Below are 144,179 nucleotides of genomic sequence, written 5' to 3'. Positions count from 1 at the left end.
AAATATTAATACGGTTTTATTCACATCCTTTCTAATCTATCAACAAACAGTCATCCATGAAACCATTACAGAAACTTTAGCAGCAGAGTGTGGGCAGCTGTGATGCTGAGCCGAGTCAGTTCATTAGTGAACCGCTGAATCAGACTCATGTTGTTATTGTCTCCTCAGACAGCTCTCAGAAGAGCTTTATACAGTATCAGCCCACACACCACTGTAAAGGCTCTGAGCTAGTGTTACCTTTAGCTTACATTACACAGGGGAATTACAAGAGATTACAGGAAACAGAACCACGGTAAATCATTTACGACACTATAGGGTACCATCAAATGAAAATACACTATGTCTTATAAACTTAATAAACTCAATGCTTTTCAGTACAGGCAATCCGCTTACATCCCATGATTTTTTCTCTCCAGCAGATAATAGCTTGAACTTGTCACACATTCAGTATACAGCAAATAAGCTTTTCCGGTTGCATTGTGGTCTATCAGAGCAGCTGTCACTGGAAAAATTGATATCCCTGCCTCAAAGATGCTATGATGGGTTTCTTCCTGTATGCTACACTGAGGTGTCATGTGTGAAAGAAATATATTATTGTTGACTGCAGAGATGTAGTTTTGATACATGAGGCGTGGACTTCTAACTGAAGTTACAAAAAAGAGAAAAAGAAACTTCACAGCAACAATATTGTAAGGTTTTAAGTATGATAGGCTTTATAATTCAAACCACACTAGTTTGATCATTTAATTGTTACAGCTATCACACCCACACTCTGCGAATTCTCGAAGAGTAAATCAAGTTGTGGCATGACTTTAAAACTTGGTCAGTCTTAAAAATAACACCACCAAACAATAAAAAAAAGCCCTCAAAAGCCATTATTTGTTATTGTTATTATCATTGGATAAGATTGTTCTTGTTACCATAAAGCAACATACTTCTCCCATCAACACTGCTTTGCCTGTGCAGTACAAGAAAGCAGATATTTGTTCCATAAGGACACTGCTGTGTGATGAATGCAGACACAGAACTGCGGAGGCACATGTCAGATGCACTCATTTCCTGCGAGTAAAACTCCATCAGGAAGACTCCACAGAAACCATCTGAAACTGGGAGGATAACGGGCGCCTCTCTTAGTTTTACCTGTCTCTCAATGTTTCTTATTTTCTAGTAGTCAATGCTGATAAATAAGGATTTACACCTGGATCTTAATGGCCGAAATGTAAAAGATGGCTGCTGTTAATCTTTTAAAGGACAGATTCTTTTTTAAATTACTACATTTTCTTTTTTGTATTAAACTAATGCCATGTCATTTTATTTTATAGTTTATTATTCTGAATTGTCTACTGATGCATAATAACCTGAAATGCTGATATAATCTCTAACCTTGTACTCCCTCTTTAGACACTTTGTACACACTAATCAGCTCTCTCATTGTTGTCTAATAGGCCATCAGAAGGTGAGCTACATTATTACCATTGAGGTTTCTCAGGTGTCTTGGAAACTAAGGTCAAACATACAGCAGTAACATAATCACTCTTCTATTCTACCTGCTGCGGTGACATCATTCTCTTACAATATTACTGTAGACTGCATTCCAACCCAGATTTAGAATAAAACATATTTAAATCATAAATATTATTTTGTCAACCACAATATTTCTGAGGTTCATAACATCCAGTACAAATATATAAAAATATAAATTACATTTCTGTACCACCTTTCAAGCCGAGGGAAAAAGTGATGTTCCATTGAAAGCATAAAAAAGAAAACTATAGTATAAAGAATAACAATAATAATTAAAATAATAAATCAATAAATGTGATCAAGTAAAATAACCTTTAAATCTGGTGGTTGCACAACTGAGCTGCAATATGTAAGCAAATAAGAAAGTAAAATTAAGAAAAAGGATCCATATTAAAATGTGTAATACAGCAGAAACAGTGACAGCAAACTTGAAGACATATAGTATGTTATATCATGAAATTGATCAAAAACATTGTAAGGCGCTTTCCATAGGCTGACTAATTGGGGTTTAGTGTCTTCCTGTATGGTAAGCACACCACAGGGAGTTTTAGTTCATTCAGGTACAGTAAAGCATAATTTCTTGTCCAGGCTAATGGGGGAAGGAGCCATCACAGCATGCAAAAAACACCCACACACTGGACGTGTTGCCTGTGGACGGCTAACACATAGTAAGATAAATATGTCCCCACACTGTGTAGGAAAACACGTGTGTAAATCAGAGCAAACCCACATGCAAATTTCATGGGAGTCAGGTTGTATCTCAGAGCTAACCCCTGATTGCTGCCCAGCTGTGTGAAATATCAGCAGGTGATCAAACCCTAGACATTTGCATGATGTTCATTCCTCAAGGAAAAGTTAAACAAATAAATGCTTGCAAGGCTGACAATACATTGAAAGACGATACTTCACATTACAAATAAAACTGTAGAAAACACAACAATATGGAGTATATATTTCATGACAAGCAATTAACACATAGAAATAATCAGTATTTGCTACAGTATGTAACATACTGTGAAATAAGGTGCAGTATGGGCAGGTATGGAAATAACAGCACAGGATCATTTTTAGAACTTAGTGATATCAATAATTGTAGGCCCTTAAATAACCTTTAAACAACATTCAGATTTTTTGTAAGCTGCTCCCGAACACATGGCCTGCATCATGTCCGGACTCAGAGGGGGCAATTTGCCACATGGCTCTGCTGTCTCCAGCTAGGAGCAGCTCCGGCCCCCCCCACTGCTGTGGACAGATGGGGCGGGCCATTCATGCCATCGATGTTATGCTAACTTAAGATCCCAGATGGATGAGATCACAAACTGACATTTCCTATTATCAAACCTTATTGTAGGCACTAACAACACAGAACACACACAGCAAGTGAAAAACCTTTCTGTGTAAAATCTGCAAAAACAAAAGTTAACTTTGAAATGAATTTAATAGTTTTTTTGCAAGTCGAACAATATGCCCAAATGAGGGATAACAAGGGTAAAATAGTGACTGCATCTATGGTCAAATGTTACATTGTCCAGTAAAAAAACCCAACAATTAAAAAACGTTTTTTCTAACTTTTGGGGAAATAGCTAAAATCTTGAGCTGATGAGCTCAGCTTATGAAAGATTGACATTTTGGATGTACTGTATGTTTACATGACATCCTGACCTGAACAGTTCGAAAATGGGGCTCATGATCATCAAAATGCAGTTTGTCATTGATGTTTACTTGAAATTATATAAATGCATAATGATGTTGGCATCAAACCATTATTTCTTATTAAATATAATGTGGTGCTAAATGAAGTCTATTGATTGAATATGCCTGTGCTCACATGTTGATGCTTTGCCCGGTCAGTAATGCTAACTTGTTGATCATTTCCAGGAATTACGTCCTTATAAACAGGTTCATTTGTTTAGGCGTTAATGAATATAAATCTTTAGCCCCATACAGTCTTTTAGACTAATCCCACAAGGAGGTAAAAGGCTGCAGCAACAGAGTGAGTGTGATAACCAAACGATTGACCTTGCGACAAAAAAGCTTGCTAACTGCAAAGTTGCTGATTGCTAAAGTGAAACTAGTGTGCAAAAACTGCTTCTCCTATCTGCCAATCCCCAGTTTTCAGATAATATCAGCCCCCCCGGTTTGATGTGCTGCTTCTTCTTGATATTACATTAATTAGAACCGTCACATGAAATGTGATTCAGTGTTACAACCAGGTGCCAAACTGCTCCATCCCCAGACTGCCTGGCAGGCACAGCAGTGTGTGCTGCAGGTCCAGTATTGTGTGGAAACTCAACTCCCCCTGCAAGTTAGCAGCCTTGACTTAGGGTGTCTGACAGGAGTAGGAGATGATGCAGCACTTCAGACGGAGAAGTAATGAGACACAGAGGAAAAGCAGACCACTGGGAGAGCTGCAGGAAGGGCTGCCAGCCATCTCTCCTATGCAATAAATTAATGACAGATAGCTGGGTGATGTGATTGGTCTTGTTGCACCCTCAAGTGGTGAAATGCTGACATGACAGCAACTGAGAAGACACGGCAGCTGATGTTTCTTTATTACAGCAATGAGCAGCAGAGCTCTGCTGTGCATTCTCTATGTGTTTCGTAAAACCTAGCATAGTAACACATTTGGAAAATACATCACTCGTTCAACACCAAAGGCCAAGAAAAAAGTATCTATTTGAAAGCTAAGTCTGAGAGACAAATGACCTGAAATTTTTCCATAAACAATCACTGATTAGCTTAATAATTATGATTCATAAACAATCCCGGTGGAATGTTGCCACATTGATTTAGAACATCACGGGGAGGCTTTTCAGCAGGAAATCGTGACGAGTTTCATTGGTCCTGCAACAGACATTGGCTTTCATACCATAACTTTTTAAATAAGCATGATCTACTAAGTTGTGTGCACATTTTAAACAGTACAAAACATTCAAAAACCAAATAAATAAAATACCTTTAAAATCCTCTGAACTTCATTTATTATTATTATTATTATTATTATTATTATTATTATTATTATTATTATTATTATTATCATTATTATTATTATTATTATCATTATTATTATTATTATTTATAAATCACTGGCAAAAAGCTCTGCTAATACAAGACAATGGTGGATAATCTTAATTTATGTTAAAGTACTAACCTATCAGCATAGGTTAGTAAATGTTCTTAAGCACAAAATAATACTTGAAATACTCATTATGCACAATGGCACATTTCAGAAAACATACTATATTTTGTTTGGGTTAGCAAACATTTCAAGTAGTACTTAAATACATGTACAAACTCATAAAGAATGTACTGTATTTCAATTTTTTGGGGTAAACTGCCCCTTTAAATTGTTAAAATGCATTACTTCAGTTCTTCTGCTGTCTTCAAGGTATGCAAGCCCAGCCATATGTTAACACATGGACCCACCACAGCCTCTGCTAAATAATGATTTTCCTTCCATGAAAGCCATCTCGTCTTTCCAAAAAGACCACTGCTGCTTCATGTTAGTTACAAATCATACATAAGGAAAGAAAAAACAGGAAATGAAATTCATTCTGCATCTCTGGTTCTCACAATGAGAGGCAGGATGAATGGTCAGTCATGTAATGTGTCCCCTGAGGGCAGGATATTACATAAGCTGTCAATAAAACACAGTGATATATGGATTCAACACAGGTTATAAACTCAAACATCAACAATCAATTTCCAAATGTTAAGAGTAGCAACTTATACTTATACAATGATCATTGATGACTTTTAAAAATGCTGGGCCCTTTGAAGATGCTGACTATGGGAATATGACAAATCACCGCTCCTGTGAACTGCAGTCACATAATGCGTCACATCATGGATGCTGGAGGGCGGAGCAGTGTCCCGGCCCATAGCAAACTGACATATTGCTTCAGTGAACATGGCAGAAATGAATGCTGGACTGCCAAGCCAAATATACTCATTCGCCCTATCAGTTTATGGGTGTAATGGATCCAGCAGGCACACGCAGCCCTCCAGTGGCCCTTTTTGATGTTCCCTGGCACAAGAAGTCACATGAAGCCAGTGTGCATGTGCACAGAGGGTCAGGCTTTTCGAGAGAGCTGAGGCGTGCAGACACTACAACTATTCAGAGGAGAGAGGAAGAGGGAATAGGCAGGTCTTTATGGGGCAACAGCAGGAATATGGCTGTTATGTAACAATAACACCATAAGATATCAAGACTGTAACAACACATTTTGTAATCAGATTATGTAATAAGTACACAAAATGTCAAAATGTAATGCATTTTTACTGTTTTATATAATAACATGTGCAGATATGACAGTCCACAGCATTTTATTTATAAAATGTTAGAACATTTCAAAGTAGATTTTTATATATTTCAGTGGTTATTACAAAATGTCAGACTTGGTTTTTTTTCATGAAAATGTAATAATACATGGTAATGAAATAACCAACAAAAAGCATAACAATCATTTAACATTATAATTGTTTTTTATTTTAATTCAAGCATGAGTCATAAGGGCCAAGTGTCACAGTATTCAAAGTCTTCCAAACATGCATTACAGCTTTTTTAGTTTTTAATTGACATTGACATATTTGCGTTTATATCATGCATTTATAATTGAATATTCTAAAAGTTTAAGAGACACATTTTTTAATAACCACTGCAGGGAAATGTGTAAGCAGTAGATCTAATGGACCTAATGTGAGTGTTATCAAAACATGAATGGTCAGGCTTCTGAGACTGAACACAAGGGCAGACGCTGGGACAAGCAGATGGTTGAAAAGGTCAGTGATTTTTTGATTTTTTTAAAAAACAATCCAGTGGGCTGAGGTAAGTAGTGGTGAGGGGAAAAAGGGATCCGGGGAATGAGTGGGCAGGCTGGCTGGAGGAGTTGAATGGACTGGCAGAGTCTCCTGGAGAAAACGGAGAGCTGGTATTGGAAAATAAAGCAGGCAAAAGGCAGAAAGGGAAAAAATAAACTAGTAACAAACTGTTAAAATGCTAGTTTCAAATGCTGGAAGTGTGGCACACAACACACCATGTATGGCAACGATCCGGCAGAGACTGGCTGCTGCAGCAGGGTTAAGTACTGGAGCTGGTTTAATTGGGGGAGGACCCATGTCATGAATTGGAAATTGAATTACATTTTATTATGTATTTTGAATAATGGGTGTCATTACATAAAGTGTTGTTGCGAAGACTGCACAGGCTCTGCAGAAGAGAGATGCACTTGGTGGTCTCTATTTAAAGGAAAAAAAACTGTCTTCAAAATAATTATATTTCAATTATTTTCATATGTTTTAAATCCCACAGATGGAAATACTAATGATGGCTAAATTTCTTAATCTCTCAGATGATTGTGATGATTTCCAGCCATGTATTGTGTAAACCTCCATGGCTCTATATTCTGGTTGTAGACAAATCAAAACATTCAACAGTTATATCATTAAGCTTCCCTTCTGATAACACCAATATAACTTCTTTTATGCAATGGTAATTCATTCTCAACCTAGGAAATGGTTCTTTTGAGAAATAGTAGCGTAACAAAACAATCCCAACTCAATTTCCTAGCTTTCTCCTGAGCAATTTTCCCCATCACACAGCCTGGTAATGGATCTGTTGACACGCAAGCTCAGTGGCTGCTCTGATTTTATCCGTGGAAGCTTTTGCCTTTTTTGTTTTGAAAGTAACACTTGTGAAGAAAGGCTGACATAGACTTTATAGTGTGGATGTTGTCAGAGTTTGGCAATTTGAGAGGGTGGAGCAAAGTAAAACTGAATGCAGGAAAAAGAAGGGATGAAAATGACAATGAACTTTTGAAAACACATGTTATAATGGATCATGGTTGTATGATGGAACTGAGACCATTCAAACTGAACAATTGTGTGGTAGCAACTTGTTACAAGGATGTGACAATAAAGCGTACCCTGCTTTATTTTCTATTTTAAATGGGATCATAATTTCCAAAACATTCATATGTTTTAAAAAAAAGCCTTGACAATTGTGATTGAGACCATGAACTCACCATGAATTGTCAACTAAGATTATAAATCAGGTCAGAAGGTAGAAGGGTGATTTTTCATAGACTTCACAACAATCTAACTTCTTTTTGCAACCAGTGGAGTTGCCCCCTGCTGGTTATTAGAAAGAATGCAGTTTTAAGGCACTTCTGAATTGACTTCACTTTCGGCCCTGGAAAAACCATGACAACTTTGGAAAAAGCATGTGAATGGATCCTGAGTTGGGATGTTTTGCCAAAAAAACGTTTATTTTGGCACAATTATTATTGAACATTTCTGAAAACTATTTTTTCGTTCTTTCCTTTCTGTTTCTTCTTTTTAGAAAAAATATTACAGTAAATGATAGGTGCACAATTTTTCCAAGGGCCCAAATGCACACTAGGTTTTCCTTGCTGTAATCATTTTACAAGTTCATACTGGTAAGGAAGTTAAACTTTCCTAAAGTGTTTTCAATGGAAGTGATGGGACACAAAATAAACAGTCCTCATGTAATACTCTTATAAAGGGACGTTCATTTTCCACTTAAATAGTCTGAGTTCAAAAATGTCTTTTGTGTTTCACAATCATAATGAATCACTCAATTTTTGGCTTGGAAGTGACAAAATATAAGAGCTTTTCCCAAACAAAATCTGAGGTCAAGATAGTGATAAACAAAAGTTTTCAAATCAATCAAATGATGAATCTCTAATGCTGCTTATTTTGAGAAAAAGAGTCACACAGAACACCAGATGTCAAAGTCAGGGACGATTAAAGATGGATGAGGAAACAGTGGCAGCAGGTGGGAGGCTTAGTGCCAAAGGTGTCCGCTGCTCAGGTGTCAGCGGCTGGCCGTGTGAAGAGAGCAGAGAGCAGGAGATCAACAGCTTGGAGGTATCAGATCGCCTGATGGAAAGTCACATTCAGCTGCTTACCCTACTGTACAACAGGTAAGATCTCTGTCCTGTGAGGGTTTGATGGAAAAATACTGACTGGGGAAACAAATTTAAACACCTTATTAAGGGTAGTCATTAGACAGCAGTCTGAAGTGATATACCTTTTTATGTATTGTTAATAGGTAGTTGAATAGATTTGGTTTTAAATACAATTGTTTTGGGTACTTGTATACATCGGTCTTTACTTTGCTAAAGAAAATATTTTATTGTTATTCTGCTCAGCTAAATTGTACAGACAAATAAAAGCAGAGTAAGAATGTACTAACAACACCTTTAAGGTATAATGTGCATACAATAAGTCAAACTAGAGAATTAAAATACTTCATTTGCACTCATTAATCATTTCTTATATTTTTAAGCGTCTTTGTGCTGATTTTTTGTATTTTACTTCATGAATCTTTATTGCATCACATTGGCTACTTCTTGGACTTAAGTGAATGTTCTGATACTTTATTGGAAATGCAATAGTTGAGTGATACATTGTAAATTGTACTGTTCATTTATTTTTGATCAAAGATACTGGTAGGAAAGACATTTGGTCCCGCTGAATAACCTTGAAACATAGCAGCTTTGTGATGCTTCTTTTCTGCATTTTTGTTGTGCTTATGCTCTGGGAAGAACTGCAATGGTTTGTTCTCTTCCCAGCCACTAAGGGGTGCAAGGAAGGGGTATGGCAACTGCAGTAAAGTGATTATCTGAGTTACAACAAACTTCAAAGCCTTCTTCATCACACAAGTCTCATATTTCTTGAGTTTGACCATCTGATGCTGAGATGAACTCATGCATACAGGGACTTCTAATCCCAGGTCCTGCTGTATGCCGGCTGCCTCCTCTCCAGGAGCACGCTGCTGAGCAGATGACGCCATGTGCAAAGTGATTATGTTACGGATACTGTACGTCACTGTCTGCAAACAAAGGAGGTTTGTTAGTTAATAGTGGGGGAAATAAATGATTGGTGTTAAGATATAATCCATTTTCACCTGTACATTTAGTAGTCGAAGCAATTCATACTATCCATCCATCTTCGTGCTGTGTGTTAAAATATGTATTTTTATTTCTGTATCCTTAGTTATCAATGAGAAGGATCAGGGGAAACAGCCAGAGTCTCCTCCATGATCTATTTTATAGAGGAGGAGACAGAGATACTCCTGTAAGTGTCTGAACTTTATGATCCATGTCTCACTTCCTTTTTAGCACCGCACATACTGTAGCTTCTCTAATGGTTGTTTAACTTACAGATCCCAGCTCAGCCCCGGAGAGATGCTAAAAGGATTCACTCCATTGCCAGCCTGATCAGAGCCAAGAGCAAACTCCTCGTCCTCGAGAACCCTGACACTGTGGAGATCTACGAGGTAGCCATTTAGCTTTTTAACAGTGGATGTATTTATGAACATAAATGCTTTCTAAATATTTTGTATTTTCACATTACCGATATATCATTTTATGTCATGTAATCTATATTTATGTATTTTATTGAAATATTATTATGATTTATTTCATTTGTTTATCATAATTCAGTTCTGAGTTTGGTCTGCAGCACAAGTAAATGTTCTGTGTTAGCAATAACTTCATTCTGATTTTGTTTAGGGAAATTGTGAAAGAAACGCATTTTATACCACTGCGAACATATAAATAGTAGATACTTTCATAAATTCCATGATTTAAAGTGATTATTGTGTATTATTTGTAAACAATCACTACTTTCAGTATGTTTTTTTGTGCTGTCAAAGGTGTAGGTTTTACATTAAGGCTAAATGTGGTTTTAAGATGGATTCATCCCTTTATTTATTTTTTGTACCCAAAAAAGCTGGATGATACAACAGCCCGTCCGTGCAGAACCAAAAAAGGTAAAGACGATGTTTACCTGCCAGCCATCACAACGAAGGCGTCGAGTTTAAGTTCCCTCAGAGGGACGCTGAGTCAGTCATGCCCTTACCTGTATGACAAAAGAAGAGGATCTTTCTCCTCAGTTACCTCTCAGAGGACTGGGGATCACCCCAAGAAACTGGTAATCTTACATCTATTTATCTTAGGGTGTAATTCAATCAAAACAAATTCAAAGTCAACTGGTTTTTGGCTCTTTCCCCTGTCTTCTATCATCATATTAGCATAACATAAAGGCACAAAAAGAGGCAAAGAAATCCAACGTCACCGTGACAATGACCTACCTGGGACAAGGTCGGCGGGGGTCCGTGTTGGGGTCAACTCAGGATGAGCTGAAAGTACTCCAGCAGGTTAACGGAGGGGAGAACATCTGTGTCTTCAAAGGTGTGGTGATTCCGGGAGGTAGGAGCTGTCAAATATATAGCTTTATTGCTAGAATGGCTTTCAAATGGTTACAAAAGAGTATTTAGCAGCATCGTTAATCATAGGTGAGTGTAATTAGAAGTGTTATCCACCTTTTACATGCTTAATTAGTCATTTGCCCTCAAAGAAACATTGCAAAGTGGGTGGTGAGGACCTTGGCCTTAGGCAGTTGAAGTAGATTGAAAGAAGAACTGAAGGCTGATGTTTGAACTGAGAAACTAATATCAAATAACAAAAGGTCAGTAGACAAGACAATACTATTATATGTTGTTTCCCTACACACTGTACAGCTATCACTTTCTAGAGGTCAGGCAGATGTAATAGAAAGACATTTAGTATTTCTGCTTGGAAGTGTGTGTGTTATTTGTTAACAACATCTTCTGTAGCCTTGCACGTTCAAAGAATAAAACAAAGAACCAGTGTCTATCATGATCAGCCATTTTCTATTTGTTTTGAATTAATAATTATTTATCATGACTCTTTATTGATTTCAGACTAAATATACCCTTCTGTGCACTGTTTACATTTGCTCTAGGGTTTGTATCTTTGAGATGAAGAGAGAACAGTTTACATCTAATGTAAGGAAGATATATTCCCTAAAATAGACCTTGACAGTAGGTTCTGTAGAGTGTAAACATGAATCTTGAATAGATGAATATCTCAAAGGAAGATTAAAAACAGTGCATCTGGTAAGAGACTAAAAATATGTTTTGTTTGTCTAAACTGTGGACGTATCAAAAATGTTTTCCTTTGATATAACTTTCCTACAGTGCCATTGGCTTACTTAAATCGGTCTTCATATGATTAAAGAGAATGGCAGAGTGATTTACATGTTACAGACTTCATTTTCTGTTCAGAATCAGAATACCTGTAATAGTCCCACAGAGGGGAAATTTGCATTGCTACAGCAGAAGGAGCCAAGACAGCTTAATGTTACACCCAAGATACAAAAAAATATATATATACAAGAATCACACATTTGCAAAATACCCAAAAATAAAAGTATAGCAGCCAGATATGTACTGCAGTTATTAACACAACAGGGGGTGTTATAGTCAGTGATGTTATATGTGAGGGGTTCTACCGGGGGCCATGATGGTTATAGAGTCTGACCACTCCAGGAAGGAAGGACCTGCGGTATCTCTCCGTGAGACACCGCGAGTGCAGCAGCCTTGTCGCTGAAGGAGCTGCACAGTGCGGACAGGGTGTCCTGGAGGGGGTGGGACACATTGTCACATTATGAATGTCGATAGAGTCCTTCCAGATAAAGTTTCATCTGAACAGGAAACGGCTTGACTAGGTTTGGGAACAGACTGTGGTTTAGGTATATATTAACTACAGAAGTGGTGAAGGTTGATGACAAATATGTCAATGATTTATTTCAAATTAGTAAGTTGTGTTACATACAAACTGAAGTTAAGTGACAAGTAAATCAGTTCTGGTATCACATGTGGTACAAGAGTTGTCAGCAGGTAGAAGCTGATGTTTGGACCCATTTTCAACAATACCACCTCTGCATATTTGTGACTCTTCATAATTCCTGGTTCTCAATAATGTGGATAACCAACAAACTGATTCACTGTCCAGGGTCACAAGCTAAAACATAATCAACATCAACAATTGTATTTCCTTGTTGCTGCAAACCCAATTGTCATACAGCACCATGAGCTGAGAACGACAGAAAAAACTTTCCTCAACCTTTTGACCTTCACGTCAACATAAGCCAAGCAAATAGTCAGATAACCACATGGGATCTGTTAGAACGATCAAACACCATCATCTTCAACCTTCAAGTGTTTCATAACATTTTTCTCCTCGTGTATACCAGAGCAGTTCCAGTTCATCTCTCAGAGGCACAAAGGTTTCCCCTTCAGTGCTACGTTGTACATTAACGGCATCAAGGTGGCCCGAATCAGTTCCTGCTGCGAGTACCGCTACGCTCCCGGCTTCCAGCAGGGCAGGAAGAGCTGCTTCAGACTGGCCTGGCTGGCTGGTGGGCTGCCCTGCTACAGGTCAGATTTCAAGCTCTGGCAGCATTTCTCTGGCAGAAAATTCGAAAATTAGCTTCAGTCAAAACCAATTGGGTAAACCCATTGCTCTGCAGATATGATGTATTGTTGGCCGCCAAAGGAGGATGCATATTGCATGACATGAGGGGATAGTGTTGGTGGTGGTACATGGGAGGGAGTGTGAGTCATAATGAAAGCACATTTTTCATCTTTTTCAGATGTACAAGTCTACGAAACAAATACAGCTCCTGCCAGCAGTTGAACAACAGCACAAAGGAAAACTTAATTCTCCCTGTAGAGCAGAGCCTTGGCAATGGTACAAAGCCTGGAAATGATTGTCCCAATTTTCCATTACTTCCTAAAGCTTATTCATCAACATTTTTCAGGCCCAGTCCTTGATTTCAATGGACTACTTTAAAGACAATATGTCCCACAAAGGTTTTTTTTCTCTTTTTAATTTTGTGTCTTCAATGCAGGCTCAGTGGAGTCCTGTCCATCATCCCCTCTGTTTATCCCAGCAAAACCAGAGGAGAAATCATCAAGGAGGACGAGAAAACACATCAAGGATGGAGGTGGTGGATCCACAGACACTGAAGACCCCGCTGTAGCAGGGATTAAAGAGACCTCCAAGAAGAAACGACGCAAGGGTCAAACTAATCAAAAAGAGAGCAAAGGCAAGACAGCTAGAAATAAAATGGAAGAGGAAAGAGACAGCAAGGGCTCGGAGGTCTCGCAGAGGTCCACGGCGACAGTAAAATGTGAAGAACAAGCATCGTATCCAAGACATGAACAGCAGAAAACAACCAGCGATGTCATTGCATTGCAGACAGAGAAGCCGACATCAAACAAAACAAGCAAAGCTCTTGGTAAACACAGTTTTTGATTTAATTTATTTTTCAGCTGCATGTGGTATTTCCATTTAATTTTTTCCTCGTTGACTGAAAAAGAATTAAAAAACAAGAGTTTTTCTTTGCTAAGATTCATTGCAGGATGAGGAAGCACTGACTAAGCAGAAGGGAGAGAAACAGAAGGAGCTGGGATCAAATGGGAAAAACAGAGACGGGGAAAGACTGAAGGACTTCTATAAAGAATGTGTGGAAAGGAGCGTCGCGCTGGAGAAGGGCCCAAACAAACACAACTGGTTCAAGGCAAACAGTGAGTAAAAAACTGCAGCATGGTAATCCCTCTGGAGTGCTGTTACTGATTTATGTAATACACTTAGAAAAAAATGGTTGAATTTGCTTAAAAAGTGAGGCATTGATCAATGTGTGCTTGAAGGAAGTTTGATGACGTGTGGGAGAGGTTAGAGCTCGGCGGTGTGAAGAAAATACAAATATCATAATATTTTTGACCAAATATAATATCAATATCCTGTCATTATTGCAGTGTTGAGCATTGATGTATAAAAAAAATGTTAATATAATGATAATTATATTATATAAACAATTATCAGTAATGTAGATATAATGTCTACGATTGGAAAGGGAATGAAAAAGAATGCTTTAATTCTGGTAAATTCTGAAAATTACATCACTTTACTGAAATGCAGCCAAAGCCAAGCTTATATTACTATGATATCCAAAATCAAACACAATATCTAGTCTCTTATCATGATATCAATATAATATTGATATCTTGCCCAGCCCTATGAGAGGTTATTCATCTTTTTGTTTCACATGCTCGTGCCTGCTGTTTAAATAAAGGCAGCAGATCTGCTTCCTCTATTGAACACGAATGCTCAAACTGAATTTTAGATTTTATTATTACATTCTCTCAACAACACTGGATATTAATATCACTGTGTGCACTTGGCAATAGGAGAGACAGTGATTGCGCCTGAGTTGTTTTTCTTCCCCTTATTATGCCAAGTCCTGGAGAGGTGCCGCCTTCAGAAGAGGCTGTCATCATTCCCTGAAGCGCCAGGCTCAGATGTGGAGCGCAGTGCAGAAAGTGACACAGTCCTGCAGCCTGATGGAGAGCCAGAGGAAGAAGAGGACACGGCCAGCCAGATTCCTGGCAGACAAGAGCCTGTTAGAGAACAAGACCTGCAGGCGCAGGTGTGTGTACGACACAAACTACTGTGGTGAATCTGTGTTCTTGCCAGAAAAAGTCATTGGCATTAAATCATCAGAATGGAAACCGAATGACCCTATTTATGCATTATGCAGCAGCGTGCATACATGTTTGTTAGAACTGGTTATTAAAGAGCCAAATAATAAAATGAAGTGTTAATATAAAAAGGGATGAACAAGTATATCAGTGATAGTATTTTAGATGTAAAAAAAAGAAAATCCAATCTATGACCATTACAGGAAGGGCCTTTACATCATAAGCATGCATGATTTAACATTCTAACATAAATAACCATTATTGGGAGGTTAACACACATAGTGGTAACAAATGGTCACTGAGTTTTATCTGGGTCAGGCAGGCGTTTTGGCATCATGATGAAAAACCTTCCAATAGCTGCTGAAAAATTCCTCAAGGTCTAGAGAAGTGGCATGCTGGATGTGGCCGACAGCCAGACCATATGTCTCTCTGCACTCTCGCCCCATCTTTGTGTTTAGAAAACCTCCAGCACCTGTGCTGCTCACATCTCACTCCTGGCCACATTTTGGAGCCATGCTGCTTTCACACTTAAACCATGAAATACTGAAAGGGGAACTACGCCCATTTTTCAATTGCTTTTTATTTCTCGAGCCTAACACAGTCCAAAAATATAAATACACAGGAATAAGACTCTCCCAAATCCCAAACTAGAGTGCCTAAAGTCAAATGCATGATGTCATAATTTACAAAGACTGGAGCTGCCCCATTCAAGATGAATTGTGAAAGATGGTATGAATAACACTAAGAGGACACAGGGGAATATGTGTGGACATGTTCTGTTTCAGAGCTGATGACACTACACTAGGAAACTGCTCAATTGGGTATAACAAGAAGAAAATAGATTCTGTGAGTCTCCCATTCAATGTTTATGGAAAAACTCCAAACTTTGATGATGTCACAAGCTTCAGACTAACTTCACTGGATTCTGGCTTAATCACAAATACTGATTAAACATTCCTTGACCATGAAAACAATGTAATGGAATTTTTATTTTCAGTCAAATGAGATAAACTAAAATCTCAATGAGGTGTTTGTGTATCATTTCTTGGTACATCCTTGCATCATGATGTGGTAGACCATAAGCCAAACTATGGACAACAGGGTCATACAATAGAATATATATTTTCTCATGTTTTGTGCCCCTAGCTTGATGCCATGATGACGGTGCTGAACACGTCTGATGAGGTGGAGCAGCTGGTCCTGAGGAACACAGACCTGACAGACGACCTTCTGCTGAGCCTGGCGTGCGCCCTGAAGAGCAGCCTGTCCGAGGTCATGTTGCTCAACCTCAATCTGAACCTCATCGGCCCATATGGGGCCCACATCCTGCTGGACGTTCTGAGAGTGAAGCCTCAGGTCAGAGGCTTACAGTAAGTCCCAGGCGCCACTGATCTGCGATACAAAAAAGCCACCAGAGAAACAATGACAATCTGGTCTGTTTCTCTGTATTCAAAAAGTACACTGAATAACAAACAGGTCCAGGAACATCAGCCTTTAAAAAAGAGTTCCAATGATTTAAGAAGAGAACATAAAAAACTGTCAGTAAAAAGACACAGCTATAATCCAAGGACAGCCTCATCATTGCAGAATAAAATCTTAGCCTTTCACCGTTGAATTACAGAATCCATCTCTTTTATGTGAATAAGAAATGCCTCAGGTGCCTTACATTTTTGAGTTATTTTCTTTCACCCACAAGATAACTGTGAATGAGCATGCAAGAGCTCGTTTTATGATATTGATTCTGACACTAACTTACATTACATGATGACATGTGTCATGAAAGATATGGCACATGTACCGCTGGACATCACTTGCAGAAGTAGAGTAAGCAGCTCAAAGGAATAGTTTGTACTTTTGGGAAATACACTTCCATGCTTTCTGATGAAGAGTTACAAGGGAAGATTCTGTAAAAACCTTCTGTTATCTGCCCATCAAATATAAAGCTACAGCTAGCAGCTAGTTAGCTTAGCACATCTTTGAGCTGTTGCCAGGCAACCAACAAAAACTCCAGGAAATTACTAGTCGTCTGGAAAATAATAGACTGTAGTTTTTATATTTTTTTGATTAAATAAACAATAAATGTACAGCGGGTCAAACAGTTACATGAAAGGAATGAAATGATTTACCAAACCATGATCAAAATGCAAATACATTTCAACAATCTAGAAGGATCATCTCAGACATGTTGACATGTTCAATCTGTAGTAGAACTTCATTTGAAAAAGAAGTGAACCAAAAACCAAAATGATCAATATGATTTGATCAGGCGATAAATCCTTTTCCAAATTAGACAACCTTTGTGGTAGCACTAGACAGCCATAGTTTAAACATTTTCTTTGTTTTCGTGTAATCAGGTTAAATTTGTAATGTGATGGAGGTCATTGGCTTGGAATGACAAATGTTGTTTGGATAACAAGTTTCTCTAAATCTCAAGATAACAACACTATAAATTTAAGAGCACAAGAGAACTAAATTAAACGTAATGGGTCTAGGCTTGTATCCAGTTATTTCTGGAAAACAATGCTTGTTATTTGTAATAAATGATATAAATAACTTGTAATCCTGGGAAATGTAGTGGTAATAAAATGTTTAAACCATGGCCAATTAGGACTCTTATAGTTCTTAAAGTTGCGAAACAGATACAAAATATTTATCTGAAATTGTCATACGGGGTGAGAAAAGGGATTTTGTATCATGGTGAAAGGGCATACTGTTACAAGAAATGGCTTTATTGAGGAATCCAAATAAATCTCCATGGTTACCCTTTTTCTCTCTCTTTTGCAGCTTGTTTGGAAACAAACTGTGTGACCATGGAGTGCTGACCCTGTTGAATGGAATTGCTGAGCTGCAGGAGCAAACAGCAAGAGCTGCTGCTGCGATCCAGCAGGCCATGCTTTTCCCATCCGAGCAAAATATGCTTCTTCAGCTCCCCACAGGGTGGAGCTCTTTCAGAGTTTTTACGCTTTTAGAGCTGGATATTGGGGGAAATGGCTTGAGCAGCGACGGTGTAAAGGTGTTAGCATCATACATGAAGCACCACTCATGCCTTCAGTACTTAGGGCTTGCGCAAACCAGCGGTGCTGATCTGGCGGCGTGGAAGGAGCTTTTCGACAGCCTCAAAGGAAACAGCTCCCTGACTCAGATCATCTTAGACGAGAACAACTTGGGAGACCCAGGGGTCAGGCTGCTGGCCGACATAGTGAAAGAGAACGTGAGTCTGCGACAGGTGGATCTGGACAGGAACGGCATCAGCGACGTGGGAGGAAACGACATCATGGGAGCGTTGCTTTGCAGGATACAGTTCCCACTGAGCCATCTGAGCCTTCAGGAGAATGACATCAGTACAGGACTAATGAGTAGGATACAGGAGATGGTAAAATGGAAATGAATTGAGGAGCGGAAGAATGCACTTAAAAATTATGAAAACCTTTTCCACCGTGGCAGTTCCAAGGCGAGTTTGCAGCCAGAGCCCAATTGTGAATACTTTTTTTATGTTTCCACTGCGACAGCTCTTGGCCCCAAAAATTGGTTCAACCTCACAACCAAATTTTCGCCTGGCACGAAGAGTCGAAAGCTTCATATGTAGGAAATTTACGTTAGAGCCAAGGACGGGATTTACGTGAGCAACAACAGTTAATGGCGAGCACAACAAAGAGTAAAAGGGTGTTGCAAAAGTTGTGCTTGCTATTTAATTTGGCTTTGTTAGTATAAGAGCAAAAATAATAAACAGCTCGGAAGTAGTTTGCGATGGTTGTTGGCTTTGCTGGGAGAGCAGAGACATAAGTGGTGATGTCAGGCTCTAAACCATTGAAAAGCATAAAGGCTCTGAAAGGGGATCGCAAGTTGAACTAGCAAACGAAAAAACAGACTCATTATGGAACTGGAAAGGTACATGTGACATGGTTAACAGGGTACTGAATAGAGAACTCATAAGATTCTTTGTTTACATTTTCAGGTCAGAAAGAAAAAATAAAGCCTGAGTCATTTGACATGTTTGACCTTGAAACACTCACACAAAGATCTCGTCCTTCCTACAAGTGGGTGGCCCCGCCAGCAAATGCTGCATCTTAGTTTAGCCCAGGCAGGTAGTAGTGTGGGAGGCGTGTTTGCTTTAGAACTGCACTGTGGTCTGGATGCATTTTCAAAGACTTCTCATGAACTGAACCTTTCTTCTTTGTGGTGAGGTTTCATCTTTACCTTGAGTATTTTTTTCTTCTTCCACTTCCCACCAGCGTTACCACTCCTGACTCCACACCTCCTACTGATTCCGGCACAGGGCTCGCCGATTGCTCTGGCATTTTATTGAATAATTCGCTGACAAAAAAGAAACCACAGTGATTCATTCCACCCACTGTTTTTACAGGTCATGGATGACTTACCCACAACGTTTTTCTCCCCTACAACATTTCAGTACTCCTTTCTCCACTTCAAATCTAAAGAGCGTTATGTACAGCTATAAGCTATTCAAAGTCAACTACCCTCGTTTTGTCATTCCTGTCTCTTTGTATGATATACAGAGCTTCAATTGAGAATCCAAGCATGGGGTGGAAAGGAGAAACTAGGGCAAATGCATCTGTATTTTCAAGGCTGTCATCTCATTGTTCTATCAACACCAGCATTCTCAAAATAACTGTACCTGTGATCAAAGCTTGTCAAAGGGGTAATTATCTCCTCTTCTCAAGGCTGCCAGTAGTGACTATGCTGAAACCAATCCCTCCGTGTTTCATCTGCAGTCTTTGCAAATTCCTTTCAGTGGAACCCCGGTAAAGATGAAGCCCCGGGAGGATGACAGATAAATGAGACTGGTGCACCTGAAGATTACATCTGCAGAAAGCTGTATCAGTCTGAAAAAGCTTCTATTTTGGTGTTGTGGTGCCGTACATTCAAATTCTATAGATATAGTGTAGGTTTGGGTATGTTATTTTGTAAAATTGATTATTTGCAACTTTAGTCATTGGATACAAGACAGGTAAGATCTTGTTATCAGCACTAAAAAAAGAGTCCAACTTTCTTTTCTGTTTGACTTCATCCTTTAAGATCTTAACAGCTACATTTGTAGTAGGTTGAACATAAAACTAAGTGGTACACCATCATGCGTGGCTGAGCACAGGCTGGCAAACAAGAGGCACACTGTAGTTCACAGACCTCTTTCGATAAGGCCTTGGTGCTTACTCTGTTACAAGTAAAACTCTGATCAGTGACCCCTTTGTCTGTCTGCTAATGTTATCTGTATTTGGCCTGAAACAAATCCTCCTGTGTTGCTAGCTTCTTTCAGCTGCTCTTCCAAAAACACGGCCTTCAATCACAGAAGCTCAATCTGTTAGGAATTTACAGGTTTGCTTGAGAAACAGTTTCCCCTTTCAGTCCCTTGTAGGTTACTGTATCGTAGTGCCAAGAGCTTTAGCTTTCCAGTAAGGCCTGGCTAGTGCTGCAAAATCCATTGATATAAAGGCCAGAAATAATCAGGTCCATTCATCTGTGTTTTAATGATAACAACAATATGGCTTAAAGGTGAACGGTTACTTATCTTAACTTTTAAAACAAGGAGTTTCATCTTTTTACAGCTGCGAAGAAGCATAGATTCATCCGTTACACAGAGGAAGTTTGAGACAAATGGTGCTGTGCAGTCGCGAAGACGGAGAGAAGAAATACAGTTTCTTGGCTTTGACTTAGGGGCAAGAACAAAACAAATGAAGTGAGCAATGGGTACTTACCTTCGTGGGAACTTCAGTGATTCAGACATTCTTTAAGTTTCCAGGGCAGGCCGATGCAATTTATTTCCACTTACAGTATACGAAGGGTCAGTATCTGTTTGCAGGGCCATTAGCTTTTGATGTCTTTGCAATAATGTTGCTTTGGAAAGACACAGGTAGGGTAAAACTTTTACACTTTACCACAGTAAGTGAATTGTTTCATATTGGCTGAGCAGAGCGGCTGTGGCTTACTTACTTAATCTTATTCTGTCTGAACGAAATCTAAACAAAATGTAATCAAATATTTTATTATCGATGGCCATTATGAAATGCTGTCCATGTGTTCAGCAAGGAAGAAAAAGATATTAGCCAGCATTAAGTAATGGCTATTTATATTTTCATTGTCTTATTCTAGGCTATATTGTTTTTGTTGGAGAAAAGGCCTATAGCCAATGGACAATGTGTGATTTTAAGTCAGCAGCAGCACCATGTAATTCAAATCTAAAAGCTGGTCCTATTTTATTAGAGATATAATGTAAAAGCACAAGTTTGTAATAGAAATAAAGTAATGTAATAAAGAATATTCTACTCCTTATATACATGGCTTGATGGTTTCATTCTTTATATTCTATGCCTATACTGTGGATTGTTTTTTTTTTAAGCTCAATAAACACAGATCAAATTTGACCAGTACTTGGACCAACACAAAAGGAAAACCTGGACCTATTTATGTGCATACAATTTACAATTGAAACAAACTCCAAACGCTATCTGGATCAAAGCAGCCTTAATTGAAACAGTTTAGACAAGTAGTATTGAATTGACCTAACCACTGTAACCACTTTAAGGATCTGAGCCATGAGAACAGTCTGAGTCAGCGTACGACAAGAGGGAATGAACGGGCAGGGGTGTATGTTTGTATTTAGTGTATTTTCAGCCCATATTTAGAAAGCCAGGTGGTGTTTATATGTTTACGGAAGCTTGGGGGCGTCGGACCTCTGTCGGAACAGCAATCTCTCTGTTTAGACCTTTTAAATCAGCTCTGTACAGACTGCAGGCAAATGCTTACTTGTTTTGTCTAGTCTGTCAAAATCAGATGTGTTTTTTAAAAGTTTGTTGTTAATCGAATACAATTTTGTACATGCTGTATGCACTGAAAAAGTTATTGGCTTACTAAATGGGATTATTGCCAAGTTCATGTCAATGAAAAGATAATCAGCTCTTGAGTAACAGCAGCATTGAGATGTTCTACTGTCTTTATCTTCTCAACTGTTACAGTAAACAGTGCGCAGGGAGCAGGAAGTTGATGTTGGCTCGTAGTGCATGCAGTGCAGCAGAGGATGAATGCGGAGAGGCCTGGCTGAGGATGAGAGTGAAGGTTTTTTGATTTATGAGATATAGCGCTGAAGCAGGATCTCTTTGTGGGGTCTCTCAATAATAGATCCCCTTTTACTGCCTGGGTTAGGAGAGCAATTTATAAACTGCATACTGCTGTGATGAGATATCATTTCATTATTAGTACAGTTAGGGTTCATCCATATACGTTACTATTTTATAGTAATACCCCTTTAGATTTCTAAAAACAATTAGAGCAACTTAATGAACGTTATTTTTGGGATTATGCGGTGCCATAAAAGGAAATAAAAATCCACCTAAAATGTGGAATAATGGAAATTGTAAATAAAAACTTGTACAGGGCAGACCTTTGCCAAGAGCATGACCTATCTTGCAATGTTAACACAAATGTATAATAACCCATTTAGTTTTGTCCTTCTGACAAACAGACTGACCAAACCAATAACAAGTCTTCTTAGTTAAGGTAATAATATAGTAGAGAAAATGAGTAAAGGGCATAGTCAGTCCATTAAAATGGCAGTGGAATACATGAGAATATAAGTCGAATGCCACAGTCTTTGAACTCCCCAGATTACAAACAACTGTGTGTTCAGTGCACCCTGCATTGCCCTATTCACTGCATTATGTGACACAGCATTGTGATGATGATGAATGAAAAGTTGTAGGGTCTGCTTTTTGAACAATGGCTCCTGCTGCTGTTTGACATTTGGCAGAAAGAGAAGCTTTTCAATATGGATTATTCATCAGCGGTTTGATCCTCCACTCAAATGTCACCCCAACAATGCCTCTGGCTTGGCAGCCGGCTCTGTTTCTCTGCAGCTCCGCGGGGTAGGATCTTGGCAATAATTATCACATCTAATGTGGCCTTCACAAAGATTCAGTCTTGGTTGTTCCTTAAATTATGATTATTAACATTTTATTGAGAAGCAAGGAAATAATTTGAATCTTGGTTTTCCACATTACTGCAGTGTTGCGCTCTGTGCTCTGACCTGTAATGTGTTTTAAATAAGTTGTAAACCACAGACGCATAATGAAGGAAATGTGTAAACTACTGCAGTAAGCCGTGCCTCAGATGACTGATTAATGTAACACATCTGGCCAAAAAGAAAATATCAAATGTGTTTACCTAACATAGAGCCTGACCACAAAAACATGACCCAAAAACCACATTTTTGTATGGACAACCTTATGAAGCCTAATTTGAGAAAGAAAAAGCTTAACGTTTCCTTGAAAGGTCTATCAACAGCAACGTTTGCTGTTTTGTGCAAAAAAGCGATTTGTCTTTGATCAGTAAAGGCAGAATTTGTCTTTTAACCCGGATTCATTCATTTTAGGACGATTACCGAAACAGATCAAAATGAAACATTGATGGAAACTTATAAATAATAAATTGTTAAGGTGAATTTGTTTGTGAAAAGGATGTGGATTGATACATTGGGCAAACACACAAAAAAAGTATATTAGTTAAATATTCAGTCTTTAGTGAAATCCACTTCTCATGGAAAATATCTATTTTTGTGTGTGAATTACTTTACCAATTATTTAATTTGATATTTAATGAATGTTTGTTTCAGCTCTTGTTTATTTGTGTTCATGGTTTGTCAGTGGAGATCAGTAACAGTTATGTAACCATTAAACCTTTTCAAAACAATCCCCTTATTAGAAGTTATGCAGTTCCATCCCGAGGCAGCAACATATTGAAAACAGAGAGATAGTGTTATATCACCATTATTTGGACTTTCCTGAATAGAATGAATGGAACTGTTCTCTAAATTTCCTGTTGCAATGTATGGAATGGGTAAACACAGCACCGGGGCACGCTCTTATTGGATCCAGCTGTGGCTGGACAGACGCTGCTGCATTCAGCTGGCCCCAATTCCCCACGACATGGGAGTAAAACAAAAGACTCTGTGTTGATAAGACAAGAGATCCCTTCACTTAAGCAGAACATGAAAGAAAAGACAATAATGTGCTATTTTCACAAGAAAACAGAATGGTACAAGAAAAAGACAGACGAATAACCTCAAATGAGCCTAATAACCTCTGTCTTTTGATGTTTTACCAACATCAAAATCGTCAGTCAATGGAATAAATCACTACAAAACGTGGACTGCACACATCCAAATGTGGCTCATAAATGGTGTGATGGCTCTATTAACTAAAGATGATTCATTTTGTATTGGGTACCTAGTTAGTTTGACACTATCTGTAGAAAAATCCTCCAATTTCCTGCAGACACTGAACAAGTAATATCTATCGTAATGTCCGCGCATCAAGGCCAGCTGACTTCCATTACCCACCACCGTTCTGGAGTAAAAACAGTCACAGCGCCTATCCACACCTGTCAATGGTTATAGACTGGGACCATGATGCACTCATATGTGATGAGTGGAAGACCATTACATTATAAAACGCCAAAAGAAAAACTTGCCCCCAGATATCTTTAAACAAATAAATCTTTCCACCAGAGCTCTTTTAGGTTTTCCATGAAAATGGATTTACGCCTCAATGGAGAGTGGAGGAAAGTTTTTGCTCTTAGAGAGCAAAGAAGGAGACTCTAGTTCAACCGTTATCAAGTGGGAAATCGGTTGTAAAATTGCAGCAATATTGCCCTTGGCGCAGCGTCTTAAAGGCCAACTTAAAATGTATTCTTCATGTCAAGGACCACCGGCATATGCATCAAACCACCAACCACTCTGTTTTCCCAAGAAACTATATCTAGAATCACATCACATAATGAACGCATTAGTTTCTATAGTCTATGTTAGACGGGAACATGAATACCACCAGCCATTATCGAACCCCCTTTTTTAATCATTGTGCATAAAAGTATAAATCTGGTGCTTTTCATTTTTATAAAAAAATGCCACCAACAGTTTCCATATAACATCATTATGAACATACTGGGGTACAAAGTCATGACAACATTTGTAAAACTGCAATGATAGAATAAAGCACCTGTGAGATATGTATAACAAAGAAGTATAGCTAATGCAGTTTTGGGCATTCTTGAAGAGAGTTCAAACATACCGTGATATAAAGCTAACAGCTATCTGGTTAGCTTAGCTTAGGACAAAGAATGGAAACTGAATGGATTCTGATTCTGAAACAGTTAGCAAGGCTTAGTCCAACTTACAAAATCTGTATACCAGCGCCAAACAACTGGGTAAAAGTGACGAGTTGTGAATTACAACGAGTTATAGAACATACTTAGCCGGGAGCAGTGTCTTCTTAATTCGCGTCAAGTTGTGCCACTTTGTAATTATTTAACAAAAGCGTGAATTAGCTTAGAGGCTAGTAGGCAGATTGTGTTTCCTTTGGACTGAGCCAGGTTGGCTGTTTCAAGTATTTATGCTAAGCTAAGCTAAGCTGTGCATCTGCTGTTTATCACTTTATAATTAGTATATAAAAGTGATTCATCATTTCATTCAACTATTATCAAAAAAAGAATATAAGCTTATTCCCAAGCAGTTAAACCAGGCCTTTAAACTATCCGGGCAACTGCTGGTTTGACATCCACGACACTTTGCAGTCCCTGGGGCGCAGTTTGTGGACCGCTTCCATAGGCTGCTGCAATAATAATTACAAACCCCATGAAACTTTACACCCCTGATTGGAGATCTTCCTCTGCGCTCTTCCACAGCCTGTGGGGACATTACCCTCCTTGTGAGTGAACTACAACTTGTGGTAACAAAAGCTCACACCCTATGCAGCTCAGACAGGTACAGGTAATTGGAAAGTACTCTTTCAGGGTGCTTAGCTGCCTTCCTGGTCCTGAAGGACGAGCTGTGAGAGGGCTCTGTGTGAGGAGGAGGGATCCAGTTGCAGGCAGCTGAATCGCTGCTCTGTTGGGTCTCCCCTGGACACTGTCATAGCGTGTTTGCTTAAGGCGGGTCAATGAGGACTTTCTTTGGCAGAAGAATTTCACAGCACACGACAGTACACACACACACACACACACACACACACACACACACACACACACACACACACACACACACACACACACACACACACACACACACACACACACACACACACACACACACACACACACACACACACACACAGGAACCAGTAAAGCCCCCTGCAACCCCTGTAACCCAGATCTCTGCTACTCCGGTGAGAACGGAAGTTGATGTTGGTAAAGCAGGAGGCGAAAAATAAAGCTATCACAAAAAGCTAGTGTATTATCATAGCTTTTAGTTTGATTTAAATTCATTGTTAATTTGTTGTAAGTTAAACATGTCCGTCATATTTGAATGACAGTTTTACTGTTAACGTTATACTACCTCTGACAAAATAAATAAAATACATTTCAGAAAGAGCGTGTTTGTCCTTCATTGTGATTTGGCATCACCAATAAAAACTATGTTTAATTTAAAAATGAAGGAAATATGTTTTCTATCAACATCAGGTCCTTTTTTGGCTCCTTAATCGCCTGGCTGATATGAACTCATTACACATGATGATGATTATGAATTGCAGTGTATACATGTCAAAGACAAGTCTGTGCTTATTTAGAAACAGTGTTGCCATTACATAGTGTGTCCACAGGAGTGCACTAACTAATTTACCAAAATTACTCCAATTCAAGATACAGTAACTTGCTTGGTATGTAGCTTTTGGAGCACATAAACAACAACAACAACAACAACAACAACAACAGCAGCAGCAGATACAGTTTGGTCATTACCCAAATATTACAGGTAGCGTATTTAACTTTAAGAGATGTTGAGAATATCTGTCTGATATATCCTGATGTTATGAGGCGTGCGATAAAGTAAACATCTCCAAAACATTTGAGTAAATTTAATTGTGTTGTATGTTCTTTCCAAGGTCATGAATGAACTGTCAAGCTCAACTGACTCATTTCTATTTTAACTGTACTTTTATTAATGCAATTTTGGGTCAAATTAACATATTGTTTCATTGCTTTAAATTGTTATTTTATTGAGACTAAATTATGTTTTTGAGATAAAGTAACATACATATTGGGAAAAAAAATATGTTTAGAAAACTATTAATGTGCAACTTATTACAATTATAAATAACAGCCAAGAACAATCCTGTGTCAGTAGTAGCAGAAGTATATTGAACAACAAAAAATAGAACAAGAAGAGTTTGAAAAAAGTTCAAACTAGTAAGAACATTCTACATTTTATAAGACCTCCACAGTTTGGTGCAGTTTCGACCAAGTGCATAGGAATTGGAACCCATAGTCGAAATGCTTTTTGTTACTTGCACACACATTAATTTATTACCATACATGAGATCCTAATGCATGCTTGATTTACCAAGAACTGCTTCCTAAAATACACTCTTTTTCGCTGAAGAAGCGGAAGCTGCAGAGTCTCTGCTTAAATCTGTTTCCCTCGATGTCAGTTGAGGGCGACAGAGGGAGGTGTTCCCCCTTTTCCCGGTTCTCAAGATTTTCCTCAGTCTTCAATAAACTTTCATTTTGGGAAGTCCACACATACACACAGTGACAACGGCGGTCGTCATCTTGTCCTGCAACAGTTCCCGGGAAAGCCGGACAAGACTTGACTGGACGTTCATTGTACTTTTCCAAACGCGCGAAAGGAAGAAGGAACAAACATTTGAAGCGCACAGGTGGAGCTCTTCGGAGCGTCTTTTTGAAATCTGGTGTCATATGAGACTACAGGGACATAAAGAGACAAGACAATGACAGAAAGCAGCATTGCCACTGCAGGTTAATCCCGAGTTGGTTGTTTTGTTTGTTTCCTGGGACGTTCAATCCTTGTACGACCCTCTAGAAACACCTGGAATGGAAAAACTTTTTCTGCTTCGTCTGGACTGTGGCAAAAACTCCCAAGAAAGAATGAAGTAACCGCAATGGAGCCGGACAATGCCCCGTACTCCAAACTCAAATGCACTGGAGTCGGGGGGTGAGTCGACACATTTTATACTTCAAATTAAGTTTCTGACTTTTTTTTATCGGGTTCAATATGGAGTCATTCATGAGCTCGTGAACATCACCTGCGACATAATTAGTGCGCATCTGACAGAGCTAGTCCTGAAAAGTTGCTAGTAGCTTTGATACAAATTATGTGTGTTACAGATGATATTCTGAGCCAAAGCACACATTTGATGTAATTATTTACAGGCAGTTAAAAACAGGTAGTTGCAGGATAGTTCATGGAAACACATTTGCTCTGCTCATTAGTGACAGTTCACTGGAAGCTAGTGCAGTCGGTTCTACTGTTCTTGAGCTTGTGTCTTTGCAGCTTGTACCAGAATGAACTGCCAAGTAATCTGGGACTCATTTGAGGGAGATGTATGAGAGGAGGAGAAATCCCTCTCCTCCCCCCTTTTCTCTCTCCTCCCAGCTGTGCATCTCACTCAGCTGGTTGGCCCACTGTCCCAATGGGAGGGGAAGTAAAAGTCAAAATGTTGCATCATATAACCACTACTGGACATATGAGAAACTTCACAAATTGAATCCCCCACCCCTTTCCACAGTGTTTCTGCTAATGTCAGAGTGAGGCAGTGAACGGGATTATTTTTTTTAAAAGCTGCAACCAGCAGTCATTGTGTCAGTGGTAGACCAGTGGTTGACCAGTGGCTTCCTGCGGGTTTCTGCGGAAAACCACAAGTGTGATACATTTCCCGTAAGTTGGTTCTTTATGTCACTGACCCCGGTTCCCTTTGAACATCACTTGCCCCGATGCAGTTTCACATACTAAACAAGTTAAAGATTAGCTCCAAGAGTGTCACGACCCAAAAGTAAGTGGTGATAATACATTCACACTAGAGCGTGTCTATCACATTGATGTGACATTTATGTTCTTTCACTTCAGTTTGGTGTGTCTGCGCGTTTTGGTTCCAAAACATCTCTACGTGTGAGCAATCGACACTCCTGTGTCACCTTTCTTCTTGACAAATCAATGGTGCAAAAATCTGTTTATTGGCTGAAAATATGATAAATGTCACAGTTGTCATGTGAAAACAGTTGGATGTAATTGCATTATTTGGTTTGAGAATAGGGTTGTCACAATATTACATTTTACACAAGGGGTGTCCAAACTGCTTTCATGAAGGGCACGCTGAATGTCACATTTTATGGGTTATTCAAACAAAAATACATTACTGTTGTACTTTTATTTCCAGTGCGCTTTACAAGTGCTTCTATCAATGTGACATAAGGGCGATCAGTAATCAATACGCCATTTAATTCTGAAATATCGACATGAAATATAAACTTTCAGTTATCAATGATGACCAATTTCAATTAAAGTGTGTTAAGCATACTTTATAAAATCTACTTGTTTTAAGTGACTACACACCTGTGTTTTTACCTGTATTGTGGCCAAACAATTCACAACAACAGTTTTGCAATATCAATATCAGCATTTAAAAGAAATGTCCTCCTTTTTATCTAAACTTGGTTTATTGTCTGTTATGTCTCTTTTTTTGGCACTCAAATCAGGTGTAGCAAGGTCAAGAAACAGCTGTTTACCATTAAGTGTACAAAAGCATTAAAAAAGACCAGAAATGATTTAAATTGTGCTGGATTATTTACATGATAAATTGTGGCATGGGTAAATTAAATATGTTACCTTGTCCTAATTATGCACTTGGAATAGTATGTTTTAAGGTGATGCAGTGTATATATATACTGTTTGAGCGGTGCTGTCATGCCACCCTGCAGAGCAGCAGCTTATCTGGGTCAGGCAGGCAGGAGATAGGACAAAGCTTGTTGTCTGAAAGCAGATGTTAGGCTCTTTGAACACAGCAGAGATGCTGCTGCTCCTCTGCTGCAGATCTGATCACTGTGGGAGGTGCAAGTACAGGAGTTTATGGCACGTGAGTTAAGCATTTGAGTGTGCCAGTTACATATTTTTATGCATTAATTTAGACTTGTTCTGCAATCAAGACTTGAATAAATGAACGAGCATAAATAAATGTGTTTAGTGTCTGATTACAATCAGAAAGAAAATAAAGTGTAACATTGAAGAAGCTGTGGTTACATGAGATTGAAGTGTATCATTGCTTTTTACATTTTACAGACTAAACAATCAACACATTATTGAAAGATTAAAACTATCTGTACCACCAACTTGTCTTTTTGTCTTTCTCTTTAGGAGATTTCTGATCCTTTGGACTATTCTCTGTTGCACCTGCTCTCTCAAGCTAGCACAAGCACAAGGTAAGCAACACGCAAGACAAGGATGGCTGAATGTTTGTGTTCCTTTTCATACACACACATTGTTGTTAAGGTAGTGTCACAAATGTGCCTCACAGACAGTGTGTGAAAGGGTAAATTAAAATGGATTTATGGGAGGTTAGTGACACATTCAGGTATCTCCTGTGCACTACAACTCGTTGAGACTGTACATATAAACTAGATAGCATCATTATATTATATAAGTTTAATGGCTATAAAACACAAAATGGATAATAACAGTGAAAATAACTTCTGTAAGTAATTGCAATCCCCAAACATGGCCCCCTGTGAAACATTAAAAGTCCTCTTAAAGTAGGCCTTTATTTGTTCTTACCTAACATTTATTTAATTGGAAATGGCCCAATAAAAGATGTATAGCCCCAAAAGGCTTCATACCCATACATGTACAAAATGTCATAAACAAGGTGTCATATCTTAGATGTTTCCCAAAGTATTGTCTGCAAAAAAAGCACTCTATCTCAAGTAGAGACACTTTTAGCTGGGCCTTGATGCCTGATGCAGTCACCTCTCTGTTACACCATTAAGAGATATGTATGTGCATGTCTGATTTAACTGTCAATCAAAATCTGGCAGAGTTATTTCAGTATGCCTTTTGATAATGTGAGCCACTTTACTCAGTGACAGCTGTTTTTGGCAACTTCTCTCTAATCCTTCCTTCATCAGGGTATACTTTTTACTAAATTTTGACTGCTGGCTGTCCAGAGAGACATGCCTTTTCTGTACGGAGGGAGGTGTTCATTTGCAAACCCAGATGTAAGTTGGCCCTCAATATATCTACATCATTTGTAAGATGATTTCTACAAGTTTCATGAGAGGCAGTGAAATCATGCATATGGAAAGTGACTACAATCACAGGCTATTGCATTCTTACTGTTTAAGACACTGCACCCTTTACTCTGCAGTCATTTCTAACACAAGGGCCGCTACTTCTACTTTTTGACCTTTAGAATAAAAAAGCAAACTTAACTTTAAATATGCAAAGGCCTTTACATTTAGCCTTTTTGCAGAGGAAAAATACTTGCATACATTGCATACACATTTCATCAGAAGGGTCATCAAGGTCAGCTATATTGCAGCATTACAGGAGAAAGATATGAGAGCTCCCCCCTGCCCTCTAACTCTACCTTTAGGCCATCTAGGCGGAATGAAAACCATTTGAATAACAATGATGATAGTAAATAATCCACTTGCTTAAAGACAAACACCCTGGCAATGCACACACTGTGATGTCCCATTGCAAGCCTTTTTCAAAAACAAAGTATCATCCATTTGATTGTTAGTGGGACAACTTTTGACTGGCTGTCTGGATTTTGTAATATCCGCTGGCTAGTAGATACAACAATGTGCTGAGTCAGACGCCAGACATTCACTCTCTGTTTCTTGAGCACATTTTTGGGGGATGCAGAGTTCTTGGATTACATTGTGTCGGATGTTCTATTACATGTTCAGAACCAGTTGTATTCCATAATGCTTTTCCTTAATGAATAAAGTTGAAGTTAGCTCTGCATTGAAGGCGTACTCGTATTGGAAATAAATGAGTCTGTTCTTCCTCTCTGAGAAAAGTTGTGTTGTCTGCTACTCTTGTTCTCCAGCAGTGCGTCTTATTCTCCGTTCTTAGATTTTTTTTCTCCCAGCTCATCAGGAGGTCACAAAGAGCCTTAGGCAACCGGTCTACCCGCTAAGACTTAGATATGCTGCATAAGCCCTGAAAGTAGTTAAAAATCACACAATGAAAGAACAATTTTGCTTTCCTCATACCATATTAACAATTCAAATGAGTGCCAGGAATTAAGCTGAAGAAAATCTCTCCTCTTTTTCAGTTTCTATTTGATGTTTCTGTTCCATGTGTGGGTTTTTCAATTGAGCTGACCTCCCACTGCCTGCACACACTGAGCAGGGTTTCCCTTCCTAACATGCCTAGTGTCTATACTTGTTTCTGCTCTGCTGAGTTGTAATTCATCTTTCAGCAGTCTATTCCAGTCTTGCTCACATTTGTTTTGTATTAGCTTGGAAGAGGGTGGATATTTGAGCTCTATATGTAGGCTTTTAGTTTTGACATTGCACATACTGAGAGGATTAATGTACTGTACTCAGGGTATACTGATACTATACTATGCTTTTATTCCAACCTTATTTAACTAAACAGTTTTTTTTCACTAAACAGTTAAATAAGATAGCTTTTGTTTGACTTTTCCCGATGACTTGTACTGGTGCCTAACAGAAGACACCAGTATGATAATGGGATCATTTTCCAGTCTATTTTGATGTTAAAACCTAAAGCAGATTTGAGTTTTCTAAGAGTGCTGAATGTTTTTGCAAAAAGTAATACCCTGGCTTATATAAGTATAACCTTGGTGTTGTTGTATCAGTGGTTCTGGGTTTTTGGGTTTGGGACCACCACGCTTAGTTCAGGGCCTGTGAAGGACATGTTTTGGAGTTGAGAGAGGATTTAGAGGTCAATAACATGCCTTCTTTCTCTACCTTTAGCCTCTATTGAATACTCAATAGTAATAATTCAGTATCAAAATCCATACATAAATTATACAAAGACTTAAGAATAGATCAATACAGGCGGAACTAAAATACAAGACATACAAAAACAAACTAACAAAGATAATACGATGTAGCAAAATGGATCACTGCAGAAAGGATTGGAGGATTAAAAAAACACATAAAAAACACAAGGAATGTATGAAATACCATTATTCAAAAGGTAATGGAAAGACACAATACCCTAACAGTTTCCTCTCAAAAAACGCCACAATCATCTTTGACATGGCTTTAGTTGCTACCCTAATCAGTTCTGTTTCTGTTGGTCCTTCTCTAGCTGGGGAAATGACAAAGACTGGTTGTAGTGATGGCGTAGAAAATAAAGATATATATATGTAAAGGAAACTATATTCATAAGAGGGACTGATGAAAAATAAATGATTGATACAATTAAAAAGTATTAAGTCAGAGGCTGTCATGATATTGACATGCATAAAGTTAAAAACATTATCGAATGTATAGCCGCCTCCGTCACGGAGGCCGTCACTTACTGGAATTACTGTTCTGTAGCTCGCTGCATCGTTACGCACCATTAGGGCCTACCCCACTCAGCAACTTGATTTAGCTCAAGATTCTCGGGTGTTGGCCGGCCCTTTTTTATAATATATCAAGGATATAGAATACCCTGGTTGAAAAACATCTGATTGGTCGCAACACAAAACAACTCAAATGTGTAGTGCGTGAACCGATAAGGACACACAAATCAATGTAACACTGTAATATTACAGATCAACAACACAGATACCATTCTCATTTATTCACATTTTATTTATGTAATTAATAAAATAAAATAAAAATGTATCTGAGGGTTCCAGGGTCTTCTCTGAATACCTTGAAGGCCCTGACAGTTCACCACTGCAAAACATTTATGTCTGGAGAGAAACATGTACTGTCTAACTATAGACCTATTCATTGCTTTCACAGTTTTCTAAAATACTGGAAAAAAATCTACTACATAAGACTAAATGACTTCATTCTTTGTCTACTGCAAAAGGTTGATTAAGGCTGAGAAGATTTATTGTGAAGAATAATCTTGAAATAAAGGATGGCTTCAGTGAAATGTGGATTTGATTAAACCACAAAAAAACAAAAATGGATCCAATTAGAAGAAATATGTATTTCACATAAGACTGTAATGTGTGAAAATAAGCCACATTTCCCTCCCATGAGATGCAAGTAGCAATTAAAAACTGCAGAAAACACTGCCGTACATTGAATGAGCTCAGGCCCCTGTCAGAGCCATCATCTATAATCAGCAGATACCACAGGATAAAGTGAGAAGGCTGAGCTCAAACATCTCCTAAAACCTCAGCACCATCCTCTCCAGGGAAATGTTCAGCCGGTGTTTCCTGAGATCGCGCTAATGAAGACTGATGTAACCATTACATAATTCCTGGCAATCTCCAAAAGTGGATGTTGATGTGTGGCCCTATCGGAAATTCAATGCGGCAGTTTCTTAAATTGCTTTCACAGCCGGATTTCCATTAGTCTAACTTTAAACTTGTGAATTCTCTCCCGGCATGGCATCACATCACACCGTAATTATCACTTATAATGCTGCACCGTTCATCCTCTTTATGCTGATCAGTGCACTTGGATAGGAGGTTGTTAATTGGTGTGTGTGACTTGTAATAATAATAAGTAATGCGGTGTCTTCTTAAAAGTCCTGTGTGGTTCGTACCAATATCAAAGAGTTAAAGTAGAAAGTTATTCGGGGGAAAAAAGCTTGGAAAACATGTTTTTTTATTGTACTATAGAAATCCTGATTTTGTGAAGTTGTCGTTCGGTATTGTTTGGTGTTTTAAGTTTACAAAGGATCACTGACATCTCTCTTGTTTCTTGAAGATGTGGATGTTCTGCTGCAGCTCGGGCTTTCTGGGCGGAGAACAGGTGTGTCGTCATCCTCAGGCTCCCGAACCATTCCTAATGGCATCATCCCCTTCAAGTCTGGAGTTATCCTCACCCCGAGGGCCCGTATCCAGGTGCCCCTGCGCACCGTTATCCCAGCGACCTACAGTGCCACCAACCTCTCACTGATCCTCAGCCTGTCTGTGCATCGCATCAACAGCGCCTTCCTCTTCTCAGTTCTGTCCAAGAAAAAGAAGGTTCAGCTTGGACTGCAGTTCGTACCGGGGAAGGTCCTTGTACATGTGGGGCCGAGGAGCTCTGTGAGCTTCGACTATGATGTCCACGATGGCCAGTGGCACAGCCTGGCTTTGGATATCCGAGGCCAGCAGGTGTTCTTACACACTTCTTGTGGAAAGAGAAGTGTACAGAAAGATTTGCGCTCAAAAAAAGAGGAGGCTCTGGACGCAGAGGGCTCTTTCCTGCTGGGCAAGATGAACCACAGCTCTGTGCCGTTTGAAGGCGCCATCTGTCAGTTTGACATTTATCCCTCTGCTGAGGCAGCTCATAACTATTGTGATTACATTAAGAAACATTGCAGAGAAGCCGACACGTATCGGCCCATGTTTGAACCCCTCCTACCTCTCATTTCCCTGGATCCAAATATTACTGTCACTCATATAACTCCTCTGTCAGTGATGGAGATATCCAGAAAGGCTTCCACTTTGGCCTTGACCGAGGAAAGCACCAGGGTTGTTGTTCCAAACGACCGCTTGCTGATGCTGAACAAAACATCTGTGAATCAGACTGCAGACACTCCAGAACGCGTGTCTGCTCCACAGCCTCATCCAGGGTTGGAAAGTCCGTTTAATTTTAGGTTTTTAACTCAAACCTCTTCAACACCTCTAAGGACCAGTGAGACACCTCCAAACCCCAAACCAACGTTATACGGCAGTGCCGGAAATAAAACAAAGCAAGGGGTTACTCATTCTCAGGAACCTCCGGGCGAAAGAATGGATTTACCTGCCTCCATCCGACCATCTGAGATGAAGCCAAACCTCTACACCACAGCTGCTGTCAGGCCGGGGTCTCCGTCACACGGCGACCTTCATCGGATAGAGCCCATGACAACAGAAGCTCCCAAGGAATCTGAGCCAAAAGTGCCCGGTGTGCAGGATGTCAAACCCACCTCACTTATTCCAGTCACTCCAGCTGCAACAGATGGCTTCCAAACATTTGACCTGGATCCCACCCAATTCTCGCTGCTGGCTGGATCACCTGGACCACCTGGATCGAAGGGAGAACCAGGACCACCGGTGAGTGTCCAACACAGCACACACCTGCCCCTGAAACCCATACATGTCCATCACGTGTTTAAGGGCCGGGCGGTCAAATCTAAAAAAAACAATTACAAGCAAATCTTTCACAGCAACAATGATACATTTAGAAGATGTATTTAATAGTTAATAGTCTTCTCCTTCTTCTTGATTTGGAAGAGAACCATATCGTTCATCCATACTTTTTAGCCATAAGTGCTTCTTTGTGCATGCATCACAGATATTGATTTATCTTATGACAGTTTATACATTAATTGCTCATGAAATATGGATCGTTAAGCTGCCATATGTGTCCTTCGGTCATATTTCCTCATACAAAATTGAAGCCTAATGATAAACTAGTTTGGCAGCGTGTTATTTAAATGTCAGTTTGCCTCCTCTGATGCCCGGCCCCGCTGCTGAAGTGTGGTTTTGTGAAACACCATTCATCATCCATTGTTTCTCTATAACGTTTGCTATCAGTGTTCGTAAAGTTATTCTCCTTCCTACACTTTTTTTGGCCTTCATGTGGTGTTAAAGACTTTTCACCATCCAGTTGTTTAATACACATGTTTAAAATCCTTTTTAGCAGCAGTGATAGAAATAGTCAGGTTCAAAACGAGCCTTTACCAGGGAGTGTTTGTCTGAGTGGAGGGGCTGGCAGTGAGGTGTTAGATTCCTCTGAGAGTGGGACTGCTTGAAGTATGAATACTTTTAAAGTAAGGTCAAAGGTAAAAACGGATAAAGATCTTGTGCACAATTAACCATTTAGAGGAAGCATATAAAGGGCTATACAATATAAATGCAGTGCTTTATCTGCATTTCTGAGAGCTGTAGTTTCTGATTTTAAGCACTGCCGACCTGTGCTAGCATGACTATCAGTTTTTGCCGGGAAACCACTGTGTCTTTGTTCCTTTTAACGATTGATTTTTTTAAAGCAAGTCAAATCAAATAGATAATTCCTTGAAAATGAATCCAGAAACTTTGTCAGGTTTAACGGACATAGAGTAATATATTTAAAAACACATTGTTCCAATGGTGTGTTGGAGGTTCTGCATATCTGTCAAACAACAGACGGACTAAATAAATGAAGATAAATTCACAAGACCATCTGGAGACTGCAGTCTCAGACAGACATTTCCGATTTCAGTGATGAGAGCAGAGTATTTCATCTTTCCTCACCCAGTGTCAACTGGAGATGGTACACATTCAAATTGGCCATGTAGTCCTTTGTGGCACTAATCCTCTGTTGAACACAAAATGGTTAGCAACATTTTCCATTGTTAAAAGGAGCTCTCTGTCTTGTATTGGGACATGTTTAACCCACAAGAATGTTTAAAGTAAAGCTCTGCTGCTCTGGCAGCGAGAGAAACCACAGTCGGCTCTGCACGCCCCTGAAGGTTGTTTTTTTACGAGAGAGTACTGCAACCAATGCCCGTCAGTCCCTGGCGCACGATAAAGCTTACCTTTCATTGCTTGTTAAATTTTTTAGTATGGTGTCTAAACAGATTGCTGAGTCAGGTATGGATTCTGAATAATTTCAGGCAGTTTTACAACATTGTCTTAAGCAGTGTTTCTCAACTGGTGGGTCGCGACCCCATTTTGAGTGGGTCGCGGACCCATTTTGAGTTGGTCGCAGATAAGTGAAAAAAAGAAGTTGAGGGAAAAAAAAACTCAAACTTTTATTTTGAAGGCCTCTTTTATTTTGAAGGCTGACATTTCTAATGTCGCCTGTGCAGTAACCCTTTGACTGGAAATGTCGAAGACCAGAAACGGTTTTGAAAACTGCTGTCATGTAGTGATCCAGGATTGGCTCCAAGTCTGTCTTTTTATTTAATACAAAAAATATGTGCCATATTTATAAAAAAGTGGGTCCTGAGGCTTGACCAGTTGAGAACCACTGGTCTATAGGATCACTTGAGTGAGAGCCAGAGAGCCATTGTTGAAGTTTGTAGTACCCCCTCCTCTGCAGGAGCACTCCAGGGCCGGGAACTGGACTTGATATTAGTGGTCTGTTAAAGAAGCCATAACTTTCAGCTGCTTACACAAGCAGTTAAGTCTTGTAAAGTAAACACAACAGCATGTCAGCCCTGATGGGTAACACCAGCGCTGATAAAACAGGCCTTACTGCAGAGGAAGGGGAGGGTCAGAACTCAGCAGCAGAGTTTATTGTGAAGGGATGCAGAGGATATGATAGCTGGATCATAACTTCACCAACACTAATCTTATTTACCAGATCCATAGACCACGCGGACCAATCCAATTTCAATGATTCAGTCATGGCTGGCTTCTTTTGAGTTCCACAGCAGTCTCATGTTACTTAACCTTAATGTGATACTAATGCCTCAAGCAGAGGTATACAGGCTTTTAATGAGAGATAAGGGCTATTGCTACAATAATGCAATTGGTTAAATACTTTTCTTCAAATGCCCTAAGGTGAGGTGATGTGTCGTGAGAGTGGAAAAGTCAGCTGGAAGAACAGTTATTCTGAAAGTTGTGGACCACTGGGATGATATATATTTCTGCTGCTTACAGATAATCTGATCTTCAATCTCGTTTGTAATAGGTAAATAATTGAACCTATAGTTATTGTTTATTAATTATATTAGGTTCTTCAAAGACTTGCAGCTTGCACTTCCTTTCCGCCCCCCCGCCCAGGAGGGACAGCTCATGATGTGCGGACAGGCTGATGGTTACAGTCTGAAAAATGTAAAGGTTGCTGAGAGCTTTTTGGCTTGTCAGATTGTGTGCTGCCTGAGAGAGCATATTTATAGCTGTGGCTCCTGCCCGAGTCAGACAAAAGTGCTCCGTACATTTGACATTATAACAGAAGCCCAATTTCAGCTGGACTGCCCTGAGCTGTTATTTAAGACCATTTCCTTTTTCTCTTACTTTTTCTACCTTTTTCTCTTAACCTTCTGGAGCCATGGGAAAATAACTAACAATCACACATCTCAAACTCTTCACAATGACCCCTCATTAGATTTGACCTTTCAGAGCTTTGCCAATCCATGTATGAAATAGTTTTAAAGCTAGCTGATGCCTATAATGAATGTGATGGCTGGAACCAGCGCTGACCTGCCTGCCAGTTTAATCAGACCTAAAATGTTTATGCCGCAGTGGTTTGGGGCTCAAATGATTTGGCTGCAAAGGGACGGGGACTGCTGTAGCCTGTAAAAGGACATCCCCATGCCTGCCAGCATCTCCCTCACTCAGAGCTTTGCAACTTCACTTAATGTCTATCAATTTTCTTTACACTTAGAACTCTCTTTTTCTTCCAAGGCTGTTCCAGGCTCTCTTAGAAAAAGGCAGCAATTCTTATTTGCACATTTATACTTTCTTCAATTTATCCATGACATATTTTCTTTTGCTTTTTAGGGCCTTCAAGGACTTCCAGGGTTGCAAGGAAAGCCAGGGAAGAGAGGCCCAAGGGTGAGTTTCTCCCGACATGTGACAAGTTTCCCAGTTACCATCTGACAGTTCATCTTTTTACCACCTTTGTCTGATCTGTATGATAGTGAAATTACACCTTAAGCACTGATATGAAAGACATTCGTGCTTTTCCCTCGAGCACTGTGTAACATCTTTGCATTACGGGGCTTTTTCAGCCTGCCGTTAGTTTGCTTTGGCTCTGGGTTTGATGAAGCCGTGCTACTCTGCTGCCAAGGTCCATTTGTAAAGCTGCAGAGCAAACAACTGTTCGCTACAAATCTGTGGGCTGTCGATGCAAAATGAATTGTACGCATATGGAAGGTATTATATTGACATTAAAAATAAGGAAACTTGTGAGACTATACATATATACATATATATATATATATATATATATATATATTTGCAGAACAAGTACTTTCTATCCCATACTTATATTAGGCATAGCAATGAATGAGTCTAGTGTATCAGACGGAGTCCTCCAGTTAAATATTTCCTATTTCGGGGCTCAATGTCGCTCTGCAACTGTGAGCTCCTGATGGAACCCAGCAAATTGAGAGCAGATGTTATTTCAAGCCCATGTTTTCAGAAGAAATCTAAGAAGAGAGAAAATGCCGGGAGATGATTTGTCTCGAGGGACGGTTTGTTGTTTCAATTTCTTTCGAAGACCTTTAACTGATGAATGTATGCAATCGCTGCCCCTTGACCTCCCTCGTATGAAAATGAAGCAAGAAGAAGTTGAATTTGGCATCATGGCGAGTCCTAAGCTGAAATAAATATGCTAGATCTTAAGACAGTGAAAACATGGGGAGGTGTGCTGTTTGGTTGCCCAGGCCCCTACTGGAGCGCTCCTGCAGAGGACTTAATGCTACTGAGGAGTGCGCGTACCTGCCGCGGCCCAGGAGACTGCCCTGCGGTCAGGCCTCAGAGGGGTGGGCTGTGGGAACCCAATCTCTTTAAACAAGGAAGAAAGAGGGCTTTGTCCCCATCTTATTACAGGCATTTAAGACCCTGTCTGGAGTTCAGAAGCTCTGCGCAGTAGTACACTCAACTCTATAGAGTTCATTCATCATCAAGCTCCTGAGACCTAACTGCAAGCCACACTGACTTGGAGAAAAAAAGAAAGAACCTGAGGCTGCAGTTCAGGTTTTTACGGATTGTTTTCTTGAGTTTTCCTGGATTGTTCACGTGATTAGCAAGAAATACCTCACAGCAACACACATGATCTACAGAAAGCTCCAATGTGGACTCTGGTCTGGGCTTTGCTTATACAAACTGAAGGTATAAACGTGACATTCACTATAGAAATGGATTTAATATATATCTGAAACATACTTTCATGTGCATAAAGCTGATGAACAGTCACTTCCAGATATTAACTGCTCAGGAAGTTCAGTTTCTAGCTTGATGAGTTGTTTTAAAATGTTATTTTAGAAAAGTAAAAATCTTACATAAGAACTTAGTACACAGTTGTTGTCAATTTTAAACACTTAAAGATAAACCAGAGTTTGTTCAAATGAAGGGTGGATGTGACCAACTGATGGTTTAACTTTGAACACTGAAGAGAGTGTGAGTGAAGGACAGTCAAACATTTCCTTTAAATTACCCTTATACCCACATTTGTTGTACAAATGTTTGCTTCAATTTTTTAAAACATGTCTGGATAAAGAATAATACATTTACTGAAAGGACAGAAGTACAACATTTGGTTGTTGTGAATTTAGAAAGCTTTCCCCAAAGAGCACATTTAAACACAACCTCCATTTTTTGATTTACAGAGAGCAACTCTAATCTTTAAAAGGCCTTATCTTGGGTTTTTTCCACCTTTCAATCAGATATAGACAAAGTTCCAACAAGACATGATATAAAATAGATAACCGTTGAACAACCTGTGTGCAAATGCAACCTTATCACAAAGATGTACAGCACTTACAGTATGGCTGTACCTCTCCAACAGTGAGGTGTCATTTCTGAAAGCCTTAGTGATCCTATGCTTACACGTGACAGCATCCACGCTCCTGAACGCAGCCATAAGCCCTGCGGAGCGCCGGAGTTTCCCCCGTCCTGAAGGAGAGGCTTGAGAGCGGATCAAAGAGGCCTTTGTGTGGAGAGACGGACCTGCCAGCGAGCAGTCCTTATGTGACGCTGCCTCTCTGTAAAACATTTGCATAATTGCTTTAACAATGGTTGACACTATTATGACATAAAAATAAAGAGTCTGTGGAGACTTTATTTTGGTGTGGAAAAGTAAACTGATTTATGTTTGTTGTAAAATGTAGATTGTTCTGAAATAAATTACATGTGTATACACAAGTGAGCAGTCTCTCAGAGGCTTGATTAAGTTCTTCCTCGTCATTACGGCATACTTACAGTTTCCACTGTTTCTTCCACTCAAGTTACTAAAGAGCAAACTTAGGGAGTTAAAGTTAAGTAGCCACAGGTTCACAGAAAATTATACTGATCTTTGGCAGCTAAGACTGAGAGCATTAATAAATCCATGATTTGTAGACCTTTCATTTAACCATGTTAACGTGCTGTTTCACTACTGTTGTTAACCAATAGAATTGATTGATGAAAATATCTAAATGCTCTATAAAATGCATAAACTCGTTGGCGCCTTAGTTGATGTTTGGTAGGTGGTCTACCTACCAAACATCAATTCAGGTGCCAACGAGTTTATGCATTTTATATTAGACACAGTAGTTTGTTGAAAATAAGCATTAAATAAAAAAAGCTCCAGAAAATAAATGCTATTCATCCACAGGAAGCAAGACAAAGACAGACTCACTTCATACTGAAACCTTCAGACAACTAAGTGATCCACAGAAGATGTTCTAACCATCTTGATTATCAGTTTCTTACATTAGACACACATTCCAGACATGTTGTTGTTGAAGCCTTTCAATTATGAGCTTTTGAATGCTTTTAGAGTTCGGACAAGGTTGGATCTTCGGTTCATTGTTACGTTTTTTTTAATAGATTTTTGATAAGCACTTGGATGAAGCAGAACTACTTTCTGGGATACTAGTGACACATTGGAGCATTTTCTCTCCCCGCCATGGTTCCTGTCTCTGAGAAACAGAAAACATTATTCAGCGCTCGTATTGCGTAACATCATTACAATCTGAAACCTTTAGATAAGAGGAATAATCAGTCATGCATTTTCAAGGAATCGGACAACTAGGAACTGGTTCTCAATTAGGAACCAATTCCTTTTCACTATTTTGTGACAATTATACCATTGATAATTAATAGATTTAAATAGAAAAAACGCCAGAAGACACTAGCTATAGTTGCAACCTGTGGCCAGACCGTTACTCTTTTAAAAAAGGTTTATGGAAGTCATTGGCACTTAGTCGGAACCAAGAATCTTGCCAACATTGTTTTAACAGTAATTAAGATCCTTTTAATATATATTAAATTGACTTGTTATGAGGATAAAGACATAGTAATTCCTTCCGTGCAGTGAAGGTGTTAGCAGGTCGGTTCAGGGTTAAAGGCCTGTAAAAACAGTAGCACTCCACGTGTCAGTCCTGTTAAACTTATTCACCCACATCGTAAACCTGCCCTCAGCTCTGGCATACAGGTGCCACTCATATGCAGACCTCAGGTGGGTGGGTGTGTGTCGCTGAATTTACAGCACAGGTGCTTCTCCACAGCTTAGGGGCCTTTTTTTCCCTTTTATTCAGGCACAGCCAACTCTTTATTTGGATTTACTAAATTAGATTTTTTGAGACTGAGACAGAAAGGCCGATTGCAGAGATTTTCTGCCGGCGTTCAATATCTTTAAATTAGATTATTTTTCCAGCTACGGAATACATACAAGCATTTGGTGATTCCCCCAATAATCCTATTTTATTTATCATTCTGAGGTTAAACAAAAACCTACCCGCTGAATTTGATATATTAAAAAGACCAACTGATAAACCCTGAATTCACCATAAATATGATTTCCTAGCTTCCTTTTATTCTTCTTGGGTTATCATTAGCACTGACGATATTGGTTATTTTTCTAGTGATCTCAAAAAACTATTTTCAACAATTAAGCAAAAATAACTTCATTCCTCTTCCCCCCACATGAAGACTGATGGACAAAGTGACTCATTCTCCCCGTTATTCTGCTCTCCATCGGGATCCCGCCGCCCACCGTGTCATCAGCACTGCGCCTCCTCACCTCATGCACGCAAGAATTTGTAATATTTTACAGAGACCTTCCTTTTTCTCTAGACCTCTGCCTCTCTTTGCTTCCTAGCTGAAGATAACGACTTCCATACGCTTTAATATCCAGCAAGTGAAAAGAGGGAATGCTCTGAATAGAGAAAGAGCAGGAAATCTGTAGATGAGCTTCTGTTAAGTGGCTCCATATGTCCAGCAGCCAGCGCCTGCGAGGGGGAGAGGTCCTACCGGTCTGAAGGGGAGGGGAATCGCCCGGTGTGTTTGACTCGTCTCCACAGTCTGATAAATTAGAACTGATAAATAACAAGAGACAGGCTGGATCACCCAACCGTACACTTACACCTTTTGGCCTCCTCCATCTGTTTGACTCAGGGTAATCCTATCCCTCACTTTCACCTCCAGCTCCGGGGATGCGGTCTCTCTTCCCAAGCCATGGAAAGTCTGAAAAACTCAAAGAGCGGGCAGAAGATACAGTAGCTTCCTGTTCAGGCCATCTGAACATTGCTTTCAGTTTTGCTGGGGAAGATTTTTCCGTGCTCAGCATTTGATTCCGCTCAACACAAGTGTGCAATTGAACGGAGGCCTCCTCACTTGGATGCCTCAGAAAGTTGTGGCTTTATTTTTCCAAACAAATGCTCTCCCTTCAATTTATTGTTCCTTCAACCAGGAAAGTAAATTCTGTCTTCTCTGCTCACGTACATCCGCCCACCTGGCCTGACTTGCAGCAAACAGTCCATTTTGATAAAGCATTTGGTGCAGATGGCTCAATGAATAATATGTAAGCAGGTTGTATATTAAGGATACCTACAGTTTGTGGCACACTGCTATTGGGGAATATGGTGTGATGGATGAGTGGCCTTCACTTTTTGGGACCCCAGGAACCAGTGGAAAAGTGTAGAGATGAGGAAAATCACATCCATATGTCATTACTTGGAAGAGCAGGCAGACAGGCAAGGCAGGAGGAGAGGCAGTACGTCTCACGGAGCACCTATACACAAACACAGAGGGACCCCGGGGCACAGCTGACCTGTCCCATAACACAGACAGTCCGTGGAAAGGGAGCGATATGTGCATACATCTGTGCAAACCTCACATTTAGCAGTAATTCAAGCCGCCTGTTCAACGACCCCGATGATCACCTTTACTCAGTGGCTTCCTCAATCATGTGTGTCTCTGTTTTCAGGGTCCTCCCGGCCCTCATGGAAACCCTGGTCTTCCTGGACCTCCCGGTGTGAAGGTACAAATCAATAATTGTCATGTTAAATGATAAGTAAATGAAAAGAAGTAAAGCACTTCTTTTAATGTATAGGAATAAACTATATCATATAAAAAGGTAACCTAAATATTGAGCTACACTTCCATATATATATATTTTTTAACTCCATGAAATATAAACAAAATAGATAAAAACTGACATTTAAATGTAGGCCATATATGTGGTGTATATGTACCACATTCATCATCCTGGTGCTTTAAACTGCTTGACAGGGACTAACAATAATCCCTATCAAATGCCCAGTACACAAACTGCAATGTCGAGCTGTTTTGTTAATTATATATATTCACTTTTGTTACTTTATTTAGTACAGTAAGAAATACAGAGTGACAGCAACATTTGTGATGATGTTAGTGGTTTGTTTACATCCTGAACACGGTAGGGTATTTTCAGGTACAATGAACTGACATAAAGAAAATCCTTTCTTGTTTTTAATTTTAAGAAATGTATATATAATCGCATTTCCCCATAATTGATGAGATCAGAAAGTTTGTTAAGGGCCTTTTCGGTAAGTTTCAGTACTTATTTTGCTTTTTGGGGTGTTCCCTTTCCTGTAGTGTGTTATGTAGATTTGTTGTGCATGTAAATGGTCTGCAAAGGTTAAAATCCCAAAGTTCCCTCCAGATAGAGTTTCTTTTCCACACACACACCCCGAACCACAACAGAGCCAGCCGGCTAACCAATCAGAGCAGACTGGGCTCCGGTTTCAGATAGAGGGTGAAAAGAGGTGCTGCAGCAACAGGCAGTATGCTTTAAAAAAAAAGGACCTTTTTGCATATTTAAAGCATGGAAACATGTCACAGTCAGAGGTACAAAATACAAATATGAACTTACTAGGCTCATACCAGGGCCCCTTTAAGTGGTGGCTATATTTCTCAATTTATACTACCAGATTTGGAAGAGATTATAGAATAAATAAAATACCCCAAAGTGTACTGCAAAGGATTGTATGGTACATACAGTACAGGCTTTTGTCCTCGTCCATCTAATGTGACAAGAGCATTTAAACAACTAAAGCAACTATTCTCTGTTTTTTTTATCCAATGTTTGTTTGTAATTTATCTTACTTTGGATGTTTGATGTCGGAGCCTCTAGGCTTCACAGTACTTCTTCTCTGGCCTCTCAAAAAGCCATTTGTTTCCCATAAAGAGAGAACAGCAGTTAAAAGTCTTCTCGACACACTCATTTGCAAGTCCTTGAAATCAGTCTGTGTTCCAGCTGATTTGAATTGTCAACAGAGAGGGTTGCTTAGCTCCATAATACGCCCGTTTAAAGCCACAAAGCAGTCTGTATGTTTGGTGGAATTCAACCAAAAAGTGCTCATATTTCGAGTCTGCATTTAATCCATTCCTAATGCATTGAATTTCAGGATTTTCCACACTGTCTTTATACATTAAAAACAACGTAATTGATACCATGCGTTGGCATGCTTTTACCAAGGGAAAAACACAACTCCTATATTGTGCATATCTGTTACTTACCAAACTTGGCCCAGCTCAGTTATTGACCCGTTTTCACACAAACCCCAACAGCGCCAGCCTGGTCTGGCACCGCTCTCTGTTTAAGAAATACGATCAAACCGGGTGAAAACATGCTCTATGATAGCTGAATTTTATTTTCAATTTGTTACTTCATCTGGATGTAAAGACAATACATTGAGATGCGATAATGATCCGTTGCCTCCTGCTGCAAGAAGTAGGCCAAAAAAAATGATGAAGCCCTAAAGTATGTGTAAATTCAGTGGAAAGTACTTATTAGGGTTTTCAGTTTTCAGAAGAAATGCCCTCATTGATCTTGTCTTTGAATAAAAACTCTTCTCACGTATAGTTGATGTGTAAACCTTAAGACAGTATGTATGTATAGCTTTTGGCTGGAATTGCACTCTTGGCTCTGGTAAGAAATCACTCTAGAGAAAATTCCCACAAAGCCTTTTTAATGCCAAGTTGTACCTCTCACGAACATGTAGGTTTAAATGAGCTGATGTACAGTAAATGGGAACTCTTTATCGCAATTTCGCCAGTAACCCAGTAAAGTAAAACCCATTCCTTTTGAGTATGTTTACTGTTTCGACTATTCCCTTTGCACTAAGGCTGGGAAAAGAAAATAGACACAGTAGTCGAAAAGAAAATAAGTTGTATTATTAGCCCAAACTTATTTTGTTTGATACTATTTCAACCAACTCAGTCCTGTTTCTCCATGTTTTGTTTTTTTATATATGATAAGCACTTACACAGGAAATTATCTATTTCTCAGTGGACCTTTTGCATTATAATTGGGCAGATTTCTTGGCCGCTCTTTCACCAGTGCGATTGGATGTTGAAAGCTGACCCAGAAAGCACTGACAGGATTCCCACTGCCCGAAAAGGGAGAAGAATGTACACGATCATTTCTCGTCGGCTTGGTGTAAGCCAAGTCACCGGAGGGCATAAATGGACTGCACGTTTGTGTAAATACTGCTGCTAGACCCACCAATAACTAGGATGAACTCATTACTCTTTGATAGTGTAAAAGCAGACTCCTCTGCGCCTTGTCAAGTGGAATGCTTTGGCAATGCTGAAAATATGCAGAGAACGTTGGTGCAGACTAGAATAAATCTCAAACCCACTCCTGGGAAAAGTTTTTTTTAAGTCAGAATAATGTGTGTGTTTTCTGTTCTAGGGACAAAAAGGAGATTATGGACTGTCACCTGGTCACGCCCCAAAAGGACCAAAAGTATGCATGTTAACAATCTTCCAAACTGTTTGATTATTAGACAGCACAGCCATGATAGTTCTGTTGGTGAATGTAACCCGCTTTGTCCTTTTTTAGGGAGAGCCCGGTGTCATGGGCCCCCCTGGACTGCATGGCCATGATGGACGAAAGGTAGAAAGCATATTTGCATCACAAACTCAAACATTGTATTTTTATGTGTAAATCTACACGGAAGTAACACTTATCCGTTAGGTATCACTGGCTCTGTTCCATGTGTGTAAGTTTACTCTGCACATGGGTGTCTGCCCCATTTCCGTTCTCAAAGTGTTTCGAATCAGGAACATTAAATGAAGGAGTGGAGGTCTGTATATCAAGGAACACTAAATCAAACGCTTAGCCTCTCAACTCTGACACACCCTTAGAGCAGGAAATCTGTGAAATTGCAATGTTTAAGAGAGTCCAGCCAAACAGGGATGTTTTAGCTCTTGTTTGGAAAGCAGTCTAACACAATGCAGGCTTCAAGAAGCACACCTGTGTTCTGGCTCCCCTGTGGGTTTGAAACACCAAAGGTTTGAATATTTGGGTCGTTACATCACTACTATCACAGGCCTCTAAAAAAGATGAAGGCCATCATGGGGAGCTAAAGTTAACTGAGTGGAACGTAAGGTTTTACGCTCTTCCGCTAAACACATGTTATGTAATCCCCTCTCCGGAGAACAGTTATTTTAGGCGTAGGACAAGTTGTGATTGTGATTGTAATCTGGCCCTGCTCTGGATTGTTTGTCTACATTATCTGAGTTATGAGCAGTGTTATCCTGACAGAGAGTGATGGTTAGCAGCAGAGCCTTTTCTCTGTGTCCTTGTGCATTTTATCCTTGGCCTTTTCCCAAAGCCTGTTACCCCCACGCCACAGTAATTGCACATCTCAACTGGGCCAGGGCCTGCTGGATTTCCTACTACGCAGTGTGCAAATCACATAGTACTTTCTAACTGACTTACTTTGTTCACGTTGTTTTTTTAAGACAATCTTTTTTTGCATTAGTTGTTTTTATCGAGCATTAGTTGTATTTTTTCCATTTTTTTCCAAATTATTTCCTCACATCTTGATGGGGGATTGTAAAACCTGATAATTCCATTTAAGAACATTGCTGCTTATATTTGATGTTTTGTTTATAGTCATCAAATCCCATGAAAATACCATATGCAGCTATGCGTAGTCCGTCTTCGGTACCACTGTACAATAAGACTACTCTTATAAAGGGTTTACGAATAGTTTGTAATTCATTTATTAGTTAGGTTTTGAACACTTTATTAATCATTAATACACTTTTATAAGACAAGAAATAAACAAAACATCAAGATGGATGGGGGGGGGAATCAACTCAGTGAACAACAGATGCCAAGGATGCTGGCTGATGAAGAAGACAAAGTCAGCTAGGTAGCCAATATAAGGCTTAGTTAAATAGTGAGTCTGTGTTGATGTATGAAAACCATGTTAGAACTGGTTTATAAATGGTTCCTAATGATTAATAAAGTGTTTACAACCTAATTAATAACCTTATTATAAACCCTTTATGAATCGTTTATAAGGGTAGTCTTATTGTAAAGTGATACCCCGTCTTCTGACATTGAGAAGCCCAAGGAAGAAGCAAATTATTGAAACAGCTCATGGAAATATTTTAAAGTTTTTATAAGGGTGTCTAGCAAAGGCAAACTTAATAGCTATGGAACATTACGAACACTTATCAGCAGCATTGCCTGGTACAAATACAACATGACAATGCCGTTTGATGAACTGTTTCCTAATAATTGCCCTAAACAATATTTATCACATCCTTAACAGGAAAAGGGAGTGTCCTATTTTGCCTTTAACCATGGTTAGCAGATCTTTGCCAATGGACTGGAAGGGATGTTTCACACCCTGTTTGTAGTTCCTCTCCTATAATCTACACCACAACTCTAGTACAGTGTTTGCTAGCTGCCTGTATGACTAATACCAATACAGTAAGTAGCAGGCCTCACAAAGTCTTCCACAACTATGCTTATCAATTACCACCCACTGCACAGTTGATTTCATGGCCAAAACTTTCATAAATCATCTTGTTAGCAGGGGATTCACAAACACAAAAATTGTAAACCGCACTTTAATCATTGTGTGACACATAAACTCTTCACTGAAACCTAAAAGTATGAATTATCAGCTTTTCAAGATGGGAGACCCGCCCTGCTTACTAACTGCAGTGTCAGGGAATCCCCAAGATTTTGAACAGGAATGAAATTATTGTAGTCTTTAAATAAATGTAGATATCTTTGCAGGTTACATAATGTTTCCATACTGTGAATAATGGGAACGAAGAACAGAAGATCTACAAAGGCAATGGAAAGTTCTGAGTTACCTGAGAGTGCGGTAACATCTGTTTGGAAAAACAAAACAAAAAACTCACAGGGCTTTTTAAAAATGACACTCAGCAGTATATCATCACACATCACACACCGTTTGCTGTCAGAAGTATACTCTGGAGAAGTGTGTTCTCAGTACAACAAAGGGTCAACGTAAGGTCAAGTTTCTAATGCTAGAAACAGTATGAGAATAGTTTGTAAGCAACTTTCCCTAGACACATACTCAAACCTCTGTCGTCATTTGGGACACAATACTGTAATAATGCCTTGGCGGGAGCTGCAAAAATCTATTACGAAATTTGACAAAGCTAACTGAAAAAACATCTGTTGCGCTCAAAGGTCCTCCATTCAGTGTAGTAAGAGGGGAGGCCTGCAGCTCCAAAAGAGGAAGACCTCTTCTCGCCTTGTGAGTCATGCAACGTGGAGTCATGGGAAAAAGCTGATAGTGTTCCTGATTTATGGTAATTGTGGATCTTTGCTGGGTGGGGACCGGCATCCTGGCTGGGCTACAGCAGTTGTAACAGATCCTTTTTTTCCCCCTTCTGATGATCAGTTCAGGTGGTATGCTGCTCACCTTTTGATCAGGGTTGTGTTAACCTTAAAGCATGCTCTGCTGAAAGCCATGCAAAGTTTGATTATGTAGCTTGTATCCAACTCATAAAAGCAAAACAATCAGCTTGGCTCTACTGAAAACCACCAGACACCTCATTGCTTGCAGCTGTTCATAACTCCCTTCGATTTTTTTTTTTTTTTATCATACTCTGGCACTGGGAGCCAAAACTCCTTACAGTGCACTTTTGTATTCAACTTACAATGTGGCACAGACGTAGCTCAAGGTTTGTTGTCTTGTCGAATCAGCTAGTAAAACCACGACCTGCCGCTGCTTTATGGACACTTTTCTCTGAGTTTTGTGCTCAGTCTTTGGCCCGCTGCCAGAGAAAGCCTTTCTCACTGTGGGAAATGTGTAGGGATGTAATGGGGAGGTTGCCTGGGAGTCAGTCAGAGGTCTGCACTGTAAAATAAGAAGAGACTCGTGTTTGCGTGTGTCGCACTAAAACACTGAGTATTACCAGCCCTGGACCATTGTGCCTTCTACACAGCCAGCTCCGATCATGGCACGCTGGAATAGCACTCAACGTTTTATTAGCCTTGCAGCCCCCAATATTTTCCCTTCCTGCTCTTCAGCTTTGTATCATAACATTCTTTCACTGTACCTTTATTTGCTGAATGTGATTTATCCAAGAAAGCAGTGAAAGGCTTGCCAATTGTGACTTTGTGTTGTAATTAAAAAAAAAATCTATGGAAGGAACTTTCTTTTTTTTTTCGCCTGTCAAGAAAATTCTGTTACTATACTATAAGTGGAGGAGATGCTGTCGCTGCTGCCTGTTGGCTGCAGGGCTGATCTGGTGTTAGTTACACTAATTAAAGATGTTTGCACCTCATGAAGAGGGAGAACTAATGGAGAATGTATTCCTTTGCCATCTGTGTGAAACACAATGGATTTAGAGAACTGGGAAAACTGTCCAATTTGTTTGATTCCATATATATGAAACACACGAAGATGCATGCACACACTTACTTCCCCTTATTTTTACTGTACTCTGTTGTATTGGACTTGCTGGAAGGCTCAGGCACATTCTTTTGTCTTTTCTCTTTGTTATGGCTGCAGCAGGAGACTTGTCTCCTCCCGAAACCCCTATCAGATGTTTCCAACTTGAAGCACAGTGCTGTCTGTCAGTAGATAAATAGACAAATAATCATTAATAACGACTTTGACAGAAAGGGAAAATAAAAGCGTCAACCCTTAGAGTTACTGTGGCCGATGGAGCAGCATCTGGCTTTACTCTACGTCCGAACGCCGCAGGAGTTGAAACAGAGAGGTGTAATCCTAAAATATAGGTGCCTTTCATAGTGTGTATATGTCTTTTTCCTGTCAGATTTTTTTTACTGGACCCAGGAACAAGCTTTGGCTATTTGTCATAGATAAACTCATGTTTCTGTACAGCTTAGCTTCCTGCTGACTGCAAGCATCAGTTCTCACATCATCATGACATCAGAGGCCTCAATCTGTTTGTAACTGTCGGACAGATGTGATATCATTTCTGAAATGTTCCTATGGCATGTCGTTAATGTACTCTTCTAATATGAGATGATTCACCAGACCAAAATTATTCTTTTGATCAACATGGGATGTCAGCCTGCCAGGGTGATTTCCATTAACAGCCTCAGGCATGTCAGCCTCGCTCTGCCTCATCCTCTGAACCCGGCCCGACCCACCGGGGGTCCATCATTAAGAACTCATGTTGTACAGCCAAATGATTTTCAAACGTGGTATTTAATTCCAATCAAGAATCCAAAGTTTCCAAAGAAAACAAACATGTCAGGATCCATTATTGAAAAATATGTGTTGAATTATTTCAAAGCACATGTAGTTTTTAAACTGAAGGCAAGACCATGTTGCAGTTCAAAATTTGGGAAATATTCACTTTCTTTTCAAGAAAAATCAGTGCACCGAAAAAGGAAATAGTCCGACTCAACCCCCAGTACCCCCTATTGACAAAAGGTCTGATATATGGTGTTGTAAAACTCCAGAAACAGCCAAGCTAGCTGTCTCCTCCAATGTTTGTGCTAAGTTAAGCTAACAAGTTCTATTCATCTAATGTATAAACGCAACAAATTGTATACATTTATTTTCCAAAATGTCAAACTATTGCTTTCAAGGCAGGATCTAGAGGTTGTCGCCCACATTGAAGAAACTTAATTCATAATGCAAGAGGTCAAATTGTATGAATATGAACAAAAAAAAGATTTTTAAAAATCCATGTTTCAGTTGTATTTCCCTTCCCCATCACAGTCGACCAGACTTGCATAAACTCCATAGCCTTTCTAGTAGCTTTACATCAACACTACCAAATGTTTCTCAGGACGTTATCAGAGGGATATTTTAATCCCCGTACACACTCTGGCAGCAGGCTAGAGAGTGCTCCGTATAGGTCTCTCGGTGGTGACTTGTTTGTTTACACTGATACTAATTTCCCTTACATCGGCCTCCTGCTGAAGCTGCACGTTTGGTTTAGTTGTTTCTGTTTCCGTCAGGCCAACACCACTGGCGGCTAATGACTTCACACATGAGGGGATAGACGTGTTCTTCCCTCAGAGATGACCACACACGACTCTATCTTCTCCACTGATTGGGAAAAGATTAATACATTTGGCATCCAGCTGGCCTGCTCATTGGAGACCACAGGGCATGAAGGTGACCATTAATTACCCTGTTGGGTCTCACTTGCCTGTCTAATTGGTTTGCTAGTTTAATTAATGCAGGATTGTTCCGCATTGTTTTGGCACAGTTCATCCGTGGCAAGGATCACAAAACTCGTGGCCAAGCTGTCGAGCTGCAACAGTAAATAAATACGTGATTGGTCTTGTGTAGAAATCAAATTTTATTCAGTGTTAACCAGCCAATTCTGCTATGCGGTCTATTGGTTTCACAGCTATTTTGTTGCTCGATGATATTGACCCTATCTGAAAACCTTCCTGGTCCTGGAGTGATTTTATTTTAGAAGAAATCAAAGTGAAGTCCTCCTTAAGGCTTTTGGAAACTTCAACGTAATTTCAGCTCCTGTGGTCTTAACCAAGATGCTATCGAACACAAGGTGATAACATTTTCTAACTAAATTCAAGATAAATGTTACCCTTTTCAACCAAAACCGACATAATCTCTTTCTCCAGTGCTTCATTTAGTATTACTTGTGGCTTTGTGATGAAATAAGATGCAATGATGTTTTTTTTACTCAGACTTATTGTTGGATGTGTAAATCTCTAACCAAAATGTTTCTATCAACAGGGACAAAAAGGTTATTCCGGTCCTTCTGGTCTTCCAGGTGAACCTGTGAGTACTTCAATACCCCGTGAACATGGCTACAGTGTAATTTATATCATACTATTTCGCATCCACTATGTAGAATGTCTGTCCGTCACCTCACCAGTGTACCATCAAGTTGTAACATTGCACTTCTTTGGCTAAATCGGTAGTAAAACCTCCAATTTTAACAATGGTAGCAGAATATCTTGAATGGTTACAGTTTACCCTAAGGTGAGAAACATAGTTGATTAGTAATGTCTGAGCAGAGTGTCAATGTTATAGCAAAGGTTAGAAGCAATCATGATGCAATCTGAACAGCAAACCCCTGAAAAAAACGATTCCTCTGCTTCCTTCGACACAATCCCTCCTTCGTCTCTTTGAAGTGTTATCATGCCGACTAAATCCACTGCATGCTGTTTGTCCGTCTGCTGGCTGCGCTGTTAGCTGTATGTCCATGAATGTTTACTTATCGGAAAGCAGAGCCAAGAGTCCCCAGAAACATTTCCTATGAGACTCCAGCATGTCTTTCCATTTATAGTTACAAAAGAAAGTATTAACACCGAGATGTTAACAAAGAGATGTGTGGTGGCGGCGACATAAGACATTAGTCGTCCGGGAATCTTGTCTGGAATAGAGAAGGAGGGAATTTTGGCCGAGGTACAAGTGGGCTAAATAGTTTGGACAACCCGAGGTCATTCCTCTTCTTTCTCTCCCTCCTTCCTGAGTCCAGATCCTGTGTACTATCTTTGAGAAGAATGTGCTGTGTCACAAAAAAAGAAAGACCAACTTTTCCTCCCCAATCAGTTCTCTCTCTCTCTCTCTCTCTCTCTCTCGATCTTGACAATACCCTATGCATTTTCTTCATAAAACATTTGAAATAAAACAGTAATTATTCTTAAAGCTACATTGCACTGCTTTACATCTCCCCAGAACGCATAAATAAGAGTTTCCATGGCATATACACCACCTTCTGCTTACGATGAATTTTACAGATGCGAGAAATGACTCCTGTACAACTATATCTGTCAGTAGTGTTTACGTGTCTGAATTTCGATTTACGGCTCCCTATAAAGTAAACTATGAATCTGTTATACACAGGGAATGTATAAACCAGGGAGTGAATTTGGACGCAGCTCATATTCACCTCGGTTGGCTTTCTTCCTCTCTACCTTTCTTAACTTGTAACATTTCTATGTTTCTTTGCTTGCTACTGCCACCAACTGTCGATCACCGGAACAGGGTGGTTCACGTCCACAAATTGCACCAGCTATGTGTGTCTTTTTCAACACATAAAATGGGAACAAAGCATGTTTCTGCTTGTCCAAAAAAAAGAAGAAAAAAGCATGGTACCTATAAAACAAATTCATTAGTGCCCATTTTTATGTCAAATGATTAAATGTAAATGGTAAGCAGACTTTTAATAAACCATATAATGTGTGGTTATTTGCCTTTATCACTCTCTCTGGGATTATTTAGCATAAATGACCTTGCAGTTTTACAATATCCCTTGTTACTACAGCTAGTATGATTGTGTGGCTTTCTACAGCATTTTTCACAGCATTTTAATAATACATTTCTATTTTTATCTCTTATAACGCAATAATTATCTGGTTTTCGACAGACACATAACTGTCGCCAGTGTATAACGGCTGTGGCGAGCCTCAGTATACTGTACGGGCAGCCTGTAATTTCTTGCATGCCTTCACTAACTAATCCTGCTTACCCTTCCCATATATGTAGAATTAAACATTCGTTTCGGGGGGGATGCATCTGGTTTGGTCTCACCACAAGGGAGAAATGACAAATGTATTATTCTCTGCGTTGATGAGGATGAACATAAACGGCAAAACTGTTTTCACAGCATGTGATCTGACCGCGTTATAATAGCTCATACTGTGGTGCTAAAAGTGCTAATGTCTACAGTGGCGTGTCTTTCCTTACACAACACTGACGCGACCAAACAAAGGGTCTCTATTGTAAGGCTGAGGGATTTAATTCTTCTTTCGGACCAATTGACTACTGTTTATTACATTACAACTGTTTCTTATATTTCACAATCAGTGGAGCTTCAACAGAAACTATGTGTGCTCAAAAAAAAGTTTTCTTTCCTATAGATTACCTCTTTGCTTCCTGCATCCTGCAACGCTCTCTCCCTTCCTTTTCCCTCTCCTTCCCTCCTCCGGTGCTGATTTCTCTCCTGTCTCTCTCTCCACAGGGTGAACGGGGAGATGATGGAAGCCCCGGGGCCAAAGGCTATCCTGGCAGGCAGGTGCAGTAAATCTAGTGTTGCTGGTGCTGGTTGAGCAGGGCCACACACACACACACACACACACACACACACACACACACACACACACACACACACACACACACACACACACACACACACACACACACACACACACACACACACACACACACACACACACACACACACACACACACACACACATATACACGAACAAACCACACAAAAATGGGGACATGCATAAAAGAAAAAGAATAAAAGGAAATCATATTTATGGTGAATTCAGGGTTTATCAGTTGGTCTTTTTAATAAATCAAATTCAGCGGGTAGGTTTTTGTTTAACCTCAGAATGATAAATAAAATAGGATTATTGGGGGAATCACCAAATGCTTGTATGTATTCCGTAGCTGGAAAAATAATCTAATTTAAAGATATTGAACGCCGGCAGAAAATCTCTGCAATCGGCCTTTCTGTCTCAGTCTCAAAAAATCTAATTTAGTAAATCCAAATAAAGAGTTGGCTGTGCCTGAATAAAAGGGAAAAAAAGGCCCCTAAGCTGTGGAGAAGCACCTGTGCTGTAAATTCAGCGACGCATGCCCCCGGTCCAGCGGAGAAATAAAATGTCAGAGGTTCCCATAGTAAGCACTGCTATGTAGAAAGAAAAGGTAATAAAAGTGTGACTAATAGCACTGCTCCCGGGTACAACTCACTTTCTGTGTCCGTTTTAAGAGTCATTCTTTGGACCACTTCTAGGAGTAGTGTTTAAGTCAAAGCTAAATGAGCTTTTCTTTGCATTTACAATCGGTTTCCTCTCAGCTTTAGGCAAATTTAAACTCAGAAAAACAGCCGGACAACATCTTGCTCACTTGTCCACTGAATGTTTATCTCAGCGTCAAGTTCAGGCACCGGTGTTTGCCTCTGTGCTTTAGCGCCCTTACTTGGATCCCTATAGGCACTTAGTTGTGTGTGATGGATTAGGTTTTAGCACCCCCTACCATCTGCGGGCTGTGAATCACCGGTGCTGTAAGTTTATGTCAAGGCGGTGCACTTTGCTGTGGGGAGTTCTCCTGAGCTGAGAGTTGATCTCTAAAGTTGCAGAGAGAGATTTTCTGCACTGCTGGATTTGCTGGCAGTGTCTCTGAAAAATGAATGTGAATGCTGCTTTAAGTATAGACACAGAAAATGACAGCCAAGAGGCTAATTAGAAATGTGCAAACTCTGTCTGGATAAAGTCGCTCAGCATCCAGGAGTGGGAATTTATTCTTATTTTATCTTTTGTTGTCACACAAATGAAGTGGTGCCACCATTTGTAACCACAGACATATGTCTTGTCATGTATTTCATTTAGGGTTTACCCGGGCCTGTAGGAAAAATGGGGCCAAAAGGAGTCAGGGTAAGTAGATGTTGGAGAAATATTAAACTCTTTAAATAAAAACGGTATATTTCAGACTGTAAGGCTCAAGGTGTTAAAAGCACTGACTTTCTCTGTTTGTTTATACTTCATGTTCTTGTCATGCATCCTCACGCTGCCAGTGAAAGCCAGAAGAGGCTTTCCTCTGTATTAAAGCTTCTGAACTTTCAATCCTTAAACGAACTGTGAAATGCCTGCTAAATGAATTTCCTAACTAGTGTGGGTACATAAAAAGGCCAGTGTCATAAACGCCACTCTTCTGCCCTTGTTAACTCCATGATGATAACGACAGATGGCTTTGTTAGTAAAGTACTGTAAGAGCACTTAACTCTGGCTTTTTGAAAAGTCCTTTCCATGCTTTCAGTTCTTGTTAGTGTTAGCCAAATATCATAAAAACTATATTGCTCAGCCGCGGAGCATAACTGTAATTCATTCAGACGTTCGCTTCTCGTTAAATGTCATGCTTGTAATTTGTGCTTGTGCCCTTTTTCGCCACTTTTCTCCTATTTTTCCTCCGAGCAGGTTTGGCAGAGAGTTCTTCAGAGATCCCTGAGGTGAGGGTATGTGCCCTTGGACTACATCGTGGAAGCCAGCACCATGCAGTCCATGGGCATATACACTTGCCTCAAGGCTTGGCTCTACAACACCACTCCACGCTAGCAGAAAGCCGGCGGTGCTGTAACAAGTTAAAACGCACAGCTGGAATATTTGAAGAGCATTTTAAATACGTTAGCATTGTTGACAATTAATCACATCAATGATCTCGGCTCAGTCTCATCGTCCACCTTTTTCTGCTTTTCCATCTATCTTTGCCACATCTGTACCTCGTCTCCATCTTTTATTCATCCCTCTAGGGTCACATTGGCATCCCTGGACTTTATGGCTTTCCTGGTCCTGATGGCGAGAGAGTGAGTATTATTGGCTGTGAGGGTAAATACCCACCGGGCTGCGTTATATGACTGTCCATGAACGAAAAGATCAAATCATTTTCATTCTGGAAGTACAGCAGGCACACCTAACCAAATTGTTATTTTTATGACAAAGTGGCAAAGCAGGCTCCTTTTGTACTATATTGTATAAGTGCACTGGTTCTTTTGATTAAATCATATATCAACAGTGGAATAGATTTCAATTCATTCGTTATGAAACGTGGGCCTCAGAGGATGAATTGCTTTGGTAGCAACAAGTCAAATTTATTCTATGACATGATAGCCCTTTAACTAATGAGCAAATTATGTCAGTCTCAGCTGCACTCTAAGTGTAATACCGACATGGCATGGTACCAATCCAACATGTCAAACAAGACATAGCATGAGTACAGCTGAGGCTTTGGCTTAAATGACTTTTCCAGAATTTCTTAATGCTCTTAATGTCTTTCATTTTTGTAAGCACTTTGAATTGCCTTTTGTTAAAAGCGCTATCTAAATAAACATGCCTTGCCTAGCCTTGAATGTACTGTTCAATATAATGAAGGTTGGCCTTTAACATGACAAGCTGAGCCTGAATTGTCTTAAAATAACCATTTTGTGGAGGATCAACTGTTGTGATCTAGTTGATAAAAATCTCAAATCAAAGTCCCTTAAGGAGCAGATTTTTATATTGACATATCGTTGGAATCTGCTTCTGCAAAGGTTTAGGCCACAAAAGATGATCTAAATGGGTGAAAAGTGATTCCTCCATTTCTAAACATCCAACACTTTAGTTTTCTCTTGGAGCATCTTAGCCTCACAAGGCTGCTAGTGTCTCTGATGAAAATATATTATATGTTTTTACATTTTGCACTTCTATTGCTTATATAGCTCTTTCTCCATTTTTCTCTCTGTTTTCTTTCCTGTTTCCAGGGAATTCCTGGCGTTCATGGGAAGAAGGGCAAGATGGGTAGGCCGGTAAAGTTTTCTCTCAACATACTTCTCAGAGAACATTTTTATTGCAGCCTCGTGAAAGTGAGGGTGTTTTGTCTTCTATGGACTCTTACTTCACTGAATAGCTTCTGTAAGGTGTATTAAATGAGCATCACTCTGACAGAGAGTGTAGTTCAGTGTGAAGCCACTTCTGGGCTTCCACTTTGGCACCGTGATGCTCGAGATTACTATAGGGATTGATAAAAGAGGAGAAATATGCACTGTTAATAGTTCAACAGAATGTATTGGAAACATAAACGCTCATGTGTCAGCAGAATTCTCAGTTGGATCCCTTTTTAAATCAGTAAAATCCTGGCCTCATATTAAAGTCAGTGACTCCTTACCTATAAATCTTGTATGGCTAATTTTCTTTTGCTGAAATTGATTAAGAAACATTGAATGTTATGGAGTGTGCTTATTACTATGCTTGTTTTGCATGATGCTGATATAATAATGCGATGTGACTGTTGTGGGTTGGCTCTTCCCACAGATCAGGGAAGCATATCTTCAATGGCGCCTGGAAGTAAATGTCCCATCCTTCCAGGCTGACATGGAAAATACTTCATAACCGCTCGTGTTAATCTACTTTTCTCCCAGCCCGAGTCTGGTTGTACATGTTCTCTCTGATATTACTATGCAGCAGCGGTCAGTGACATAGACTGGGTCCACAAAATACACTCATAATGGCAACGTTATGTGGAAGACAGTTTTCTTCCTTTGTGGTGAAAAGTGGCAATGATTCAAACGAGAAGTTTTTATTTCTGTCCTGAGTCAGCAGTAATGCCACTTAACAAAATCTGGAACAGACAGACAAAAGGAATAGCTGCATTGTGTGTATTCTGTGTTGTTTTAACAGCTCCCTTCTTCCTCTGTTAAACGTATGAATGGAAAGTAGGAGCGTCTTCCAGTTAAAAAAGCAAATGATAAAACTAAAAGTGATCAACGCTATTGTTTGTACATAGCCCAATGGCATCATTTCCATCAGAGCGATAACATAATGGAGCGTCTTGCTTAAAGTAGTCGTCAGTTTAAGAACTAAGGCATGTGTTTCTGATCAAACCAAGGCAGCATTGACATTTTTCCACATTTCCTGAGGCTTCATGTTGCACCAATTACTGCTCATTACTTTGTCCACATTTGCCTAATGTTCCAAATCAGCAGTCTGCCACACAAACAATCCCATCCCTGCCATTTCCTGATGTAATTTTACTCGAAACTTGTCCTCCTCTGTCTGCAGACAGGCGACGAGATATCTCTCTACTATCTGCCATTTCTCATTTGTCCAACAACGTCTCAGCACTTGCCTACAGAAGGCGAGCCATGATGTGCAGTTGGTTGCATGTTGACCTTGGCTCGGTGACAAGCACACGTCGAGCATGTGGCCTCGCGGCTGCATCAAGCCTCTTGTTCTGCCTCTATAATGGAATTACAAGCACCAAGCAAAAAAAAGGACCCAGTCATCAGTTTCTGGGCCAAGCAGCTTTATTCGCCATTTAGGCGAGTCCTGGGGGTTTTGTGCGCGTGCTGGCGAGCGCGTGCTGCCAGCGCGTGCACAAACAGAAGCTTGGGCGCTCTAAAAAACACTCAGCCGTGGAATTTCCTGCCGGTCTCCCAGGAATGAAGTGCTGGAAGTGTGTTTGAGAAGATTTGCTTGGCTTTGCTCTGAAAACTTCTGTTTTGGGAAAAGTTTTGTTGCTCCTCTGTGTATGGTACGATAACTATACTGACAAATCACGGGATATCTTACAAATTCAAGTGTTTTGACAGCATGAATAGGATGAAGCTACTCAGTTACCCCTCTGGTTTCATGGCGTGCTGTTTGTTTGTGTGCTCAGGGGTTTCCTGGTGACTTTGGAGAGAGGGGACCTCCTGGCCCCGATGGGAACCCAGTAAGTTGAATTATGTACATGAATGCACAATTTGATTCACTTTTGCCACAGTGAAAATCTTCATATCTGGTTCTGAGGTCCAAAAAAAGACTGATATTTCACTATTTGACGTGGCGTATTTCATGTCACAAATGCAGTATATGCAGAAATGGAAAGTACACTCATTAAGGTACAAACAGTGGATACGGTACAAAGAAATAACTCGGTCCTCGCCTCCTGGATTATTGTTTTACTGAAAGAACATTATATTCTTGCACCTGACTGTCCCCCAAGACAGTAACTCCCTCGTCATAATCCATACAGATATCTTTGAAGGCAGCATCAGCAGTTTCTGTCTTCTTCCTTCAGTCTGACCCTTACTCCTCGTGATTGACAGGGTCAGTGTAAGATTTTGATTGGCTAACCTCTGAGGGCCTCCTCTACGTCTCATTTCCTCTGCCCCCAGAGGGAAGAGTGGATTTGCCATGAGGCTGAATTCATCTCCTTTCATTCGTAGAGGAACAGTAGGAAGGCGACAGGAAAGCCACACTGGGCTGTGTCACCCCTCTCTCCTCTGGATGTGTAGCGTGGAAAGGATGTAGGCATGCGGCTGCAGGGCAGATCATTTGGAACAAACCTCTCTGTGTTTTCCAGTGCTCACTATGCTGAGATTAGTGAGGATCAACGCTAAGGCTGTAAATGGATCAAATAAATAAAAACATACAGTTTACTTCCACTTATAAACCTGTGTCTGGTTGTGCTTGTGTTGCATCTTTTCTTCATCTTTCATTCTGTCTCTTCTACTTCCTCTTAGGGTGACCTGGGATCTCCTGGCCCTTGTGGAGTCCTTGGTCTCACTGTGAGTGTTCTGGGAACCTTCGTGCTGATTTTACAACTTTATGTTTTGTGATTTTTAAACACTTTGGTAACTTTTTTTTTACGTTGTGTCTGCTGTCTGTATTTCCCTAAATATTTCTCTCCAAAGCACCTTGTATCTTTAGAATAGTGCTATATAAAAAAAAACCGACTAATATTATTTCTCTTCACACATTTTTTTAACCTTTTACCAATGAATGACTAAATAAACAAAAAAAAGGTAATATAGACATTTTTAAATTGCACACCAGGATATACTCTTTGGAAAATATTTAAAAAATAGAGAAGAGAGGAGGACAAACACTAGCAGAAATCTATATATCAAAGAACACACAGTTGTATAGGAAAGATTAAAATGACACACAGTTTACACACATAATCCATAAATATAAGAAGAACGTTGAGGAGGTAACAACGACGCACATCTTTTAAATATGAGACGGCAGAGAATTCAGATTACATGTGTGTGCTTTATGTGTTTCTGTGTGCAGGGAGACATGGGCCCTCTGGGCATTATAGGCTTTCCAGGACCACCAGGACTAAAGGTAAATGATGTGGTGTTGTAGTTATGTCTCTGTCAGGTTTTGGTATGTATCCAATACAAAGTGGGTGGGATTTGATTGGTTAACCAGAAACGTGTCCCAGTTGCGGTTGAGCTCGCTTTGATGATCCGAAGTGACAAGTGGTTGATGATTAAATTATTCCACAGCCTGAGTATGTAATTCATGGTGAACGTGGATACGCCCAGACTGCTCATTAATCATATTGAGTCTTTAATCTTGTTTTTTCCCAAAGGGAGTACCTGGAAACCCGGGGGAACCAGGACTGAAAGGTGATAAGGTGATCTGCACACGTCTTTATCAATACTCACCTGCTATGTACAAGAATGCTAGAGGCGACAAATCACTTAAATGTATTTCAAACTCCTCAGAAAACTAACTCAACGCCATAAGGCACGAGTTGTTTAACACATAATAAATAATAATAATACATTTTATTTGATGAGTAAACAGCTTTTTAATAACGTTCATAATTTTATATCATGTTCTTTTATGTTTTTTTTAGGGGGATGTTGGCTTACCGGGGGAGCAAGGGGAGTACGGATTCCAAGGGGACAAGGTAAGTGTGTGTTTGTACATGCTCAGGTGGTACTGGGATTAGTAGATTAATACCTGGTTCCTCCTACCTGTTCATCTGATCTGCTTTTTTACACTGAATTTGCTTTTTTTCCAGGGTATTCGTGGCTTTCCTGGGTTGCCAGGTCCGTGTGGGAAACCCGGTTCGCAGGTAATTTTCCATCCCACATTAAAAATACCCCAAAAAGTTTAGAACAAGTTTCTTGCATCCAAATCCCACACCAACATCTCATTAATACATAATAACATAACATACCTGACTCTACATCAAGGTAACACCCAACAGGAGCGCTTTAGTTATAAATCATTTATTTTCATTCTCAAACGATCTGGTGTTCAGTGTGTCTTTAATTGATGAACATAAAAACTGTTTCTCTTTTGGAGCCCAAAGTAGGCTGTGGGTAGACACAGCTTCTTTAAATTGTTTTTCTGAAGTCTATTAGCTTTTTTCCCCCTGAGCTGCTTCAGATAATAATCGTGTTGTGAAAGCATAGTGGCATGCTCAAAGGGCAAAGTATTCTAGGAACAATTCTGGTGCTATTGAAAAAAATAGGTAGAAATCTTCAAATGTATACACAGCAAACTTCAGGCACCTGTGTGTGTCGGGGAGAATTTAATCTACGAGATGTATGCAAAACAAGCTGTGGCATAAACAATTTGCCAGAGCCGAGCTCTGGCAAATTCCCAGTGCATATGCTGCCTTAGTGCTGAAAGTAATCCATCAATGTTGGCACTTTGTTCTGAAATGCAAAAAAACACTTTTGAGTGCTCTCTTGATCTGATATGAGATTGCTAGTATGGTAAACCCGCTCTCTTAATTGCTGTAGTCTTTTCCACCTATCAGGATCTCACCCTCTTACAAACAACAAGGTTGCTTTTGCAATGTAAATACTGTAGCTTTCAGAAAATGAGATCTCCATAACATGCATATGCCGTAAATGACCTAGAAATACACAACGAAGGTGCATTTAGGAGCGGATTTCTCATCATTTTCAAGGTTGCAAATAATTTGAGTAAACAGTTATATCATTTGTTGAAGGTTTGACTTTTTTGAAACGACTAAGTTGCACCTACAATGAATACTAAATTATTGCATTTTTTTTTGTTTGTATGTTCATCTGATGACACTTGTATTGTAAGTAACTTCAGACAAAAGCGTTACCAAAAAAAATATAATGTTATTTACTTTTAGGGCAAGCCTGGTGAAAAGGGCCCAGATGGTTTATCTGGCCCTCTTGGCCCAGAGGTAGGATATATATTAATACTTTTGATGCATTATATGTATGTTATTTCCTCATTGCTGATACACTGTTGAGTGCCACTGTGTGCTGATGAAGCTATGGTTAATTTCCTGTCATTTCCATAGGGTTTCCCAGGTGACATTGGCCCACCAGGAAAAAATGGCCCTGAAGGACCCAAGGTCAGAGTGACATTAAGTCTTTACGTATTAATTGTCACAGAGTGGAAATGAAGAGAACGTTCATGCTGTGTTTGATCCCCAGGGAAAACAAGGGACACAAGGTTTGCCAGGTCCAAGAGGAACACCTGGACTTCAGGTGGGATTGACTTATTTGATTTCAAAAAATGAATAAAAGATCACTTTTTTTTTCATTCCCTGACTTTAAGTGACAATTCTTTTGTCAGGGCGATGAGGGACCAGTTGGGCCCGCTGGACCCCCTGGACTCGAGGTGAGTGCTGATTGGATAAGCCCTGCCACTCAACACCTGTTCAAAGATACAAAACATCTTTTATTGTGTTTTCATTTAGGATCCAAACTCAATACCACAACACTTAGTACGCACACATGCACCACATGCCTCTGCCTTAATTTAGCTGTGGAAGAAAAAGTGTGACCTGTTATGGTCAGTCAGTCTTTTGGCAGACTGACGTCTCTATTGTTCTGAAGCTGTTTTCAAAGACTTCGTAGTGGACACACATTACCAGATTGGTCAGCAAATTACTATTCTCTTTTTTAACAGGAAAAAAATCTAAATGAAAAACAATAACAAACAAATGCAACTGTCTTTTTAAATGTTCTTTTTCAAAATAGAATTGTACAATATTATTTATTACTGTTTGTTTTTTTCAGTCTTTTCTATTGTTAGCGTCTCAAGATATTGGAGAAAGAGTCCGTTCTTGATAAACTAAATACTTTATAAGAGACAAATAGGAACGGCTTTCAACTGCAGTATGACCACCAATGATCACCTCGGTCTGAAAAAGAGAGTTTTTGTTTGGAGTTGTCTCGGGTGAAACAATAGAGAAGAACGTTCCAATCACACTATATATTTTAGCAATGGTTGATTCCAGTCTGTCTTCCTCCAAAAGTTAAACCCACAAGTGATTACTGCAAACAAACACAAATGACCCGATGACTTCTGTGGGTATTAGGAGTCCTTTGATGCTGCTAACGGCGCTCGGTTTTATGGACCATTAAGTTTCTTAAAAGGGATGTTTTTGTTTTAGGCATCCATTGTTGGTTTGTTTAGTGCTGCGGCCTCTGGAGGGACAGCCGACTCACAGACTGCACCTTTTTAAAAGAGAGTTTATTGTTCATCATGTTGAGATGCAGCGCACTTCTTTGTGTCATTTTCGCTTTCTGTTCAGGGCAGGCCGGGGAGGCAGGGATTCCCGGGACTGACAGGCCCAGATGGACTCAAGGTCAGACCTAACAGTCACACATCCACCGCCGACACACTGTCATCCTTAACAGAACATTCTCTCCCCAGCTTTCTTCTATGATAATGTATCATCAGAATATGTGTAAATTAGATGTTAATTTTTCGTTACCACAGGGGAACGAGCCTCCAAGCACATTTCAACTGATTTGAACTAAAAAAGAAAGGCATGAATAAGTTTGTGATATGCTAATTGGCTGCTTTGCTGTAGGGCGAGACCGGGATAACTGGCGAGGTTGGAAAGCTTGGCGAGAGGGTAAAGGCTTTTCTCTCCTCTTTCTGCTGATTTCTGTTTGATGCTCACTGTGTGTCTGTTTGGTTGGAGTCCTTAAGCTGTACAGACTATTATGAAAACTTCACTAGAGCTAGGAAATAAGAGAGAGTTAAGATCGCATTTTTTTTTGTCTTCAGGGATTGCCTGGTTTTGTCGGGCCTGTTGGAGAGACTGGCATCACAGGAGAAAAGGTTAGCATGCTCTCAATTTGTCACACTTTAGTATCAGAAAGTGTTGTCAATTAATCAACTGTTACATTCCTCTCTCTTGATGTAGCACATTACGAGTTCGGAAACTAAACATCAAACATCAAATTTTAACTGTATAACCTTTTTTGAGTATTAGGTCCCTTAAATAAATACATTTAATATCAAACATGTATGCTTGTTGGTTTGATAACACCACAAAAAAACACTCTAGGCTCTGTCAAATGGTGTTTATTTTTTTTCTCAATACTTTGTTGACCGAACATTTAAACATCGCACCTATCAATTATGAACTCTTTTTTTTTTCTAATTGTGGATCTTTTCAGGGGGATCGAGGCAAAACAGGAGCTCCCGGGCCACCAGGTGAAACGGGGCCGATGGTAAGGAGTAAGTCTGGATCCCATCTCGTACCAGGAGGCATTCAATTCTACATATATATATATATATATATATATATATATATATATATATAGATACACGCTATATTCTATATATAAACTGTGATATGTTTTATACAGACTCAGTATACAGTATTTATTCTACTGTACAGTATTTATTTTTACATTCTGTTTATCTTATTCTATCTTATATGTACATATGTTTCCTGCAACTTACTTGCACCATAATGTCTATTGCCATACTCAACAGCAACATATGAAAACCATCATAAAGGCAGATAGTATAAGGTGTTCAAGTTTGATCGTATATCAGAAAGCTAATTTCTGATTTATTTGATAAATAATGTAGATATCATTTGAGTAATGTTGTTTTCATCAGGGTCACACCGGTATACCTGGAGAGACGGGGCCACCTGGACTGCAGGGGATCCCAGTAAGTTATAATTGTCAGAACTATATATTTACTCAATGTAAACCAGGGACTAGACTGGCCTGCTGGAGGTATACTTAAACTCAAAGACTGTAGCACTTCTTTCTATTGCCCATCTTACATCATGTCATGTTGTGCTGACACACCGTAAAGTTCATCACTACACCAAAGTAAAAAATCAAAGTTAATTAAGAATTAGACTTTTAGCTAGAGTTATTAACATATCCATTATGGACTCAATATATTAGTCCAACCTCCATAAAGGTAGTTTTAAACAAGCAGCCTTGGATAGCTGAGATTACATTAAAAAAACTAAACTGCTGGATACAGGTGCAACTCGCTGTAATAATATCAATAATGACACACAGATGACTGTCCCTCGTATTTACAGTCTGCGTGAGTCAAACGCTAAGGATACTTTTTCACACTTTAAGGGCCCTTTTGGTTCATCGGGATCCATCGGCATCAGAGGACCCAAAGGCAGGAGGGTAAGTAACTGAAATCTGTGACTATATTATGTGACACGACACTACTGTGTGTCAAAAATGAATATGAAAAAACATTTGAATCTACGCCCGATTTAGCAGCTCCTGTCCAACACTCCCGACCAAATTGAAATATGTGAAAAGTCTATGAAGGGATCTGCATTTTGACATTCAAGGTCCCTCTTTTGTGTCAAAAATGTTAGCTTGCACGCTTACCTAAGATGTTGAACATGGTAAACATGATGTCTGATAAACATAACCATGATAGCATTATCATTGTGAGCCTGGCTGTAGATTGTTTCCTGTTTTAGTTTTTATATTTAAGGGTAAATCTTACCACAGAAGAACCTTGCTGTATCAGAAATCATACATATTTTTCATCCCCATCACCAGCAAAAAATCTCTATTTCACGTAACGCTGGCATAAGAGGGATGGGTCACCTTCAATCTGAAACACCAGAGATAAGATTGCTTTAAGAAACAAAGTTCTGTACTTATATTAACATATAAGTTACGAACATGAATTTCAAAAGGCTTCCTACGAATCACCCTGGTGTTTCTGTACATGTAAATGAGTGCTGCGTCTGCCATGAGCTCAGGATGATTCCAGTGATTGCTGGCTTTCCCATAATTGGGTTTCTACTTTGGAAAAATAGCCCATGGTTGCACAGCAGGATCATTGGACTGAATGAATAATTGATCTAACATGAATAAGTGGTATAATTAAGGCATTTCGTTGTTATTGGATTAAAACAGCTCCCTCGATATCACAAGCAGTCACAAATGTAATATTTAATAACTTTAATTGCTGAAAATTACATGAAGGCTTTGGAAAAAGGAAACAAAAACTGCACAATTAAACTCCAGTGTCTGAACTCATTCCCAGTAACAAGAAGGGGGGAAAACCAGTAACAACCTTTTCCTACACCCGGGGTATCGGCCGGGGAAAAGAAAAGTAGTAGGTTTATACTTAGGGAGACACATCTTTCAGTAGTGACTGATACCGGAGTATGTATCCAATCATGTAAATTCTTCTTTGCTCTCATATCTTCTATAGTTTTTGATTTTCAGATTAACAGGTTTTAGTGATACTTCAGCATCACGTTACTCCGTCAACTCAATTTTTAAAAGCTGAATCTCATGTTCTCATCCAAACTGAATCCTCTGAATTTAAGCCCATTTTCAATGTTCTGATGCTGCATACATTACATATGTGAATAATAATTAACTGCATTTTATATTGGGTTTTTTCACTATACTCTTCAGAAAAAAAGTCCTTAAAATGCTGCACTGAAAAAAAGCAAAGGGGATCGTTGTACGTTTCCAGCTAATATGCCTGTTAATTGTTCTGAAAAACTGGAATCAGAGGGAGGGAAGTTGAAGTTATCAATCTCAGTTTAATTTCTAATTAAACATGATTTCTTTTTTTTATCAGGGAAGGTGCAATTTAACAGAGCATGTTCATAACACAGAGAATTTATAACTATTGCTCATCTTCAACTCGCGTCCCAAGTTTGGCTTCTACAGTTGTTGAGCAATTAGAATATAAGCTTCAGGTAAAATATAAAACGAACAAAACACTACGAACAAAAGTGATATCAAATAAAACACAGTAAACAAACATAAATACACCTTGGTAATTCAAGGTGACTTAAACATGTGTACAGCTCTGGCTTGCTTTTAGCCAGCATTTGACCTTTTCACATTTTACATTTATTTGATTTCTGTTGGTTGTATTTCAGATTTTACATCGCATTACAGAAAAAATATTTGATTTGGTAATTTAGAATTGTCATTCACAATGCTGCTAGTGACTCTGTTACAGCCTTATTATAGGATATCTCTAAAAAGAGGCTCTAGAGCAGGGGTGCCCAACCTTTTTTGAACCAATATCTACGTTAATAGTCTAAGTTGATAGTGTGTCGAGATCAAAGATCAAGTTTTAACAATAATAATACATTTATTGAAGTAAATGTACGTCGTGCAAAGAATAAGCATAGTAGGCCTAGGACTGGCCCGTAACAACACAACAACATACAACCCAATTAATACAATGCCTAATTTAAGTTGGAAAAGTGGTTCTCTACCTTAGTGGGACTTCTGGCACTGAGAGGAGGAAGCTAGTCTCTCATAGTCCCGACAGTAGGAGCTGAGTGCCAGCCGTAAGCAGGCCGCAAGGTGGTCATCAGTCCTGGTGGATCTGTATTTTGACCTAATGATTTTCATATGTGAAAAGGCAGACTCACACAAATATGTTGATCCAAAAAGTGCAGTCAAATTCTTTGCAGTTTGTCTGAGGTTGGGGTACTTCTCTTTCTGCATTAGATTCCAGAATTGGACATTTGTGTCAGGTGTAGCTCTTGATTTGAGCTCAATGTCATTACTTAGTGTGAGGATCTCATTCTCAATAGCACCGCTATCCAGGTTGAAGAGTGATGCCACTTTGGACGTTATACAATCCACATCTATAGTCTCCCCAGATCTAGATTCAAGTTTTTGAGCTTGCCAGTCAGATCAGTAAGAAAGGCTTCATCCAAGAGCCACTGACTGTCTTCTAGCTGTGCATATTCAGCATGGTTTGAATGTTTCAGAAAGTCTTTCATTTCGGGCAACAATTCAGAAAACCGTTCCAGAAATGTACCTCTGCTGAGCCACCTTACGTCTGTGTGCGGCAGCAGATCTGTGTGTTCTGCACCGGTCTCCTCCAGTTGTGCACGGAATAATCGCCTCTGCAGACCCCTGGCCCAAACAGAGCAGGCAATCTTGTTAGCCACATCCATCACCTCTTTCATATTTAAAATCTTCCTGCACAACCCTTGCTGGTGAATTATACAATGGTAATTCAGGAAATCCGGGAAAGATTCAGACTGTTTGCTCAATCCAATGAACCCAGCAGTACGTCCAATCATTGCTGGAGCCCCATCGGTTGTAATGGAGATGAGTTTGAAGAGGGGCAACTTGCTCTTACTAACGAATTCCATAAAAACCTGAAACATATCTGTGCCTCTTGTGTGCCCTTTCAAATGCAAAATGGTCAGCAGCTCTCCTTTTACACTCATATTGTCAAAAACCATTCTAATGCACACACATAGCTGAGCCACATCCACAGCATCAGTGGATTCATCGACTTGCAGAGAAAAACACTCTCATGTTTCAATATCATTCCTCAATTGCTGTTCAACATCCTCCGCCATTCCCTTGCATCGCCGGGTAACAGAATTTCTTGATAGCTGCACATCCTGAATAGCAGACACAATCTCCTTTCGATTTTTAAAATCGGCAAAAAGCGCATCTGCGGCTTCCATGAACGCTTCTTTCATAATCTCACCATCCTTGAAAGATTTCTTTCCTTTTGCAAGAACACGACAGACATGATAAGAAGCTATGGTTGCAGCCTTACTCGTGGTATTGGGCCTGGTAAAAATGGACTGTTGTGCTGCTAGCTGACTTTTCAATTCCTTGACTTTTCGGGCGTGCAGTGGTGATTTAGCTGGGCAGTTTGTATCGTAGCTCTTGTGGACCGTCTTGAAATGCCGCTCCAAATTCCCTTTCTGTGGTAAAGACACATTTGCATTGCAGATAAGACAGATGGACTTGGCATTCGAATACACGAAAAAAGAATCCTCCTCCCACTCTGAATGAAAATGATAAGTTTTAGATTTTTTAGCCTTTGCCGCCTTGGTAGTATCCACTCGCTCTAGTCAAGCTTCTCGCGCCCTTCCGATTCCTTAGTTAGAACCTAGCAACCATACCATGCGCGCGCAGATAGAAAGAAGCGCGTCTTTGATTATGCCTGATCTACCTTATTATAGCTGTACAAATGTACACACTGCTTCACGCGATCAGCAGTTCATTGTGCCTATTTAAGATGTTTTAAGTTGGAAGTTTTAATGTAGGCCAATTTTACACAACAGTAGGAGGATAGCCTACACACAACATTTTCTCGCGATCGACTGGAACTCAGCCCGCGATCGACTGGTAGACCGCGATCGACTGGTTGGGCACCCCTGCTCTAGAGCAAGACTGCAAATACATTTGGAAACTAATTTGAAAAAATAAATGTAGTAAAGCTCTTAAAATAAGCAGATTGTGTCTTGTTATATGCAATAAATTTGAATCCAGCAGACATTGTTTTCATTCATTATTTTCAGTGCCTGATTGTATAAAGATATGAGATATTTGATTGAAGAAAAAGTGAGAGAAAATCATAGAAGGCCTGAATAACTCATGTCTCAGTAAGTTAACAAAAGCCAGTGAAAACAGGCAGAAGAGGTCAGCTTTATTTATCCATGATTCAATATACTTATTGGATGTTCAAAAAGCTTATTTAATTTAATAAATATTTCTTTCTTCATGTACTGTCATTGGATGAAAAAGTATCGACTATCAGAAAAGCAAGTGTTTCCCTCATAACGAAACAGATGCTGACATGACATCAGAACCAGCAAAAGACCATTTAATGTATTCTGACGGGGAATAGTTTGGTTCAATTTCAGAGGCAAGGATGACTCAGCTGCAGGATTTGTGACCTTTTCCCCAGGCGTCTTTACAATCACCCCACTGTGCCACTCTGTGTCATCGTGGAAAAATGGGGGCAAATTGTACACAGTGTGGATTGGACAAATTTGCAGATGCCAAGCTTTTGCAAAACAGCCACAAGCTTTGATGGTGTCAGTCTGATGTGGGCTAACCCACTGTACACAATGAAACCAAAAGAATCGCCTCCCAGGAGCCACTAAATAGACAAAAATGGCAATCCCCTGATTCATTCACCTAATATGTTAAACAATGTGTACACCGGGTCTATTAAGGCCACATTACCCCAAGCTTCTCATCAGCGACAACTTTCATTTCTCTCTACAGGGTCTGAGGGGTCCTGACGGCCCAGTGGGGGAGAAAGGGTCCGCTGGAGTGAAGGTGAACATTTTGAGAGATTCAGATTTAGTTGCAGTTTGTGGCTCACTAACATCATTTCATTTGTAATGCTAACACTGCCTTAGAGGAATGTTTAGCCTTGAACTTCCTAATTGCTCACATCAGATTTGTCCCACAGAAAGCTAGGATAAACAAACTGGCTCAAGTTTCTGAAAATTAGGAACAATGAAGCAGCTTTGTTGAGCACACTTTTGTTATATACTATTTTTAACTCCTGAAGAATCTTTAGAGGACACTCTTTGTTAGCTCTAAAATTAGCAACAGAGGCTTAAATCAAAGAGAACAGACTGAAATATTGATGGTGCTGGTTGGTGCTCGGCGGTCGGGAACATTTTGACTCTGGGGGATTTCAGAAAGCTCAGTAATGTTTTTCTCTCTGCAGGGCATTGATGGTCCACCAGGAAGATTGGGTCTACCCGGGGTAATGGTAAGAACAACTACATGTGGCCTTTTGAAGTCATCAGAGAATTAGTATCTAGGATAAACAATGCTGATGCATATATCCTAGGGAAGAGAAGCATTAAAAGCATGCAGAGGGTTAAGCTTGATGTAAACAAACATTACATTATCATCTTACTGTTATTTCTTGATGCCAAAGTTACAATTCTGCGCAACATCGTCTCAGTAGTTGGATTCTCGGGATAATCAGTGCAAAATGAGTCAAGAAAGCAAATTAATTATCATTTCAATATTTTCATTGGGGTGAGAATTAATGAAGTAGAAGTAGCAGCACCACAATATAAACAAGACCCATGAAGTAAAATGCACCAATACTATCAGCAAAATATGCTGAAATTATCCCAAAATATATATATATTTATTACACTTATTGTATTATACTTATTAATATCATTCATAATAATTGATTAAAGCATATTATAATGTTTTTGCTGATTGAAGTGCTAATTGAATCTGAACATTGCGTTCCCATTATAGCTGACAGACAAATGTAATACTACAGCGTGTTCCTATGAAATGTAGTTGGGTAGAAAAATACTAAGTGGCGCACAGTGGAAATACTTCAGTATAAATATTACAATTTGTTCCTAATAGACTACTTAAAGTGTATGGTTACTTTTCACTACTGATAATTGACAATCATTCATCAAGTGAGACAGTTAACCCTTCATCACTTGGTTAGTATGTTAGACCTCCGGGTTGAAAATAGAAAGGTAACTGAGCCCCTTTGTTATTCCTCTTTAACGCTCCAATAGTTTACCATGTTTTAACACACTGTTCTGCTCCTAGAATAGGACTCATCTTTTCATTTGTGTCGTTTTGCTGCAGGGAAAGCTTGGCGATCCAGGTGAAGCCGGGCCTCAGGGTTTTCCAGTAAGTGATTGGGGCTAACAGAGTTCTCTTTTAGGTCAGTCTTGGTTTTTGGGGTAGGACTCATTGTGGGGGAACAGTGGTGGATTAGCGAGGCCTGAGTGGCACAGTTTATCTAGTGGGGTTTTGCTGCATTTTAACATGTTATGAATACCAGAAATGTTTGTGTTTTATAAACACCTGTGTTATTTTCAGGGTGTTCAAGGACCCTCCGGACCGCCAGGGGCCAAAGGAATTGCAGGAGAGCCAGTGAGTTTACTATTTATTTACATTAATTTGGCTTCCACAGTTGAGAATCATGTTCGCTGTCTTTTCTGTGTGTTTTGAAATTCATCTGGTGTATTTATATTACATTATATGTAAAAAGTGTCAGAATGTGTGAAGAGGATACCGGTGGTATCTTATTATCTATAATAGGCTATGGCTTTCCATCACCTGCGGTGAACTCCCCTTCCCGTACTTTGCATAAAACCGCTGAATTTCCACAATCATACACCTTTTATTCAGTGCTTCCTTCATTTAAACCCCGTATCCTGGTCAAAAAGCCCAGAACAACCTAATCTTCTTCCTCCAATTCTGCCCCAGTCTCAGACACAGAGAAAGCAGTGAGTCTGAGACAATTTGATTTACACCACCCCCTTCCTGGAGGAGCAGCTTTATTGTAGCCTGAGTGTGTCTCTATAACAGCAGGGCTGTTCCCATCACTTACAGAAGCTTTGGCTCAGTGTTTTGAAGGCCCTCCAGATTAACTTAGGTCTCAGGTAAGTCCACAATTTCTGCCTGGTTCTATTTTCCTTTCACACTTTTCCTCCTTTGCTGTCACTTTGCAGAGGCATTTATTCGAGATAAGAAAGCACTCTTAACCTTTTTCATTGGTGCCTGTGTTTTGTCGCTGCAGGGACCGGCTGGGCCCTCAGGAACGATTGGGCCACTTGGGGAGATGGGGCTGAGGGTGAGTTTAATCAAACAGCTGGTTTGGGGGCTCCCATTGGCTGTTAGGATAGCACCGAATAAATAATGGCTGTTGCTGTTTTGAACAGGGGCCTCCGGGGAAGGCTGGGGAGAGAGGACTACCTGGTGAAGCCGGAGAGAAGGTGACGATAACAATGTGCCTCTGACATTTCCGTTGGTTATTGGTATTTTGGGTTGGTTGATATACATGGTTATTGCTTCCCACTAATGGATTTATAGTTGTGCCTCTTTCCTGAGAGAAGACAAGACATAAACAAATAAAATGTTGCTACATTTCATAGTAAAATGTGTTAAGATTCATTAAGAATTTAGCTTATTCTTACGTGGAAATAAATACACATAATTATAATTAATCAGGGCTGCCCTTGATTAAATACATCCTTAGTCCTTGAATTTTATTTATTCTGTACCTTAAAGCAAAAGTCATACATCAAGAGATACAACACCTCCCTGATGAAGTACCCATCATGCTTCTTCTCCTGACAGGGTGCTGTCGGCCTGCACGGCAACATTGGGGAGCAGGGTTTGATTGGCCAGAGAGTGAGTATCCTGTTTTTTAAACTTTTTGGGAAAAGTCAAAATGAGTTAAAGTGCACTTGATGTATTTTGGCGAAACCTCAACATTTAAAAAAAGAGACGCATCACTTGCAGTGTAGATTAAACCAAGTGGTACATTTGTTTTCAATATGTAATCAAATACAGCCAAGGTTGGCTTGTGACACATGTGCCTTTGCTTCCAGAATTCACTGTCCTGGTAACAATAAAACATACTGCACCATAACGTTTTTACTATTTGTCTATCAGGGTGAACTAGGCATTGACGGGGAGGCTGGACCAAGTGGACCTGATGGAGCCAAGGCAAGTTCAAAATAAAAGACAAACTGTGACTTAAAAATGATTTAAAGGCCACGCTAAAGCAGCACAGTAAATGAAAAAACATTGCCTCAGCCGGTAATCAAATAGTTGTCAATCATTTCAACACAGACTTATTCCATCCTGATTCCTATTGGTCTGGGAACCCAGCGACCTCTTGACTTTACTGTAGCAGCTAATTGTAAATAGGGCAAGTCGACCATTGTTTGTGAGATAATGGCCTGTGTACAGTTGGAGCTGCATTGTGTTGACACTCATTGAAAACAGATAGTGGGGCTATTTTAAGAGCTCTAAAGTCTGGCAAGTAATGTGAATGGAAAGCAAAAAAAAGCTTGTCTATTCAGCAGAGCCTCGCTGCTGCAGGTATCGCTGACGGACCCACAAACAATATTTGGCTTAGAGAAAGTGTAAATGTGAGTACAGAGAAGACCGAGTATTAGAATACATTTAACCTGAGAATCTGTTTGGCTGAAAGTAAACAACTTTGAGGGATTCTTGGACACAGTGCAGCTCCTGGATGGAAAACAGCAGATCAAGAGGGGTTTGCAGCTTTTACTGTCAAGAGACTCAAAATCAGCATATTGTCATGGTTCATTTTCATATTAGCTACTGGGTTACAGTACAAATGTAAAAAATGAGGATGCTCACATTATTTTGTTCCAGCAGTTTGTGGTAAAGCATTTTTGTTTTCCAATGTTGTGAGACGATACATTTAGTTGTATCTGCAAGAAATGCAGTTGACTCAGAAAGAAACCATATTAGTATCCTACTAAATCTCATTTAGATTGATCAATAGTTGCCTGAAAAAAAAGAGCAATTGGGGGAAATAAAATGAGTTTTACAAGGTGAATACAGGACTTGAAATACAGCGGAAGCTACCTAGAATTGAATTCAAAACTAACCCATATCTTGACAGAAGATCAAACTACATGTTTGTCAGTGTGTGGTAGACTCCATGCTGTTCACCAGAATATTCAGTAGGCTGGACCTCATTGCTCTGGTTTTTTGATCCTGTCTACCCCACAGGTGTTTCTCAGTTTCCGTATGAAATGTTCTTCTTGCACTCCTTTCATCCATGTAACCATGTTGGTGAAAGGCTCATTTCCAATCTTATATTATTCACATGTTTCGAACAGAACTTTATCCTTTTCTAGTTTGGTTTCTTACAATTTGTTACACAGACAGCCCTTGCAGTATATATTTCTGACACTGCTCTTAGTCAGTTATATTGCAAAAGATCCTCATGATCAGTTGTGATAATGGAGCATCAGATGTACAGCTCAGTTCCTGCCCTCTCAGGACGAGTCTTCTCCCTGCTATGGCGGCAGCGGCTTAGTCTGAAAGGGCTTGTACTGGGGTCCAAAGGGTCCCCGGTTTACGTCCCGATTGGACCAGAAAAATTGAGTGAGCTGGTAGCTGGAGAGGTGCCAGTTCTCCTCCTGAGCCACTGCCGAGGTGCCCTTGGGCAAGGCACCAAACCCTGAAACTGCTCTCTGGCAGCCTCCCTGCTCTGCCACCTCTCCTGCATGTGTGTGGTTGTTTGTGCATGTTATCATCCTTGCTTGTGCATGTATATCCTCCCTGTGTGTAATGTGTGTAAACACTACAGAGTGGGGAAAGAAATTTCCCTGTAAGGGATCAATAAAATATATCTTCTTCTTTTTCTTCTTCTTCTTTTTCTTATCTTCTATTTTACGTCTTTCTAGTGGTTGTTGCAAGCGAGTGCAGCGACATTTGGTTCGTCCAGATCATCTCCAGTGCATTATGGGGCTTGTCATGATGTGCTCCATTGTTTGTGATTCGCCACACATACATTGTTGTTTTCCATTTCTTCATGGACGCCTTGCTATGTCCTTCGCCGACTCGCAGGCGGTTTATTGTTTTCCAGACAGCCCAAGGTTGATCGTAGCCAATAGCAACACATTTGTCTGGGCTGATGCCTCTCACCATCCATTGGGATGTTTGGCTGCCCAGGCTGTTCCACCAGCCATTCAGTAGTCCTGACATCAGTTGGGGAGGTCTCCAGTACTTCTGTGTTGTCCAGGAAACTGTCCTGGATTCAAGGCTTTTCTTGGCAGCAGAGTGCTCGTGAAGTGGGAGCCGGTTGTCATTTGCCTGCTTTGTGCGCTTGGCTTTTGTGATTCACCATATCATGTCATTTCACATTGATATTTCCAAAGTACATCCTGTTAAGTCTCTCTCATAATTTAGTCATGTTTTTGTTTAAATCTGCATATAAGTTAGTCTGTTAACATGCGTAAACTGCCAGTGTAGAAACTGCCGCTGGTCTCCCGTGTCCTGGCCTCACATCTTTGAATCATGTGAATACTGAATAATATTTGAGGTTGAATTTATAACCTGCAATGCTCCCAGACTCCTAACACTAAAGACAGGTAGAGTGCAATTAATGGGATAAGGCCTTACTTATTATTCTGCTGTCATCATCAAGAATATAGGTAACAGAAATGTGTTGCTTGTGCCCCCCCCCCCCCCCCAGGCTTTGCAATGGCCTTTCTAAAGACATTCGGTCAGTTAATGTGGAGTATCATGAAACCCTGTAAGCACTGACAGACCTTTCAGAGACATATTTAATTAAGAGAAGGTCCTTTTTGTATTAATGTATTTACTAATTCAAGTTCGACTGTTGCAAAATGTTATATTGGAAATATTCTGAATATTTTATGCGCATATTCTAACTACACAGGGCTGACTTCTGTAACTGAAATGCTTTTCATTGGCCTTGTACAACTCTCCTCAGGGAGATAAAGGGGATGCCGGTCAAGAAGGCGCTGAAGGAGACAGAGGTGAAATCGGTCTGAAAGGAAAGCAAGGACCCCCTGGGTCTCCTGGATTGGTCGGTGTAAGGGTGAGCGTCTCAGCAGCCAACTCCAAATTTCATTCAATTCCCATGAAAAGACAGCTCTTTTGTCCACTCACAACCCTGTTCGATTTTTCTCTACCAGGGTCAGGAGGGTAAACCGGGCAAAATTGGTGAAAGAGGAAAGCTAGGAGAAAAGGTTTGTCAGTGCCCTGCCTGGGGCTTTAACACAGCTTTCATTCTCTAGCGGTTGAATAGCTCTCTGCTGTAGTGGTTAACACATGGTAACAGGTCAGTGACCTCCCTAGGCATGTCAAATAGACTCTCGGTATTAAATGTTTGAATTGTCAAACCTGTCTGCACAACTGTTCGGGAAGTTTATACTCTCAGTGCATACCTGCTCAATGATGGCTTCTCTACAGGGTAGCAAGGGTCACCAAGGTCACCTGGGGGAGAGCGGCACAGCGGGTGAGCAGGGAGAGGTGGGCTTCGTCGGACAGAAGGGAGCGAGAGGAACCATCGGGCTAGTGGTAAGACATCTACAGGCGCTTTGAAGGATTCGCTTTGTTGTGTGGTGGATATGTGCTAAATAAATATATTTTCCCAGGGTGCTCCGGGGAGAATGGGCCAACAGGGAGAACCCGGCATATGTGGTTACGAGGTAAGCACAGTGATGGAATAACGATTTATATTGCAGGATGTCTGTCAATGATCTGCCGTTCATTCATTAAGTTAGTTCAAAACTTACATTATAAGCCCTACAAAAAAAGGCCTTGTTCTATATTGTTATTTAATATATTCAAGCACATTCTTTATGTTAGTAGGCTAGAATATACACTATATTATATCAAGTGTGTGAGTGAAAACATGAAAAACAAGTTGTTTGCCTTGTTGACGGGTACCTTACCTGATAAATGTTTAAACAGTAAGCCTGTCTCGGGTCCATTCAGCGGGTGGTGGATATTTCTGGATTTTTTTCTACATTTTTCAAAATCGCTATCCAGCCTTCCCTAACAACCCAAAAGCCTATATTGATTTTTGGCAGGGGTTTTATCTTGGTGTATTTTTCACACAGAACATTATTGAATGATAGTATTGACGTGCCAGTAGATACTGCGCTTGTATTGTTTTGGTGTTGATGAATCACAGGCTGAATCTCTCTCTGGTGTTTCATTCTCCCTCTCCACTACACAGTCGGGAATCTGCAGCTCCGATCTGTATTTTTGTCTTCATTTTATGGTCGGGTCATATCACTGGTCTATTTTCAAGGGAATTGTGAAAGAAATGTAACCTCAAACCATTTCAATATGAATTGTTATATTAAAAGTTGTTATCAGAAAGAATGCATTCTCCACGGCAACAAAAGATGAAGTGATCACCTTGTTGCGTTCTCCTCTCTACCTCGCCTCCTTGTGTTTCTCTACATCATGAACATAATAATTCACAGTAAATTGGGAGTGAAGATTGGGAAGTGACAGTCACAAACTATTTTTCTTGTCATAGGGTCACATGGGACCGCCGGGCCCCCTGGGACCTCCTGGGCCAAAAGGTGAAAAGGTACTAAAGCACACTTACTTGCCGTCTGCACTGTGATTGTGTCTAATGAGCTATGGAGTCCTGTAATGGTTGCATTACTTAACAATGTTAAACTGTCACGCAGGTCATTGTCTTTGAGCGGTCAGCTCCTTTGATGCATTGGTACTTCAGTTGTCCCTAATCAGTCCTTCCTCTGTCGCTCATGTCCTTGAAATATTCCAAAAGTCATCTCTAATTTGATCAATGATCTGATAACGGACGCATGCGATTAACTCAGGGCTGTCAAATGTATATACTTAAACAAGCACCTGGTCTGCTCATGATTTTGGAGACTTTAGCACCATCATTTGTGTTTATTTGACAGGAGTAGAAAACAAAGGAGCACACAGCCTTAGAGTTTAGTGAGACGCTCATTTGCATTTTACTTTTAGTCCTGGGCAGGAGCCATCTGGATGTGGATATTTGTTATATTCTCTTTGCCAATATGCACGAAATAATGGCTGCGCTTCTAATTAAATCAATATCACACTATCACGCGGGTCGTTGCAAAATGTACGGTTGTCAATTAAAAGAGCCAGGTAGCACTAAAACTTGCTGCAGATCAAATACAGATCAGAGTTATTGAAAGCACTCATCTTAGACGTGTATGTTTTGGCCGTCACTAATTATTGTCCTACTTTAGGATGCCTGATGGGCTCTGCATTTCTTTATTTCCTTCGACACATGCTCCACATATGATCATCAACACTAACACACATCCGCGGTTATTGTTTAATGAATCCCATAAAGACCCTGGAATAGTCATTGGCTCCATTGATGTGAAATTGTGGGTAATAGCGCATGTAATGATTTGCCATTACTTTAAGAAAGCAGGCAATGTGTTTCGATTGTTGTATTCTTTCAAACAAAACATGTATTGATTTTGCACACACTGTTTGGTTTGAAGGGAAACTCTGTTGACTGGGGTTGTTTGTCCGTGTCCATATGGCTGTTTTAGGGTGAACAGGGAGACGACAGCAAGGTAGAGGGTCTTCAAGGTCCCCAGGGTGACAGAGTGAGTACCTGTTGTTCCTGTGTCCTTTGTTAATGGCACTCTGGATTTTTTTGTTAATTAGTCTCCATGTAAAACCCAGGGTCCGCGTGGAAACAGAGGAGAGAGAGGAGAGCCAGGGGACCCCGGGCACGTTGTAAGTGAAATGAAGAAAAATGGACACCTTGTTTGGTTTGACTTTTGTTATATTGTCAATTAAGTGATGATCTGTACATTGAAATTCCAGGGTCAAATTGGTTTTGATGGAAAGAGAGGTGCAGCTGGTGCCCCAGGGCTTCCTGTAAGTATCTTATTCATGTTTCTGAACATTTCAAAACTGTGACATGTAGATACGGTCCAAAAGAAATCACTATAATTCAAATCAAACAGTAATGATGATTTCAGGGACATTCTGGACCAAGAGGACTACCAGGGCTGAAAGGATCCAAAGGTGACCAAGTAAGGACATAAATGACAGTGGCTTGATTTTGAATCTGTATAAGAAAACTCAATGACTTAATGCAACACGATTGGTCATCCAAAATCTCGTTATGCTCCAGGGTCAGGAAGGAAAACCAGGAGCCAGAGGTGCATCTGGGACCAAAGGACCACCCGTGAGTTGGATGTATTTCTGGTCCTACTATATAATCCAGCATAATTCACAGACGAGCTACATGATACTAATTCAAATCAATGCAGGCTTTTTACACTTCCTCATATCTTCATCAAGGGTCCAGAGGGTCCTGATGGCCCTCGGGGAGTTGAGGGCAGGGAGGGACTTGAGGGCCCGTCTGGCATGGATGGAATTTCCGGTAAAGATGGACCTAAAGCAGCCAAGGTGAGGATGCTGTCAGGGGTGCACCTTTCTGTTTAATACAAGGACTTTGGAAAATAGTCAAAAACATCACATTTTGCATCTTCTCCTAACCACCTCTCTTTGACTTTTTCGGGAAATTGTTATGAAGTCAAGGAAAAATGTGAAGAAGAATTCACAAAGACATAGAAAAGACAACCACAGTGCTAAGAGAATATGCCTGCATGTACACTATCTGGCGGTGGCTGATTTATTCTTCAAGTAACTTAATTTATCACAAGTTCAAGTTAGAAGTTCTGTCTTGAATAAAACCACATAATAAAGTTTTCCATTGATCCGACAAACCGCTGATGTGAATGATGCACACACGGTGAGTTGCTTTATTGAGAGACAGCATTAATCTCCTTTCCCTTCGATGTAAATGTAGCACTAAAGCAGCCATTCAGAGAATTTGACAGTTTTATTATCATGGATGCCACTTAGATCCATCTGAATTAAAAACCTTCCTAAGCCAAAAACATGATCAACTGTAGCCCAGCTCTCATTATTTTTAACCAACCCTTTTCCTGTTTTTAGGGGGAGCAAGGAGAAGATGGAGAAGTGGGCTTACCTGGCAAACCTGGGCAGTGGGGTCCAACTGGTGTGACGGGGCTTCCCGGAAGTCAAGGCTCCTTTGGACCAAAGGTGAGAATGAAGGGTGGAACATATGTGCCAGGAGGTTAAAGTTTGATCATCAGAAAGAACATAATGTTGAGCTACAGCCACATATTTCTTTATAGATCACCAATGTATTGCCAGTATTAAGTGGGAATTGCCAACTCAGCTTAAACCTGCCAGGGTTGCCTCCCTGGGCACAACAGTGCTTTCCTATCTCAAATGCCTCTCGCTCTGCAAGTCTTCACACTATTCCTCCAAAGAGCTCATTTTCCCTGCAATACTTCTAGGAAGTTAGAGCTGCAAATATTAATGAGTCAGATCAATCCAGAGTTTCATTGCTTTGCCAATATTACATGAATTCAGGGATACATAACTATGAGAAACACAGAGAGGCTTTATCTGTTAGTATAATGCAGTTTCCCCTTATGCACAATCTGCAGTTTGATTTGTTCATAAATTGGCGATATAATCACAAACATTTATTCGTTTGTGATGAGGTAAACTGTCTGGGTCTGATATTCCTTTTTCGGAGCCAGTTAATATTTCTGTCTAAGAAATCTATAAAGAGTGTTTTAGAATTATAAACACTGCGTCTGTTGTACCAGACAGTAAATACTGCTATTCATATTACCGTAACCCCTGACCATTTTTAATTGGGAATTATATTTAAAATACAATACATACTCTAATATAGAGAAAACCAGACATCAATGTAACCATAGCCATCGTTTACCCTGGATTTGGCCCTAGTTGAACTTTCAAAACAGTTTTTTCAGCAGTAGTGAAGGGGAAAGCACCGGCACACAGTCAACTGTGTCCACTGGTGGGAGGTCAGTGAGGGATCTGGAGCTTGTTGCAGCACTGGTCTGTCCTTTCAGAGCTTATTTGGTAGGAAGTGAGGAAGTGCATGTGTTTACGTGTTTATGTTTGATCTTCAGGGTGAGAGGGGTCTTCTGGGCCAAACTGGTGCATCAGGAAAACAAGGTTCTGTCGGCGTGATGGGGCTGCCAGGAAAACAAGGAGAGCAGGGACCTAAAGGACAACCTGTGAGCACTGATGTATCTTTTTACTCAATTCAATGACCTGTTAGCTTGTTCAGTGATGAAGATAACCAAACTGTCTCTTTTCTAAGGGGGATACAGGTGAACAAGGATTTCCAGGGGTGTTTGGCCTTTTTGGACCCAAGGTATGTCAATTGACCTATAAAGTTTTAGTTCCACATCTTATTGGCTGTGCAGATGATACGTCTCTGAGACAGTAAAACGACCCACAATTCATTTCTGACACTCATCTTTGTGCAGTATCTTTGTGAAGTTTCAACCTCAAAATTGTCTGGAGGTACATTAAGTTATATTGTCTTCAGTAAAAATTGATATGAAAGCTGTTATGTATTACTATAACATGCCCCAGGATAACATCTGCTACACTGCGAGTCTGCTTTACTTACAGCACTGCTGCACTATAGATTATTGCCAGCTGAAGAAACCGAACAGGCTTTCCTGGAGTCTCATTCTTTAATTTAAAACCCAGAGGGTGATCTCTTCCCTACTGTGGGAGTTGAACTGCAGTGTGACGAAGATGAGTTTTGAGTTAGTGCTAGGTTTATAATAACTGTTATTACTCAGAATCAATGAGTACGGATAGTTAGAGGAAGTCATCAGACGAAGTGCAGACTCTGAGACAAAGTGGCTAAACATCTCAAGTCCTGGAGTGATGTTAGATGGTGAAACAACTACGACATTTACTTCATTGTAGATGAAAACCTTACAACTTAACATGATTACATTAATATGTTTTTCTATTGAATGTCTGCTATTAAGATAAAAGCACTGTGCTGCAAACATTTTTTTTTACAGTACTTCATATATTAAAGCAGTGAGTTTGCTGTTTTGTAGTTGTGTATACAAATGTTACATGTTACCACAGCTTCTGAACTGAATGTTAAAGATTGGTTTTACAGCTCTGAAAGAACAGGGAACATTTGAGGAGGAGAAGACTATTCCCCGTTCTGAGAGTTAACAGGCTAAGTGCCCTTTCAATAGAGCAAACCAAACTAACTGTCATTTGTTTAAACAGCCACAAACTCACCTTAAACCAAGCATGCACTGAAAGGATAAGCCAATTAAAAAGAGACTTGCTTATTGATTAGGTAATTTACCGAGCACTACTCTGTTGGTGTTGCAACAAATGTGAGGATGTTCTTTCAGTATGTGAGGTGATCGACTTCCTTTTAAGGTTTTTTTTCTTTTAATCTCTTGCAAAATAGAACTGACTAATTAAAGATCCATATATCAATCAATAATTATAATAGGCCCAGTCATGTGGAACAAATATATAATAAACATTTGAGTACAGATTTATTCTGTATCCCTATCCTTTACTAAATTCTTCTTCTTACATTTTGTGTGTGCAATTTTTTCGCACCTGAAAAGTGACAGGATAATAGACCTAACAGTCCGTATGCCTTCTACATCCACTTTATTTTTGAGTGTGCTCATAATCACAATGTAACACTTACAGGAAATGGAGTTCACAGCTATTCAACGTAAATTGTAAAAGTTTTCCAGATGCATAACTGCAGAAAAACCTCTATCAAACAAATCTTTTTAAAGGAAAAGTTGTCTAAAGTGAAGTTTGTTTTGTTGGATTTTGGCCAACGTCTATCAAGTATTGTATTTATTTTTGATACAAATGGACTTTTACTTTCTGTTCACTACCCCGAAAAAATTGTGCAATGTGAAAATTAGCATTAGCATTTAGCACAGTTTGTAGTTAGCATGTGGTCTACAAATGAAATGCGTTTTCTCAGAGCCACCGTGTAGTTAGCATTAGAGGAACACTGGACGTCTCTGCTGTTTACCATTGAACATGGTGCCACTAGCTATACACAGAGACATTTATCAATCTATGTATCAAACCTGTTGCCAATAGAGGTCAATAAAGGTCATTGATTATTCAATTTTGGTTTAACCTTTAACCTACCGCATCTTATCCACTTCTATAAATAACAGCTATTGGTCTTTCTAGGGTCCCCTGGGTGACATTGGCCCAGCGGGGATACAGGGACCAAAAGGACCGCGTGGTTTGTTGGTAAGATGAAGATTAATGTTTGTTTGCTAACTCGCCGCAACATTTCAGCCAATTCCAGAGCACGGGACTCTCACAGATTGCACACTTGCCATGAAAAATAAGCAGTCCTCGGTCTGATGCTCCATCATACGTGTCGTCAGTCACTAACATAGCTCTGCTTCCCAGGGCATGGAGGGAGCTCTGGGTCCCGTTGGCATCATTGGCCCCAGCGGTCATCCTGTATGTACCTCATATCTCATCTTATCTGCCAAGCTTTATGTGACTTTCGCTGCGTTTTGGCAGTGATGGAGTGATCCTGTGTCTCCTTTCTCTCCATCAGGGACCCAAGGGTGACAAAGGAAGTCGGGGGGAGACGGTGCGTGGCGCCTTTTTGATGAATCCTTTTTGTCTGTACCGTGAGCACAGAATAGGATACTTAGTATGGAGACGGCATGCCACTCCTTTGCCCCTCAGCACTTTTCATTTCCTATTGTACTCCACTGTTTGTTGTTACACTCGCAGTGACACTTAGCTGCTGTGGAATTCCTGTCAGGGTGATAAATGTGGGCTGCATGCTCATCTCAGGCTTCTTTTGGTGTGTTTGTGGAGCTCTCATACACAGACAGATTTCACAAGCCCACTCCCAAAACACCAACATTTATGTATGAGTTTGCTGCATGAAAATAGGATTTACCGTGTAGAAATAGGATTCCTGAGTGTAGCTCTGCAAAGAAAAGCAAGAAGGCATTTCCACACACAGTAGGTAAAGACTGTGTATTGGATTGGTAGCACAAAGATGGCGTAACACTTTGCAGGATAGAACCAGGTTAAGAGATATTATTCTATTACTGCTGGATTGTCCTCTGATATTGATTACTTTTTTTCTTTCATCTCTAACAGGGGTTGCAAGGACCAAGGGTGAGTAATTTTTCACCTTTGCAGCTTAATCTTTATTCTTCGCACAGGCCCGGGGGCGGAGAAGAAGAAACAAATTAACCACTTTATCATCTTCAATAAAGGCCAACTTCTAACTCATTTTAAGCTTAACATGGTGATGCAACTTTACAGGGATATCCTGGCCCTCGTGGACCACCCGGACCACCAGTAAGTGTCGCATTTTGTTTAAATTACACGTTTATTTTTCGTAATTTGGTCACAGATGTGAGTGTCTAAATGTGGGAAAGAAGAAAGTTATTCTCAGTTTAAAATATTTGTATTAAAACATCTTTCAAAAAAGATCAAGGAGAGCAGAGGGGGAAAAAAATCAGTGCCCACTAATTGATTATCAGTCTTTAGAGTCTACAGAACAGACATGTTTTGTCTCTACTGTGTATTCATTGAAGTCTAAATGTACGAATAAACAGTTTTTGATCATTTAGATCCCAGAGTTAAATTGAAAAGAACTTCAAAGTAGTATGTGGCTGTGGCTTCAGAATCTAGTCTGCTGGAAAATCATTTGAAAAGGAGAAAGTAATGTATGCATAAAAACTCTAGTTTAACTGTTAGCATATAAAGTTATGTTATTCAGAAAATAGTGTAGTAACCGTACAAAACAAGCCAGTTCCTTGAGTCCTGACCTGACAGTGAGTTGGGATTACACACCAAATTCACAGCTACTGAGAAACACCAGTGAAACAGGATAACAAAAACCAAGTTTGGCTATGATCGTATTTGGTAACAATGACGAAATACACTTGGAAGATGTATTCATTCCCAAATAGGCATATTAGTTGCTTGATTTGACATAATCACCGCGGCTATAAAGAATGGCCTTTCATTTCGGTTATCTAGCATTTCACTTCATAAGTGAACTGCAGTCAATGAGATGTGGTCTGCTACAGACGACATGCACGACTCCACAGAGCCCTGAGGCCCCTCCACTTTCAAAGTTTGTTAATATTGAATGTGCTCCATGTCCAAAGTTGCACTAACTTCAACAAAGTACCCCATAGGGTCCACAGCAATACACCCGCCAAATGTGAAGTGGATTGGATGATATGCAAAGGACATGCATGCACACAATCAAATCTAACTAGTTACAGACATGCTTGTTTTCCACTCTGATCTGATTCAAAAAGATGTTAGCCAGCGGCTCTTCCTCTCTGCATTTGACATGCCTCATTTCCTGTGAATATCTTCATATTTGATTAGTGTGGCAAAACCTACCACCAGCAGGGAAGATTAGGATTTACAGAACTGTTTTGTGAACAGAAATACACTGGGTGGCTGTTGCTAAAAGTGCCAACCATCAAACAAGATTGTCTCAGTTCTCTTGGTAAGTATAACATAACCAATAAACTCTTTGTTTGTTTACAGGGTCTTCCAAGTTCTGCCTATTTACTTGTAAGTATGTTTGTCTTTATAGTCAAGCCAGGGTTTGGGGAATGAAATGTTATTATACAAACTGAAGAGTAAAAATGTTAGGGTAACCTTATTTCCTTGCTGTCTTCTTTGGTAGAGAAATGAGGCTCTTGGTGCCACTTTTCAAGTCATCATCGATTCCCATGCAGCACTAAGGCCAGAGGTTAGTTCTGAGGAAAACTGCTCAGTGCGAGGAATCACTTTTGATCGTTTGGGCCCTAATGGGTGTAACTTTTGGTGTCTGAAAATAATATTTCTTTGAGTAAAAGCCTGAGTTGTGTCAAAAAAAGTAATCCACTCCCTGCTGCAATTCAGATTGGCATTTACCTCACGTCGATGTTAATCAATAACCTCACTACGGGTGGGAATCGCAAGCTGGTAAAGGATAAAGAGGCTGAATCAGAAATCTATGTCTGAGAATTTTTGAGAGAATGCAGCTGTATGTTAACATCTCCCATGCTGATTTTGAAAGAGAATGTAAGGCTGTGTTCTTATGTGGATTCTCTTATTAATACATGTATTTTATTCATTTAAAACAGAAACCTTATGTTGTCATCTTTATGATTGAATAAAACAAGTTTTCAGTAACATAACTACATGTTCATACATCAGTAATATAGGTCTATTTCAATGCATATGCTGTGGTCCAACCGCCAATAAGGTTGTCTGATCTCATACAGAATAACAACGTTGTGCAAAGACATGTCAATCGTGCTAATATTTCTGTCCAATCAGAGCGTGGAGATGCCCATGTTAGACCAGGGCACAGAGATCTTCAAGACCCTGCAGCACCTCAGCACTCTGATCCATAGTCTGAAGAACCCACTGGGAACCCGGGACAACCCTGCACGCATCTGCAGAGACCTCTACAACTGTGAGCAGAGGATGCATGATGGTGAGGAGACTCTTTAAAATGCTTAGTCATTCCTGCACACATATTCTCTGCTCATTATTTAAGTTGTTTCCTCCTCTGCTGCTGCTGCTCGTTGACAGGCACTTACTGGATCGACCCGAATCTCGGCTGCGCTGCGGACACTATAGAGGTGATGTGCAACTTCACGGCTGGAGGACAGACCTGCCTGAAACCGATCACTGTGTCCAAGGTTCGGATCCTTTCAGAGTTTAGCAATTAGCTTCAGCTAGACATGACCCCCAGTAAAATATGGAAGTGTATTACATAAATGAATGCAGAAAGTGGATGATTATGTAAACCATTGTGTGGACACAGAGAATTTTCTTAAAGAAAATAAGAGCAGCTTAGAGTTTAATGTGATATAATATGGTGCACAGCTGGTCATTTCCTGGCTCCACAATACACACTGTAGCTTTCTTTTAAGGATAATTCTTTCAATGAAAGGAAAGCTCAGCTGGCAAGAAAACCTCTAGGAACTTAATCTCTCGTTTTATTGTTTTTATTTTGAGATTTACCTCAAATTCAAACAGAATAAAACACCACAGCAGAGAAATGCCGACTTACTCAATGCCTGGTGTTTACTCAAATAATGGCGCCAACATCTTTGATGCAGATGTAACTTTTTGTAATCTGTTACATAATTGTACTTTAATTACAAAGACTACACATTTCTGCCAACTTTGTTCAGTTATTAGTGTTTATGTCAGGATTTTTCGCATTTAGATGGGCCTGTTTTTCTAAACCGTGATTATTTCTGAGACACAAATGCTTGCTTTATAGTTGGAGGTAGGAGTGGGTCGTATCCAGATGAACTTCATCCACCTTTTGAGCACAGAGGCGGTGCAGCACATCACCATACACTGCCTGAACACTCCTGTGTGGGCAGCAGGACCCTCACTGCAACCATCTTCCAGATCTGTGAGCTTCAAGGCCTGGACGGGGGAGAAGATTCAGGCCGGGGACCTTCTGGAGCCGCTCATACCCAGGGACGACTGCTGGGTGAGCACTTATTCAACATTTTGAGGAAAAAACATACTGCCATTCTTGCTGACTTAGATGAGAAGCTCTATGCCAGATCAGTCAAATTAAATCTTGACTTTCCGTAGATCAGTGGCTGGAATATTACATGGTGCTTACATGTGCACAATATGAGCAAAATAATGTAGAAAAGCTGCTCCCTGAAACCACTAGAAGTCAAAAACTCCACAGGGAACGAGTTAAGTATGGTGCTCTAACCAGGAGGGGTTTAGCTTAGCTTAGCTTAGCTTAAAGAATAAAAGCCAATGAAAGCAGCTAGCCTGGCTCTCTAAACTCATGACCATGTATCCCGTTTGTTTAATTCATACACAGCAGATATAATTTTTAGATATAACAAAACAGGTTACGGTTTCAAGAGGAGTTAAGTCCATGTTTGTTTTGCCTAGCTAGATTTCATTTCTGGCCTATAAGTCTAATAGGCCAGAATACAGTACAAAACTAAAACATTAATTTAATATTTGATTGTGCCTTAATTCATCAATGTGAGACAGCAACTGTCAACTATGTATTTAAAGTCAGCATCGTCTTTTGAGTGAACCATAAGCTGTTCCTCTGCCTTAAGCCTTCATGCCAACATTGCTAGTCATCTCCTTGTTCTAGCTCCACATGCCCCAAACTAAACATTGCGCTACACTAACTTTTTGGAACAAGCCCTGCAGAGGGTTTTGTGTTTTTTTTTGGTAGAGATTTCAAGACACCTAGTTTAGTGTCCGCCTCCAACCCAGCACAGTGTAGCTGTTTGGCGTGCACTGATACTTGGTCTAAACCACAGACCTCATGTCAGCGTTTTTGGAGGAGAGTGTTTCCTAAAAGTTGCACAATACAGTCTGGGGATTATTCAGGAGTGAGTTGGACATTGTTGAAAGGCAAATTGTTCCCCCCTTCCTCGTTATTTTATTGCTGATTTACCACTCTTGTATTGGGGTTGGAGGCAGAAATCTTAGGCAATGATCTCATAACTTGCACCCAAAAAATCATAATAAATCATTATTATGAGAAAATCTTATTTAGTTTTCCGTCTCAGGACACTATGACATAACGACATCTCACTTTCAGATCAAAGATGGCCGCTGGCATCAGACCCAGTTTATCTTTCAAAGCCAGGACCCGAACTTACTCCCCATTGTGGCCGTGTTGAACCTGCCGACCTCAGATGGCGGCGCTCGCTATCACCTGGAGGTCGGAGCCGCGTGCTTCTTGTGAGGCCATGAGGGGGGAGGGGGGGAGCTCCTCAAAGGAGTGATTGCATGGAGGAGGATGGACAGGGCTAATCTTTCTTCTGTGGTTTTCCGGGAACAACAGACCCCTAATTTTCTCTCCGCAAAATATGCTTGGACTGCAGAAACAGGAGGGTGTGGGGGGGTCAGAGCAAGAAGGCCCGTTGAAAATGCAGAGACTTCTCGCACTAATCAGCCTATGGAAAACAATAAGCTTTCTTTTTCAGAGACTTGTTTGTGTGATACAAGACCTGAATGTCTTTTGTTGGTGGGAAGTAATATGAACGTGTCTTACTGTCATCTCTCAGGCCATGTTGTATCATATTCTCTTCACGGCCTGAGTCCTGATTTTGAAAAAAAAAACTAAAATATCCAAGAGATCTGTACAGAAATATTGAACAGCAGATGCAATGATTCCTTTTTTTATGTTTGAATATTATTTATACATGTATATGTACTGTATATTGTAATATAAAGTGCTATGATTATTGTTCCACACACTTAGGAATATACGGTATCGGCATCATAGAATTGGAGGGTTTCATCCTCCGATTCTAATATCACTCATTCAGGTATACGGCGTGCCTCAGACACACTGTCTCCAGGTAAGTCTTTTTGAGCCTCCAATAGCTGCCTAGTGCTGAGACCACCCCGGTTTTTAAAAATATCCTCACACAAACAACTGCTGTGTGCTAAATTCCATGTCAAAATGGATCGGAGCTTTCCATTGTGAAGCGAGAAAAGTGTGTCGATGCTACCTCGAACTGCGCCTCTCATCTCGCAGCAACCAAGACGTTACCTGATATATTCTGGGGTGACACAGAGGTGACACTCGGATGATAAACTCTTCATCAAAGCTTCGTCTGTGCTTTACGGAAAAAAGGGAAGACTAAAATCATTAAATTATATTTTTTAAAAGGTAGTATTTTAACATTTTCAATATTCTTTGTGCTGTCTAACTCTATAAGTTACGTGTTTGTAACTGTCAATCATGCCCCTTTTTATTACTTACAGTGGATTCTATTTCAATTCTGATTAACTTTCCAGTTCAAAACAAGGCATCAGCATAACATTAGGAGCTTTAAGGAGTTTTCAGTCAGGAAGTGTTTTTCTAATGAACTGTTCTAGACAATTAACTGTATTTTCAGACATTAACAAAGCTCCTGTATACTGTTTATGAATTTCTCACTCAGAGGTGCAGCAATGGTGGTTGTTGCCACCAAACTATAAACTCAGAGGATTTCCAACAATACACAACACTACCATGGCTCACAGTGTTTGCTCTGTACACACACTTTATGCTGCGTTTATGAAGTCTAATGACTCCACAGGCAATTTAATAAAAATTCTGAAACGTTTGTTCATAAGCAGGTTTCTATTTGTTTCCGTCAAAGAAAACTTCATGGCAAAGTGACGCAATAAAATGCATTTAAACTGCCTACTTGTGGCAGTGCTTTTTAGATTCCTTCTATTCATTTCACACCTGGAACTGTCAGACCCTGACAGCACCCGCCTCTGCAAACAGAGGGAAACATTGTGTCCTTGAAGTACTGCCTTGTTTTTTTCATCCGTTTTAGTGGCAATGGGGGGGATTCTTGGTACAAAGCACACGCAGACTTGTTTGTTGAAAGCAATATATTATCAGGCTGCTGTATCTCAACATGCATGATCCTATCTGGGGCACATGGCATGGCGGCCCCCGTCAACAGGAAGGTTGACTCCAGTGATGAAGCTGGCAGCATCAGACGCCAGGAAGGCGATGGCGTGTGCCACTTCCTCCACCTCCCCCGGGCGACCGAGGGCATGGGTCTGCTTACATTTCGCTAGAAACTGGTGGTGAAAGATTGACAGACCCTAAGTGTTACTGTGATACATGGCTGATTGATGTACAATTCGGGCTGTTGAACATCTTTGCTTTTAGATGAAAGCTTCTATTGAGATTCTTGAATGGAGCTTAAATTCTGTTCTAATATATTTCATGACATCACCATAAAAAGAAAAAAAAAAGCAACTAACAATTATCAAATTGAATAAGTGTTTCAATTGATTACAAGTTTGTATTCAAATCAACTTCCTTTAATGAATATAACCTGTCAGCACGTCACTTTTAGGGTGCAAACAAAACTAGTTGGGAATATTTGAAAATGTATTTTCACTTTTTCAATATGTTTTGACATTTTAAATGTACAATGTTTTAGAGGTATGTAAAATGTCAAACTTAATCCTACACAGTCGCCACTGAAATCTAATTTTACAAATAGTTTAAAACTTTTTAAAAATCCCATTAAGCTTCATATTTATCTGCAACTGTGCAGGAACACCCAGTTTAAGAAAAGGAAAGCCTTATTTCATTTAAACATTTTCAATTTTAGAATTTAAATGTATTTGTAATCAATGATTCTTAAAATATTCGATGATGATCAGCAGAGGACAAATGTATGAGTAAGTCATACATTTGTCCTCTGCTGATCACATGCTATGATATGATCGACCTGCACATGGAGTCTAACACTTGTGAACAGAACCTCTGAAAGAACACATCAGTAGAGGCAACACTCAGTTTTGATGTGTTACCTGGGCATACTGCTCCTCATTTAGTCCCGCTCTCTTGTGGACATCAGTGATGATCACACCAGGGCTGAATGCAGCAGAGAAGCAACACAATTTACAGAATGAGTTATATCCATGCTTTTAAAATCAGAAATGCAAAGGATATCGTATATCAATACAATATTTAAAAAGGGCAGGAAAATGTTATAGGCTCAATTGTATCCAAACACTCACCAGACAGAATTCACTCTGACTTGCTTTGGTGCCAGCTCTGAAATTAAAATGAGTCATGTTGTATATCGTGAAATAAAAAAATGGTTAACATACAAAATATAATCAGAAAAAGGGTCTCACTCACCAAGTGCTGTACAGCTTGTGAACTGATCAATGGCTGACTTGGAGATGCAATAGGCCAGCACACCAGGAAACTACAGAGAGAACACGTGTCACAATCCTCATAAACACAAAGACATGCTATGCAGTGGGTCTAGTTTTTAAAAGTGTGGCTAGCTGCTAAATACCCACTGATCTCTGCCCATTGACACTGGACACGTTGACGATGGAGCCTTTGGTCTTGATCAGGTGGGGCACACAAAGCTGAGTTAGGTGGTATACAGATCTGGAAGATGGATCAAAAGTTAGGGGACATTCTTAATACAAATATCAAATGTATACTTAAACGCTAAATATCAAGATGCAGAGTATACTACTAATGGTCTGTCTTAAAGGTAAAGCACAATACAATCCTAAAATATGTGATGAGATCAGTGTTTAAAAAATATTATAAATTGCAGTGCTTGTTACAAAATGAATTGGAGATGTATTGCATTTTGTCAAGTTATTCCATAATTCGGCGTCATACCATAATGTGTTACATGCACTTTTGTTTACTTTCATTAAGTACTTCCCTGTTTCTTCTCAAATTGTTCGAGTTCTGTGTTTCAAATGTGAAAAAAAAACATATTTATCTATCCAAAATCATTTTTGATACACATCATATCACTTTTGCCAACACCCAGCTATAACACACTCTGTACTGCTGTAGATTCGTGACTAAAATGTTACTGTTCTCAGGTGTTTGATATCCTACCTGACATTGATGTTCATGATCTTGTCATACTGAGCCAGGTCTGTTGTCTCTATGCTACCCATGGCCAGGATACCAGCGCTGTTCACCAGGACGTCCAGCCGGCCAAAGTGAGAAATAGTTTGCTCCACCGTCTTCTTCACCACCTCTTCATCAGTGAGGTCTCCAGGGACAAGCAAGGGCTTATAACACATTAAAACACTCAATGTTTCATTATGTTCAAAGGCAGTAATCTTGGGTTGATACAGTCAGACTGTTTGCATGTTTATATTGTTATTGTATCTGTAAAACATATGCACCTGTGCAATTTCTTTTAGGTACTTACATGTATTTACAACCATTCTGCTTTTGCCAATTCGACAAAATGAATTGAAAAGATTTTTACCATGAAAATATGCTTTCTGTTCATCCAGAAATGCATTTGAACTCGAAAATCCACATTTTGATATCCCTTGGAAAAAATAAATATGGTAAAATCTTACCGGGTTTTTTCCGCAATTTATTCTAAATTCAACGGAAGTTCGATATCATGTCCACGTTTGTTCTCTGGTTAAACGTTGCATACAGTAGGTCACACAGTTCAGTATGAGAGTTACCTCGGCAGCTCCGCAGTCAGTGCACTGTTTGGATATTTTTTTCAGGTTTTCCACGTCGCGGCCGTTAAGAGCCAGCAGAGCTCCGAGTTTGGCGAATAGGACGCTGGTGCCGGCCCCGATGCCCGAGCTGGCCCCTGTGATCAGGGTCACTTTCCCCCTTAGGGAAGACACCTGAAACACATACACAGTCCACCAGCTTTCCACACACTAGCTTACAATGAATAATTTAACTAGAGTTACCTTCATAACTGTGCTCGTAACAATGACAAAATCCTCGCACACAACTGCAAATCAAACAAAGCAGACTTACTTTGAATGCATCATCTGAGGCCATTGTTTCTGTCGGGTTGTGTTGTTTGTATGAACCATAAGTACGAACTTGCTAGAGCCAGCGATACATGCTTCGTCCACTAGTGATGACGTAGTTTGACAGATCATTTACACGTATTTGTTGTTCATTATGAATGCTCATTGGAACAATACATCTTTAGGATAAACACCACCTTAGAATGAACAATGCACTAGAGTGACTTTCATAACAGTAGTAATACAATGATATAATACAGACCCACAACTGCAAATCAATCAAAGCAGACTTGGCAGCTTGCTTTGGGTGGAACTGTTATATGGCTTTGCCTGTTGAGTATGTTTCTGAGTTGCCATATGTTTTTTTACATCACAAAGTTTGGCGTAAAAATCAGCCTTACAATACAGGCAATATGCCCGTGTATCATCTCCAATAAACGGCTTCAACCAGCCTTAGAATTCAGGATTTGATTCCCACTCCTTCCTGTACTTCTGAGCGTACAGTTTACACTCACACATGATGATTTAGCTAGCTTATGTCACAGAGGCAAACACTTAACTTTCGGCGTTGCGCATGCGCCTCTCATTTGCATTCTGGACGGGGTCACGTGTTGGTCTCCTCTCTGCTCTGACTGCAGCTGGGATTTATCGCAAGGCTGCTGAGAGACTGACCACCTGTGAGTGCTTTGGGACCGCGGAAGGGCTCGGCACGCGCTGCTCGTTGAGGACAGTAATTGCAGAACGATATGTGCTTTCACGTCAGCCTCCAAAACACCAGAAAAAAACTCTCTAGATATGTCGCTAAATTGGCACACTAAATATTGGGTTATGTAACGGGATAAAAAACAGAGATATTGGGCTACCTACTTTTTCCTTCTACTTCTACCAAGAACTAAATTACAGCAGTAGTATGGCATGAGTATAGCGTTTGGCATCGCTATAAAATACATTATGAATAAGAAAGCAACAACTTTTTATTTTCTCATTTTTAATTTGATAAATCCCGTTTTCTTTCTACTTCATTGTACCTGTCTTCCCCTGACCTGATGTTTATGTTTTCTTGAATGAAAAAATACATGCTTTTTATTATCACTGTTATTTCGTTTGGATTATTTGCATACATTATGTTGGGTTGTTGAGTAGGTATATAATATGTAGTACATTTGGATGTTTTTTCAATACAAATAAAATGTATAAATGACACCAGACTGCAATAAAACCCTCAACATATTGACTTTTGAACAGTTACGCATGCAGAAAATGTTTTTGCAATAATGGAAAAACATTAACTATAAAATATTTATTCAGTACAAAACATTGAACAATTATTTACATAGCCCATCAAAAAAAAAAAAAAATCAGTATAGCAGTGAAGGACAAAGACGGGCATGTTTTCTTATTGGACTGAATTCTGAATGTGTTACGGTAAAAAAGTAAAGAACAACCTATAATTCTTCTTTACGGTGGCTATGTCACATACAAGGGGATGCAAACCATTTCTTAAAAATTATAATCATGCCTTTCTATAAATTGGATGGCATACCCTAACATTTGTCTTCTGGGTTCAAAATGGAGCACTACTTCCTAGCCTGAAAAGTTATGAATTAACTTTGGCAAGGTATGACACCCTGTATAAAAAGGCTCAGGGGCATTTCAGAGTCCAAGTTTGGGTCAAAGGCCTATTTGCATATTTGAAGAGAAAGCGGTCTATCCAGCAAAAGGGTTGGCATGAATGGTCACATCCTTTATCCGGGTTTCAGTCAGTGGTCTGAATGTCTTTTCATTGACAGGCAGCTTCTCCAGTTCATCCAGTGTCTCCAGGCCATCGATTATTCTACATGTGGAAAAGAGTGAGATCAGCTGCAAATTAGTTATGTTCTAAATCATGGGTGTCCAAACTTTTTTCACTGAGGGCCACATATAGAAAAATATAGGAAGGGCTGAGCCACTCACTAGAGGTGAGGTATATTGCTATATATAAGTTAAGTCATAAATGAGTAGATCAATCAAATGTAGGTCAATTATGCATGATACTTGGATATGCTTTAAGAAAAAAACAGCCTATATCACAGCTCTCCATAGGGTTAATTTATTTTGTTACAAAAAAGTGTGCAACAGAAGACTCAGATTGCTTATATAGGGGGAAATATGAAGGGTCTATTCCGAGCAACCATGTGGGCCGTATTCCAATATGCTTTTTGAATTTGCTGAGGGCCAATTCACAATGGACAACGGGCCGCAATTTGGGCACCACTGTTCTAAATCAATCAGTAACTATCAAGCACACTAACCAGGTGTCCAAACAATCATTCATTCTTTCTCACAAAACACTTTAAAAAGATGCATACTTTCCAAACACGGTGTACTTCATGTCTAGATGGGGCTGTTTGGCATATGTGAAGAAAAACTGGGAGCCATTTGTGTTGGGGCCGTTGTTAGCCATTGAGACAACTCCTCTGACATTATGCTGGAATGAAAGAGAGCAGAATATGTTTAAGATGAAACCCTGATGAAATATAAGGTTCAACTTTTTTCCCTGATGTAGTAAAAGCTACCTAAGTAGGTACTCACTTTTAGATGTTCACTGTACTCGTCATCAAATTTGCGACCCCATATACTTGTTCCTCCTTTGCCTGTGCCTGAATGGTTTAATCACAATACAGAGAATAAGGAAGAAGTGAGGAGTGAATTCTGACATTTCAGTGTTAAAATTGCAGCAGATGAAAGACAAAACCGTACCTGTAGGATCACCAGTTTGAACCATGAAACCTTTAATATTACGATGGAAGAGACAGCCGTTGTAGAATCCACTGGCACACAAAGCAAGAAAGTTCTGGAAATAGTAAGACATGCGTTAGAATATTCTATGATTTCTTTGGGGGAAAGATATGTAAATCCCTATATAGGATTTCAATTATTACAGTAGCATTTTTATTCCAAAGGGTGTATGCAATGAAATTTCTACTAAAAGTAACCCAAGCATTGTTACAGTGCATTTAATAATACATCACATACAAACAGTAGTACTCAAGAGTTATACAGAAAAACAAATACCTTTCTCAATTATTGTATTTAGGCACAATTTTAAAAAGGTACTTCATTCTTGTATTACTTTAGGAAAATATATTCCTTTTTCCTCTACATTTTTTAGTTCTGCCAGCTTTAGTTACTAGCTACTTTGCAGTCAGGTTATTAACAACACATATAATCAAGTAATGTTATATGATATATTTGTGTGCATTAAATTGCCAGTATACAAGTAGGCAAGATAACCCCTGGCATAACCAAATGCAACTTTATGTATGCCTGCACAATAAAACATAAACAGTGTTAATCCAATAATAAAATATAAATGATTCTACGGAACATTTTGAATAATGAGTATCTTAATTGTTGCTTTAATACACTTTGATGCGAGTACTTTTTTAACGATCTGAATGCATATTCAGGCTACATTATAGTATATCTAACAATACAAAAACAGAACTTAAATGCATCAACGCATAGTGGACTTTCATGCTCTTAATTTATGAATGAACAGAAAAAGGAGCCTAGGAGAATGTAAAGCTAACTGTAATGTTAGTTGACTTACCTCACATGATTTTGGTGCCCGCTCACAAAACAACTCAATTTTAATTTCCCCTAGATCCGTTTGAAAGGTGACAGCCTGTACAAATTATAAGATAAACAAAGTCATCCAAACTTAACATTAAAACGTTTAAGAGGCACAAGTATTCGTTCGTTACTGTTTGCTAGCTAGCTTAGCCTGTTAGCCAGAAAAGCAAAATAAGCACATTTTCCTTATACAAGTAAGTTTTGAGGCTGGCTCCTAACAGACGTTAAAAGACATTATTCGTTGATAACTTCTGAAACCCTTTAGTTATTTTTAACGTTGAAAACTCTACTGGAAAAGTTCACTATCAAATGTACCATTTTAAACGGTGCGTCTTTGAACAAGTGTTTCGAGAAACATGTCCGTGTGGGCGCATGAGCCCAGCAAAGAATGGTTCCGCAGTGAATTACGGTCATTTTCAAAAGTACACGCACATGGCAAAACTACGGTCACTATTATTCTTTGCTAACATTGAGCTATTTACAGATGTTATGGAGGTGTGACCCCATAACCATACATAGATATACACTGGCGATGCTATTTAACCATGCCTTAATTAATGGCTTGCCCAAAAAGCATACTTTTTCTAGTATTTTTCTATTTATATTTGGATACCTTGGTTAAATACAACAATTTGGAGAAAAAAAAGGCAAAAGGACCATGGGATACTTAAACTTTTAACATATTCTTTACCCAAAAAACAAATTAAAATACAAAAACAGACACAAAGGACCAATTAGGTCAACCAAGTTTATTTCATTTTATCTGGAGGGAATGCTGTGTAGGAGATGATCGGACACATGCTCAAATCGTACACTCACTGTAACATCATTCTTGTCAATACTGATACACTGATGATTTTTCTTATTAAGGAAAAAATGACCTATGATTGGATTAGAGTTGGGAAACATCGAAAACAAAGAATGTGTACCCCATAACACTGAATTTAAGAGATGAACATCATGGAGTGAAGGTCTCATCACGGCAACATACATACACAGGGATTACGCTATCATACACACTTCATCCATGCTCATCAAGAACTCATCCTTCTGAAACACTACCGCTCACTTGGTAAATGGTCATTGAGGAAAAAAGAGAATCAACGTTAAACCAAGCATCTCGAAAAACACAAACATTTAGTTTGAGCCAGCAGTCAATATTAAATACACCAAACTAGAAAAAGAAGGTATAGAAATGCATATAAAACCGTAACTGTATAAAACAATTAATTAAATTAATACAAATACAAGGTTTAATAAAAAATAGGCAATTAACTCAAAAAAGAAGTGAGTACTAGCTGGCTTCCTGAGAAATTTAGTTATATTGTATAATACTAATAGCTGTCAAAATGAAAAAAAAAACTCAAAATCATAAAAAAAGGAGGGAAAGACAGAACAAAAATATTAACAATGAGATCAATAGCTAATCTATACAATTTTCCAAGCAACCTACACAATGTCCTTTTAATGTACTGACCCTTTGCTAGCAGTGCTCACTGAAACACTTCACATAGAGTAGTTGATTGTCTTAATCTGTGGTGTATTGCTGAGTGATCTGGATGCCGTTTGAAATGCTCCAGCTGTGACGTAAAGGGTAATATTTAAAATAAAATGTGAAATACATATCTAATATCATTTTAATTTCATGGCTGGCAGTTATTAAGTCAAACCTTTTATTACAGAATACTCACAAAAAATGTGTTGTTTACATAAAGTTAACATGTGGGAGAGATGCTTAGTGCAAAAGCATTTTCTGGGAGTAAATGTCCTTTAATCTACTTAACTTGAAATTTTGACTATCAGGTTAGTAAAATGAAAAAGGAATGCCCATGCAGATTACAGTACTACATCACTTACTATTACATAGTTTAAATGAAGGCAATATTGCACAATATCGCATAGTGAAAGATGTTACTTAAATAAATGTACATAGTTTAAAGTATTCCTATGCTTTTCAATGCAGTTAGTTTACTGTATATTGCTACTCTCCAGGTTTCCTTTGCAGTTAGGTTTATTAAAACATAAACTGATTTTTTATTTTGTTCTCAGGGTATATACAAGAGCCCCTATTGTGTGCTTTGCTGCGTCAGAGCTGTGCATTGATCTTGTTTCCACCATTTTGAGCAAGGTGCTGCTTACTGTGGCAAAACACAGGTGCAGAAAAGTCATTATCAGGCAAAAAAGTATTAAACATTCCTCTAAAATGAACAAACTTCGAAACCAGAAAAAATGATATAACAATTAGATTAGTCCTGAAAAGTATTGAGGCCCATGCATGACAGGAAAGAACATAACATAATAATGAACAACATCTCCCACAACTATGAATAAAATAAATCAACAGATAGTGACACCAAATGATGCCAAATCAATGAAAAACAAATCAATGTTTACGGTCTGTGGTGTTAACCAAGGACCTACTTACTTTTAAACACCCATTGATGAACTTTAAACCTTTTAGGATATTAATTTGTAATTTCGACTTCTACTTGTTGAAGATGGGTTTCCAAGAGGTGAGTTCCTCTGGCACAACACAATTAAAAAAAAAAAAAAATCCGAAATAAGCCTGACATAAATAGATAATTTAATACAAATCCAACTTAATTTGTCATGACGGAAAAGGAAGTGATGAAATTAAACAACTGATCAGGTTTTTAAGATGTCTCAACAAACCACAACGGAAATGGTTCTACACAGAAGGAGGAAAATAATGTGTAACTGCCAATGACTAAAATGAATTTGAAGGATTTATAATGGGTCTGTACATCCAGTGGCATTTATCTCGTTTACTAAAAGTGTTAAGCGTTTTGAGGTAAAAGCTAAAACGTAACACAGAAAATGAAGTTTCAGAAATGGCCTTGTTGGACCTTATTGCATTGTTCTTTCACAAATATAACTCTGGTTTATTACATATTAGAGCCGTTTCAATAGCTTTAGATTAAATATGTGTCATTTAACTGCAGGGGAAAACATCTACACGGAACATAGCAATATGTTTTGACTGATGCAGTTCAGTGACATTTAATTAAAAGAATAACTACTCATATTAATGTTACACCGTGGTAACAAATTAAAATAAAAACAAGGCCAGGTTTTCATTAAAGAGATTTAAGGAGATGTTTGGAAATTAATTTGCTATCTGCATATAACTCAACTATGAGGGCATATCAGTGGATATGTGTGGCATACCCACCACAGAAAGGGACATTAACTAACCTAGTGTTTCAGGTAAGCATCGTCATCCGTCTTAAGCACATTACTTATACTTTGTGGATCGTTTCAATGTCAATAGTGTCATCCTGGATAAACCTCATTCAAATGATTTTGATGAAGAAATAACTCATCTCATTCAAGACATCTTTCCTAAGATTTGTTGATGTTGTTCTGTGCAATTCATTACAGACAATGTGGATGCAGCATAACCATGAAATAGATTGTGTTCAGTTCCCACTGAGCAGTATACTGGCAGTCAGGGTTTGGTATCTGTTTGTAGACGAGAGGCTCCACCAATGTCATTTTATGGGAGGGGCATCTTGTAATGCTAGTCAATTTAATAGCATTAAGGAGAATAACTGGTTTTGTTAGTGCTGCTACCAGGACTCAGGCCAACCTAACGCAAATCATGAGTCTCTACAGCATTACTGACAGCAGACTGAGTGACTCTTCCACATTATGAAATGCACTCCTTTCATTATTTCAACGATTATCAACAATATAACATTTGTTTGATCAAATGACTTGTAAGATATTGTAAATATAAAATTGAATTATTTTTCCCTAAAAGAAACACTTCTAGCTTGTCATAATTTCAAGATTAACTAAATTGATAATCGGAGAGCGCAGACCTCGGCCAAGAGTTCATTGCCCCATCTGGAAATATCAGAAAAGTGAAAAATAAACTAAATCTTCCTTTTGGACCATGCCTCACCATGCTACCAAGTTAATTGAAATTGGGGATTCTTGTATTCTTTCTTGATTAAACAAAATCTGATATTACAGAAATGGTGAACGGTAGGTATTCCCTTTAAGTTGGCCCAGACTGTTTCATAATTAATGATCCACCATACCTGACATGCATTATGTGTAAACTCATCCGCTGCTACATTACTGCTGGAAAGCATCATTACTGTGTTGTATTACGGAGGCCTGAGGGGTTGTTTGTAAAAGGAAGGACACTCAGCTGCACAGTCATGAATTAAAATAACAACCTGACGCCATCAATATTTTGATTATGCTCCCTTGTCACTGGTTCTTGATACCCAACCTTACTGGCAGTACACTGCAGCAGTACTCCTGCCTGCAGCAACAAGCTCCCCAGGGACAGTATAGGCATTCAAGCCTGTCAGGTCCCACTCAGACAGTATCCATTTTATCTTACAGCCCGATTCAAGCCTGTTCTTTGTCACTTTTCCATAACTGTTCCTTGACCTCCGTGGGCAGGGTGTTGAAGAGGTCCTCCTCCACCACGAGGCCGGTTCTCTTCAGCTGTCGGCACTCGGCCAGCTCCACGGGCAGACACTCCAGACGGTTTCCTCTCAGTTCGAGCTGTGTCAGCCCGGTCAGCTCTCCAAACCGCGATGGCAAAGACTGCAGGCAGTTGTTTCCCAAGTTCAAAGTGCGAAGCTTTTTGCACTGGAACAGCTCATTAGGCAGGCTCTCGATCTATATGTGTAAGTGAGGAGGGGGTTGTGATAGGAGAGAAACAGAGAGGTTTAGAATGTGTAACTTCAAACATGTTCAAGCAGCAAACAAGCCATAAAATCATTTAAAAAATATCACATTCTTCAAAAGACTTAAAAGATGGATCACAGTAATTATCAAAGTGCTCACCCTGTTGGCAGTCACTGCCAGGTACTGGAGATTCTGGAGGGAGCCGATGTCTGTCGGGATATAGGTCAGGTTGTTATGGCTCAGGTCCAAGAAGCGAAGCTTGCGGCAATAAAACAACTGGCTGGGCATCTTCTCGATCTTGTTTCTGTTCAGGTAAAGTTTCTCAAGGTTGGTCAGTGTGCCAATCTGGATGGGGATATAGGCAATCTGGTTGTACCAGAGCTTAAGGCAGACTAGCCGATGAAGGTGCTGGAAGCTGATGATCTCCTCGATGGTCTTCAGGTTGTTGTCCTTCAAATCGATCTCCTGCAAGTTGTGCAAGCTGAAGATAGAGTGTGGTATGCGTTCTAGATCACAGCGAATGAGCTCAAGCTCGGTCAGGTTAACCATCTTCTTCAGGCTGTTGAGCACCATTAGTTTGGTGCCTTCATTATTGACAGAAAGCTTCTGGAGGTGCATGCCCACGTCGGTCACCACCTGAGGTAGCTTGGTGAGATTGCTCTTCAGACGTAGAACTTTGAGCCTCTTGAGCTCCCGAAGCCCATCGATGACAATGTAACGGTTGTTCTCCGCGCTGAGATTCCCCGTCAGGTGAAGCTCGCTGAGGTTCTTCAGACTGTAGATCCATAAAGGAATCTCTTTGATGTCAGTGAACTTGATGTGCAGGGACTTCAAGTTCTCGCGCAAAAACGCCAAAGCGGGAGCTTCGATTTTGGCCGGTGTGTGGTACAGCCACATCTCTCGCAGGTTAATCAGCTGGGCGATGATCGGTGGGATGGTGACATCGGGGATGAGCTCCAGTTTAAGAACCTCCAGTTCCATCAGGTCAAAAACTGTGTCTGGGATGCCACTTAGCATGAAAAGGTGCAACTCCAACTTCTCCTGAGAGTTCTTGGTAATCCTCTGCCGGAGCTTGTCCAGTGTCCACTCATTGTTGAGGTTGAGTTGCCTCAGCTTATTCTCGCTGACTTCCGAGAGGAACACAGCAAATCGTTTGGAATACAGAGGGTCGTACTGATCGATCATGTGCATCATGAATGCAAAGTCATTCTTAACATCGGGTATGTCACTGTAGCTGCTCTCTTCCCGAATCGACTCAAAGGAGTACTTCTTAAGAGAGCGCCGCAGCATCCAGCAAAGCGTGTACATGCAGATCAAACCATACACCACTACTAAGCTAATGTAGAAACAGGCTAAGATTTTAAAAAGTGTAGCCAACGGGTGGGCACAGCGGTACACGCTGTAACCGGTCAGGCTCTCTATATTTACTGAACAGTCCACACTGAACTGAATGTCATGCACATAATACCCTGTGTAGCAGATTATCAATATAAATTTGATGACTTTGATGATGGTCTGCCGGATGTACAGTCTGTACACAATGTCTCCTTCCTCAACGTGTATACGGAACTTCTTGACTTTTTCGAACAAGGCTTTTGCCTGTTCTCCCTCTTTCTTGTCCAAAACCCCAGTTTCTGTTCTATCTACAATGCCCTGCTCAAAGCGTGTTTTTGTCCTTTGGAGCATAGGAACACTTGCTTCAACATCCTCACTAATAACGGACGCCTTGTGGTCCATTGAGCCGTTCATTTTCATTGGTTTTGGGTCGCTCTCTTCAACCACCGTCTCTGACAGCGCCCTGGTTGTCCACGGAGAGTCAAAGCATTTCAGCAAGATGGATACAAAGTGCTCTAGTTTGGAACTTGTCCGTGGAAACTTAAACCAAAAGTTGCTGCAAGCGAGGAATATAAGGGTGTGGAGTAATACTAGGTAAGGAAAATACTTGGCAAACCAGTGCAGTCTATTCTCATAGCACACAGCATCCACATAGTTGTACTGGTGGCGATCCAGATCATACTGGATTCCTTTGGGTTCCATGAAAAATGATCCCGAGAGGGTAGAATTGAAGTTCTTCTTGCAGGTCTGATTGACCACCCATTTGCAGGGCAGGCAGATCATCTTGTCCTGGGTGACCTGCAGTGTCCCCCCAAACACCGAAATCATAAGCATAACAATGGAGATGTAGTCGGTAAACACATCCCACCATGGTTTCAGGATGCGGTATGCCGGCTGTGTGTCCACAAAGTACCGCAGCTCAGTGATGGGGATCATGGTTAATCTGTGGGAAAAAAAGATTTGAGGACACATTCATTACAGAGGAGAGTGCAGTACTCAATGATAATGCCTTGTCAAATAACAGATCACTACGAAAAAGCAAGCTCTTACCTAAAATGCTACACAATACCCAAAATCCATACTACAATGCTAACTAACGAGGTCATACATCAGACATTGCAGACAACTTATTTTCTAAATATCTGCCAGGCATAATGAAATAGAGACTGACACTTGCTGTGACAAACAATTGCCCTATTGACCTTACCGAGTGGGCCAGCACGTTATTGATTTAACTTTCTTAAACCAACACAATCAATCTTCCCTCAAATAGGGTGTCATAGTGGACATGGCATTTCAAATATTGTGGCTAAATGGCAAACCAGCCAAGGATAAAACATAAAGTCAATTTGTCTGCATTTCACTTATGGTAAATCATTTATGGAGAAACAAAATAATCTCACACATGACGTTGCCTTGAAAGTACATGCAGGCTGTGCATATAATAAAGGATTCATTTAACAGAACAATCCTTTCATATTAGCTTAATGAAGGATAACCTGTGCATCTGATTGGGAGGGCACCAAGGAAGCATTAAGTCATTTTTGTATTTTCTGGTGCTGATTACATCACCTAATTAAAAGCTCTCAGTTTTAATGTTGCCTTTACCCTAATGTTAAAAAAAATGCCTCTAGAAAGTGAAAAAATAAGTATCAACATTGGCATTGCTTCGCTAGTGTAGTATTACACTATAGCACAAGCCTCTTCTCTCTTTTCTTTGAAGTTGGAATAACACCAGCAGCACATTACAAAACCTGGTGAATAAGTGTGAATTAGTCATAATAATTAATTATCTGTGAAACAAATGTGCTTTCCTATGATGAGAAAAGAATGTATGTGGATATTCTATTCCACTTATTAGGCCACTGGCTAGTAAGCTAACTACTTTGCTAATTCATCCCAGAATTGCGAAATTCTGGGATGAATTTGTTGTTTAAAGAAACCATTTTGTAATAAGCTGACAGCAGATTGTGACGAAAGCCGCCTTCATATATTTCACCAGTCTCCAAGATTTGCCAATAGCAACATTCAATTGCAATAGTTTCAGCAGGTAGCAGGCAGTTGCTATGCATATTTATAACACAATAGATACAATTCACTTACTTTGTATTGAACTGACAAGATCTTGAACTTAATCCATCAACAACAGTACTGAATACCCAGATAAAGGTTTAGAGCTAAACAGTGGTTTGGGGGTTAAGTTACTTTAAGTACTTTATAGGCTTTCAAATTGTATTGTTACACAACAGTCATCACAGTCCCAATATCTTAAGTGTCAGTAATTGTGCTGATTCTCATCCAGGGTATTGCAATACCAACTAGGGTTGGGGCAATATAATAATATTTCTGTTTTGCATTTTATCCATTAACCATGTTTATTAATGTTCCAGAAAATGTATTGTTATGATTATATCAAGCACAACATATAATCAAAATATTGATGATGTGAAATTAACTTTACTGTGACCTCAAACCTGGCACAAAGGCAACAACACTAATGTTGTTGTTGGTATAAAATATTTTTATAAAGTTTCTACTTACAAATCCAAAACGTAAAACAAAATAAATCCATACGTAAACAGTCATGAGCTATCCCCAACACAACTGTATTGGCTGCTGTACATCTGAGAAAGATAAAGACCCCCATATCAACTGCTAGCCCTGTGCAAGTTTGACACACCCACAGTTTAAGCTTGAGAAGTCACTCTTCTAAAGATGATGTTCCGTTTTGGCTTGTTTAACCCAAACAACACGGCCGCCAGAGGATCCACCTTTCTCCCTTGCTCTCTATTCTTAGCCATTTCCGTTAATAATACCCAGAGTATTGTCTGTGGGGGCCTTGAGAAGCACCTCCCTCGACCTTCAGGACGAGATCCTGTTTACCTTACAGAAGCTGCTGTCTCCAACTAGTGTCTCTCTGGAATACTTCAGCGTCAACTTTTGCACTCCGACAGCCCCCAAAACACACACCTACACATACACAACAAGAGTGTGGAGTTGGCACTCATCAGCGCCTGTACTTTCTTAGGAAACTATAAAGACGAGGAGTTGAGACGCCTAGTCTGATCCTTGGCAAAATACGTATATTTACCCTGGCCCCAGTTCAGAGACACTTAACCAACTATTCCAGTGATGTGGTCTAGATCTATGGGGAGATGATACAGCAGCACAACAAGCTCACTCAGTAAATAAAATACTCACCAGTTTGGATATGTTATCTGTGCTCAAGTGCCTGTTGATGATCTTGGTGGACAAGCCACTCTGTGTGTAACCAAAACTCTTCATGGACCATTGCCACTCCCATAGCCATGGGGTTGAATAGAATACCTGAAAAGGACAATGGTAGATGTTAATGTCGTCCTAACTGTTCTGGTATACTTGGGAAAGACATAAGCCAAAAGGTGTACAGAAAGTTACCTGCATGCGTATTACTAATCCAAGTTATGTTTAAACAATACTTTATAGTAAACGGTGTGTGCTCTTAACTGTGTAATATATCAAAAAAGATATGGTTTGTGTTGTCAGATAGATACTTATACATACATGGATTTATGGAATATCTTGCACCGCTCGTAATGTTAGCACGGGGTGTCTTTGTCATCTGGCTAGGTAACGTTAGCTGAGCAAGCACTTCTTAACAACAACTTAAAACCGGCTGATTTTGTTTTATCATATACCAATAAATAGTGTTAGAAGCTGTCTTTGGTAGCTTTGATTAGCAGGTGACAACAAACTACGCATCATCACGGACACAAGAAAGGACATTGTTTGATATTAAAACACGTTAGCAAACTAAGCTAGCCTGCTGTTAGCTCATGAGCTATGTTGACCACCGGCTTTATCTCTGTCTTCGGAAGTTTACATACCGTCCAACGATAAGGTAATATGACAGGGGGACTTTGCTAACACGTATTCAAACTGCTATGATGTTCAACTTACTATTTGGTGTTTGCAGTCAAATCCAATCCTGCTTTAATACCAATAGTTGCTAACCAATTTCGTTAGTTTAGGCTAGCAGCTGCGCTAGCTATGTGTTGTTTTTTCCAGGCAGCACTTCCGCCAAGACGACGGATGGCAGTGTGGTGATTTTATCAAACGTAGAAGAAGAACTCCTTTCCGCTCTCTTTTTGGGGGAGATTTGTTATGGTTGTAACTGCAAGGTGAATAGTTTATGTTTTGATAGACTGGAAATCACCTCCTTATTGAATATTTTATTTTTGGAAATGTTGTCATACAACTCTTTACGGATTGTGTGCCCATTCCGGGCTTTACTGCACCCAAACTGGCTGATGACAAACCGACAGACTGTTAATACAACTGTTACATGTTCAGCACATTTTGTGTCTACCAGCTTCCCAAAGAAGGACACATGGCAAAGAAAATGTAACCTCAAATCGACGGGAAATGAAAGTAAGCTAATATACTCGACATATACAGCCAGTTCAACCCGGAATTACTGCACAGGTAAATTCAAACTGAACTGCTGGAATTGCAAACAGCCTCTTTACGAAACACCTGCATTCTTTTGCATGGCATGCAAAGCAGTCCAGCCCCCAGAAGAAGGCACATCATTCTTTAACATCATGGATTGGTGAGTATCTAGATACAGGCATGTATCATTGCCTGAGCAAAACATTTCATGTCACCATGTGTTGCCTCTTTTCAGTGACTACAAATTCTCACTGGACACACAAAAGCTGCAGAAAAGATACTTGCATCTCCAGCGTTCTCTACATCCAGACAACTTCAGCCAGAAATCTGTGGTAGGCAGAGTGGATGTGAGGAGTATTGGGAGAATCTGAATAGAGATATGTTTAATAACACAATTCATTCATCAACTGAGGCTCTCTTGTGTGTATTGCTATCTACTTTGATAGAGGACATTGGGTTTAGCTAACCGTTTGTCCACTTAATTGTGATTTTTGTTTTGTTAGTATGACTCATGGTGAGGTGGGAATAATTATGGAAAAAGTACAAAGATGGGTTTGTTTCAGCAACGCAAAAGTCGAACAAATGAATAGATAAAAGCATTGCTTGAGAAAAGAAAAGGGGAACACTACAACATATGATATACAGAAGAAATTAGTTTGGTACAAACATTGCTGTATTCAGAATGAAATACACCTGTGCTTTTCCTACCATTACATGTCAATAGTTTTTAAGGGATAAATAATAGCTTAAATATCTCAAATAAGCTGTGTAGCTGCTGAAAATAAATAGGGGATGTCATGGCAGCAACTGGATCGAATGACCTAAGACCGTGAATACAATGAAACATGTCAAGGTGCTTTTTCAAGTCAGAGAAAATAACCACAATTATGTAACAGTGATTTCATCAAGGTTATTTCTCCTTTCGTTACGAGACTACACGTTTCTAACAGAAAGCCTGTGGAGTGAAGCTTAAAGACATGGGAAATAGGCAGGATTTTTTGGGGAACTTAACCTATAGTAAGGACTAAAAGTCAGGTAACCTCAACCTTATATAGAACATCAATAAAAAGCACACAGAAAACTCATGGTTTTATCGTAAGACACTTACTTGAAAAAGACAGGAAAGAGATGTTAGTTTGTCAATTCATCTGCAATGAATGGAGCACTTCCTCTCTGCTGTATAGGAAAAACCTTTCCCTGTCTTTTGCCCATCAATTTTGATTTGCCACTATTTAATTGCAGCTAAGTGTACTTTTCTACCACTAGAATCTTGTGTGGAAATCCCATCCAGCCAAATGCACAGTTGATGAGACAATTAGGCCTATATTTCAAATAAAATCCTCGAGCCTCAGAAAGAAATAGGACTTGTCCAAATAAATCCTAGCAGTTTAAAGTCCAATGTGTTTAAAGGTTATTTTACAAAGTGGTAAACGGTTGACTACATTTTCACATTATCCACTTTCTCCTTTGTGGATTGTTAAAAAAGATGCCTGGCAGTTTAGAAGAATAAGCATTATGAGTAGAAGGAAGAGAGGATGTGTGTTGCTTTGCCAGTAATTTATTCTGTACACCCAGGTGCAAAAACACAATGCAGAGTGTTGTCATGAATTAAAGCCTAACTCATATTCAGCAGAATACCAGAGAGAGGAGAGGTAGCGCCTAAATGCTTTCTTCACACACAACCTGTCCAATATTGTACTGACTGTGTTTTATTTATTAGCACCTCTGGCTATTTTTTCTTAATTAGACATCTTCTAGCCTTTTGGTCCTTCATCACATATAGAAACTCATTACTTATACAAGGCCACAAGGCAGCCACCTACTACACTGGTTGTTATTACAGAAACAGCTCTACACGATGGGCCCATGGGCCAGCGCTTCAGACTATTGATTTTCACAAGGGCTGACAGACCTGATAGCTGCAAAATGTACTTAGATCTGCCAAACATTTCCAAGATGTTTTCCGCCCTGTCTTGTTTCCACACTTCTGTCGTGTCAAACTCACACCTGCATCCCTTGAAGGGTCCCAAATTGCCAGACAACAAAGGAGTAGCTGTATGTCATTCACCTAATTGTTAGTATCACCAAGGATTTGGTGTTTAAAAAATGGACAGTGGTATAGATTGTTATGACAAGGTGTACAACATCTCATATGTTATTCCCTTTAGTGACAATTTGATGTGTGACTCTGGATAACGTGACTGTTTGTAGTTTTGAAGGCACAGCATGTTAGTTTAAACACACAATTACTCACAATTTCTCTCCCTTTTTAAAATAAATGAATATGGATTGAACATTCTTAACTATACAGAACCCTCTTTTGCAGAAAGAACAGGAGTATTCAGAAAGCTACTCCGCTCTTGTGAACAAAGCTTACCAAACACTGCTTAAGCCTTTGAGTCGTGGCCTTTATATGGTGAGTTTAAATCCCTGACTTAGCTTCTAATGGATGGTTTATTTTCATAATGGCTCGCTCTGTCTGTCTGGACGCCTGTTATTGAGAAACACCGTTCCATCTGAACGAGCTGTTGAGGTTGATGATCTCCCATTGTTTTTTTTCAGCTGGAGCTGAAGGGGATGCGTATAGAAGAGGGCACCGACTCCGGGGCTGATCCAGAGTTTCTAATAGAGCTGATGGAGATCAATGAAGCCCTTGATGAAGCTAAGACTCCAGAGGAAGCCAGTAAGATCGGCCAACACACAAAAGGTAAATAAATATGCCTATTTGATTTATTGAGTGAAAGTGTTCATGAATCTTGAATTAGCGCAGGTGGACTACCAGCTGGTTAATTGGTGCTGAAATATCACATACTGTCTATACAGGAGCTATTTCAGATTTTCATCTAGGTTTACCTGTACAGGCTCTTAAAAGTTCTCAAAATTGAACAATATCATGAAAATCCCCTTTTGGCTGAGATGCTCACTGTAGAGTCTTTATTTGTTTTTTCTTTGTTTCCTTGTTATCATTAATATTTCAGTTGTGATTGATATGGTGTGATCTGTTCACAGTATGCTTGGTTTCATACAACAGCTAGCAAACCTGAAGCAACTGGTGTATCTCTTTCCAGTGCAACCTAACAAACTTACGACGTTGGTTTTCGTATTCAGGAAATTTGAATCCAGGGCAGGAATGGTTGGCTCCACCATTAATGATAAACACGACTATATAAAAAAGACCAAAACATTCACTTGATGACTGATCCAAAAAAGCGGTGACCAACAATATGTGCCCCCCTTTAAAAAGTATGGGGATTCGATTTCTTGACTACTATCTTTCTAGAATGTATGTACAATGCACAACAAGGCTGAAAACATCAGACCAGAGGACATAATATACTTGAAATATACATTTCTTTCTACATGGTGTTTTCAATTTATGTCACATTTTTAAAACACAATTTTCCCTCATATCCTTGTGCTACATGGTGGGCACATCCAATTGTGTTAACACAATATGACTCTTTGATTTTTCCAATATGGTTTGTGTAACTTCAAATCAAGCAGGTACTCTCAGAGGCAGGAGTCCTTTTAGGCTTCTACAAATAAAAAGCACCATATGTGCCTTGTCTTGTTAACACATGCAGAACTGGCACTTTTCTCCTACCCACTTGCAGGGAAACTGGCAGTCTTGACAGAAGAAATAGACGCTGCCCTCCTTAAAGGTATGATATTATTTTTGTCTTCCTCCCTCTCATTCCTTTGTTTGTTTTGTAATCAATGCCAACACTTTTTTTAAGTCATTAAGTGAGTCGGTTATTGAACCTCCTTTTTCACTCTGTTTTTTTGTTATCAGGACAGCTTCAATCTGCCAAAGCCCTGCTTGCCCAAATGAAATACTTTGCAAACATTGAAGAGAAAGTAAAGGAAAAACTTTCTGAATTCATGTAATTGTACCCACTATTTAATGTCACTTTATTCATTGTTTTAACCTAGTTCACAAAGTTTTGTAAAACAGCAGAACAATAATTGTACATTTGTCTTGGGAATATGGAAATATAATATTCAAATTAAATAATAAAACTACTTGTTATGCATAATACAACTGAATGTATGGTGATTTGTGATTAATCTTATATTATTTTATTAAAAACTCTTCAGATGTGAGGGTGTAATTGGATGTATACAGTATCTCCCTTGAATTCCAATAATTTCACAAGCCTAATCATATCCACTTGTACCTAATGTATCATTAAAAATGACAGAGATATATAATTACCTCTGATTAAATGTGCTGCTCCGAGTGTTTATATGATTATCCTGCCTATCAGTTCAGCATTTTGTCATGTGGGACTGTCATTCAGTTCTTCGGGGTACCTTTAGGTGGAGACATAATACCTTGACAATTATCATGCAGAGGAGCAGGACATGTTGTACAAACTGGATATGAGACCAGAAGGAAGTCCTTTATTGAGGTAGACAACCTATTGAATTATTTAGGATGGCTTCGTATGTAGCATTAATGCTATGATAATAAGAAGACCCTACTGAATGACGATTACTTGATGAGCCAAAGATCTACGATCTGGGTAAAGTTCCAGCTCATAAATTAATGTACATTGACCCTGTACACCCCTGCCTGCAGCACACTGATTTGTCCATCAGAATGTTAAATTATCCATCTTCTCACCCATTTAAGTCGATTTTCAACTCCAAAGATTCATAATCTGTAATTACTTTGCAAATTGGAGCTCCGGTCTCATCAAGGCTTCTGATCCGAGAATCTGATATAGGTGTAATCACACCGAAAAAAAGGCACGTTGTCTTAATCTGATGGCAGAAAGTGAACCATAAGATCACATATCATATGGAAAATGTTATTTGAGACATACAGGCATCGCAGCGTAAACCATTTTGTGTATTAGCTGTTTTCTGTGCTCGACACCCTACTGTAACACATACTGACTGGTTGCTTATTAAGTCTGGAACAACAATGTCATGTGTCTGAAGCTGTTTCGTTGTTTAGCGTGGAGAAGCACTTTCCTTAATACACATGGAAAGGCATTGAATGAAACAGGGTTTCTCACAACATAAGGAGACTAACGGGCCTGTTTATTATTCATGTCCTAATCGGAAGGCATCTACGGCGTCTTTGAATTAATGAGAAAATGTGATCGACCAACACTGAGGCCACTGCCGTCTCCCAGATATTTTTTAAATTGAGTTTGAAAGAGACGGGAGGGGTGAAAACTCACTGCAGCTGGGCTGTGAAATTGACTTGGACGGGAAAATGAACTCGGTACATACGACCACCATGAACCAGTCATGATGCACTGGGTTAATTTAAACATTACTCACAGGCCTACATCACCCAGTTAAAATAATTCCTATTAGCTATGTTAGTTATTAAAGTAGTTTGACACTTTGCTAAATTAGCTTATTAAGATTCCCATTGAGAGTAAGTTGCGTATTGAGACCTCCTCACATTTGTACACTTAGCTGCAACTAGTTAGCTTATCATGCTATAAAGACTGGAACTAAGCTAGCCTTGTTCCCAAGTTAAGAAAATGAGCTCACCAGCAGCTCTGTTTTACATCTCATTTGTTTTATCCATATTAAAACCTGAGGGCAAAAATATTTTAAGTTCTACATAGGGTTATGTGCTAGACTTTTTATTTGCCTGGTGCATTGATTCTTGTTATCATAAATATTATAATAAGATTAATGTGTTCGCGTGACCTATGTCTAAATCATGTTCCTTAATCACATTTAAGACTGAAATGTAGGTGGGCCACTGAAACACAAATGCAATTGAAAAGTTCCTCATTATAGGCTATTTTACTTATGATGATGGAGTATAAAAATCACTAAACTAACCAAACAGTAGCTAATGAAAAGTGATTGACAAAAGTCTAAAGCTGTGGAGGATGACTCACCGGAGCTGAGCGTTTTTCTTTTTACATCCGAGCAGCAGTCTTTATGATCCTCACCCTTCTGCTCAGCTTCTGTGTGACTCAGCCGTTGAGTGTCACTCCCATCTTCCCACAGATACCTCAAGCCTGCTGTGTGTACTTGTGTCTCACCGGGTAGTAATGCCATTATAATCTACCGCTATTAGGCTTTCTTCCCGCCCTTAATCCGTGTTTTTATGTTGTTTATCTCATCTCTTTGCCTCCCCACAAAGCTCCCGAACTACAACCTACTTTGAAACCTGTTACTCTACAAATGCATTTTCTGAATGTTTGACTGAATGTTTCTTGCTTAGTTCTGCGTCTGCATAATTTGATACAGTTTTGAATCTGAACCCACTCATTTGTAATATGTGATTCGTAGACAGAGGAATGTAGCTTCTCAAGTCTGTGTTCCCAAAGATCAAGAGCACAGCAATCTGCTATTTACATTGTCTGCCATTTGGTTGCAACAACACAACACCTGGCATGTGTGATTTGTCTGCTAACGTGATATATTACAACATGAAATATTACTGTTTCCCTTTTAGCTGATACACAACAGGCACAAATGTAAATGTTACATTTGTGCTACCATAGTGGAAAGATAACATCCACATTTAGGTGTTTCTTTTTTTTGTTGATTATTTGTATTTGTGGATTCATCCTAAATTATTTGCTTTCTTTAAATGAGTGTAATACGACATTATTTTAATTATTGTACTTAATGTGAGTAATATACTATGGACCTACCCTATTGACCTGGATTGTTTCCTATCAAACATGTTCGTATCCATTGTTAACATCTTATCTCCAACTGTAATGGGGCATCAGCTCATTAAAGCTTTGATTGTAATATATTGACTTTCCTAATTTAATGTAATTATAAATCAAATCAGAACACACTCTGACAATAAGCGCCTTTCTTCTCGGTTACATGTTGGTGGGGAGAATTCCCAGAGGTGATCCCCACTGCAGCAGATGAGCCGCTCCTCTAAGCTTTTGATATAGGCCCTGCTGAGAGATTTCCTGGGAAATTTCTGCTCCTCTCAGCAATATGAGGCAAAGGCCATTGCATTTAGACCCGGTATTTTTGTGTTTTTGCACACATGGTTGTATGTGTTTGTGCAGACAGGAATTGAGAGCTGGCTATCTTCAAATCCCTTTGACTTCTCAGAATGGGTAATCGCCCCAGCCAAAAGCAGTTGTCAAGTAATCCCCTTATCAATTGTCTTTCCTGAACCTCTTTTCACATGTATTCCTCTAAATCGTATTGGATTTGATTTGGTACACTGAACCAATCAAATACATTTGTTGTGGTGTAGCAATTGTATCTTGTAGCCCAAATCATGTTGCCATATATTCCAGGATAAACAAGAAAGTGGTTGGTTTTTAAGTTATCTTTTTTCATAATTCAGATCAGTCAGATATGCCCCTGGTGCATTGCAGGCTTTTCTTGTTTGCTAACAAAACAATGTCCCAATCCAGCTACCGGTTATGGCTGTGCAGCAGTCTGTATTGCTTCTAGATGTCAACATAATATTCTGCGGCACACATTTCTAATAATTGAGTCACTAATGCAACTCACACTTTCTATACAGATTTCTTTAAGGATGACAGTGATCAAAGGCACACTTTCCAGAGCCAGGTGTCTATATTCTAATAGTATTTTTCTACCTGGAGGTATGGTTATGCATAATAATGAGATTTGCTGAATTCATATGTAAATGTTGTTTGCGTCTACAAAGTCCCAATAGTGAGCAAATATCAAATATCTGATGTGTTTACAACATTTCCTCAGTTCTGAGAAGCATAATCTTCAAGGAATAAGAGGTCCAGTTTTAATTAAAAATCTATGAAGCAGCAGGATGCGGGTGAATCTACAAGTTAAGAAGGATTTTTTGGGTGCTCAGCTGTCCCATTGAAACACTAGGAGCTATTGCTTCAAAGGGCTCCTTTGTGGTATTTGAGTTTTGAAAGCCTTTGAAGGCGTAGAAACGGGTTTTAAACAAGGTGTGCGCTTGTGGAAAAACAGATCAGCCATTCACTTTCAGCTGAGTTCAGTGCAAACCACTCGCCTCAGGTGAGATTTCTGTCCTCACCCTATCTTTTCTCCTGTGCTGCAGATATCTCACAGCCATTACAGTGTCCACGATTCAGATCTGGCCTGATTGTTTTTACTTAAAATCCTTTCACTCATTATGGCTCTTTAATGGCCCAAGACAAAAACGTTTACCAAGTTCCAAAAACGAAGAGACAAAGTCCTTCTTAACTTAACTAAGTGCATCTTCTTGTCTCTGAGTGAGAGTGGTAATCTAGCCATCAAACCCAGACAGAACAAACACAGGAACTTTTTGTAAGGTTGTCCCAAAGTCATGAAATATTTTTTGGGTTGTTAAGATGTCTGTACTGTTATAGTTTATGAACTGGAAACACTATAAAAAGATGTAAACACCACAACGCGTAATCTGGACAAGCACAGCCTGCTTTATTGTCTATTTTTTATATGATGCAGGGTCATTTTCTCACAGACTCTAAACAATTTTAATTTGTTTTGCATTCCCCTGCTGGCCATAAGAAACATGCAAGTTTAAGGCACAAGAGGTTGCCATCAGTTCACCATTACAGGTCCACCACATACACATAATTCAATGAATTGTTCTTATTATCAAAATACTGGAAAAGCAAATTTTACCATCCAAAAAATCTAAATGTTACAACATTAAATTGCTATGGAAACCCGACCTGAAAAAACGCACCAGGAAATAATTTGGTTTCATGTGTGAAAATGATATTGCAGATCTCATTGCAGATTTTTGCCGTCACCTCTTTTATAATTGAATCATGACATAAACACTGGTTACAAACAGCCTTAAAAACAACGTGTTAGAAATTGTAAGCAGTAGGCTGAGCATGCGAATGCGAATGCTGATGTACAACATTTAAGTAAAGAGATATCAGGTCGTGCCTGAGCTTTACTGCAGGTGGGCCAGACAGGATTCATTTCTGAAGGAGGATGATTGCATTGTGGTGCAAGTACAAACCAATTCTGATCTCTGAACAAAATAATATCATTGAGATTTATTACTATGCAGGAATTCAGCCAAATCCCTGCACCTGGGTAGCCATATATTGCCTAGACTCAATATTGTCCGTGAGCCACACCATATTTTCCTGCATTTTCACTTGGGGGGAAATAATTTGCAGTCACCGGTGCACATTAATTTGTTAGACCTTGCTTTTCAAGCACACAAAAGAAGCAACAGTCCACCCTCGGCTTGTGCTGCTAAAATTCACATAATGATGACTCTCGTTACTCCGTGCATTCTACCAAGTTCAACAACAAGCTAACCTTTTTTCTACTGCAGCTGTTTCTATGACAACACGAGCCCCTGCTGCAACTTTAAAGCGTGATGAACACAAAAGCCAGAAAATGGATTTGATTGATCTTGCTTCTCTCCACGGGATTGATATCAAGACTGATAGGGCTATTCAGGCTAACAGGCATAGATCAAAAAGTGATAATATTTTTGCTTTCCTTACAAATGCGCTGCAGTTGAATATTTCTGAACAGTGTGTTCAAACTATCACTGTATTTCTAAAGCTGTCATATTGTTCTGCATTACAACAACATGGGTATTTGTCCTTATATTGGGGTAAATGTTTATCTCAACAAAGTTGCACATCTGTCTTTTCATGTTATAAAAACATGGCTGCATTATTTCCTGCAGCAGGTATTAGCTCTTTGTGTTATATGCTCTGTTCTCAAGAAAAAAAACCTTGGGCTTTTCTCTACCTTGCTTTCCTTATTGCATTTGACAGGACAGGGACCACATAACTCAATCTTGTCAAAAGCACAAATTTAGGCCTTTGAGAAAGGGCTGTGCCATTGACCCTTGGGCTTGACTCAGTGCCTTTTCAGCTAAAAAAAATCCCAGAAACCTTGCCTTCCTCACTGCTGCCCCAGTTTGCAAAGTAATTTGGGATTGGTACTCTAATCCAGACTTGATATTAGATGATGCAGGGAACAATTAGGGTGCATCGTCCGACAGTTTTGAGTCTTGCCAATCACCAGAGCAGAGAGAAATTAATCATTCTTGGGGCTGTCAGTGTGTGTCAGCCAGGAGACATTTGTCTTTGAACCCATGTCACTAATTTGGCAATAACGGTTCCTTTGATTAGTTTACTGCCTGAATCTCTGCCAAGAGAGCACAGAGACGGATTGATGATGCTTGTATCCTGTAATTTGGTGGCACTCAATCTTAACAGTGATCAGGGTTGTGTTAAAACACACAATACATGTAATTGCTTGCTCGTAGATGTGATGATGTTTTTGAATCAGTGTTTGAGTGAGGACCAGTACTCTGAGGTGTAAGCACTAGTGTGGAGGTTTTCTGTAATTTGCATTTTTAGACTTGCTATGGAGCAGTATTGAAGATTATTTTCCGGTGCTGTGTCACTGTGTCCTCAGATCAGCTTCATGCTGCTTAAACAAAACTGTTGACACATCTCAAGCTAACAAAGTTCATTCCTGCACGCAAAAGAGTTGAGCCAGAAAGAGAACACATAATAATACTTTGTCAAACTTGCAGCAGAAAAAGTGCATTCAGCTGGTGTCTTTTCACATATTGCCTCCTTCCCTTGATTTTGGTTTTGTTTTTTGGGACACATCTGATGTTTACTTCAAGGCCTCTCAATAGGCTTGCCTGAGAGGTAAACAACACTGTAAGGATAGATTACCTTTTCAGTATGACTGCTCAGAATACTGTCCTTTTTCCTGGGTATTGTTCTTTGCACTGATTTCCACACAACACATTTTCACTAGGATAAATGAAAATGAATGACTATCTTCAACACAGTTTAATCTATTCATGGGAAACACTGCAATCTTAATTTGAGAATAACTGGTGGTATTATTTTAATTCAACCATATGTCAGGAGGAAGACTTACTAACATTACAACAGTTAATTGATATTTGCAAATAAAAAAATCACAATACTGTTATAACATTATATTCAGTTAATTTCCACCTTGTTTATAAAGCATACTTAGAAAGATGGACCTTTAGTAATCCCCCGAAGGGGAAATTCAGGATCCAGAGCAGAGAGGCAGCCAGTCTAGCCAGCGCAAGGGAGCAGTTGGGGGTTGGGTGCCTTGCTCAAGGGCACCTCGGCAGTGGCCCGGGAGGTGTACTGGCTCATCTCCAGTACCAGCTACACTCTGTATTTCTTGATCTGATCGGGTCGTGAACCTGCATCCCTTCGGCCCAAAGTCCAGACTGAACCACTGTGGTCCACTTCCACTTCATGGCACTTCATACATTACAAGGTGTAATACAATTTACACAAGCAAAACACACAGAAATGCATGGATACACTAAGAGTTCCTTTAATTCTACTTTCACTTTTGACCGACATCTGAGATCATCTGTCATTTTCAGCAATTGTTTGCGTGAGCCTTTGCATCAAAAGTTAGCATTTCTGGTTTATCTTTGTTTTATTACAAAAAGTTCCCTGACATCCATAGGTGGACAAAATTGATACAGTGAATTATGAAACATGTGGTATCTAGTCATATATAATAATCATTGAATAATGTATTTCTGTATGAGTTCATGATGAATAGTAGCGGTCCAAGAATCGCAACCTGGGGCACTCCCTCTGACTGGAGTACATCTCCAATGGATAGAAAGATCTGATGGTATCAATAAAAAACAAACACTCGTTGGGCCACTTTCAAAATGAATAATGAACTTAGCAATGTTTGCAGTCTAATACAATTGGTGTCAAAGAGCAATGAGGTAAGGTAATATAAAACTCCGGTTTTGTGTTTATAATCTAGGTATCTGACTTGTTTGTCAGTGTCACTATATCAGGTCCTATGTTAGATCTCAGTAGCGTTGTTGACAGTGTGAACAGGGGAAATACGATTTCCCCCAGCAGATGGTCTCTCATCTAGCTTATCAGAGATTCCTACCTCAATATGGATCCCTCCCCATCCCTCTTTCTCTTCCTGCAGTCCCCCCTCCACCAGAACACCTCAGAAAGGTTTCTTTCTCTTATCTTACCTATACATCTACTGCCTGTGTGTTTAGACAAATATCCTCCACATATCCATCAATTACATGAACTCACACTGTGGGTTTGATTGAAACTCCATCTGTTTTCTTTGCCTGACAAATACATGCCAGAGGATATGAGGGGGGCGGGCGATTTTCAAGTCTTAAAGCTCTGTAGTGTGCGTGGGTGGTACACTATAACTGTTCCTTACTGTAGCCATGGAAACCCAGCCGCACGGCGACCCCTCCCATGATAATACCTTTTTATAAAAAAGGGAATCTTTTATAATTTAATGTAATAGCTGTAATTGGATTAGTATACTATTACAGCCATTATACTTATCTTCACAGCGCTCCCTGAAATCTCTTAAATGTTCCATTCGCTGATGTATTTTCTAACACTGGTTAGTCCCCTGCCAGAGCACATGCACGTACAAGCATATCATTCACTCTTGTAATACAAATCACTGATAGCGACCTGTTGTACATTACTGTTCTGAAGAGATCACTTCTTAAAAAAAGAAATTACAGAAAAGGTATTATCTATCATGTGTGACATATGCTATATAAAGAGTTCTGAATGGCTGCCACTTGCTTCTCCATCTCTGGCATGTCGCCTCGGCTGATTCCAGCTGCCTGCTGGAGGAATTAAGGATTTGGAGAGCAGATGTAACAGCTGAGTTGACATTAGCCTGTGTGGATCAACATGCTGCACAGATAGAGAAAAAATGCTCTGCTCTGGTAACTGGGAGGCTTAAGGATGTTGCCTGCTTCATTATGTCCCAGACAAGCTTTTCGACTTCCCGGCCTAAATTTAATTTCTGTCCACTGCCCACGTGTACTTTAAGGGATTGAGATAGTGAGTTGGTTTGTCAAGGTGTGGAAACTTGCTAGAATTGCAAAATGTACAACATGTGTTGACCATCCCCTAAGCAGCTTTACAGCATCAACAGGGAATTCATTAAATTGAAGATTTGGTTACTTGAAATATTAAGAAAACAATCAATAGGATGTCAGGATGCCTCATCGACATTTAGGCATTAATATAATATATAATATGTTACCCAACTGAGAAGAAATCTGCACAGTCAACCTCCTAAGTTGATCGGTCATTCTGTCTTTATTAATTCCAGCAGCAAGAGGCCCTGGTCTTTAAAATATGCTGAGCAGGTGTTATGATAAGGAATAAAATGACCTGATATTCCTCATACTGCAAGATTTATTCTCTGTGAATGAAATGGCTTCAAATGCCCTCCTCAGTATGCATTCCACCTGCAATAAACATTATCTTTCAACTGTTCATTTTTCTTTCTCCAACCCATAACAGATATACAGATTTTCAATATTATGCTCCCATGCACAGGGCAACTTGTAGTGCACAACGTTTGCCAATATTTTTCAATAGAAAACTTAAATATTCATTAAGGTTAAAGGGCCTTATGTCTCAATGTGAGAATGCAAGAGAATTAAATATGTTCCACTTTATCGACTCAAAATGTTGTCTCTCTGCTCTTTTAGCTCTTCTGGGAGTGTAAAAAAAATGCCACAAGCCCCCGCCTACGCACTATTCAAATTTTTAATGATTTAACATATCTTTATTAATTTCATCCCAATGGACATTTCCATGTATGTAAACTACATACATTTGCATTCTCTCTCCGCAAATGGGCACTGCAAGACCCTCAATCTTATTGCACAATTACACCGGTTCAATTACCATATAATTGCAAAACGAGATAACATATTAGAGTGAAGTATATGCACAGGGACCCAAACATTTCTAATGGCCTGACTAATCGTTTTCCAGCAGATTTACAAGACTTTTAAGAGTGGAGACAGAACAGGTTTAGTACATCTAATGGTTTTCCTGAATTTGAACAATTCCTCACATACACAAATTGATGAGATCTCTGGGGCAGTGGCTGTAAAACAACTCTTTCCATCTGTGTTTGAACATGCAAAACAAGATTTAATAGCACAGTTGCGGGTTGATAGAGCTTTGATATACTCCCTTCCATCTCCCAAATATGAATTTCATTGGACCCCCAAAGCTGCTTAAGAATTTAGAGATGCATCCTTATGGTTAAAAACAACCTCTAGGGATGAACATGAGGAGTTTGAACATCTCTGCCTAATCTACTTTGCTGAAAGTATAAACTTAAGTCAGTCATGTTAGACAATGTTATTATAGAAAGAGTACAACAATAGTATACAATGTTGAATAAAGAAAAAACAAACAAACTGAGAATCATCTATATGTTCACATTATCGATTTATCTCATTTTATTTGCCTATGTTGTACTTTATTTAATCAGTATTCGGACATCTATTGTATGTCTGCCAGTCCTGGGAGAGGGATCCCTCTTCTTGTGCTCTCCCTAGGTTTCCTATATTTTCCCCTTTAACCGTCGTGTTTTTTTAGGAACGCTTATCCTTGTCCGCTGCGAATGTCTAAGGACCGAGGGTGTTGTAAAGCCCTCGGAGAAAATTGTGTTAATTTGATCTAAAAATTATTCTTGGACAGAGAGCGGGATTATAACTTAAAGTAACAGTGTTTACGATGTGGTGGTCTCTAACCTTGAACCCACCCACCGCCCTTTACAAGACTGTTTTTATGAGCTCCCTCTTGATATTGTTGTCTTAGGGTAAATGTAGTGCTCTGTTGTAGGGATTCACTTTAATTGATCTTTCTTTGGTTTGTTTCTTTCTCCAAATGTACTTTATCATTATTATTGTTTCGTATAATAACACTAATGTAGATGTTTAGATGAAGTATATTAAATGTAATTCTATTTCAAACTGCAGCACAGCCGACCCTTAGCCCGTCTCAAACAGTTATATCACAAATTCCTACTTTAGAAGTACTTAAAGCAGAGATCCCACAGAGACATCACATGAATGAATCCCAATGAGAATGTCACTGATAACTATAAATATTGTCTTCATTGACATCAGCGGGAATAAAGAATAAACCACAATATAATATCTTCAAGGTCTTTAAATACCAGTGGACTTTGGGGGATTTAAACTTTTTTGCTGTAAAACAGAGTATGACCTTATCAACCCTATGCAGATATATTATGGTCGTTTTGTTCCATGGGGCACTAAAATCAGTTATTACAACTTAAAAGGATATATTGGGGTCTCTGAGATGCCCTCTTTTTACGTGATCTGTAAGTCTGTCCATCCAAAAATCCCAATGCTGCTGGAGGAAATGAGTGAAACTATCTTCTGTCTAATTGATTTTTCTAAGCAAAGAAAGATCCACAACCAGTTATTTAATATGCATAAACAGATACAAGTGCTTTTTAATTAGATTGATAAGATTTGCCTCCCAAAATTCTGGTCGACAAACACATCTGCAAATGCTAATTTGAACAATCAATTCCAACAATTCAACATCAGACCATGAAAGCTGCCCAATATAAGAGACTGCAGTTGTTGCGTAATCGCTGCTGATGAGCAAACTGACGTGTTTAAACACAGAAACCAACCACCTGCTGTCCTTAGTCCTGTTTTCACACCTCTTACATAGCTAACACTGTTTTATTTCATATGACCAAAAAGTTAAGTCACATTATTTTTGTCTGCTTCTAAGCGTCGGGGTTAACTGCTGTATTGCGCTGGTGTCCGTGGCTGCAGCGCTGACCTTAACTCCATTGTTTGGCGGATTAATCTGCCGGCAGGTCATGTCTCAGCCTTCCCTTTTGCTCCAGCTACACAGTGTTAACGATGCGTCAACTAGGGCAGCGCTGTCACCATTTCTTAAGGCTACAATGCGATGATTCACTTGAGAGAGCCATTAGGAAATGGATGTTTTCATGACCCTGTGAGGAAGAAAGCGAGTGGGTTGAAAGTGCAGGCTTTCTGAAAAGCAGGCGCCCTAATAGCCCACACACCATCTCTATGTGTGCAAGGCAGAAACACTTTGACAGATCCATCTTCTTAATTGTTTTAAGACTTCATTTAAACATATTAGAAAGCCCATGTCTTGTGTGTGGGACTTGTAAAGATATAATCCATTAAACGGAAATAACACAAGAGCTGTAAGCAGGATGTTTATGCCTCACTTTTCATGAAAAAAAGCCTCCGAAAATGGATTCAATTCTCCATGTCTCGTTTGGACACCCCTGTTAGGCATTCAGGCTGTTAAGAGCTCTGTGAAAACATGAGAAACACTTAGTCCTTGAGAGGAAGGATCTGTTGTTTACAAAACGGCTGGGCTTTTACGGGTGCTGTATTTTCTCTTCCTTTGACTGCTTTGAAAGCTTTGGGGAAAAAAGGTCCAAGGAGCTAAGAGCGCCGCTCTCTGATCTTCCCCATTTAAATGCTTAAAAGGGCATATTTAGCTCAATGTGTTTAATTCCTTACAGCCTTTCTTTTCGTCTCACTTTAGTAGTATTTTCCGCCACTCTTTCCTGGTTGGCCACAACTCTGGGGATTTCCCTACCTACTCCTCCTATGCTCTTGTAGGTGCTCTCTATCTTCTCTTTCCCCGCTCTGTTCCCCGCTGTAAAGGTGTGGCTGGGGCGCCCTCTGGGAACCATTTTCCTCCTATAAAGCCTATTGCTATTGAAATTGTGTGTAATTTCAGGGGCCGTTAACAGTGAGAGTGCAAGCATGCATATAGAGCGTGACTATCATCACACTGGAGCAGAAGAACACCCAGGGCAGAATCTCAAATGTGTTGCTCTTTTGCCATTCCTAGTCCCTACAACATGACACGCATCACCTGCCTGGGGAACGGGGAGCTGCAGGGTCTTGAAATGCGGATGGACTAAGAGGGAAAATTGAGGAGGAGTCAGCAGCACTGAGTGTGTGTCACTAAGAGAAAGAGATGGAGTGCTTTAGAAAAAAAGAGATCGTAATTCCATATGAGAAAGATGGAAGCAACATAAGAACAAGAAAAAAACAGTGAAAGGGGATCCGAGGAGAGTGAAGCCTGAATCAATATTTATACGGTGAGGCGAGACAATTCTGAAGCAGTAATTAAATTGGTGTGTCATATTTCATTCCATTACTGGGCCGAGCTTGCATGCAAATGATCCGAAACTCCTCCTTTTCAAGTGGATTTTATTTCTTTTATGACAGTGAATATAATCAAGCCAGGCAGAGAAAAATAAAATAGCACTTCAGTATTCATGAGTTTATTGTTAGGAACTTAGGGACCATTCAACTGCAATTCAGCAGAGAATGGGGTATGATAGAAATCCCACTGTTCATCCAAACTGTTTTACACTAAAACTAGGCACAGGGGTTGGGAAACAAATCAATCTCATTTGAATAATGATTAGTGAAATGAGGCAGCGCTGTCGTTGATTGGAAACACGGTCTGATTCCCAACATCGCCTCCCCTCCTCCCCTCTCTGGAGTCAAGGAAAATGAATAAAACATACCAAAGAAAATGTTACGCTGAGGCGCTGCCAGAGCAGATATTTTTGGGTCAGAGGCAGCCGATTTCAAACATTCAGTAGTGACACATCCCCTGTCATTTTCACAAATATGATAGTTTACAATCTGAATATCTGCGAGTTAGAAAGAAAACACAGGAAATCGGATGACTCTAAAAGGTGACCACCCCTCAGTTAATCCTCTCAGCAGTATTTACAGTAGGTATTGGTTTCAGGTGCGGCCTCCCTCTCACAGTGCTCTGCCTCTGACAAATGGTATTTTAGGGACAAAACGCAGCTGCGCTCTGTGAAGCCAATTAAAAGTTTCCTTTCAACCTCTTTGCCTCTCAGTATTGGCGCCTCTTCCTCAGTTTCAACTCTGCTGTGAGGAAAAGAATCAAACGACAGCAGAGTGCGACCAAAGCACAGTCTCAATGATTTTTTTATAACTGACTGAAATTGCCCTGCCGTACCATTTTTTCACTCTTATCCAGCGCAGTCGATCTCCTCAGAGGGAAAGATGACCCCGACCTGCAAGTGCAGGCACAGACACTAAATGGCAAGCCATGGAAAGCCTCTGGAAGTGTGCCACGTTCAGACTGCAGGATCTGCCAATTGACTATGAGGTGCTGCCAATGGGAAATTCGACATTAACGTCTATAGTGATGGAGAGAGCAGCTACTGCTTATATTGTGTGTTCATGTGCCAGCACCCGTAGGGAAAAGCTTGTCGGCTGTAATATGTGTTTCTTAATGTTCCTGGTTTGTGTTTGCTCTTGCATGCACCAATTGATTACTGGTTGGAGAGAATAACTGTATGCAGCAGTAGATATTGCAGGTACCACAATGAACTCCACTAGAAATCGAGTGCTGCATTCCAAAATGTTTATTATCTGCAAAACATAGTCAAGTATCAACTAAAGTGGACCTAATGCCAAATAGTCCCTTTACAACTTTTGTTATACTTATCATTGGGTTGTTAGCATGAAGAACAATGCAGCATATCCAAGTAAGGTCCCCCCTCAAAAATAATGTATTTAGTTGCATGAAATGGAAATACACAGCAACAATATGTATCTCAAACTCTACTTAGGCACATTGGAGTAAATTTACTTCAGATTTTTTATTTTTATTTAACCTAAGCAGGCAATGGGAAATGAAAGGAATGTGATCTGCATTGTCTTATAAAAGACAAGTACAGTTTGATAGAACACGAAAAATGTCACTACCAGACCAAGCTGCTTTTGATCAGACATTAGGAGAAAGAGAGGTAAGCGAGGAGAACAGCTGAGTCAGTGTCACAATGTTGCAAGCTGTTAACAACCTCCAAAAAATGCAGAAAAAGTCAATCCATGTAACAACAGCGTTGCACTGAGGGATAATCACTCGGCTGGTGTCGACAAGCTGATAAAACTTCACGCATGGATTCTCGCTTTGTCAGGAGCGGCCAGCCAGCAGGAATGACATATCTACTCATTATGGCAGAGAGAACATATGGGGAGGCCACACAGCTGCCAGACACTGGGACCGGTGTGTGTTGGCCCTCAGCGAGCCCTATCTGTTTTCTAGGCCACAGCAGAAGATATTCAATGATTTCTTTTTAAGTACCTGCCATTTTTGAGTGAGATGAGTTTATCATTGTGATTTTCTAACCGTCAATCACTCCTACTCATATTTAAGTTATTCTCGCTTAATGGTATTTTGTTGACTTTGAGCAGTGGGAGGAAATCATCATGATCTTGGTGAAAGCATGCAATCTCCATCGTTCTTGATCTGAGCCACCATGACTAAAATACCTGCTAAAATCTTAATCCTAATATCAGCAATTTGTTATGCATGTTTCTGTAAACCAACTCTAGGTGGCACTGGAGGCCCAGTGGACTATTTCCCCTATGTGTGTGTGTGTGTGTGTGTGTGTGTGTGTGTGTGTGTGTGTGTGTGTGTTTATGCAAGCACGTCTGTGTGTCTGGATCTGTGTGTATGCCTCCCAGATTCAATTATTCATCATTTCCAGTGCAAACATGGTTTGGCTTTTCTATGTCTCTTCTTTTTTTCCTCCCAGTTTTGTTTATTATTTATTACGCTGAGGCTCACAATGTTTGGATAGAACAGAAAGCCGGGTAGCAATAATGTCAACGCGTGGGTGTCATAATTATGTTTTGCTACAAACACATAGAAATAAGGTATTGGCCGTGTGTTGCAGTACCCTGTGCTGCCGAGTCAGACACATTTGTTTGTCCTGTGTTATGGCACTGATAGCCAGCGTCTGCACACCAATAACATGATTTTCAAATACTCATTCTGTGGCCTGGAATAGATATTTGTCAATATATCCTCAAACGTGTCTCCACAGCCCACCATGGTACCAATTAATTTTGCTTTCTCAATTCATTCTTCTTTTTTATAAGGGAGATATCCCATACAAAGAATTATTCATAATGACATATTGACTCTGGGAAGAGACTTTCTATCTATGTTAGATATATGAGTCATTCGGCACCCATGCTAAATACATTATCGATGATCGCAGCCCACCATTGATCTTCGGGGCACAAGCAGCGTTATATCAGGCTTTCCAAACACATGATGAGGAATGTTTCTCACTGTTATGAATATAATTAGGATTTTTTAGGGTGCAATACTCATAAATGTTATGGGAAAACTTGCAAAGAGCTATCGACATTGCCTAAAAGAAAACCATTGCAAGGTATGTCAGCGTAGGAGTGATTAAGGAACTATCTCACTGTGAATCAGAGCAAGAGTCGTGGGGAGGGTTTTTTTTTTCAGTCTCTGTTGATCAAGAAATCTCTGCACGACTTCTTCAGTCATTCGTGAATGCTCACATGATTCCATTATAACACAATTTGGTCTTTATTGAATTGTGGTTTTGTGATTCCCTCTCAAATGAAAATCCTTCATCAAATATTTATGTATGATTAAATATTAGGGGAAAAGTGAACATGGCTTCCAGCCACAGTGAAAGGGATACATAAACAGGAATGTTTTATGCAGCAGGCTAGCAATGATGCAAATTTGTCCCGCCTGTGACCCCCAAAAAACAACAGAAGGGACGTACCATGTATCCATTAATACTCATTTGTTCGCCTGCATAAACTAAGTGAAACTGAGGCTGAGATTACCTTCATGACAACACAGGATTATCACAGTGACAGAGTAACAGAAATACATCACCAATGACATGTATAACTTGTAGTTGTTTGGAGTACTTTATTCCCATGTCAGCTTTCTGTAGACATTTACCTGGAAACTTTAAAGCTCTTTGAGAATCAAGCTCTGTACTCTTAACTTACTCAAGTTTTTCACATAAGGATAAGAGGCTTTGTGTTAGCTCTTAGTCTGGTTGAAACTTTAGGTGTAATTCTTAACAGCTTATATTCGCTTCGTTTTTGAACTGGAATATTTCGAGTGCCCCAAATCCAGTTCCTTGCAAGACTTTTAGGAAAATTGTTTGATAGTTTGTTTGTAATTTGATTTAGCTTTTCTTTTCAATTACACTAAGCACATGGCTATAGGAATGGCAATGTTGGAAGGCAGTACCCAAAGATGTTGGTGTGAAGGTCGAACTGCTTAACAACACTTATTTGTTATTTTGAAATATGTGCGATAGGGGTGGGGTTTTGGTTTACCACAAAAAATCCACTCTCACCCACTGCACAGAGTGTTTGGTAAGGTAGTGTGAGGTGAGTAAGGGGGCAGGGTTGGATCTTTCCCAAACTCTCCTGACTTACTGTTGTCCCTTTGTGTATGTACAACCTGTGCAAGAGGAATGACACTGTGTTGACAGATGACACGTTGCACAAAGAGCAAACCCCTGCGTTGAAGGGCCAGTGCAAATGATTTGGCGGCGGATTGCAGATTGCAACCAAGTGAACACCCCTCTGCTTATTCCTTTCCTTTACAAGACTGGGCTAACGTGTGGTACTCACCCAGAAGCCACCTGTGCCAGGACACTACAGTACATTAGAAGCAGTGGAATTCAAGAGGCGTCAGGCTTTACCACTGTTTTACAAGCATACTGGAACTATGACGACCTTCAAATAAGTGAACAAATCAGAGGCCCTATTTGGAGTCAGAGTTTGGTTTCCCATTTTGTGATGCTGCAATAACATGGCAGTTCAACATGGGTGGGAGAGGACCAGTTCCCTTTGCAGTCAATTGCTTATAATAAAGTCACAAAAACACTATTTAGTTTATTTCAGGAGATTGAACCCTAAGCAAGAAACATAGTTTTGAATATTTGATTTGATTTTTGCTAATAAAACCCCACTAAATAATACACACAAGCCTGAGATAGACTATTGTGTTCTTCTGATAAATCCACAGATACAGAGTGGTCCCGTTAACAACCAGTTACTCTTAATAAATATTTTTCGAATAAAAATATTTTAAATAAATCTTGAGCCTAACATCACATGTTTCTTAGGAATCTGAACATCATATTTTCCCAATTCATTACAAATGTTCACACGCTGTACACATAAATCAAGACATGTTTGACTGCTGAGCCGAATGCTAAAACGTTGGTTCCCTCGTGCAACCTGCTGCTTGCTGGCAGGCAGATACATGACCCTGCTGAAGTCATGAGGAAGGAGAGAGGGAGACAAAATGGCAGCCAGCCAAGGAAATGTAAGTCCTGACTGCTTTTTGGTCATGGTTGGCATCGCTACATGGAGGCTAGAGATAAGATGGGAGCCAGGATTTTTGCTTAAAACTTAAAGAGGGAGGGATCAAGGGAGCGATAGACTGGAGAGGCAGAGGGAATAGGAAAGGGGAGGAGACAGAGGAAGATAACGGACGAAAGAGAAACAGAAGGATGGAAGGAGAGAGCAGGCTTGTGGGAAACAGCAAAACAAGCTGGGATAGATGGATTTAGGAGAAAGTGAAGATAAAGCAGAAGGATGGAAGTGTTGGTCTGGTTGTAAGAGGCAGAGTTAGCAAGAGAAAGGAAAAAGCCAGACAGATTGAGCATGTTTAAGCTGGCTGCTTCAGGCACACAGAGGATTTTGGTGCAAGTCATGATTCTCCTACGTTCAGATACTAACTTGAATCAAAGTGAAAGCATGGTTTTTAATATTAGAATGCTTGTATATACCATCTATACATAAATACTTTTTGGGTAATCGTCAATTTTCTTCCTGACTAATGACTTGTGCCTATGAGGGTAGACAAAATACATTTGAGAGAGTTGAGTAAAGGGTTGCATTTTTGCTTTACTCCATGGATACGCTGGGACAGAGAATTTTAGTGAACAGTAGATACAAAATCTTACAGTGGAAGCTCCCAGTGAAGCTTTCTGGGTAGGAGAGTTTACTTTGAATCATGCTCATTAAAAAACCACGTAAAAAAAAAATCAAGCCTTTATTAGAGTTTTTGCCCTGGAAATCTCAGCGTTGTTTTTAAATTACAGATTTCCATGCGTAAAGTGTTAAGGCCTCAAAGGTGTTCGAATGACGATAAGGAGAACCAAAAAATAACAGCACTGCTGGTTGTTAAGGCATGTACAGAATCAGAAACCATTGACAATATTAGCAACTCCTCTGATACTCATCACAGTACCCTGACTGTAGTATCACTGCTGACACCTTTTACTGACATTGTGACATATGTAACAGTGTTGACAGCAAATGTCATTTGCTCCCATCTATTCTCTGTGGGGGACCAGCCAGCTATGGCACGTCTGTATAAGCCACAGCGGGATCACTGCGGGGACCAAAATATGTGGAGGATATATGTTTTCTGATTCAACATGACCTATGTTTAATGGAGTGTTTTCCCAGATGTGTGTTTGGACTTCTTTAAGTAATTTAACCTTCCCAAAGTGTGTAACATGCTCATCTGTTTTGTAGCAGTCAGGGTTGTTCTGTATCTCATTGATAAAAGCCATCAAAAGCAATACAAATCTGTTAATGCAATTAAGTGCACTTATTGAAATCGACTGCTATCTGTTGGAGATGATATTAATCTTGTTTGTCAACAACAAATGACCTTATCGTCCCCATCTTGAGTGTTTAAATCAATTGACAACCTCTGTGTCTTTGCTACAAGTGAAGCCAGTAAAAAGGGGCTTCAAACTTCTCTCCAGCAGCAAGCAATTTGACTAGTAAGAAGTTCTGGTTGATAGTTGGTAAAAATTACTTAACTTTTCACATGATTTTTTAACTCAGTAAACCTTTTCAGGCTAGGTTTTGGTGTGAATCGCTAAGATTAGATCTTCATCAATACAGCATGAGGTTCATTTTTAAAGTTATGGTTCCTTTTAGAGTAAATTGTACTTGTTGGTTTGAGAGCTTTAACCCTTTCAAAGTGTGTTTTAAATTCCTCACAGTAAGCAGGTAAATTGTTGGTGCTTGTGTCACTTCCGATAAAAAAACTAACAAAAAACAAACGGGATGGTGATGGATAAAACCAAGATGTTGACCAAGACGGTAGCTTAAAAACCAATTGGTGGTCGCGCAGAGACTACTTCCACTTCCTTTATACAGTCTCTTGTCCAAATTAAAAGCTGAATGTTTCTTTTGCAACAATATGTCATCATGCTGTTCTTCCTGTTCTCATATGGCATACATGGATAATGATGTTAGAGGTATATTCCAGGAAGAATCAAACAATTTCTACGACAGGAGAAAAGTACATTTGTCTTCACAGAAAAATCATATCATTCATTGAACCATTGTTAATTTAGAGCATCATTCCGTTTTAACTGCACTGTTGTCGGGTATAGCGTTGTTATGTTTTTTGTATGTCAGTGTTGACAAGCACAGATTGATAGTAAGATAAGACCCTGAGGCAAGATAGAGCCTCCCTTGCAAGACTCCGTGTTGGGCTTGTCATCTTATCGCATCTCTACCTGTCTAGAAATTCTCCACCATTCTTATTGCTTTCATTTGAACAGGTGTTTGAAAAGTAGAGCATCATGTGATACAGTCATTATCATATTGGATGTTATACAAATGATATCAGTGCACACAACTATAATTGGAAAAACCATAATATCCAATACATACATACATACAGACATACATACATAGATACATATACATACATACATACATACATGCATACATACATACATACATACATACATACATACATACATACATACATACATACATACATACATACACACACACACACACACACACACACACACACACACACACACACACACACACACACACACACACACACACACACACACACACACACACACACACACACACACATACACACATACATACATACATACATACATACATACATACATACATACATACATACATACATACATACATACATACATACATACATACATACATACATACATACATACATACATACATACATACATACATACTGTTAGGCGCAATTCAATTTCTCATGATAATAGAAGATTTAATTGATCATTGGATACAATAACTTTTGCACAGTAATGACTTATCAACACTGCAAGCAAAGCAATAGTATAATTAAGCTTCTAACATAATCCTCCACACTGACAGCTCACTATAATAATCCTGTGTATGTAAGTGAAGTGCATATCTTGAGAGACAGCTGAAGTAATATGAGAGAGTATTATGAAAACAAAAGTAAAACAGGCTTTCAATCCTGCTGCTATCAAATTTTACCCCAAAAATAATCAAGGGAATGACTCTCCATGCATGCTTTTAATTCCTGTGGTTTGCCAACAGAGCTAATTTGACTACCTACCTTTCTCTGTTAAAATGCCCCCAGCATGGTGCTTAAGCTTGTCAGAAAGCTGCGTCACTGCCATATTTAGCAACATCTGCAATGTAAATCACATGACACTAACATATGGCCAATCCATCTTGGTCATGAACACCTGCTCAACATAATGTAATCTAATCCCACGGCACTACAATAAACTCTTTCTCTTTCAAGCTTAGAATGCTAACGTTAACATTGTTGAGGAGGCGTTGATTATTCAAGCTGAAGTTCTGATGGAATTTACTAAGGCGTGAGGTTGTTATTTTTGTTTCGTATGTCTGACAAGGATACCATTAAAATTAGAACGGAGATTGAAACCTGCAAAAACAGGTTTTAGATGATTTAGGGGGCAGTGGAAAAAAAGTGTGATAACAAACCTGCAAGTTATCAGCTTTTAAGTTAATGATTTGGGTGAATTCTTGGGTGTGTGTGTGTGTGTGTGTGTGTGTGTGTGTGTGTGTGTGTGTGTGTGTGTGTGTGTGTGTGTGTGTGTGTTTGGTTGTGTCTGTTTTAGTCCACACGATACATGTAGTCCTAGTCAAATCTGTCACCAATTTCTTTGGGAAATCTCTTGTAATTTATTAGCTACACTCAACTGTGTTCGCCAGATGGTTGTTTACTATGTCTATCTCCAGTTTTGCGCTTGGGACCAAGTATACAGTCGCTTTAAAGTTATCATATTTTCCAATAGATCAAAAGAAATGTTGGAGCCACTCCTTTTTGTAATTAGATTTTAAGCTTAAACCTAAGGTTTTGCAACAATTTGAGACTTTGACTGCACACCTGTTGCTTTGCGTACTAATTTGAGATAAAGTAGAGTCTATTTGGACCGGTGAACAGACCGTTTCATTGGAACAACTTAGTAGGTGTGCATTATCCAGGATCAATTGACCCCCCAAAGCCAATTAAAATCGAGGATTAACCCTATGGACTATGGTTTAAATATAATATTATAAAATGTAATAATGCTACATTCATGTACAAGCACAATTTGAATCCTGAAAGTACCTTGATCCATCAGTTTTGGCCTGCCCTTACCACAAAATTGTTTAACTACCTCCATCTTGCTCTTTGAAGAACACTCAGCACCTGATCTGCACTGCAGGAGGGGGCTCGGGGGGCTTGGAGGTCCGGGGTCCAGCGGCCTGTCACTCTCTGGCAGAATGGAGAGGGAGCAGGGCGAGTGAGCACCATGCAGCTGGTGCCAGGTTCACTGACACTCTGACTGCTTGCGTGGAGTAAACAGCCTGGTGTGGGAGTAAATCTCCCCTGTGACTGGGGTCTCTCTGTCTCCGCTTTCCTTTCTCTCACTCGTCTCAGCTGCGTAATGAGCACTGCTGGCTGAGAGACCAGAGGACAGAGAAAGAGTGAGAGTGAGTCAATGCGATTGTGTGTATGCATGTGTCTCTGTGAGCGATTGCTGATTGCTTGAATATAAATGGGATGTGCTCATTCACCTAAATCAAGGCCACATGCTTGGGCCTAGAGTAAAGTGCTCGGAGAGCGATGAAGCGTTGTGCTGTATCTGCCACTCAGCTCACAAAATAATGCCGCTGCCCTACATGAAATGCTCAGCGTAACCTTCAAATAGTCAGTTGTTATAAACTGACTTCATGACTGAACCGATTTTGAAAGATATTTTTGAATGCATTATATTTTGTCAAAAAGAGAAAATATTCACATTCGGACCTTTTATTTACCTCATGTATTTTTTGAATATTTAAGTCATTTTGGCTTGGTGATATTCAAAAGGCAATCTTTGTAACCATCGTCTTCTGTATGACAGTGATTTAGTTTTTTATTCGGATAAAACTAGCTTGTATATTGACTAAAAGAAAGTATTTGCTCTTTTATATGGCTGCACTGGAACCCTGAAAATGTTCCACAGAGGCTAATCATCGTAAGGACAATAATGGATTTCTTCTTAGATTGAATGTGTTTAAATCCTGAATGTAGTCCCTCACAAAATGCCAATCTACACTTGGGGGCATATTGTTTGCTAAAAACCAAAAGGCCCGACTGTTTCAGAAAATACCCAGCCTTCTTTTAGAGTTAATGAATGTTATGAGTTCCACAAAGACTCGAGAAGCCAAAAGGTATCGACAGGCATATAACTCACCCGTTTTTTTCTTGTGTGTGATAATATGAAAAAAAAAATACTGCCAGCCTTATTCTTGTAATCCTTAGCTCCAAATAAAGATTTTTGTTTTTGGTTAGCAGTGTATCCAAAGTACTTGCTTACCTTAATCGACTCTTTTAAGATAAAGCTAAAGATTGTTAACTTTAATAACTGAGTTTCTGCCAAGCAAATTGAACACTTTATGTCTGGGAAATTGCCTGCAATTATCAAAGATACAAAAATAACCACATCTCTTGGGACTGCACCATTTTCAATGATTGACAATGATGTACTGACAGAGTTCTGTTTCAGATCAAATATAAACAGCAAAGGGTAAAGCGACTGAGAATACGACTCACAACATCTCAGTCCACAACACTCTAGATGCATATGAAGTGGCAGGAATATGATAAAAGATAAAATCAAACCACCATTTTTGTTATGGATGAAGAATATAATATTTTTTCATGTCTTTCTCAAGATATCTGTTGAAATAAATCATTCTGCAAATATGACAAGATGCACTAAAGTTTTAGCATATCTCAGCACAATTCAGCTTTTACTTGCGTGGTTAAATATTGGACTCTGCATGCATAATATAGACTCAGATAGATATATGGATCTGTCATATCTTTCTGTATTCACTTGTTTGCTGCTTCTAATTTGACAGATCGTCTGCCTATGAAACTGAGAGAAGCTACCAAATGTTAATCTGCATATTTATGTCTGAAATTGGTTGAGTCAAAGTTATGTTTTCCATTAAAGAAGTCCCAATGAATGTCATGATGACAATAGGTAGTAAATATGTCCTACTGTATTTCACTTAGAGTGAGAAAAGTGCAAAAAAATAAATAAATAAAATAATACACTGCCTTACGGTATAGTGTGTTGTACACTGCCTTACGGTATAGTGTGTTGTACACTGCCCAGCCAAAAAAAAGGTCACAAGCCTGTGGGGGGCAGTGCTATGATCTGGGGTTGCTGCAGTTGGTCTGGTCTAGGTTCAGCAACGTTATGTGCCCAAAGAATGAGGTCAGCTGACTACCTGAATATACTGAAGGTCCAGGTTATTCAATCAATGGATTTTTTCTTCCCTGATGGCACGGGCATGTTCCAAGATGACAATGCCAGGATCCATCGGGCTCAAATTGTGAAACAGTGGTTCAGGGAGCATGAGACATCATTTTCACGCATGGACTGGCCACCACAGAGTCCAGACCTGAACCCGATTGAGAATCTTTAGGATGTGCTGGAGAAGACTTTGCGTGGTGGTCCGAATCCCCCGTCATCAATACAAGATCTTGGCGAAAAATGTATGCAAGACAGAAATAAATGTTGTGACATTGCAGAAGCTTGTGGAAAGGGTGCCACAGCGAATGCGTGCCGTAATGAAAGCTGAAGGCGGTCCAACGAATATTAGAGTGTGTGACCTTTTTTTTGGCCGGGCAGTGTATGTTGCATGGAATCTGTATAAAAGCGGCTATCATAAGGGTGAAGGAAAAAAAATCATAAACATTGTATGTTCATATTCCAAGCATGTCATCATGCTCACAGACTAGCTCATTCATTTTTTTATTTGTATAATTATTGGGATCAATTTAGACTCTCTGAACATTTCTGGCTGTTTAAACTGGTGTAAATATGATGGAGATGGACACATGATCTGCCCTAGCCCTGCAAAGCAAACAGAAACTCATCATAAAAGTAAATTAGTATCTGAGGTGGACTGATGCTTCTTCTGCTTTTTTAATCAGCATTATGTAAAATACACATAGTTTGCAGTTGAAGCCAATTAGCAATTTGGTAAACATACACAGACCTCTGAATCACTATGGCAACTTAAATTTTGTTTATGTAGTAATTATGTAGTAAAACACCAATTTGAGCTTGGTAAGCAGGATTAAGAATGGGGATGGTATCTTCCTATAGCTAAATCTATGAAAAAAAGCATACTACTATAATACTTCTAAACAGATTTGAAAATGTGAGTGATTATTGCATTAGTACAAGTTGTTGGAAATTGTCTTTGGCATATGTCTTTAATTACTGTAAAAACAACGCCTCTACAAACTACTACCAATGCTTTCCTTTCAAAAAACGAACCAAACACCCACACATTTAAATGAGCTAACATGAAATCATTCAGAATAAATGTAATTCAACAAAATGTCAAGTCTGATTAACATGTATCAACATGTATAGTACTAAAACATTACAATGTTTGTGTCCTCCAGTGGAAGTAACAAAAAACTCTCCTGGTGTACCTAATATATCTGACCTGGCAATCAGGGATCATTGTGCTGAACACATACTGTAGCCTGCACTATAGTTCACTTGGATGGTCTAATTTTTTATTAACAACAACTTATGCACTCCGAATAATTTGAATAATGCAATCACATAATACATCTGCACATAGTGGTTTAATGTATGGTGATTTGAAAAACAATGTTTCCCTTCTAGGCTTGTTGACTAAACTAGAACACTGTACGAGTATATTAAACGTGTGTTTAGTTAGTACATGTGACACTGACTTTATGAGCAAGTGAGCTTCAGATGTGTCCATACAATTGGAGTTATTCATGTTGACAGTTCACAGAATTCTTTAGGGCAGTCTTATTTTTAATTCAATGATTTTTTCCGCCATCTCCATTCATGGTGCAACAAAGTTGATCAAACCCACTTCATTAATTACAGAAACTTTGGCTGATACAAAGTTGGCCCAAGCCCACAATAAGGAAGTTTTCCACATCCACCAAAGGCTCTTGAAATCATGATAAAACATACTCAATGGGTAAAAGAGTCCTCATTGTATCTGTTTGCAATGCTCTCTGTTTAATGAGTGTTTGCTTGCTCCCTGAAATATTCCAATTTGCATATAATGGCTTGTATTATTCATGGGGTATTATTTTTATAAAAGGCTTTTAAATATATTTTGTATTCACCGGAAAATCAAAGCAGCAGAGTGATTTATGAAAAATGTAGTTCGGCAGCAAAACGAGCTGTTTGGTTTCTCTTATAGAGTAATGGAAAAACTGACTTTTTTTCATCTCTCTTTCCATTTTCTCTGTTCTCGAAAACAAACTCACCAATACATATAATACATTTGAATACCGCTGTCCCTTAATAACATTTCCCGAATGGATTTAGGATAGATCCATGGAAATTACTCATCCATATCACTGTTGAAAAACAAAAACACAAGACTGCAATTCATTTTTGCCAGAAGAAAGTGTTGTAGAATCCTGTGAGTTTGTTGCCAGTCTTATTTAAAAGATCTTGCACACTGATTACTGGACAGTCATGAGTGATAGGACACACTAAAATACTGCCTTAACAATCGTCTTAAAGCACTTTAAGTAACATTCTGAATTGGTATTCATTGCTTTGTGCATCTTGGCCTGGGGTAACATTTCCAAAAGGACAGAAAGAGGAGGAGTGAGCTGCAATGACCTATGCTGTAAGCCAGCTGATTGTAAATAGGCACACTGCTGTTGTCCTTCACAAGAGAGACTTTTGTCTACAGTGTAATTCATTCACGCTGTTCTCTGATTTACGAAGTGTCGCTCGCAGACAGTTGGGGTGGTGCCTTTATCTCTACCTTGTCTTGCTAAATGAATTCCAAATGGCACACTGCCCAGTTATTTGTCAGTACATTTGTTATTGCTGACAACCACACCCCCCCCCCTTTAAACAAATATAAATCTGTGGAAAACAATCGCTGAGCAAGATGCAGCGTAACCTTTTGAAATATCACACTGGCCATCGGTTTCCGTAGCAGATCATTTCCCTCTGTAGACATGGAACATGAAAATAATGGCTGCATAAGTCGCCCTAGAAAATACTTGGCTGTGTCTTTTGGTAATGTCAGTTATTCGAAATATGACAGGATAAGTATGCCAGTATTATAAGACTGCTGGAGCTGCTTGGGGGCCTGCTGCAGTGACAACAGTACATTTCGCATGCCAACTCCACATGACAATGGCTGATGTGACGGCCGAACATTAAATATGCAGAAGATTAGGGTTCAAACAAATATGTGGAAAATCACATTTCATTTAGAGACTCTGAGACAGAAAAAGGAAGACGGATGCAGTAATGACAACTCATTTCATTTTCATACACTCTGTTGAGTACAGTTAGATCAAGTTGATGAGGATCTGAGCTGCCTTCATGTCTGTAATTGCTTGTTGGTTTACAGAGAGTGTAATAAACTGAAACAACCTCACAGGGGGCCAAACAAGCCATAAGAACATCTTACCCTTAAACGAGGCTTCCACTGAGACACAAATGGGAGAGAGTTAGTAAAGATATAGAAGAGTTAAAAGCAGAAACGTGATGATTTTTCAGTTTGATTTTAAAACAGATACAATGTAGCTACACAGGTAAACAAAAAATGCATTTAATTATTACTAAAATAGTAGTAGAAATAGTCATGGTCCCCAGAGAATATATATTACTGATTTTGATAACCAGATTTTTAGTTATAAGGTCAATTTAAAAAAAAAACAATTGGATGATTTACTTTAAGATAACGTCGAAACAGATATTTACTGGGGATGAATATTCAAAACTTTGGTGTTCACCTCACATTTCATTTTTCCGACATTTTTTCCAATGTGTTCAAGATCTCCTGGATGCAGCCTAACAGTTTCTGTCAGCTCTTAACTAAGAGTCTAAACAATGAAAATACAGCATATTTTGTTTTAGGAATGGATGCCTTTTTTGTTATTTTTAACATAAACTAAATAATTGACTAATCAGTGTGAGCAACCACTAAATGTCAGTAATACCCACATCCTGGGCTCCCTAGCATGGAGCTGAACAAATATATAAACTAAACCCCTAGTTTTTTTCTACTGCTAAGAGAGTGCACTGGTCTCACAGGCTTGAACTAAGTCAAAAGTATAAGTCTCAGTTAAAAGCAGCATGTCCAGCCTCCAAGAGCCTGTAAAATCATATTGAATAAAAGTCTTATTTGTCACAGATCTTACATGTATTAGTGCTTAAGCAGCCATTTGTTGTTGATCCATCATCGTGGACAACAATATGCTGGAGATTATTTAATACCTACAGACCGTCAGCCCTCCCCAGAATAGCAAAAATATATACCGATAAGGGAGATAAGGCTGCTCAAGCCCTTTAGAGGCACACTTCAGGGAGCAAAGGGAGGTGGTTGTGGGGGGGTCTCAGTCAAAGGGGACATCATTTACGGACGGACACAGTTGACACACAGGAGCGTGGAGAGCAGAGGCTGTGAGACAGGTTTGCAGATAACAGTCTGGAGGGCAGATGCCGTGACATTTGTTGTCAGTGGTGTTCCACTCTTTAAGCCACGGGCTGGAACGTCATGCTTTCTTGGTGGTTACATCATACAGAATCCTAGAGATGGCAGCGAGTGATCAAACACAACAACATCAATGGTGCACTCACCCAAAGCCAGGGCTGCTTTGATATTTCTGGTATAGAAGCTGCAACATCTTATATAAGCGACAATTCTTTTCTTTCTCCTCCCCTCTTCTGATCACTATCAAAGAATCAGGAATCAGTCCATTTAAATATGCATAAGAGACTGAAAACGGCTCAGACTGATTGATGGGACCACAGTGAAACAGATACAATTAGACGTAATGGAATCTTCTAAAGCCTATGCTGTTTGCCAGTTGCTCAGAGATGATTCTATTTGCCGAGGGGCTTTGGTAATGTTCGCAAACACCCAGTCAAACAAAAGAAAGGCATAATCCCCACATCCTTTTATTGTGGGCAATTCCTGAGCATTCTATCTACAGCTTAAACAGATTTCATTTACAGCAAAACTAAATGGCAGGAACAAATTGACAGCAGAGCATGGGTGGTAAATTATTCAGCATCGTCTTGATAGGCGTTTATCAGTTTTTTCAGACAGCCTCCGGTCTCCTTGGGTTGAGCTTGAGCCTTATTAGCGTAAGTGTTGAGTTTCCTAAAGTTCTGGAATGCACCCCCTCCCCTCGTGAGACTACACCTTGACCTTGTCTAATGTGCAAGAAAACAGAGCTGACTCCTAGCAATTCTGGAGCAGGGTGTTTGGACATTCATGTATTCATCTCAAGAGGTGTTCAGATGCTGAGTTGCTGGGAGTTTTGTGAAAACGACTTCATGTGGGAAACAGACAGGGGCCGGCATGGTGCACATTCTAATCCGAAGAAAATAAAAAAGAGAGTAAACAAGCTGACAGAAAAAGCCCAATGAGACAAGGGGTACTTCTAAAAACACAACAACTCAAACACAACATGCACGAAAGCCGAAATCAACAGGCTGAACTGAGAGGTTCAAAGCTGTTTTGAGGTTTCCCTGGCTCGAGTTTTCCTTCAAAAGCGGCACTTTGCCTCAATAAAAGAAATATTTTCTCTACTGCTATGGGGCTGTAAAGCAGGGACTCAAAGCTGTACCTCAGTCGTACTTCTACAGCTGCCAGAGGGTACCTGGAAAGATGGTAGGTTATTACTTGATATTATTTAAGGATTTAAATAGTTAGATAATGGACAAATTGTGCACTGCAGTGTTGGTGAATATATGACCAAAATTAACTATGACAGATTAATTGCATGAAAGATTGTTCTCACAATGCCTGATTTTATAATATTCTCAGTTTAAAATGTTTTATTCCATTTAAAAAGTCATGTTAATGAACACTGCTGCACCAGATAAAAGAGGCCTGGTGTGTAAAATATTCAGCTTTTCACTCAAGATAAATTAATTATTGTTATTTATTTGCCTAATTGACCCTTCCTAAACTCTACTTGGACTCTGCGTCATATGCCAACTTGACTGTCTATTAGTGGCTTTAAAGCAGGCTCAGTTTTAAGTAAAGATTATGGTAATATATCAAACAACATAACCTTAGGCATCCATTGGTACCAACCTTGTTGTGCGGGAAAGAGGCCAAATTATGCTCCAAACATTTTGTTGAGGGAAAAACTGGGCTGACCAAATTCACTGGTGTCTCTTGACATCCATCAAGATTTTTGTATGCGGTATAAATGTGTAGTAAAAATGTGTTTTGCATGAAAAGGGCCCTTAACATTCTGGGGTTTGTACACATTGCCTATGCATGGAAAGCTAAGTCTTTAATGAGCTCCAGTTGTTTTCATTTTGCTGATGTTTCATTTCATTGTAGTGAGACCATTGTTTGAAACTTGACCTAAATGTATAAAATGAGCTGTAAGCCT

General features: G+C 39.6%; 5 protein-coding genes across 6 annotated transcripts; 2 read left to right on the top strand and 3 right to left on the bottom strand.

Moving 5' to 3' along the window:
• The first annotated feature begins 27,328 nt into the window (after positions 1–27,328).
• col27a1b (collagen, type XXVII, alpha 1b) lies at positions 27,329–92,549 on the top strand. The gene is made up of 61 exons (XM_063897605.1): positions 27,329–27,857; positions 30,054–30,118; positions 34,553–35,868; positions 39,247–39,300; positions 44,660–44,713; positions 47,411–47,464; positions 47,561–47,614; positions 53,691–53,735; positions 55,924–55,977; positions 57,305–57,349; positions 58,222–58,275; positions 59,209–59,253; positions 61,104–61,157; positions 61,951–61,995; positions 62,504–62,557; positions 62,808–62,852; positions 63,078–63,131; positions 63,246–63,299; positions 64,341–64,394; positions 64,515–64,568; positions 64,651–64,704; positions 64,793–64,837; positions 65,757–65,810; positions 66,039–66,083; positions 66,239–66,292; positions 66,634–66,687; positions 67,085–67,138; positions 67,570–67,623; positions 72,484–72,537; positions 72,938–72,982; positions 73,843–73,887; positions 74,080–74,133; positions 74,783–74,836; positions 74,925–74,978; positions 75,343–75,396; positions 75,661–75,714; positions 78,488–78,595; positions 78,693–78,746; positions 78,970–79,077; positions 79,155–79,208; positions 80,051–80,104; positions 81,081–81,137; positions 81,217–81,270; positions 81,361–81,414; positions 81,519–81,572; positions 81,674–81,727; positions 81,844–81,951; positions 82,504–82,611; positions 83,523–83,630; positions 83,717–83,770; positions 85,612–85,674; positions 85,840–85,893; positions 85,994–86,029; positions 86,554–86,571; positions 86,722–86,757; positions 87,970–87,996; positions 88,112–88,177; positions 88,750–88,909; positions 89,008–89,117; positions 89,708–89,926; positions 91,022–92,549. Exons 1-61 carry the CDS (start codon positions 27,805–27,807, stop codon positions 91,166–91,168), a joined length of 5,100 nt encoding a protein of 1,699 aa, XP_063753675.1. The 5' UTR covers positions 27,329–27,804; the 3' UTR covers positions 91,169–92,549.
• A 250-nt stretch (positions 92,550–92,799) lies between these two features.
• On the bottom strand, positions 92,800–96,230 carry zgc:101858 (uncharacterized protein LOC449555 homolog). Its single transcript, XM_063897606.1, has 8 exons — positions 95,726–96,230; positions 95,416–95,586; positions 94,823–95,001; positions 94,258–94,351; positions 94,091–94,160; positions 93,967–94,003; positions 93,757–93,820; positions 92,800–93,012 (listed from the first exon to the last, which is right to left on the bottom strand). The coding sequence occupies exons 1-8, from the start codon at positions 95,747–95,749 to the stop codon at positions 92,854–92,856; spliced, it is 798 nt and encodes a 265-aa protein (XP_063753676.1). The 5' UTR covers positions 95,750–96,230; the 3' UTR covers positions 92,800–92,853.
• Positions 96,231–96,951: 721 nt separating this feature from the next.
• Positions 96,952–99,779, bottom strand: ppil3 (peptidylprolyl isomerase (cyclophilin)-like 3). The gene is made up of 6 exons (XM_063896381.1): positions 99,652–99,779; positions 99,314–99,388; positions 98,461–98,554; positions 98,293–98,360; positions 98,070–98,188; positions 96,952–97,555 (listed from the first exon to the last, which is right to left on the bottom strand). Exons 1-6 carry the CDS (start codon positions 99,748–99,750, stop codon positions 97,429–97,431), a joined length of 582 nt encoding a protein of 193 aa, XP_063752451.1. The 5' UTR covers positions 99,751–99,779; the 3' UTR covers positions 96,952–97,428.
• Positions 99,780–100,070: 291 nt separating this feature from the next.
• Positions 100,071–109,428, bottom strand: lrrc8ab (leucine rich repeat containing 8 VRAC subunit Ab). The gene is made up of 4 exons (XM_063896862.1): positions 109,282–109,428; positions 108,544–108,669; positions 104,167–106,285; positions 100,071–103,998 (listed from the first exon to the last, which is right to left on the bottom strand). Exons 3-4 carry the CDS (start codon positions 106,276–106,278, stop codon positions 103,723–103,725), a joined length of 2,388 nt encoding a protein of 795 aa, XP_063752932.1. The 5' UTR covers positions 106,279–106,285; positions 108,544–108,669; positions 109,282–109,428; the 3' UTR covers positions 100,071–103,722.
• On the top strand, positions 109,391–114,000 carry hscb (HscB mitochondrial iron-sulfur cluster cochaperone). Of its 2 annotated transcripts, XM_063896863.1 has the most exons (7): positions 109,391–109,752; positions 109,888–109,933; positions 110,009–110,105; positions 112,100–112,189; positions 112,336–112,480; positions 113,388–113,435; positions 113,567–114,000. In XM_063896863.1, the coding sequence occupies exons 1-7, from the start codon at positions 109,566–109,568 to the stop codon at positions 113,659–113,661; spliced, it is 708 nt and encodes a 235-aa protein (XP_063752933.1). In that variant the 5' UTR covers positions 109,391–109,565; the 3' UTR covers positions 113,662–114,000. The 2 variants fall into 2 exon arrangements, with proteins under 2 accessions (XP_063752933.1, XP_063752934.1); XM_063896864.1 differs by having other exon boundaries at positions 109,400–109,933.
• Positions 114,001–144,179: the final 30,179 nt, after the last annotated feature.

This window comes from Eleginops maclovinus, chromosome 12, assembly GCF_036324505.1.
Source record: "Eleginops maclovinus isolate JMC-PN-2008 ecotype Puerto Natales chromosome 12, JC_Emac_rtc_rv5, whole genome shotgun sequence".
NCBI classification, from domain to species: Eukaryota; Metazoa; Chordata; class Actinopteri; order Perciformes; family Eleginopidae; genus Eleginops; species Eleginops maclovinus.
This window is presented reverse-complemented; position numbering and strand designations above follow the sequence as displayed.

Coding starts and splice junctions, on each gene's coding strand:
- col27a1b (XM_063897605.1), top strand. CDS start 27,805: ATGGAGCCGGACAATGCCCCGTACTCCAAACTCAAATGCACTGGAGTC. Junction 63,132..63,245: donor ACGGATTCCAAGGGGACAAG/GTAAGTGTGTGT, acceptor CTTTTTTTCCAG/GGTATTCGTGGCTTTCCTGG. Junction 81,271..81,360: donor CAGGGGACCCCGGGCACGTT/GTAAGTGAAATG, acceptor TTGAAATTCCAG/GGTCAAATTGGTTTTGATGG.
- zgc:101858 (XM_063897606.1), bottom strand. CDS start 95,749: ATGGCCTCAGATGATGCATTCAAA. Junction 93,821..93,966: donor GTCAGAGTGAATTCTGTCTG/GTGAGTGTTTGG, acceptor TGCTGCATTCAG/CCCTGGTGTGATCATCACTG. Junction 93,013..93,756: donor ATGAGGAGCAGTATGCCCAG/GTAACACATCAA, acceptor TTTCACCACCAG/TTTCTAGCGAAATGTAAGCA.
- ppil3 (XM_063896381.1), bottom strand. CDS start 99,750: ATGACCGTAATTCACTGCGGAACCATTCTTTGCTGGGCTCATGCGCCC. Junction 98,555..99,313: donor GGGCACCAAAATCATGTGAG/GTAAGTCAACTA, acceptor TACTATTTCCAG/AACTTTCTTGCTTTGTGTGC. Junction 98,361..98,460: donor TCAAACTGGTGATCCTACAG/GTACGGTTTTGT, acceptor TAAACCATTCAG/GCACAGGCAAAGGAGGAACA.
- lrrc8ab (XM_063896862.1), bottom strand. CDS start 106,278: ATGATCCCCATCACTGAGCTGCGGTACTTTGTGGACACACAGCCGGCA. Junction 103,999..104,166: donor TGGCAGTGACTGCCAACAGG/GTGAGCACTTTG, acceptor TTACACATATAG/ATCGAGAGCCTGCCTAATGA.
- hscb (XM_063896864.1), top strand. CDS start 109,566: ATGTTGTCATACAACTCTTTACGGATTGTGTGCCCATTCCGGGCTTTA. Junction 112,190..112,335: donor TGAGTCGTGGCCTTTATATG/GTGAGTTTAAAT, acceptor GTTTTTTTTCAG/CTGGAGCTGAAGGGGATGCG. Junction 113,436..113,566: donor AGACGCTGCCCTCCTTAAAG/GTATGATATTAT, acceptor TTTTGTTATCAG/GACAGCTTCAATCTGCCAAA.